Below are 144,179 nucleotides of genomic sequence, written 5' to 3' on the forward strand. Positions count from 1 at the left end.
CAATTTATTATGTAACATGTTGGGGCAAATACTTTTTCAAGGCACTATGTGTGTGTGTCAGTAACAAAACCACACATCTACAATACAGCCATAATTTTGTCATTTTCCCTCACTTTTTCTACCTAGAAAATGCTTCTATAATGTTGAATTCCTATATTAATGACCTAAATGATTATAATACCCTTTTGTGTTAGCACTGTCTTCTTGAATGTAATCATTTTGTACCTGTATTTTTCTAATTCAGTCTTGATTGTACTGTATTGTATGCTATGATGGTATACTGTTTCTAAGGTACATAGTTGTTACAACCAACAGTTCTCATGACAGAAAAGCTGCTGCACCTTATAGTCACTGGAAATGTGGGGCAGTTTTAAGTCCAAAGGACTGTCATGTCACCATCCATAAGACTGATAAAAGAAAGATTTGTGCATATTAAGTGGTTGGAAAATCTCTTTCCCCGGTTTGTTACTTTTTTCCTTTGCAGTAAAAGTAAAAGTCTGTTCAGAAGAGTTCAACTGGGACATTTCTGCAATCACAACAATGAAATGCTTGAGTCCCGGTTTATTTATTACTGCTCCTTTTTATAGTTTTAGTCAAATAAAAAAACAAACAAACAGTGAAATATAGAAATGAATATGCATCTGTTTATACATGCACATGTATAAGGTTATTTACCCTTTACTGGATGTAGATCATGACTTTTTTGTGATGAAGAGATTGTCGGATCTTCTAAGTATCTTTCCTCCAATAGGGTTGTATATCATGTGCTTACTCTAATTTATGTTACTGTAATCATTATGAAACGTCTGTTTTTGATTGTTAAAGCCCAGTTGTTACATGCAGCCTTGCCTTACTGGAACCCCTGCTTAGTGTGGGATCCCTTAGCCACCCGACCTTCCATACCCCACATCGTCCTAAACTATGTCATGACACTGTTTGCTGATGCAACTGTTATTCCTTTGACACTTTCTTCTGACGCAACTTTTGCTTCTTGAACACCTATTAAAATAACATCTACTACATCTGTGTGGAATAAGTGTTTTTATATACATTTTTCCATTGCCTTATTATATTTATAATGAACAGCTAGTGCCCTGTTGTGTGTGTGTGTGTGTGTGTGTGTGTGTACACAAACATAAATAAATATACCAAAAAAATAGTTGATAACTGTACATGGACCACAGCACAATCACCATAGTAACATTGTTGTTTAAAACAGATCTGACCTCTAAAGGTGTCCTGTGGAATCTGCCAATATGGCGAGAGCAGCAGGTTCTTTAAGTCATGCAAGTTGAGAGGAGGGGACTCCATTGATCAGACTTGGGATTTGGGAGGATTATCCATTTGAAAGAGGCCACTGCCACGAAGGGGTGTACATGGTCTGCAGTAATGTTCAGGTATGTGCTATGTCTAGAAATGACATCCACGTGAAGTCCAGGACCCAGGGTTCCTCAGGAGAATTTTGCCCAGAGTGTCACACAGCTGTGGATCAGTCCCCATCTTCTCTGGTCTGCATGCCAAATATCCTTGGGCAAGATACTAATCCCATGCATGTCAATGTTAGATAAAAAGCACTTACATAGCAGAGCATAGAAAAAAGTGCTTGTGCGAATGGGTGAACGAACCAAGTTGTGTAAAGCGCTCAGAGTAGAAAGGCGCTATATAAGAACCAGTCCATTTACCATCTCTTCCACAGATAAATGCTGCACATGCATCTGTCTGTCCTCATCACGTAAAAGAAACCGTGATTCACCAGATCAGACTACCTTCTTCCAGCGCTCCAAGGTCAAGTTTTGGTGCTCACATGCAAAGGGACTCTGACTGACCTGTGACTTTGCAATCCCATACAAAGCAACCTGTGGTGCATTGTGTTTGGACTCTTATATGAAAACCTTTTCTGCTATTTCTGTTACATTAGCTCTTTTTTTTTTTTTAATATTGTACCACATGGGCCAGCCTTTGTTCCCTGCGCCAATCAATGAGCATTGGGCGCCTATGTCCCTGTCACTGGTTTACTGGTAGCCCTTCCTTGGACCACTTTTGGTTGGTACTCACCGTTGCAAGATGTTTTTTAAAACACAAGTTTAATTTGGTCTTGCATTCTTTTAGTTTCTTCTCCACATTCAATGGCTGATTTTGTTTTAGGTACCTTTGTAAGATATCAAATATTCTATTTGTAATTAAACAAGAATATGTCAAATATCTCTTTATTGTGTATCATGTACAAAAAGAATTCACTTTTTTAATAGGACTGGAATTCAATTTCCAATATTTTTGGAAGATTACATTGGCCTCCAGCAACACTGTGAAGAATGCTGGAGTTGTTTTTGATCAGGATATTTCCTTCAATGCACATATTACACAAATATGCAGGACTGCTTTCTTCCATTTCCACAATATCTCCAAAATTAGAAACATTCTGTCTCTAAGTCAGTGGTTCCCAAACTTTTTTTGCTGGGCCCCCCTTGTTTTACAAGAAAAATGTTCGCGCCCCCCCTCGCGCGCGCGCGCACGCACGCAAGAACACATCCTCCAACCACACACACCCATATTTTGCTCCATTGCGGTTTATTTCACACCTCAAACATTTAGTAAACAATTAAGCAAATACAAGTAATATGCAGGTAGCAAGAAAATAAACTAATAAAGTCTTTTATGCTACGTCGGCACCTACACGGGTATTTTTGAAAACGCAGCTGTTTCGTCCACGCGTAAACGGCGTTTCGAATCACCGAGAATGGAGATTTTTTAAAACTCCTTTTTTGCGTTCATGTGTGGACGAGGAATATAGAGTTCGTCATGCAACGTCAAAGGTATGTGCCTTTTTCACGTCACGCTGTGCGCCACGTTATTGTTTACATGAGATGAATTGCAGAATGGCAGATAGAGACGAAATACTGTTAATCTGACTATCTGCAGGTTTTACACGCTTACATATACACGCAGTTACTGTCCCTCCATTTAGAAAGGCAGAGGCATCACGGTGTAATTATTTTACATGTAGTTGTTTTTTTTCCCTGTGTAATAATATTCAACATTGCTATCAATACATTTTTCAAAAAATCCCTCTGCAAAATGGGTTCAAAAACATAAACAACTGTTGGATGCGGTTTGTCCGTGATTTGAACCGGGGGAACAAATCGTGGCAGGATCAGCCTGATATTATTTGTATCCCACTGTAACTTTACTGTATAAAGAGCTAACATCTCCAACATGTCAGGAGTAGTTAGTCATTACAACAAGTGTTTGTGAACTACAAATCAAGAATGTGGGATACTGTTTGTCCGTGATTTAAACAGCCCAGCGCTGCTCCCGACAAAGGGAAAACCAATCCTGCAGGGAGACCTACCTCGGCACTTGTGCAGGTGAAATCAAAGGGAAGATTTGCTTCACCATATTTTCTAGTCTTTGGCTTAGAATGAAGTTGGTTTGGAAACATATTCAGCGATGCTTCATCTCCAGCTTTGCGTTTGTGTGGGCGCCCCATGCTAGCAGTGTCCAAGCGTTGTTTTTGTTTTTTCCCTTTTCATGCCGCGCCCCCCCTGCAATGGCTCTGCGCCCCCCCTAGGGGGCGGGCCCCACACTTTGGGAACGTCTGCTCTAAGTAATGCTAAAAACTAGTTCATGGAACTATTACTTCTGGGACTTCTGTAATTCATTATTATCAGTCAGATTATCAGATTATTCCTTGTCCTTAAACTCCCTGATCCAAAATGTTGCAGTAAGAATCCCTGGCATTGGCACTTGCATGCTCACTCAGCCCCATTTATCTCAAAGACCTTATAGTACCCTATCAATAGAGCACTTCACTCTTCAGATTACCGGCTTACTTGGTAAATAGACTGATTCTTATATAGCACTTTTCTACTATCCTAGAGTATGCTAACTGCTTGTGACTTTACTTGTGGCATTTAAAAGTAGAATGGGAAGCAAAGCTTTCAGGCCCCTCTTCTGTGGAGCCAGCTTCCAATTTGGATTCAGGAGACAGACACTATCTCTACTTTTAAGATTAGGCTTAGTGGCGCAAAGGTCAGCACTTTATGAAATAGTCCATCTGTCACAAACAACCTTGCCAAAGTCACTTAAACCACTTTTCTTCCTCATTCTGAGGTTCGATTTGAACTTAAACAGGTTTTTTCAACATTCCTAAATACACTAAGGTACTGTGACTTGATTGGTTGATTAGATATTTTTGTAGGATCTGCTAAACAGGTGTACCTAACAAAGCCCCAGTAACCCCCCTCTCACCTTCATCTGTACCATATATAACTGTAAACTGTATAACCGCTGCCATAGCTGGACTGGCCATCGGGCATACCGGGCATCTGCCCGGTGGGCTGATGGTGATTTTTTGTTTTTAATGGGCCGACGGTTTTTTTGTTTGTTTGTTTGTTTGTTTGTTTGTTTGTAACGGTATAAACAATGAAAGGTGGTGGATTGGCCAAATGGTCATGATCGACTCTGGGCTGGACCAGTTACAGAGGTCGAACGTTAAAGTTCCGTATTTAGGTGTAAAGGAACGTCATTTGTCCCGAACTTCAGCAAAAAATAAAAAAAGACACAAAGCTGGAGTTATTCTGTCTTTACGCTGCATAGCTGCCTCTTCTCTCATTCTCTCCCCCTCCAGCTCCTGTTGCTACTTCAATCATGAAACTGATCAATGATCAGCTGATCGGCTTTGCTGTCCTAAGTCCCGTCTCTTTTGTTTATCCCCCACTTTGCGCCAAAAAGACGAAACCAGCGGATGTCGCACTAAACAACAGCAACACGTTTAAGCTTGATAAGCTGTTGTTATAATTTATTTATTTATTTACTTTCTAGTATCAGCTGATGTTTGCTGGAGCCACAGCCATATACTTTTCTTTCTTATTCTCATTTAAAATGTCTAGGTTTTAATAAATACAACTGAATCTTACAACCAAAGTGGTCATCTGATGTAAAATATATAAAAATTCATTATTGTATACAGTGTTGGGAAGGTTACTTTTAAAATGTATTCCATTACAGATTACAGAATACATGCCCCAAAATGTATTCTGTAACGTATTCCGTTACGTTACTCAATGGGAGTAACGTATTCTGAATACTTTGGATTACTTAATATATTATCATGCTGTTTACAACTACATGAATGTACTATTGCTGTGATTTATTACTGTTACTGAAGGTCCGCGGCTCCGAACCGTAGTAAAGGGACCTCTGGCTAATACGTCGGGTTCTGTGTCGGCTCGTAGCTGAAAACTAGCTTTACTTTGTTGTCTGGGTCAACTTTGCTAGCGAGAGACAGAGAGAGGCGTTGAAAGGCTGCTCCAACGGAACTTATTGTTTTGGAGGAAAACACGAACACGGTGTACAGTCGAGTCTTAATAGCTTACTTACAACTGGACTCGTCAGGCTCTCTTCTTGGCTGCAGTGGTTATTATTATATTTACATGCTTCCAGCTCCCGTTTTTGCTCGATGACAGCTCGTACTTTTCCTTTTTCTCCCTCCCTCGCTCACAGACACATAACGTGTATGGCAGTCCATTCTCCCTGCAGCACGGACTACACTGCCTATGATGCTACATTCTTCAGAGCTATACCTGTAGCATTCTGCCTGTTAGCTTAGCACAACAACAACAGGCGCTCTCTCACCCAGGAAACACGCAGAGAGAGAGCGTCACCCTGTAACCATGGCAACCGCAACACTGCCGCCTGGAACAACAGAACGTAGCTGTCAAACAAAACCCAAACAGTCCTGACCCGCCACAATATGAAACAGGGAAGTACCGCCGTGTAATCCATTTATTTCAACAAAGTAACTGTATTCTAAATACCACCTTTTTAAACGGTAACTGTAACGGAATACAGTTACTCATATTTTGTATTTTAAATACGTAACGGCGGTACATGTATTCCGTTACTCCCCAACACTGTTATATATAGTAAATATTAAGTCTAATATATGCCCTAATAAGCTATAGTACCATGCGTGCAGTCTGCAATTCTGTTGCAGAAAGATATTGAATCTATTTAATTACTGTAGAAGAATAACTGGTTTCTGTGCATTTGTTTTACCCTGGCAATAAATTAAAGTCGATTACGTCGATTAAGCATCATGAGGCGGAGGGTGGGGTTGGTCCCCTATTTATTTGCTGGGAGTTGGCAACCCTGCTAGTTAGGTATATGTAATTATTGATTAGGTTGTTTGTTATTTCTGGTAAGTACTTTTTAAAATACCAGAATAGGGAGGATGGTGTAGGTTTAAGTTTATTCGATTGATACATATATACCAACAAGACAGTGTACACTGTCACAACAGCATTTGTTTTCATTCAAAGGCTTTATGGCTTTTCCTATAATACCTGGTGGGCCGTTCTCTAGTCAAAATGCCCGGGCTGATTTTTTTTGTCCCAGTCCAGTCCTGACCGCTGCTATATAAACAAATACACACATTTTTTCTCTGCAGGCCTGCCTCATGCCAGGAAATGGAGAACCAGCGATTTGGTCATGTGACTCACGTATCACATGACAGCACCCCAGTCTGCAAATACTAACAAAATGGCAGCGTTCTTACAGTGGAGAAAATTTGTCTTCTTTGATAAGGATACGGTGAAGGACCCAGATGACAATGGGAAAAACTTTCTTCTCCCAAAAGGGATCTCGGCTTCTGACTCCGGTCGGGGTCATATCGTTCTCGGAGATATCCTTAAATGGCAACAGTTAGCTACATTAGCTGATGTGATGCTAGCTTGCTGATAACTGACGCTAAATAACCCAGAATTCGTGACAGTAAAATTTAAATTCAGGTAATGTAGAGCATATCTTCGAGATAAGTAACTATTGTCTTTGCAGGTTATTGAAGCAGTAGGTTGTAGGCGGCGACAGAGCTAGGCTGGCTTCGTTTTCTGCGCCATATCAATCTACATGCAAATGTATACGTTATCGTTGGAGTTTAGGCTCGACTGCTTGTCTGAGACTCCACGAAACCTCGTGGACTTATTTCCGCCTAAAGCTACATTTTACGTATTTCCCATTTAATCTTTAGCTTTACTGGGAACTTGTAGTTAGTCATCGTGTTTATTCCAGCAAGAAAAAGTAAGGGAAAAGCCGCGCAAAGTTCGTAAAAAAAATAGTATACAACAGAACGGGTTGACATGCACACCAGCACGTTAGATGCTAATCGAGCTTATTATAACTGCCTTGCACGGGTATCCGATGGAGACCCACAGGGCTTTAGAAAATGATTAATACTGGCCTAGTATCCGCCTATATCCATTGTATCTACATAAATAATAATATTGCATTTTTTAATATGCACCTTTTAAGACACACCTTGGAATGAAAATGTGTTTTAAGACTGTCTTTTAAGATGAATAGATGTTAAATAAATGTTGGGAATGTGATGCGGGAGACCGCTCCAAAGATTAGGGGCCACTCAGCTAAGATGTTCAGAAAATCATGAAGCTGCAAGACTGTGGAAAAAGTTCAATTAAGAAGCAGAATCTTAAAATTGATTCACTATTTTACATGATGCCAGTTGAATGACAGGAGTACACACATGGTCTCTGAAAGTGTTTCTGGTAATGACATGAGCACCTACATTTTGGAAAGTTTAAGGCAATAGAGGTGTCTGTGGTCAGCCAGAGAGGATGGATTTACTGTAACCAGAGCATAAACAAGAGCTGTAAGAGATGGGCTTAGCCAACTACATAAATGTAAATCTCCAGACGGTCTGATATCATTTTAACCTGGGAGGGAGGAAAGATTAGAGAATTTCAGCTAGGGCAGTGCGATATGACCAAAATCTCATATCCCGATATAAGACATCTATCGTCCTGATAACGATATAAATCACAAAAATGTAACATTTTCTGTAAATTCTGTGATTCTCGGGCAGCTCGACTTGCGTGAAGTGTTTCCAGCTGGGCGTTGTTTACCTGGAGGCAAGTTTTTTAACCTTTGTATGAAACTACATTTTTAGACATAAGTTGTAACGGCCACCATTTTTTGTGTAAGTATTTATTACACAGCCTGCTGCTGGGAAAAGCCTGTTCTAACGTTTGAGTATAAGGTTTATTTTTTTACCACCTGACGGCTTTTTTTTCTTCTCATCCATAAATACTCTGCATAGTCTTTCACGTGATTCAGTTTATTTTGAAAAGTCTCAACAGAATCTTGAGCTTTATTGTGAAATGTTTATGTGGAAAATAAACTAGCGGACACGCGATGGTTATACCGTCATTGTTGCTAACAACTCATAAAAACAGGCGCTTGTCCGTCCATAGTGTGGCTATATTAAATATAAGAGAAAGAATGAACTTTAAGAAATTAATATAGCCACTACAGTGACCATCAAAACCATGAAAAAATATTGCCGTAAACAGTTTATTTTGCCACACCACGAAACAAACCATAGCGTAAAATGAAATGATAGATGTTTTTATATCGTCATCCAATATATATCGTTATATCGAACAGCCCTAATTTCAGTACACGTAGAAATTTTTGGTTTCTACTAGAAGAACATCTGTTTTAGTGAGAGAAAAAGTTGAAACTCGATTGAATGGCCATGAAACTATGTCATTGGCATAGAAATTAAATTGTAGCCTGAGTAAAAATCATCACCAAAACATAAATAATAAAATGGAGATCTAAGAAAGACCCCTGGGAAAAACCACTGACAACTGGAGCAGCACAAGTATAGTTAAAATCACAAATGATCTTAAGTTTCTGTGGCTGAAAACGAGACTGCAATTGTTTAAACAGGTTAAACATTGTTTAGTAAGGTGATAGTAAGTTTTTCTTTTGAAAGAAAAGGTAGTTAAGGTGAAAGGGTCTGCACCAGGTTTCTCAAGTGTTGGAATTATCACAATTGTTTTAAGAGCGGAACAGTTAAATTAGACAAGAGTGAATAACGTCAGGAGAGGGGATAAACAGGACTCCCACTTGCGTTGAAGTAGGTTAAGATGACAGGCAGAAGGCCTAGATTTATTAATAAATTCAGATATTTCCTCATCAGTCACAAGTATGAAACTACAAAGGAAAGGAGTATGACACTTTCACAATATAATATAACTTGTGAAATTACTTCGAACCAGGTCTTGATGAATAATATTAAAATAAAATATACTGTGCATATAGTATGTAAGCATGTACATTTATGTAAGTATATTGAAAAGAGAAAAGGATGGGGTATTGTTTTTTAATTAATTTTGCAGCAATTTTATAAACAGCTTTTTTGTATTTTAGAAATTGTTTTGTAAATATAATTATCCTTAACCTTTGTAGTGTTACATATGGAAGGTAAGATCTGGCTTTTGATGCGCTCCTTGCAGCTGATGTCTTTTCAGGCCTACAAGTTGCGAGTTACACATCTCTACCAGCTTAAGCAACACAGCATCCTTGTGTCAGTGGGTCAGGATGAACATGGAATAAACCCTGTAGTAAGCCTGATGTTTCCCAGAGAAGTCTCATTTTCAAAACACACATACAGAAACCACTGCTAAACTGAATAATTCTTATTTTTTAGGTAAAGGTGTGGAACCTGGACAAGAGGGACAGTGGAAATCCTCTCTGCACTAGGATATTTCCTGCAATTCCCGGCAACAAACCAACTGAAGTTTCTTGCCTCAGTGTGCACGAAAACCTGAACTTTATGGCAATTGGTAAGACTCGAAGAAAGGTTCTTTTGGTCTACTGACCCAGTCATCATTCTGAAAGGTTATAGCAGATTTTGTGTTTCTTGGCAGGCTTCACAGATGGCAGTGTGGTTTTGACCAAAGGTGACATCACCAGAGATCGTCACAGTAAAACTCTGACTCTGCACGAGGGAGCTAGCCCTGTCACTGGCCTCGCCTTCCGCCAAGTAGCAAAAGTTACCCATCTGTTTGTTGCCACCCTGGAGAAAGTCTACGTAAGTCACCATGTGCTATACAGAAATGAGGACCATCCTGTGCAATATCTTTGAAATGTCAATTAATGGAAGTGACCTAACAGCCGCTACATTCCTTCAAAGTTGAACACTTTGGCATTTGCTTTTCAGGGCTCTAGACTAACTTTTAGCCACGGTTACACTGGTGCGCCTAACAAAAAAAGTTAGGCGCACCAGCACAAAAGTTAAGTCGCACCCAAATTTTTCAACCGCATCGCTTAACACTGCAGTTTTACATGTTCACTTTTTTGTGGGGAAAATTGCTGTCCATACAGACAATATTCATTTGTAAATGATTAACTAACAATCTTGTCGGCACAACGTTCTTTATTTGGAGCACAGTTCTACAAGAAAGATAAGTTACTGAAAAAGTGTTTGTGCTTAAAGTGCTTTGGCACTCTTTGGTAGTATTGTAGACAATGTTAAACTTAATCATCATCTCTGCCTCCTTTGATGAGCTATTTGCTGATTCGATTCAATTTTGCCTCAGACATACAGAAATATTATAATTCTGATCATCTATCAGTACTGACACTGTGAGACTTCATCAGAGGTGTGAGCATCACAGCAGATGCTTTTGTGTCAAAGTAATTGAGGATAAAACAGAAAAATTTGGGTGGCTGTAGCTCAGGAGGTAGAGCAGGTCACCTACTGATCGGAAGGTTGGAGGTTCGGTCCCAGGCTCCTCCAGTCTGCATGCCAAGTATCCTTGGGCAAGATACTAACCCTAAGTTGCTCTCCGATGCGTCCATCGGAGTATGAATGTGTGTGAATGTAGTTAGATAGCACTAAGTATAGATAAAGTGCTTGTGAGAATGGGTGTGACTGGGTGAATGTGGCGTGTTGTATAGAGCGCTTTGAGTACTCCGGGAGAGTAGAAAAGCGCTATATAAGAATCAGTCCATTTACCAAAAACATGAAGCAGAGTTTCCTGGCCTGGCTTTTTATATCATATAATCTTAAAAATATTCTGCAATTTTGCATAATTTTAAAAGTATAGTTTCTTCAGTATTGAACAGCAGAAATTAGGCTCTCTTGTCCGAGGCTCATTTGAGTTATAAAAAAAAAAAAATATATATATATATATATATATATAGATATATATATATAGATATATATATATAGATATATATAGATAGCGGCCAACAGCGCTGTAAACAACGGTATGAATAATGCCGTTTTGCTTCGTGGTGGAAGCAAAATAGCAGAAGTCAGAGCGAATTAATGAAGACATTTATCAAATGTGAAGCGTAGTTTGGATCTTCTTTTGCTGCTGGTTCAGTGAATTTTGGTTGGAGAGAGACAAAACCTGCAGCTCAGAATCTAGCGCAAAAAAGACGTAAACACAAAGGGCGAACCCACCGACGCATCAGAATCAGTGAGCTGTCGGCTTTCAGCCCCGACGCCGTGTCCATGTACGGGCCGTCGGGTGAGAAAGCAGAGTAAGAGAACGTTGATTCTGATGCGCCGGGTCCGCGCTCTGTGTTTACGTCTTTGTGTGGAATCCGTTTACCTGCTCTCATTTGCTGTTTGTTGAAATAGTTTTGTGATCTTTAACCTCAGATTCTGGCATTTTTGGCAAAATACATTTATATTTAAAAGTTGATTCAGGATTTAATGAATCGATATCGCTTTATTCAAGCTACTCACCTCTCTCTATCCACTTGCACTTTCGAACGTACACACGAAGGACTACAGAAATATCTGGACCACGGCCAATCAGAGAGGTCCCACCCCTGACTATCTCTGTTTGGTTTAGACCACGATAGGGGCATAATGTGTGTATGTTGTTGACCACACGGAGACTTGAACAGCTGTTGGTCGCACTGGTGTGACCTAGGATGCTTTTTTAGTCGCACCATTGAAAAATTTGGTCGCATTTGAAACCACATTGGTCGCACTCTATAGCCCTGCTTTTATGTAAGATTTAAAAGTGAAGGTTTACATTTACTAATATCGAAAAAGTACAGGACCCACAGTAAAAAAACAAACAAACAAACACAAAAAAAACACAGTCTGCTGAGCAAATTCTCCTCGCCATCCAGAGGTCCAGATTAAAGGATTGGGCCTTTGCAATTTGTGTTCTGAAACTGTGGACGAACTACCCCTTCAGATCAGGAACTCTCCCACATCAGCTGCTTTCAAAACCCATTTGAAAACTCATTTTTATTCTCTGCTTTCAAATCAGAATGAGTTCAGACTACTTTTATTTGTGTTGTTTTTTACTCGTGTTTCCACATTTTATCTTATACTGTTATTTTGTTCTGTGATTTATGCTGTTAGAATATATTACATGTACAGCAGCGGTCCCTGACCCCCGGGCCAGTCATTTGGTACCGGGCCGCGAGAGTTGAGGCTCGGGTGTGAAATTTATGGTTTTAAGGGATTTTATTGTTTTTTTTAAATAGTTTTTATCGTTAACTCTGTTTCCCTGGGTCTTTCCCTGTGTGTTATGAATAAATCTTTTTTTGGGGGGGAGGGGGGGGGGGGTGTACTGGTTTTATTTTGTTGCATTTATCCACGAGACCTTAAAGGCCAGTCCGTGAAAATATTGTCGGACATAAACTGGTCCGTGGCGCAAAAAAGGTTGGGGACCGCTGATGTACAGCACTTTGGTCACCAGCTGTTGTTTTTAAATGTCCTGCAGAAATGACTAGACTTGAATTGACTGTCAACACTGTTACATTCACTTTAGTAATCTAGATATGCTCGTCTGATCCAGACAAATTTGTTTTGTGCTTATTTAACCAAAGAATGTTCTCCAATATGCATTAGGTTGCTAAGAAAGTTTAATCTTTCACTTTTGTGCCAAAGATTAAATATGGTTTTTGTGATACTATGCAATATCTATAGCACTTAGCCATCTTAAGAAGTTGATTCAATTCACCTGGATATAGGATGGAGAATTGGTCAGTGATCTTGATGTTCTGTCATTACAAAGGCTGACAATCATCATGTGGAGTCAAAAAGAACACATGCAGTAAACGTGGTGCTGATGTTTTCTAAATGTTTTTATTGTTCATAAGAGTTGAGATTATTTGAAGTATTGGACATTTAAGTGATATTACACAAAGGTGTGCTCATTTTGGTTTTATATTGGATTACCTTGTTTATCCTGTAGGTTTTAAAGAGAATAGTTCTCATAGTTTGAAGGTGAGTATACAGTCTTTCAGTCTTTTGAAGTACTCTTTGTCATCTTTATTTGTTTAGTGTTACACCCTGTCCATCAAGGAGTATCCAAAAGTGGAGCTGGATACACACGGCTGTGCACTGCGCTGCTCATCCCTGGCAGATCCATCCCAGGATTCTCAGTTCATTGTAGCTGGTGAAGAATGTGTGTACCTGTATCAGCCTGATGAACGAGGGCCCTGTTTTGCTTTTGATGGACACAAGCTATTGGCCCACTGGCACCGTGGATATCTGTTTTTACTCATAAGGGATGTAAAGTCACCCAACAAGTAAGAACAGGACTGAAAGAATGAGGTGACAGTAATATTCACGGAGTATTTCATCTGAAAGAAGAGAATATTGAATTTTAATATTCCATTATTCAAAGCCATCTTTAAATCACAAATCTTAATTCAATAATCCATATTCATCAGGTGACTTACAAAAATACATGTCCTATGAGTCTAATGATTCTATTCATTTTTAATTCAGGACATGCTTCAGTAGTGGGGAGAGCTCGCCATCAGACAAACAGCTGCTAACTATCTATGACCTGGACAACAAATTCATTGCCTACAGTGCCTCTTTTGATGATGTCATTGACGTGGTAGCAGAGTGGGGTTCCTTCTACATTCTGACTAGAGATGGAAAAATGTTTGTTCTCCAGGAGAAAGACACACAGACCAAACTGGAGGTCAGTTCAGTCTCTGTAACTGCTGATTGAGGACTTGTTTAAAAGCAGTGACGAACAGTGAATTGAATCATCTATAAATCTAGTTATTCAGGTAGAATAACTTTTACCTGAATGTTTGTCTTTAAAGATGCTGTTTAAGAAGAATCTGTTTGTGATGGCCATAAACCTGGCTAAGAGTCAGCACCTGGACAGTGATGGGGTATCAGATATCTTCAGACAATATGGTGATCACCTGTACCTTAAGGGGGACCACGACGGTGCCATTCAGCAGTATATTCGGTAATTGCATTTGCCGGGACTGGAACTCGCTGGATGAGAATGAGTTTTGCCATTATTCAAAGGCTCAATTTATTGAAAAGAGTGCAAAGATAGCAAGTGCTGAAATTGAGAAATGTCATTATTGAATGATGATATTATTATTATTTCTTAATTTTCAAGTGTTTTAGTCACTAAACATATTTAGTGATATATACATTACAGATCAAATGAGCCATTAATAAAATCCCTCTTAAAAATACATTGTTTTCTCACACAGCACCATTGGGAAGCTGGAGCCATCATATGTCATCAGGAAATTTCTAGATGCACAGAGGATCCACAATCTGACAGCCTATCTGCAAGCCCTGCACAGGCAGTCACTGGCCAATGCAGATCACACTACACTGCTGCTCAACTGTTATACCAAGCTCAAGGACAGTTCCAAGCTGGAAGAGTTCATTAAGGTGACTGACTGGTGAACGTGAGCACTGATGTGTTGGGCTTTTGATGATTAAGACTGCTATTTAATTCGGACTGTCATTAAAACCCAGATTGGCAAGAGTCAATAATGGTTGGTATATCATAAATGTGTTGTCTTCCCACACTGTATTTAAACAGAGCAGTGAAAATGAAGTACACTTTGATGTTGAAATCGCCATCAAGGTTCTCCGGCAGGCTGGCTACCACAGCCACGCTGTCTTCTTGGCTGAGAAACATATGCACCACGAGTGGTACCTAAAGATCCAGCTGGAGGACTTGAAGGTACAAATGTTCAAACCTTTCTTTAGAAATAGATGTTCATCACTTCTCTGGGCTACTAGGAATTGTCCTGTTCTTTTTTTTTCTTAACCTTAAAAAGCCATCCAATGCATTACTAACGTTTCCTTTGGCAAACATTGCAACTTGTAAACATTTTTTTATTAGCAACTAAGAGTCTTTCAGTTCTGGTCTGGAAGATTTTGGTCTGTTTTTTGTTCAAAGTTTTCTGTTTCTATGACGTTCCTAGACTGTCTGGACTTGCATTCACTGTTTTTGTGCTCTTAGATTTGAGATGGTCTTCAGGTAAGGCATATCTTGGATTTGGGTTACGATCACTGTGATATTTGCATTCAGAATTCTTCCATTCCACTACAGGACTTCTTTGCAAAATGGATCTACTGACGCTAAATTTCTGTTATGAGTGGCTCCCACAAATTGGTTTGCTATGTTCATAGCCATAGTATTATATTCTCTAAGCAGTGCTAGACAACTGCTTAGAGCAGCTCATGGCTGATTATTATTGATATAAGGTTTTTTTAAAGCTAATTAAGACCTTTTAACATTGTAAAAGTTATTTGTGAACTTGTGCACAGTCCTGTCCTTTTTACCCCTCCACTGTAAAAGGTGAATCAGAATCAGAGAGACTTTATTTATCTGAAAGGGGGAATTAAGATAAGGGCAATTAATGAGGGGTAGTGTCCTCACCCAACCTTGGGCGGGCAGTGTGGACACCCGAAGGAGGAAACGTAGTATTATCAAATTCATTTCATAGGTGCATCTACTATTAAAAGCTCAAACAAGTTGGAATTTTAGTAACTTTAGTGTCTGTAAGGTCAGATGTCAAGTTTTCTGAAAATCTTGTGAATGCAATTACTCAAGAAGAAAGTCAGCTAGAATTTTAGAATTTATACCACATCAAAAATAAAATAGTATTTAACATGTTAACTCTCTTTCTAATGGAGAGTGGATATTTGGCAGAGAGTGGCAGCTGGATAGTTTAGTGGTAAGACTACACGTTTTTGGAGCGGGAGTTGCAAGTTCGATTCCCACCCAGTATTCGGTAAGGCTAGACCCCTCTTGCTAACCTAAAAAAAGCCCTGGAATGGCACGGCTACGTCTGCAGCCTGTCCGCAGTACGGACACAAGAACATTTCACTACACATTGTACTCTGTATGATACTGTATGTGACAAATAATAAAAAGCTTGTTGTTATTATTTTCCAACAGAATTATCAAGAAGGGCTGCGCTACATTGGGCGTCTGCCTTTTGAACAAGCTGAAAGCAACATGAAGCGTTATGGCAAGACACTGATGCACCATGTCCCTGAAGGTACCACGCTCCTCCTGAAGGGCTTATGCACTAATTACCAACCCAGTGGAGACGCTGCTGAAAAAGACAGCCTGGACAGGAGTGTGGTCAATAAGGTCTCTGAGCAATACTGTTATTCTCCTAGATAATTATTAATATTGATCATAAATTTGAAGTGTTTATCAGAAATATTCTCCTCCACTACTGTGTATATTTTAGGCAAACTCGGAGGAATTCATCCCGATTTTTGCCAATAACCCTCGGGAGCTCAAAGCCTTCCTGGAGCACATGATTGAGGTGGACCCCCGTTCTCCCCAGGGTGTGTATGACACACTACTGGAACTACGGTTGCAAGACTGGGCACATGAACAAGATCCTGAGGTCAGTGCATAAAATTTAGACAGTTATACAAGCTGCCATGAAGATTTTAAAAATTGAGTGTGATTGTCATTTCAGGAAATTGTTTTTCATTTACTTGTTTATTTATTTTAAACAAGGAAAAAATCCTTATAATAAACTTTTTTTATATGGATAAAAGCATTTCAATAAATATTTAGACAAAACAAACCTATATGGAATATTATAAAAACTTGTGGATTGGCAAAATGATTGAAAATGTGATCCATTCTTAAAAATGTACCAAAAGAAACGGAAACAGATTCTCATGAATGGAAATATAGAGGGTTTGTAGCAAGACGCAAAGGACTGGTTACGCTCACAGTTCTTGTATAGTGCTTTTCTACTCTGCCTGAGGACTCAAAGTGCTTATTCACACCAGCACATTTTTCTATTCTGAAGTGCTTTCGATCTAACAATTGATGCATCGGAGAGTTACTTCAGGTAGTATCTTGCCCAAGGATATTTGGTACACAGACTGGAGCAGCCAGGGACTGAACCACCAACAGATTAGTGGATGACATGCTCTACCTCCTAAGCCATCCCAAAAATAAATCTTTAGACAGAATAACTTCTACCAAAATGATGCAAAGACAAAATTCTAGCGTGGGATCCCCCCCCCCAAAGAAAAAAAATAAATCATGGTCATAAGCATGCCACATCTTCTGTTAAACATGGTGGGAGCAATGTTACGACATTGAAGATGACAAAGCATAAAAACCCTTAAAATAAACCAATATAATATGAAAACAACAAAAGATGTTCGTAAAGCATGACCAAAAATAACGTTGGAAATACTGATAAACTACGAATGAAAAGGTGTGGTGCAATTGCCATGTATTCTGAATGATGCATGTTGTTCAAAAATTGACACCAAGCATGTCAATGACTAGGGATGGGTATCGTTTAGGTTTTATCCGATACCAGTACCAAACCTGTACTTTTGAAACGGTGCTAGAACCGGTGCTTAAAGAATGGCGAACACACACTTTGTCCAAAAACCTCTTATGTTCAGCTGTTTTTGTGTAAAAAGATAACAATGTTAGCCTTTTCTGCAGCTATAGGGCATATATGGCATCACTCTTGGCTGGAAGTAGTGCTTAAACAATTGAAAAAACACAAACTTTGTCCAAAAAACTCTCATGTTTAGCTGTTTTCCACTTTTTCTTTGGTCATTTTAGCCTTTTTGGCCAGGGTGAAGGGAGTATCTGCCATCAAACAAGAAGACAGCCGCATGTAACTACGATGGTGTTTGCTAGTTCACCTTACATGCATTAATGTAATAACGTGGTTAGCCTACTCAACGTAAATTACACACGAACGACATTAAGCTACTCACGCAGAGAAGAACGGCTACTGCTGCCATCATCATCCGTCATCATTTCTGCTACACTGGCAGGGCTAGGGGCCAGGACTCTCCTCTTCGGGTTTTTGGGGGATTTTGCTAACTCCGGGTCCGATAACAGGCAACCCACCCGCAGTAGATGTGCTCGGTGTGAGGTCTCGAACTTGATGAAGTTCATGTCAGAAAAGGCTGATTCACAAAGATAGGTTGAAACAGGCTGGCAACTTTTGTAGTTGCTGTGCATACACCACTGTACTTTTCTGTGTCAACAAGGCACCAAAAGTTTGGTGTACCCTCATAGGCTTTAGGTGGAGGTCATTTTGCAATGTTACAATTTCGATTTCCACCTGTCCAGCATCCAAGCTGAACACTGAACTTAGTTGCTCAGCAATGCATGTTGTGTCCACATTCATGAAAGGATTGGAAATGAATGACACGCATGGCTCAAGCTGATCAAGGTCACAAAACCTATTCTCAAACTCTTGACCAAGTCGGTTTATGACTTGTGTACTTTTCTGCAACTTTGTCAAAAGTCTCAGATGAAGAAGCATTGTCTTTCAGCACCATCTGCACAGAGGGAAAGTGCAGCACCTTTTTTCTCTGTAAATGCACAGAGAAGATGCTCATCTGGGCTTTAAATCCATTTAAAGCACTAATCATGTCAGCAACAGTCTTACCTTTGCCTTGCAGCTCACAGTTCAAATGGTTCAGTTTCCCAGTAATGTCCGTTAAAAACGCAAGGTCAAAGTGTCCACTCAGTGTCCTCCAGCAGAGTCTTCCCCTTTGGATTGCATGAACTCTTTGATTTCACCCAAAAGTAACAAAAAACGAAGCAAAATCCATCCCCTGCTGAGCCATCGGATTTCCGTTTGTAGTAGCAAGTCACCATATTCAGCTGACAGATCCTCCAGTAGCACCTTGAATGTTCTGTGCTGTTTAGCTCTGGAGCGGATGCTGTTTATGATCTTCACAACGGGAGTCATGACGTGCTCGAAGCCGATCACCTTTGCGCATAACGCCTGCTGGTGAATGATGCAGTGATAAAGCATGAAGTTTGGGAACTCTGTGTCACCTTTACAGTGAGTGATGGATCCTGCATGTCGGCCGATCATAGCAGGAGCTCCGTCGGTAGTCACTGATACCAGCTTTTCCAGCGGTACCTTTTTCTTTGCGAAAAACTCCTTCACCGCGTTATAGATGTCAACTCCCCTCGTAGTTGTCTTTAGCGGCAGTAGTGTCAGAAGTTCTTCTTTTGTGGAGAAACCATCAAATACTACCTGATAAAGACCATCAGCTGTGCTCTACTGCTGCTGTCCACAGACTCGTCACACTGGATGCTAAACCGCCTGCACTTTGCCAGATCCTGATCCAACTGATCGGCCAAGTTCCCGGACATAGCCAACACTCTTCTAACAATTGTTATAAGAGCGTTGGGCGACTCCTGTGGGTCGCCCGCGGGGACCATGTTGGTGACCCCTGTTGTAGACCATTGTCAATCAATCTTGTGCCATATCTCCTGCACAGTACAGAATGTGTTCAGCTTGTCAAACTTACAGAAATCTTTGATCGCTGGCAGTGTGACTATGAAGTGCTGTACTGTATGTTTGTAAGTTTTCTCCCCAACAAACACAACAATGTTGACAAAACGTTTTGCACCGTGAAAGGCACCTGCGGGTGCCTTTGGTTTCATTCTATAATACTGAACTTATTTTTCTACAAAGGTTTGAACTTTGGGAGTGTTTAAACAAGATAGAAAAGTGAAAATGTTCATACCTGTCTGAGAAAAGTGTACAAAGTGTGTAGTGAGGGGTTTTACAGCCTTAATAAATCTATAATTGTAAAAAATACACTTGGCTACTTTGCGGATTTCATTTATCGCAGGTTTTTTTTAGAACGTAAGTCCCGCGATAAATGAGGGACCACTGTACTCTCATTTCCACTGCTTGTATGCACAATCTCATTCTAATGGTGTTAACAAAAAGATCAGGCCTAGACTAACAGATTCATGGTTTCTCATAAACGATGCTCCATCTTCATCTGGTCGTACATGGCAGCATAACAGTTGAGATACATCATTTTACCAGAATTGTGCATCAATAAAAAATATTAACGATTAGATTAAATGACTAGTACATCTAGTAACAACAACGACAATTAGTCATCTAGTCAACTAGTCACACACTTCTCTAGTTTATACATCACTATTAAATTTAATAACTCTTAACTTTAATAACTCTTGAATTGAATTCAAATGAAGTGTTCAAGGCTATGCTCTCTGCATAGATTCAGTCAAATGCTGCGAAACGGATGGGTTAGCACTTCATGGTGCAAAAGGATAATGACCTAAAGCGTTATACAAAAGCTACCCAAGTGTTTGGTCACCTGATCTCAATCCAACAAAGCATTTTTTTAGTTACTGAGGAAAAAACTCAGGCAGCAACTGAACGGTTAACTGCAAAACACTTGAATCAATTTTATACATATTACATTTAAAATAATGTTCTTTTGTTCAGAAAATAAGTAAGTGACTAAAACACTTTTAACTCATAAACATTTCACGCAAAACTTTTGTTAAACCCCTTGAATTAAAGCAGATAATCTGCAGATCTGAATGTTTGATTTAAAGTTCATTATAGTAGTGTTTAACAAAAACAAACATATTACATTTCAGTGCTTCGAGGCAACTGCTGTGTGCATTTGACATTATTCTAATAAAGCTCAATATTTATTGAATATGTAATATTCTGCTTCTCATTCTGTTTTTCTTTTTGGCAGAGAAAGAAGGTCCTGCAGGGGGAAGCTGTGTTGCTACTGAGGAGTGACAACACTGTGTTTGACAAGGCCCTTGTCCTGTGCCAGATGCACAACTTCAAAGAAGGCATCCTCTACCTGTATGAGAAAGGCAAACTGTAAGTGAGCAAACAGTCTGAATACTTATCAAGCACCACCTCACAACATCTCATTATTCACTGTTTTAGTGTGATAGGTAAAACCGAATGAAAGCTGTAAGATGTGTCAGTATCAGCAGAAGCCAGTTTAGTTCAGTAAATAAAGTCATTGTGTCACTGTTTGTGGTCGAATGTTAATGATGCAAATGCACTCATTATGAGTTAATTTATGTTTTAAACATAACCCTAACATGTTATTGAATCTAACACAGTAGTAATATGTAATAATTATCATTTCTAAATTTGGGTCTGGATTCAGATATAGTGTAGGTATAGTGCATGATGCAATCTTTTCACCAGAGCCACCTAACTGAGGGCAATTTTAGTCATGAATCACTTAAAAAGACACTCAGCTTTCATCAATATATCTCGTCTAACGAGGTGTAACAAAACATTGGATCATTGTTACACATCACTGAAGGATGCTTTATTATACATCCTCACTTTATGTGTACGTCAGCAAAAGACGCTTATAGGTCACTCCTGTTACCTACCTATGCTAAAACCAAGCCCTGGAATGGCGCGGCTACGTCTGCAGCCTGTCCACAGTTCGGACACAAGCACTTCACTACATGTTGTACTGTGTATGATTGTGTATGTGACAAATAAAGGTTGTTTGTTTGTTAGTGATCCTGCCTGTGTAAAATTACTGCTTTTTTATAAAACTGATATAATTTACTTGTTCCAGTCTCTTGTGAAAACATGATAATTCCTTTCAAGCTTTTAAGTCCAACCCCATACTTGGATCTTCTCTTTGTGGTGATGGTTTGGATAATTATCTGTAAGAAACTGAAACTCATTCCATCAAATTGATAAATGGTCTGACTTGTGAGTTACAGCTGTACCAGCATGGCTGCATACCAGACAGTTAGAGCGATTAGCTGATTTAACTGGACTTTTTCCTTTGTGTAATGTCCTTCCAGATAAAGTTTTAAAATTGCACAAAAGTGCCCCAACATGCATCAAATCATAGCTAGGATGTCCTACACAATGTGGTAAGGATTGTTTGTTGTACTGACTTGCACTGTGTTTCCAGATGACATTGTGATCTGCCATGAGAGGAATGAGTCATCTCTCATTTCTTTTTATTTTTCTAGAAAAAATTGAAGTCCCTCATTTAATGCGGGACTTAAGTTCCCTAAAATAACCTGCGATCGTTGAAATCCGCAAAGTAGTCAACTTTATTTTTTACAATTATTACAGGTGTTTTAAGGCTGTAAAACCCTCACTACACACTTTATACACTTTTCTCTGACAGGCATGAACATTTTCACACTTTTCTCTCTTGTTTAAACACTCTCAAAGTTCAAACCTTTGTAGAAAAATAAGTCCAGTATTATAGAATGAAACCAAAGGCACCTGCAGGTGCCTTTCACGGTGCAAAACGTTTCGTCGACATTGTTGTGTTTGTTGGGGAGAAAACTTACAAACATACAGTACAGCACTTCATAGTCACACTGCCAGCGATCAAAGATTTCTGTAAGTTTGACAAGCTGAACACATTCTGTACTGTGCTGGAGAGACAGCATGGAGGAGATCGATTGACAATGCTCTACAGCCGAGCAAGATGCAGAACACGATGCACTGAAAAGAAAAAAAAAATTGCACACACAAAAAAATCAGCGAAAGGTGAACCGCGTTATAGCATGGGACCACTGTATTTGCGGTGATTAACCTTAAGTCAATATTTGGCAAGAGTACTTTTGTTCTTTACAACACAGCCTGAACTGTCTTAGGCAGACTTGTCACTTCTTTAAGTAGCCTTCAGGAATAGTTCTCGAGGCCTCTTGAAAAATTGTCTGTACATACCGATGATGATTTGAACCAAAAAAAGAAAACCACAAAGGAATTCATCATAAAAAATGTCCTATAAATATATAAGACTCGCTGGCACTGATTTTGAGTCCAGCTCTTGTGCAGTTTGGCATACTTCAGCCTTTCTATTTCCCTTCCTTAAAAATGACTTCCTGGTGATGGTGAGGAGGATGGCTCTAAACAGAAGCCCTGTTGATTTCACAATCAATTGTTTTTGCCCAAATTATGGTTATTGATGATTCTGTTTTGACACATATGAAGCTACAGACACCAGCAACCACTGTGAAACAATATAGCATCCATAACTGTACCAAAGAGTAAAACAGTAAAATGTGGATTATTAAATATTAGGTCTCTCTCTTCTCTGTTAGTACATGACTTAATAATTGATCAACAAATCGATTTATTCTACCTTACATAAACCTGGTTACAGCAGGATGTTAACTTAAATGAATCAACACCCCCAAGCCATTCTAACTATCAGGGGACTGGGAACAATCCTCCCCTCCAGCTTATTAATAAACCAAAGACCCAGGCAGTTTTAATTAATTTGAAAGCCTGATGCTTAATCTTGTCAACCCCCCCAAAAAACAGTTTTATTTGCTATCTGTCATCTACTTAGCCTTTACTCAGTTTCTATCTAATTTCTCAGACTTATCTGATTTAGTGCTCGGCTCAGATCAAATAATTATTGTGGGTGATTTTAACATCCATGCAGATACTAAAAATCACAGCTTTAATGTGGCTTTTAATCTTTTATTAAAATGAATTGGCTTCTCTCATAATGTTAAAAATAAAAACAAACACACAGCACTTTAATCAGACTCTAGATCTGAATATTTAACAGTATTCCCCAAAAACCCTCGTTTGTCTGATCATTTCTTAATAACATTAAAATTTACAATAATGGATTACTCAGCAGCAGAGAATACTTTTCATTACAATACATGTCTTTCTGAAAGTGCTGTGTTGCTTATATAAACTCACACTTTAAAGCAGAAATGGTGTCTCACTCATTTGTAAGATGTTCATATAGCCTAGAAAAATAGTTTGTTGCTCTATTTAAAAAGAAAAAAAAGCCCTGCATAAAGCTAGAACATCTTACTATTTATCACTAACTGGAGACGTTTGTATGCAGGTACCAGCAGATTATGCACTACCACATGCAGAATGAGGAGTATGGAAAAGTAGTGGAGGCCTGCAAACGTTATGGGGACCAAGAGTGTTGCCTTTGGGAGCAGGCGCTGGGATACTTTGCCAGAAAGGAAGAAGACTGCAAAACTTATATCAGTGAGGTCCTACATCACATTGATCAAAACAACCTGATGCCTCCATTACTTGGTAAGTACATTTTTATCTCCATGCATTGGTTGTTTAGAGTGTGATCCACACGTTACAGTATAGGTTCAGGTAAAGATCATGTCAGTTGAATGTAATTTTAAAGGTGTCATATTTTTTTTCTTTTGTTGCTGTAGTGGTGCAAACATTAGCCCACAACTCGACAGCCACTCTCTCCGTCATCAAAGACTACCTCATCAACAAATTGCTTAGAGAGAACCAACAGATTGAGGATGATGAACGGAAAATCCGACAGTATCGCGATGAAACGGCTCACCTTCGCTCAGAAATCCAGGAGCTCAAAACAAGGTTGGTCACATAAAGGATGGGATTTTCTGTAAACGTAACTCTTTCATAGCTAATACATCAAGTCCATGCCTATGAGTATTTGGAAAGTAACAATTATTTTTAACCCTGTTAAGAGGGTTTATGTGATTTGCTTGGTGTGTATTTGTCCGACTCTATTTCAGCTTAGGGGGAGCTACACAGTAAGGCTGCCACAAACGATTATTTTGATAGTCGACTAGTCACCGATTATTTTTGCGATTAGTCGACTAATCAGATCATGCATCCATTGGACGTAAAACGTACAGCTTATTGCATTAAATTTTAATGAAATTTGCAGATTGTTTCGGTGAAGTTTCAGGGCTCGCAAAATTTCAAAATCTCTGGTAGCCCTTCGGGCAGGCATTCTTCCATTTTTGGTAGCCCAAAATAAATTTAAGTAGCCCGAATAAAAAAAGCAAGCATTTTTTTTATGTTTTGTTTCCGTTACAATATTATACATTAAAGTATAATATTGTAACGGAATATTGTTACAAGAGAAACAAAATTAATCTCTCACCTCCAAAATTAATCAAAAAAAATTGTTAAAATACAAATCACAACAACTGTATAAAAATTACAAACATCAACTCAAATACTTGGTTCAAATTGAACAGAAATTTCTATGAATTTGTAAGAACTGTGTAGAACATGAATCAGTCTGTGTCAGATCCTGAATTTGAAATTTCCACTGAAGTCACGGGTAAGAGGCAAGTGGAACCAAGATCTAGGCCAATTGCTTTTTGAAGTTTGCAAAGACTGCTAAATTTTGCCAGTGGTAGTTCACTCTTTGCAATATAGCACGCTGTTCTAAACAGATTTTTCAGGAGTTCTTGTTGTGCTTGGTTTATTTTTAGTATGTTTTTTGCAATTGCTGTTTGTTCTGGGAAAGATACTGCAGACTGGGCAATAATGCATTTCTTGCATTTCTCATGGGTTCTAATGGGGGCCTTTCTTAAAATTACTGGTCCCAGTAACAAAGGCGCTTATGGACTCAGAAATCAAATGAAACTCACAACACACCTGGCAGAACATCATGTTCTTTAGCTTGTCATATTCCAGCCACAGAAATTATTTTGTCCATGAAACCAAAAAAGCTGCACTTTCTTTTTGCCTCATAGTCTGATTTGTCATAACTTTTCCGTTTTGCGGTAGGCTTTTCTTTGGCTGCCCCTTCTTCACCCTGACCTGTCTTATTTGGCTGAGCAGAACTAAAATACCAGCGTAAATCCTGCTGCTTTTACACACGTACTTACATAACGGTCAGCGATTTTTTGCGCACTCAACCTCTCACATGTTTAAGCTTGCTGCGAGAGATTTCACTTGTCACGTTTGAATAGTAAGCTAATGAGTGATAAGACGATGTCAGAGGAATTGGTGCGCAATTAATCGTCACTCACCAATCAGTGCTGCTGCTCTCTACACACCGTTTGCGCGATCGCAAAATGAAAGTGAAAGCAAAAAGCAAGCGCAAATTCAAACGCGATTTCAATATGTCACATATTGACAGTGGCTCACCGATGCCAATGACATAATTACTCAGCTACATTGGCGAAAGAATGCAAAAGCATTGACATATATTTTCCTTCCTATGATAGCCCGACGGGCAGGGGTGAGTTAGATTTTGGTAGCCCGACTGGAAAGATCGCTAGCCCCGGGACATCGGGCTAGCGATTTTGCGAGCCCTGAGTTTAATAAACTCCTTGCTATCTAAAATATAATGGGACACCGGAGTATATTCTTTAGTATCTCACACTTCTGATAATCAGTTGTCTGCTTGACGTTTGTTCAGCTGTATAAAAACTATAACTTTAATCTCCGCCAAACCGATTTACTCAGGAACAAATAAAATACTAAAAAAAAGCCAAACAATAACATTTTTAAGTTATCTAAGTGACTTATATATGTTTAACCTGAGTAGCGAAAGACGGTGGTGGGTTTGAAAACGATTTGCCGGGAGTCCGGTGTTCTCACGGGCTCTAGTGAGCCTTGCCCCCGGCTAGCTATCAAGCTAGTGGGTAACAGACGTTACGAAAACGTCGGAGTGCTTTTGAAAATATGTGGTGTCTTGATAAACTGAGCAGATATATAAATAATAAGAGTAATATTAAAACTAACTAGCTGCCGCCATTGTTGGAAACTGAGCTGGGCTGCGCTATGAATTCTGGGACACAGCTTCTTCTTCTTCTTCGGGGTTTAACGGCAGCTGGCATCCTTGTACATGCAGTGCTGCAATCTTCTGTTTCAGTCCGTTATTACACTCTTTAAATCCTACTACTTATTCCTGCGTCTTTTGTGATCTTACAAAGCTTCAAACGACGCGTCGACTATTAAATCAGTCGTCGACGATTTTGATAGTCGACGTAATCATGACTAGTCGACTAATCGTGGCAGCCCTACTACACAGTCTCAGACTGCTCTTTGTTCATGATGTGTTCAGCTGATGCTGGGAAGAAAAGTGTCCATAAATATCAAAAACTTCATCAGATAGGAATTTTGCAGATCTCACATTCAGGTCATTTTCTGGGACATTTCCAAACAACTTGCAGTTGATACATTTCTCAGATATTTGTTCCATTCTGACTGCTTCCACTGTGAACTTTACTAAATTGTGTAAAAATCCAACTGTAGCTCTGACAAACTGACCTGATGTTCGTGTAATGGTGAGGAGAATCATGTCTGCTGCTATAAGGTCCTGATCTGAGGGAGAATACTAAGAGAGAACAACCTGAACTGCAGTGTCATGGTTGCCAAGCCAATCTGTGTCTATGTGTATAAAGATTAATTTCGCATCACTCTAGCGACAATCCGCAGAGTGAATGGTAAATGGTAAATGGACTGGTTCTGGTTCTGGACTGGTTCTTATATAGCGCTTTTCTACTGAGCACTCAAAGCGCTTTACACAACTTGTGCATTCACAAACACATTTTCTAAGTGCTTTCTAACTAACATTCACTGCACGTACCAGTGACACTGCACGTACCAGGTACAAGATATTGTTGACCAGACATGGAAAGAAGTGTGGGCTTACCTGGACAGCGACCCTCGTTGTAAAGTCACGAACCAGGCTTCCATTTCCCCAGTCTTTACTCTTAAGATTTAGGCCAGCTCACTTGGTCCAGTCAATCTTGAGTTGTGGTTCCTCACCCCGCAAACAGCTCAGTGTTTAATTGACGAGACATAACGTAATAATAATTTCCAAATAAACAAGAGGAGGGAAGCAGAACCCCAGAGATGCTTGAGTGGCCTCTTCTTTCAAAACTCTGCGTCTCACAGCCTTGCCCTGATTGAGGACAGTTTAATACACCTGGAGGCTCTTAAACCCATTTCCTTCACATCCTAGTGGCTAAATCCTTGAATGGGCATATAATTTCATTCTGGTTGTAAGTTTATTGACCATATTTTGACCTGGCACACAAGCACAATCTGCAACTTTGTCATTTACCAGAGAGAAGAAAAAAATGAGGTTGAAATAATACAGTTTTGACACACTAGGAAAAAAATTGGCCCACATTGCAGAGGCACACATGCAAGCAGCTAATTGGACTGCTCTTTGAAGAGATTTAAAAAATGGCAGCCATGAAAATGTACAAATGTGCATGAGACAGTGGCCTGTAATATCACATCTGCTTTTATGGACTGGTTTATACAACTTTTAAAAGTGCCGCCCCTCCATTTTCTTTGATGTTTTCCTACTTCTTGTTTTTATTTTAAGCCTCAAAAAGGTTTGGCAGCTGAGAGCAGCTGCAATAACATGCCAAATCCCAACGTTACACCTGCTTTATTTTCAGTACTTGTATGCTTTCAAGTGAGTGAAATCTGAAATCCTTGTAAATTGCCAAATTCTTTGGACTTCCTGCTGACTTCAGCTGCTGCTTGTTTGTGGTTCTTTTTGCTGTTTTGACTTCAGTTCAAAAAAGAGAGGAATATTTGGATCATTCCATTTATTTACCTTGAAATGTGCTTGAGTTGCTTTCACTGTGTTCACCACAGCTGATGTGGTGTATGATGAAGTGTTATTGGCTTTCCATCTCTTATGTGTCTGCTAGTTCATTTTAGTTTCATATATAAATGTGTTGTTTATAAGTGTAAACAGAGGTTTTCATATTGAGGTAAATTGTTTGAATATTGTTGAAGAAGTCTTTTATTGTTGACTTTGACAGTAAAACTTGTTTTCTGAACTTGGTCACATCCTATTTTCCAGGTGTTTTGGTGATGCAAAACTCTCCCCTTAAGGATTTATTGATTTTTGTGTCACACTCTGTCTTTTTCCTACTCTGCTCCTTCTCTGTTGTAGCTTGTGTAAAAAGTGTTTACCCCCTTTTTGATTTCACTTTGTTTTTGTGTATTTGTCACACTTACATGTTTCTGAGTGAGTACAAAGATAACCTGAGTAAATACAAAATACAGTTTTGAAATGATGATTTAATTAATTAAATCACTACCAAATGTGAAATCATTAATTGTCTGTAACCACATTTTTGGAAAGATGAGTTCAGTTTCACTAGACACACCCAGGTCTGGTTAGTGAAACTCCTATTAAATTAAAATAAAAAATAAAAAACACTTAAATGACAAAGTAAAAGTTCACAGAAGAAATAAGTTTTGAGATCAGTCTGGAAGGGGTTACAAAGACATTTGTAAGGCTTTTGGGATTGGAAAACAGACATGGCAAAAATGGCAGAAACCCACTCCTTAGAACAAAGACTCATTTTACACAATGATCTCAAAGATTTTGCAGAAAATACTCTGTTGACCGACAAGAGAAAAGTTGAACTATTTGGAAAGTTTCTGCCCTATTACATCTGGTATGAAACTAACACAGCATTTCACAAAAAGAACATCATACCTACAAACAAACATGGTGGTGGTATGCAGCTGCTTTGTTGCTTCAGGACCTGGACGACTTGTTGTAGTTAATGGAACCTTGAATTTTGCTCTCTATCCTAAAATTTTGAAGGAGTATTTGGCCATCAGTTTGTGGCCTGAAGCTCAGGCGGAGTTAGGTTATGCAACAAAGATAACACAACAGCAAGTCCACCTCATAATTCCTGAGGAAAAAAAGGTGGTTTTGTAGTAGCCTAGTCAAAGTTTGGACAGATTATGTGTGAAAGCCCTCCAATGTGGCTGAACAAAAATGGTTCTCGAAAGAAGAGTGGGGCAAAATTCTTCCATAGCAATTTGCCTGTTATTACTGTTGCTTGTTCCAGCTCACACTGTCAAGGATAGCACAGCCACTTATTATTTTTAGGGGGCAGTTACTTTTCTATATGGCCAGATAGGTTTGGATAGCTTTTTTTACCCTGATAAATGAAATAATAATTTAAAATTGCATGTTGTATTTACTTGGGTTATCTTTAATAAAATTTGTTTGAAACATGTAAATCTGACAAATATTCAAAAGATAAGAAATCAGGAACCAGGCACCTACTTTTTCACAGCACAGTATATCAACACCTCTGTGGACAACTTAAAAATTCCTTTAAATAGTTACTATGCGCAGATTGAGTACTTGTAATGAACTTCTAATGTCACGATACAAGCACAATTTTGTATCTGAGAACTAATTTTCCCATTGAGATTATGAAAGTAACTGAAACTGTTAATGCCGTATTTTTGGTAAACCCCTTAAATTTAACTCAAAAGTCTGGACTCCAGTCACATCTCGATCATGTTTCTTTCTATTGTAAGATGTATGAATCTTATTGTAGTGTACAGCAGCAAAATAACAAAGAATATTGTCACTATCTATTTACTTATGCACCCAACTTATCTCTTACTGCTCATGTCAGTAGAGTGCTGTAGAGTTATAGAAACTGCCAAGTATGACCATAAATCTTAACCTTAATATTTCCACACAGTGCCAAGATATTCCAGAAGACAAAGTGTAACATGTGCAACAGCCCGCTGGACCTGCCATCTGTTCACTTCCTATGCTGCCACTCCTTCCACCAACACTGCTTTGAAAGCTATGCTGAGAGCGAGGCGGAGTGCCCAACTTGCACTCCAGAAAACCGTAAAGTCATGGACATGCTGCGTGCCCAGGACCAAAAACGCGATTTGCACGATCACTTCAACAGACAGGTAACAATAAGTCGTACACCAAAAGCCAAAGAATGTGTTCATGTTGAATATGTGCGTAGTCTGCTTTAATATTGTCTAATAACCTGCTTTTGTTATTTAAAAAGCTTATTTGAACACTACAGGAATATTGGAAAATACAAGTTTTCTTTTGTCTTTGCTCTGGTTTACAGTTACGCAGCTCTAACGATGGATTCTCTGTGGTAGCTGACTATTTTGGCCGAGGAGTCTTCAACAAATTGACCCTAGTTACTGACCCACCTGGCAGCAAATCTGTAGGGAATCTGGAAGTCAACCTGCAGAGGGACCTTCTCATCCACACCAAGAGAAACAGCTAGAAATCTTGTATTTACAATCTCAATTTTACCTGAGAGGCTACATCTTATTCAGGTTCAGGACAAGATGCTACATGTGTTGCCCCTCTTTATTTATCAGAAATTAAAGCCACCTGCTTTTAGTAATTTTGATGGTCCTTTTTACATAATTGTTTCAGTTTGGGCCAATGACTGGAAACTGCCTACATTTGTGTTTTAAAATGGTCATACTGTGATTTGAATAGTCACGTGTTGGAGGCTTTAGCTAATGCGTGTATGTGTATGTACTGTCTTGCACATAGCAATCAAAAACAAGTCAGCCATTGATCTTTATTGAAATTACGCCTGGCACTATAACCTGAGCATTACATTTGAAAATAAAGTCGTCATTAAGTGTTTCAGTGCTTCCTGACATATTTTGTGTTGTGTGCTCTGTAACCTTTAACCTATCAACATTGCTCTTTGACATTACTGTTTATGGCATTCTGAGTATGTAGATGTATGTTGTTCGCTTTGAAGTGTTCATCATTTGGACTTGGCACACAGCTTTTGTACGCAAGCACCTTATAAACCACTAATTCTATTCTTACATCAGGTAGTAATTTGCAACTGACTTCCATGCATGCATGCGGATTTCTATAGGGTATATATTAAAATCACACAGGAACACATTAAAACAGCCATTGTGAGAGCAAACAACATAAAGTTTATTAAAAAATTGACAAAAATGTCCTCACTTTTGTCAATAAAACAGTTTATTCCATGGAGGCACGTGGCGTGCTCACGCTTTACCTGGAAATTGCGTCATTCCGGATACGCCCACTATCTTGACGTGTAGCAATGGGATCGAGATTTGGGTTCAGGATTTCGCGTGGACCAATCACTAAGCAGTGCGTGGAACACGGTGGGCAGGCTCTAGCGTTACAGTGGGACCAGTCGTCAAGACGGTGGAAAGTAATTACCGGAAGCTTAGAGGTGTCTCCTTCATAACAAGAGCACATAACTAGTTCAGCTCCTTTAATCAATAACACCAACTTTATACGACCCCCCTGCGAAATTAGAAAATGTCAATGATAACAATTTTAATATATAAATATAAATGTGTTCTTTATTTCCAATTCAATCAACTGTGGGGAAAAACTAATAACTTGCGCTCGGTCGCTTTACCGTCAGTCTTCGATTGGTTTTCATCCCAAAAGGTAACCGGTTACAGTATACTTGGTTTTAAGTAACTTGACCACAGTTTTTCTCCCGGTCGCGGCTTCAGTGGATCCAATGAGGTGACGCCGCGTTCCGGGCCCGACAACTGAGAACAAGCCGGTGATAAGGGGAACCAAAACTACCGAGTGAGACAACAAAGAAGCTCTGAATAAAGATACCAACCGAGAAACTAACCTCAGAACCCGCCTGGAAAAGCACAGTATGTTGGTGCCTTTCACTTTTATTTGTGCCGACTGAAGACTGATTAAATGCTAGCGCGGTAGCATTATATCGATAAATGTATGCTTTTATAGTGTTGGTTTTGCAGACAGTATACTAGCTAACTGTAGTCTTCAACTTCTGTTAGTGGTCTTTGTATCAGCGTATCGGTACTTTTGTTTAGAGCGTACACTTCTGGTCCAGCTGTACTTGAGTAGACCGTTTACTGGTGTGTATCTCACCTGACTCTGTAATGGTCATGAGCGTGTTGGTCATCTTATCGTTAGCCAGCACATATAGAGGTTTGGAAAAGCTAAAAAAGTGGTGGCGTATTAATATGTAATAAAATGAAAAAGTAAGGCTTTCTGGTGTACATCCGTTTTTCATTCATGTGTCATATCTCGATGGGTACTAGAAGTTTCTATTCGTGTTCCTTTTTGTTTTCTCCCTTTAACAAAAGCATTGTGCAGGTACTCGGTGTGGATCTGAAGCTGTGGCTTCAGCACACTATGTTTGATAATGCTATTAATGCCACGTGTTCAGAATAGTCTATGCCTAAGTGGGTGGAATCAGGTGCAATACATGTTTTTCATATCCTTAAGCCAAGGTCATCACCTGGCGATGACACATTAAAACTTTTTTGGACAGTTGTTTAAAAACCGACACGCAGCAGATAAAACAAGTCTGTTTTATCAAGACATATACTCTACACTTGAAAAACGTTCAAGAAAAGTATAGGATAAATGAGCAAAAGAACATCTTAAAGCTTATGTGAGGATACTTGTTAGGACCAGCTAGGGTATATATCAGTTCTGCTAATGCCTTTATTTTTTTACTAAAATGTTTCCCTTTTCTGATTTTACAGCTCGTCATGGAGAGTAGAAAGCTGGTGCCGGCTGCTCTCTTCTGTCTTGTTCTGGCAATGTTCCCTTCTCACATAGGTAACATAATAATTTAGCTTGACTTTTCTTCTGGTACTTACGGTTAACACTAACCATAGGTTACTGGTAAAAGCAGCACAGTTTGAAATATGGTCTCATTGATGAACACATGCAGTGGAATAGAAAAAGTACACTGTAGGTAGGTGTTAGCTGTCTGCCTGCTTTACTAAACAATTGATCTTTTTGTCTCCAGTGACCGTGGCTGTCATGTCAGTTGACCTGGGCAGCGAGTGGATGAAAATAGCAATAGTTAAACCTGGCGTGCCAATGGAGATTGTTCTAAACAAGTGAGAGCACATTCCCAAATAGAGAAAATGGCACCATTGCGTTCCTTATTTCTTGTACATGCTCAAAAATAGAAGAAAAGCATGCATTGCTACCATTGTATATATTGTCTTTTCCATCAGGGAGTCGAGGAGGAAAACACCCACAGTTGTATGTCTCAAGGAGAATGAGAGACTTTTTGGAGACAGTGCAATGGGAGTAGTAAGACTTCTTCTAAAATTTCCAGAATTGACTTGATCAGCTAAATCACAACTGCATATTCAGATATTGCCATGTATGCTGTTAATGTTTCCATGCTTTGTACCGCATTTCAGTCTGTCAAGAACCCCAAAAGTGTTTATAGACATCTCCAAAGCCTCCTGGGTAAAAAGCATGAGAACCTCCAGGTGGCACTCTACCAGAAACGTTTTCCTGAACACCATCTGCAGGAGGACCCAGTGAGAGGCACTGTCCACTTTAAAAACTCAGAGTGAGCCTCTTTATGTGCTACCTTGTTTTTATTTATTCACTACACATTCACGCATATTCATATTACAAAATCTGTATACACTAGGAACAGATGTAAAGTAAACACCAAAAGTGTGTTATTGTGTGCTACCAGAGTGGCTTCACAGCTTTGACATTGATTCTTGGATCTCTGGAATTTCCCTGGTCAATGCCATTCCTCCAGAAATTATTACCCGATTTTGTGTTTTGTTGCTGAGAGTTCTGCCTAACACAGGGGTGGGCAATTCCAGGCCTCGAGGGCCGGTGTCCTGCAGGTTTTAGATCTCACCTTGGATCAACACACCTGAATCACATGATTAGTTCATTACCAGGCCTCTGGAGAACTTCAGGACATGTTGAGAAGCTAATTTAGCCATTTAAATCAGCTGTGTTGGTTCAAGGACACATCTAAAACCTGCAGGGACACCGGCCCTTGAGGCCTGGAGTTGCACACCCCTGGCCTAACACATCAGTCCAGAATTTTACCGACGTTATTAATCGGTCATTACCAGAAACGCAACACTCTCCTAGTCAGGCTCACCTAAGTGCATTATGTTTCTGTCAGAGAAATGCAGTACACACCAGAGGAGCTCTTGGGGATGGTCCTTAATTACTCTCGTGGACTGGCTCAGGACTTTGCAGGTTAGTTTGCTTGACGCAGATGATGTATCATTGTGAGGCATGTTCACATATGTTCAGGACATATAAAAGAACCCCAAAAAAACCCCATTCTCTTCAATTCACAGAACAGACAATCAAAGATGCAGTGATCACTGTCCCAGCCTTCTTCAACCAGGCAGAGCGCAGGGCAGTCCTGCATGCTGCACACATTGCAGGTCTAAAGGTCCTTCAGCTCATCAATGACAACACGGCTGTGGCCTTAAACTATGGGGTCTTCAGGAGGAAAGATATTGACAGCACAGCTAAGGTAAAGGTTCAAGCTTTATACCCAAATACACACATTAACTCTCATCCTACTGGCGATCTCTGCGGACACTGCAAATAAGCAATCATAATCAACAACTACTCTTCGAGTAGATCTTCCTACATTCAGCAATTGGAGTTTTCCTCACTTGCAGAAAGATCCTTGTTCCTCAGATTGGAGCTTGTATTGTGTCGTGAATATGTCAGATTCGTCTCTCATGCTTTAACTTTCAGGTACACTAGATTTAGCAACATCTCCAATTTTATGACAACTTGCAGTCTGGAAAATTCCCTTTCCATTTGATTTGATTTCATTTATTTCATAAAATTTTATTAATCTCAGAAAAAGTCTGACTACAGGGCTGATTGATCAGAGGTGATATTTGATGTTGTTTAAAAATGTGATGAGTGATTACAAACTGCTGAAAGCCTGATCTCGTTCCCTTCCAGCATGTGATGTTTTATGATATGGGCTCTGGCAGCACCACTGCCACAATCGTTACCTATCAGACTGTCAAAACCAAGGAGTCCGGGACTCAGCCCCAGTTACAGATCCGAGGTGTTGGGTGAGTTCATTGATCCATGCAGTGGCACTGCCACTGACAGAGAAGCAGCTATTAGAGTTGATTCTGATAATGGTCGAATAAGAAAAAAACTTGGATATACCTAAACTAAAGGAGTTTGGAACTAGAGTAGAATAGAATAAACCTTTATTATCCCACGGATAAGAAATTTTGGTGTTACACAGCTCTTATAGCAAGGGGAATGTAAAATATAAAAAGAAGACACAAAATGGTCCTCTATACATAAGCAACTGAAGTTCGTATGTACAGGTAACAAAAATTGTACGGAGATGCGTACAAAATGTACAGGGATATGTATAAAATGTACAGTGGTCATCTTACTCACTAGTTTGTTTGTTCAAAGGATGTTAAACTGTGTTATAAACTACCTGCTTAAAATGTAATTCAGAGATTACAAAATATTTTTTGTTGGCTCTCTTATTCTATAAGCCTGATCACAGTCTAAGTTGCAGCTATAACAAGAATGCCAAATGCAGACACAAAACTTGCCTCTTATTTTATTATCTTAACAAAGATACACGTTCTATGTACAGTCCAGTAAGCTATCTGGGTATAGTTTTTGACTGTATACTGTATATGAAATACTGCATTCATACTTCTGATCATTTTACTTCCACTTAACGTTAATAACCACCTGTTTATTTGGCATCAGTGGGAAGTTTTTCCTTCCCCATGACGCTAAAGTGCTTGCTCACAGGGATTTGTCTGATTGTTCAGTTTTTCTGTGATATTGTAAGGCTTTTACCTTACAAAGTCCAAAAAGACATAGATGAGCGAGTTTGGTGTCGAAGTATAGAGTAGGTATGGCTGTTACTTATCTGCTGCATGGAAACAGGACAGTACTGTTTCCATTGTACGCCTCTGATTTCCAGTATATCTGCCATCTGCAGAAGTTCTCTGACACCGCAGTGGCAGGAGTTGGAATACAGGGAGCTGGTGCTTCATGCGTTTGTTTGTTTATCATGTTGTAGCTGTTACTAACTAGAAAGGGTTTTGTATTTGTTGGTCAGTATTAAAACTATTAAATTGTAATTTGCTCTATAAAATAACTGCCCACTTTACATCCAGACTAAAGTGTGCAAATGTGTTCTAATTTAAGGTTTGATCGGGGCTTGGGGGGCTTTGAGATGGACCTGCGACTTCGTGACCACCTGGCCAGACTGTTCAATGAGCAGAAGAAGAGCAAGAAAGATGTGCGGGAAAATCACCGGGCTATGGCCAAGCTTCTCAAAGAAGCTCAGAGGCTCAAGACTGTGCTGAGTGCAAACATAGACTTCATGGCCCAGGTGAGTCCAGAGAGAGGAACTTGAAGCACTCACTCCGTCTTACCGGTTGCGTATGTCATTGTAATGGTCTATGTTGTAGCTAAAGTCACTGTGATAAACTGCAACACATGAAAATGCTTTGCCAGAATCTCAAAATCTGAAATCCACACTGCACTCTTAAACTCGCAGAAATCTTGCACTTTCTTACTTTATCTTTTTTCTTTTTTCAAATTACCCAGGTGGAAGGTTTGATGGATGACATTGACTTCAAAGCTAAGGTGACCAGGAGTGAGTTTGAAGAACTGTGTGCCGATCTGTTTGAAAGAGTGCCTCGGCCAGTGCAGGATGCCCTGACTGCTGCAGAGATGAAACTGGTCAGTATGCTCAACGTGACAAGATGTGGGCGGATTTGGCTCCAAACATGGGATACAACAACAGAATTAGAAGTTCTGTCATCACCAGACTATTAGACGTTTTATGTTTGTGACAACAGGAGGATATTGAGCAGGTGATTTTAGTAGGAGGCTCCACTCGTGTGCCAAAGGTTCAAGAAGTGCTCCTTAAAGCTGTGGGCAAGTAAGTGTTGTCCATAGAGATGTTTCCATCATTCTCACAATTTAAATTTTCCAAACTATACTAAGTTTGTTTTCTCTACGTGCAGAGAGGAACTGGGGAAGAACATCAATGCAGATGAGGCAGCAGCCATGGGTGCAGTGTACCAGGCCGCTGCCCTGAGCAAAGCTTTTAAGGTCAAACCTTTCTTGGTTCGAGATGCAGCTGTTTTCCCCATTCAGGTCAGCATTCAGGTCCTCTGCTGCCTCAAACTGAGTGCATCATGAGTACAATCATACTTAACTGAGCTTTGATTAGTCTGATTAGAGTAATGGGAAATCCAGAGTAAAATCCATGTCAACACTGACTGCGTGACTGACTGCGTGACATGTCATTGTATTAGGTGGAGTTTACCCGGGAGGTGGAGGAGGAGGAAGGTGTCAAAACCTTGAAACATAACAAACGCATCCTGTTCCAGAGGATGGCAACCTACCCCCAGCGCAAGGTCATTACATTCAACCGTTACAACGATGACTTTGTTTTCAACATCAACTACGGTGACCTCAGCTTCCTCAGTCAGGAAGACCTCAGGTTGGAACTCTTTGAAAAATACTATGAAATGAGGTTCATTTTAACAGTTTATGGCAAAACCCCATAAAAAGAAAATATTTAAATGTATTTGCCCTCACGCTTTAATTGGATGTAAGTGTAAGGCAAAGCTGTGTGCTTCTTGCTCGTGTGTCACAGTGTGTTCGGCTCTCTGAACCTGACCACAGTCAAGCTGTCTGGAGTGGGGAGTAGTTTTCAGAAGCATGCAGATGCAGAGTCGAAAGGAATTAAAGCCCACTTCAACATGGATGAAAGTGGAGTGCTCCTGCTAGACCGGGTCAGTTAAACTAACATGAGCTGCCTCACGACAGTCACTGATTCAAGTTCTGCCTTCTCCTCCTGGCAGAGTTTCAACAAAGCATTTCCCTACTGTACTATCATTTGCAACTACTATTAAAAGAAGATAACTGTGCATGTGGATTTCCTTTTTTTAATCTTTGGCTGTAATGTTGGTAATTAGGATTGATGAATTTCAAGCCAAAACATTGGACTCCAAATGTGAAATCCAAACATGGGAGGATTGATGTTCCATGCTCACATAACAGCTTTTAGTGTTAATGGAAAAACTTTTCAAACACCTTTGTGTGATATTTAAGCAAAACAATGTTTAAAAAAATGTCATTTTCATACACAGGTGGAGTCTGTCTTTGAGACCGTGGTAGAGGAGAAAGAGGAGGAATCAACATTAACTAGTAGGTTTCTTGCAAACATGAGCCAGTGCTTGAATCCATTCTCAACTCATACTGCTAACATGAGGGGACTAACCCCAGACTGATATCTTGTGATGAAACTTTGACTGCAGCCTGACATCCAGTTAAAGCTGACACAAGCATCTGACACTGTTACATAAAAAGCTCTCTACTACAAAGTAGCAAAATGTAGCTTGATAGAGAAGTTAAATTGTTGGATTCTTGCTGATGTTTAGCATATAAGTTGATTAAGGCTCTGTGCCCTTTACTTTCTGCTTCCTGCCTTATTTGCTCATTATGCTAATGTGATAGCTAGTATTTACTCACAACTCGGACTCCTTTGGTGTCAGTAACAGTAACTGTTCAAAATTATTAGCTCTAAGACCAGCTTTATCAGTTGCAGTCATAGCAGAGGAGTTTATGCACTCCAGCAGCCAGGTCATTTTTAATTAAAAAGTTGATCATCTTAAATATTTTTGATGTTAAGATAAAAAATTAATATGTTTACTTTTATTGAATGACCTAAAGTCTGTTATAGAATAACTGCAAACACCTGTAGATGAGAACCCTTGTTCCTTGGCGACTCACTGCTCTTGTCCATCATTAACTCCTTTTTTCCCACTCACTTATGTTTCACTACTTCTGTTATGCAGCACAAAGGAAGTTCTGCTCGTTTTGATTGATTTGACATCGTATGTACTTTTGTGAAGGCCTATATTGTAGAGCGTGTGAGTTGTCGTATTTAACTGAGGGAACAATTTGCTGTCTTCCAGAACTCGGTAACACCATTTCCACTTTGTTTGGAGGAGGATCGTCAGAACCTGCTCCAAATGTAACAGAACCTGTTCAGGTAACGTCACCTATCAAAAGCAATACATGCTGGTCTAGGAATTTTAATACATTCTTGCCAAGTGTGATTTAACTTTACCATTATATAAAGAACATAAATGGTTGTCCAAGACTGAGCAAAGGGTCGGCATGGCATTGGCTCTTGATTTGTTGTGCCTAGGATGAGGAGGAAGTAGCTCCAGAATCTGGGAAGGACAGCAAGGATGAGGACAGCAAGGATGAGAATCACAAAGACAAGGCTACCAACGAGAAACCCAGTGATTCAGAGAAAAATTCAAGTGAAGACAAAAACCAAGAAAAAGCCAAAGAGGCAGGAAGCACGACCGAGGCCAAGGTAAGAGCTTCATTTATAATACTCTGTGAAATGCCTCGGTCCGAATTCAAATGCTGACATTTCTCTGCCTGTGCACCTTTTTAAAATTTTGTGTAGTGTTTGGTGAAAATGTATATTCATGAGAGATTAGCCTTCACAAAGCTGTTATTGATATTACCCATCTGTCTCCCGGCAAAGGAGGAAAAAGATGGAGACAAATCTGTAAACACTGAGGTGGAGAAGAAGGCCAGACCTCAGAAAAAGAGCAAAATCTCTGAAGAAATCACACTGGAACTCCGTATCAATGACCTTGTTGATCCCACGGCCGATGACCTGACATCCTCTAAGAAAAAGTACAGCTTGATTTTCATTTATTTTCTGTTTTGGTTTCCTGGTTTTCTCAGCTAAAGGAGTCTTTGTGTGATTTCAGACTGCAGGATTTGACAGACCGAGATCTGGCCAAACAGGAACGAGAGAAAACACTCAACAGCTTGGAAGCTTTTATATTTGAGACACAGGTAAACAACACGAACATCCTGTGTGTACCTGTTTATGTTTATTTATTTACTGCAAGTTTTTTCTATCTGACATTCACACAGAAATGCCCCAGCCCTCCCTCTCCCTGGCCATCACCCAGCAACTTTGATTCCAAACTTTTTTGTGTTAGGGAATGGCGACATGGAGGCTGAAAGCCTGTTAGCTTTTCGACCTTCTGATACTGAGCTAAGTCCGGAAGGGCTGAAGAAAGCTCACTGGAAGTGATGTTGTAGTTCATGGGCTGATGGTTTTGCTTCTGCTGTTGAGAACATCACTCTCTAGACTGGGAGGCAGGCAGCAGTGGTGGTGAAGAGCTGGTTAGTGGTGAGGTGAATGGCTTGTTGATAGGCAGGGTTTGAGTGCAGGGGTGTGGCTATGAAACTCTGAGGCTGGTGAGTTGTAAGCAGCCAGGACGCAGAAAACCTGTTCTAATTACCGGAGCCTAGTTTGAAAGAAGGCCACGACTGAGTGACTGTGGTAAAGGGCTGTGGTGAGGAACTGTTAGTGAATTAGTGTGGGATAAAGCAGTTAATTAAAAGTAGTCTAACATAAATGCTGTAATTTGATTATTTTAATAAACCATGCAACTTGGATGGATTTGATGCTGGCATGACCACAGTGCACACGTCTGCTGTTGCTCACAGTGGTCCAAGGAGTTTGTGTGTTCATTCAGACACATGAAAAACTAGAAGGAACTGTGTCCTAATTATGTCCTGGGTTTTAACCAAAGTTTGTAATAAATAGAAAATGAATATCATCTTTTTTTTTTAAAGAAATAAGTCACGTCACGTGACGGCGCAACATCTAAACATAAGAGAGGGGAGGGCTAGCAAAGAGTGCCTGCTCTGTGCTGACACAGAAGCGGCGAGTCCGGCGACCTGGCTGTTTTGTCTTTGCCGAAACAACAGCATTACAAACAAGAGCGGAACTTAAAGTAAAGAATCAACGGGCTAGTATTGATCTGACACCTATGCCGACTTGGTATCGATATTTGGATCAATCCGGCGCCCACCACTACTAGCCTTCAGATATGCGTCACCAGCTGTCTCGGTGGAGCTTAACCCTTTAAGACCTACCATAGAACCAAGTCCGCCAGAGCTTATATTATATTTTTACATGTTGTAGTGCCATTTTTGGGAGCATTTCAAGTTGATATACATCAATGCAACCATTATAGCCCAAATTTTAATAATATGTCTGCATTAAGTGCATAGTAATTACATAAACTACAAAAAAATGTAAAATTGTTTTGGTTTTTTTAACATATATTTCTAGTTAGAGAAATTTAAGAGGCTTATCCCTCAAAACTGTAAATACAAAAAAGTTGCACAAAATAGTTTCCCACCACAGGAAATTTATTTTGAGTGTCTTCATAGTTTTATTTTTGAAATACACCAATTTTTATACACTGCAGGAAAAACGAAAATAAATATTATAGTGCAAATTTGCAAAAAAAACAGCATATGCATCAAAATAAACTATTTCCAGCAGTGCAATATGAGTCCTAAGCATCCCAGGAACGACACAGAAAGTCATAAAGTCAAACATAATTTTTAAAAACATCAGTATAGGCTCATAAGGCCCCGATGGTAAAAAACTACATTTCCACAAAATGATGTCACTTCTGGTTTCGGGCAGGACATGGCGGACATGCGATAGTTCGCGCTGATGGACGTAGGAAGTGTTACAAACAGCTGATCGGATCGGCAGAGAGTGTTTCTGGAATATTATGTTTTTGTTGCTGCAAGCAGTGTTGGTCAAGTTACTTGAAAAAAGTAATCAGTAACTAATTACTTATTACTTCCCCCAAAAAGTAATCCCGTTACTTTACGGATTACTTATTTTTAATTAATTAATTAATTAATTAATTAATTAATTAATTAATTAATTAATTAATTAATTAATTAATTAAGTAATTAATTACTTAGTTACTTTTTAAAAACACGATTTACAACCTGGAGAGGTGATAAAGCAATAGATCTTGCAGCCCAATTCTACTTTTTCTGCATAATTCATCAGACAAAATGTAATGAAATGGAAATGTCTCATTTTAAAACTTGTTTTATTAGTTTTAATCTTTTAACTTTATGCATCAAGCAAAAATTTTATTATATGCAACATTCTCTGACTGGAAGAAATTTGTTTAATCTTTAAACCTATTTTCTGCAAATTCCAGCACATAGAATAAAATATTTTTTGTGTTTACACTCAGTCTTTCAAATAAATGCAAGTAAAACAGAGCAGAAAATAAATAAAATCAAAGACTAGCGGTTCTGTTGCTCTATTCTCACCTATAAAGCAGGAGTGGCGTAGGCGGAGGTTTGCCCTGGTGCAGGTGTGCCGCAGCGGTCAGGTGAGGAATCCGCGAGTTTCTCTCTGAATTTCACATTACGTCGTAGCGCACTCGGTGCTTGCTCGGAAGTTATGGGGTTTTTTTTCGCTGTAAAAAGAAGTTTTCTTCCCACGCAGTGATCAGCGGACGCTAATGTTTTTGTCACTTTTTATGGAATCAAACTCAAAGTAAGGTCAGTACTTCCACGCTTTAAACGCTGCACGCTCATACTCTCTCCCGCACTCTATATATTATCCATTGTTGATCTGCACACAGCTGTTGCCACGAACGTCGCACTCGCTTACGTCATTGTCGTGAGACACTCTCACAAGAAAATCACGGTTTTAGTAACGCAGTAACGCAGCGTGCTTACGGGAAAGTAACAGTAATCTAATTACCGCTTTTGCAATAGTAATCCCTTACTTTACTCGTTACTCAAAGTAATCGGATTACAGTAACTTGTTACAAGTAACGCGTTACTGCCCATCTCTGGCTGCAAGTGCTTTTTATGCAGTTTTTGCAAAGCTATATGTGGAAGGAAACTGTGACCGAGGACAAGCATAAGGCATAAGATGTAAGTGCAACTCCTCCGGTTTCATATGCAAAAACAATTATTGTGCTAGCTTACGTGGTTGCAGAGCTACCGGGATTTAAAAATAGTTATGCAAAACGGAGTGTGCCCGCTCCGACCGGCTTTAAAGGGTTAATAAACTCAGCCGTCTGCTCCTTGCTATCTAAAATATAACAGGACATTTGCGTAAATTCTCGATCATCTCACACTTCTGTTTAATCAGTTTTCCGTTTAACGTTTGTTCAGCTGTAATCTCAGCCAAACCGATTTACTCACAAACAAATAAAACATTGAAAAAAGCCAAACAATAACATTTTTAGGTTATCTAAGTGACTTATATTTCATGTTTAACCTGAGTAGCGAAAGACCGCGGGGAGTTTGAAAACGATGTGCCGGGAGTCCGCTGTTCTCGCCCCGGCTAGCTATTGAGCTGGTGGGTAACAGACATCTCCAAAAATGTCGGAACATTTTTGCAAATATGTGATGTCTCGTTTGAAGCCGAAGGATGTGGCCCCTAAATTTGGACACAGTAGGGGTGTCCAAATTTATAAGCTGCATCCTCCCAAGGCCTATTACGTCACAGCGATGCGACGAAGGCTGTCCAAATTCGTAGACTCCTCCAACGGAGTCAAGGCTCGCTAGAGCCGGCGAGAACAGCGGCACATAATTTTCAGACCCCCGCGGTCTTTTGCTAAACAGGTTAAACATGATATATAAGTCACCTAAATAAATGTTATTGTTTGGCTTTTTTTCAGTGTTTTATTTGTTCCTGAGTAAATTGGTTTGGCTGAGATTAAAGTTATAGTTTTCACACAGCTGAATAAATGTCAAACAGAAAAGCGATTAAAAAGAAATGTGAGATGGAAGAGAATTTACTCCAGTGTCCTGTTATATTTTAGATAGCAAGGAGCAGACAGCTGAGTTTATTAAATTCCACTGCAAATTTCATTAAAAGTTTAATAAACTATCATCTTGTCTTTATTTTTAGTTAGCACATACCTTAAACACTTCACGCTGTAAGCTGATGATAGTTATATAAGAGCAGATGCTGCTGGTGCAATAAGCTGTACGTTTTATGTCCAATTGATTATCTGATTAGTCGACAAATCGCAAAAATAAGGCGACTAGTCAACTAATCGTTTGTGGCAGCCTTATTAACCTCAAGGTCACCTTACAACAAAATAAAAACATAAGGTAAACAAAAACTAAAAAAAAAAGAAGTAATAGACTAAGACGGTGTCATGATAAAGCATATAGATGGGTTTTAAGATGCCAAGCAGAGTGCTGTTGTGTCTTTTGAGATGTGAAGGTGATGGCTGACAATGGCAAAGCTTGAGTGCAGGGCCGCTCTTACAGCAACAGGGATAAAAGAATGAAGACAAATTCCTCTTACCATTTTGGCAATAACTGCTGGGGGCAGGAGCGTAGCAGGATGCTAATTCTTTGCCCCACTTCTTCCTTGCAGCCCATGCAGAAGGAACATAGCCACCATCCCAGAAGAATGAGGAACTGATTTTGAAACTCCTCGGATGCTGCGTCCACTGGTTCCATTCTGGGCAGGGTGTACAGTCATTAGGTGGAGTGTGAGGAGTGAGAGCTCAAATACAGGACACGAACACAGGCAGACAGAATTATAATCTATAGAAACAACACAGTGGGTCCACATGAACTGGCATTCAGACAAAGGACAAGACTCTAAATACATAGAACGTGTGACAGCGGGGGAGAGGGACATATGGCTGACAGGGAAGGAAAACTAAAAGTAAAGCACAAGGAACAGGCACTCTTAAAAATAAAGCATTAAGTGAGAAAACAGACACATGCATGAATGTACACAAGAGTTTGTTTCAAGTTTCTGTATTAACCCTAATGCATGGGTGTCAGACTCATTTTACATGGTGGGCCACATGTAGCTCACTTTGATCTTAAGCAGGCCGGACCAGTGAAACTCTCGTCACTGTCAGTGTAAAGAAGTTACATGTTTAATTGTTTTTCTGCATAATGAAGAAAAAGCTGCTGTGACAAAGGAAGAAATCTGCCAGCATGAAAAAGTTCTGGTAGCTCACTGCCCAGAGGCTGCCCAGCTTTGTTTTGTTTTGTTTTTTGTTTTTTTGAAACTGTAGTTGTGGAAAAAAAAAAAAAAAACCTTGAAATTTCTATAGTCTGTTTTTCACACAGTTAGAAAGGTTTTATTAGAGACATAGCTTTTGCAAGCAGTGTTTCACAAATTATGCCAAATTGGAATCCTCAGGTCTTTCTTTGCTGCTGGTTCAGTGAAGTTTGGTCTAAGAATAATGAAACCTGCAGTTTCAGAATCTGTGAGATGTCAGCTTACAGCACCGGTAAACAGACATGTGCTTCGTGTTTACGTCTTTTTATGGAATCTCCTGCTCTTTAATCGTTTGCTGTTTCACCTGTTTGGTGGTTGTTGAAATGGTTTTGTTGCTGAGATTCTGAAGTTTCTGTGGATACCACACGTCTATATTTAAATATATAGAGAGTTAAACAATTAATATAAGTTAATTGTTTATTGTTCAATTACTTTGTTTAGTGTGAATGGCCATATGGGAAGTTTTAATCATTATGAAAGTCCATTTGTGTCTGTGTGCGGTGAGCACAGATCACGCAAGTTAGGAATTCCAAATAACTTCAAGCGCACATTCAGGCCTATGAAGACTCACTTAGACACTCAGGCACTCGGTATCATTGACATGCAACCAGATGCTGCTAATTTTATGTTTTTGCTTGTTTCTTCACTTTTTCCCAACGCGCTTGCATTTAAATCTGGCTCCCCGTCTCTCTGTGTACCTGGTACTACTATACTTGCTGTCTTCAGAATGTCTGCCCCTCCTTCTTTCACATAATGGTATGATCCCAGTCTGACTTTGAGTGTGACTGGGCACATGGTGTGTCCATCAAAATAAAGTCCCACCCCCACCTGCATGGATTCTCAGCAGACCTAAAGACTTGTATACCAGCGATTAATAACTGACATATGAAACTATGTGGCACCCGGGCTGTACGTTTGACACCCCTGCTCTGAAGCAACCGGGAACTAGGACTAGAGTGAAAATTTCAAAGTTAAAAACAAATATACAACAAAATAAGAAATTTAATTATTTTTCCCCATGTAAGGTTCAGTATGCTCTTTTTCCAGGACAAGCTGTACCAGGAGGATTACCAGCAGGTGGTAACCGAGGAGGAGCAGGAACAGATCTCAGCCAAGCTGAAAGAGGTGTCTGAGTGGATGGATGAGGATGGCTATGCTGCCACCACCAAACAGCTGAGAGAAAAACTCTTTCAGCTGAAGAGCCTGTGCAAGGACATGTTTTTCAGGGTTGACGAACGGCGCAAGTGGCCGGAGCACCTGGCCCGCCTGGAAAGCCTGCTCAATAGCTCCAGTTTCTTCTTAAAGTAAGTGGTTAGAAGGAAGGAAATGTAAAGTTAGTCATGAGCCAGTCGTTGACTGAGTTTTTGTTCTCTTAAAGGAGTGCGAGGCTGATCCCAGAAGATGATCAGATCTTTACTGACGTCGAGCTAAACATGCTAGAAAAAGTCATCAGTGAAACAATGGTAGGTGGTGACAAGCTTTTTCTTGCCTGAAAGCCTGTGTATCTGAAAGGCCTTTCCTCTTGAGAGAAATCCAGGGTTTCTCGCCCAGGCTTTACATGCCTGTTCACATGGGCTGAATTTGTCGCAATGTTTATAACTGAGCTTCGTGTGTGAAGTCATCTCTGCTTACTTTAGGTGTGGAAGAACGAGACGACAGCAGAGCAGGAGAAACGCTCTCCAAAAGAGCGACCGGTCTTGTTGTCCAAAGACATCGAGTCCAAACGGACTCTTCTTGAGCGAGAGGTCAACTACTTGTTTAACAAGGCCAAGTTTGCCAAGCCTAAACCCAAAGCCAAAAACAGTACAAGCACAGATAAAAGCAGCAAGGCTAACAGCACAGCTGAAGAAAATGTCAGCCCTCCTATAGAGGAAAGCACAGACACCAAGAGTGGTGGGTCAAACAGAAAAACACACATTCTTTCTCCATTATTCTGATAAACTAATTAGAAGTGTATTAAAAGAACTTCAATATATCTTTTTTTTTCTTAAATTTAGATACAGGAAGTTCAGAAGAGATACCATCTGATGAAACCCCATCCACTGAGAGTACTATCGACAGCCAATCACAACCTAAAGAAGAATCCGCAACTACAGGTTTGTACACCACACCTGTTAATTAGTGTTAGTTAATGGAGCCAATTAATGGTTAGACAATCTTACTGCTTCCATAGAAACTGGAAGCCAAAGTAGCAGTCAGATCCTCCTAATCAAATGTAGTTGATTAACTAATGATCCACCTGTGACCACATGTATACAAACTTTGACCAAGAACCAAGCTGAGGTGGGCGTCTCCCGAGTAGGACCCGCTGGTGAGACTATATCTATCGACTGGCTTGAGACACCTCCGGCAGACTTCAACACCTAAAAATATAATTTCACTCACTCACCACTGTATCTGCAGCTTGCAGAGAGAACATAGTCATAGTGGAGCTTTTACTGCTTTGCATATTTATGGTTCCGATCTCTGTCCTTTTTTCCAGAAAAACTGGAGAGAACCCAACCTGAAAACCACATAGAGGATGAATTATAACAGCTGGAACTGTAGAAGAAAAAATATTTATTGACAGTGTCTAAATGTTCAGCTTCTCAGACTGTTTTTTTTTTTTTTTTTTTTTTTTTTTTTCTTTTTGTCTCGTTGACTCATTTGTTGAACCTCTGGACACACGGTGAATAGGAACTGGACATTTTTCTGCTCCTTGTCTCCACTTGAGTGTTTCATCTTCATGGATTCTATACATGAGAAGTAGTTTCACATGAATCAAGCCCCAGACTGCATTCTTCCTGACAAAATGCCTTTTCCACCACCATCCACCACCATTATCTTATCAATGCTAATCCAGAGGGAGCTGTTTGGCTAGTTTACAATAAATTTAATAACAATATTTGATGTTTTAAGTTGGTGGATATACAAACCAAGTTAGTGCAGCACTTAACAGTTTTGGTTACAGTCACAGCGGATACAGTGTTCTTGTTTTTACACCAACCCATAATTCCTTTGGCCCTTTAAATTGCTGTCAAAAGTGTCATCTAGTATATTAAGCATATGTAAAACTATAGGAATGAAAAACGTGTTAATTTATTGAAACTTTAACTACACATAATGTAGAGGAAGCCCCTATGTTTTTCAGCTAAAATTCTGAAGCCAATGTTATCAGAAACATCCAGTGTAATGTGCAGAGGGTGGGATCCTGCCCTTCAGGGACAACTCGCTTATATTTCTTTTTTTCTTTTTCTTTTTTTTTAAACATTTTTCCTAAAATTCTGCTACTCAATGGACATTTTATTTATTGGTAAATGTTCCAACATTAACATGTTATCCACCAGCAGCACTTACAGATATTCACATGGTAGTGTCCTTTATGTGGCCCTTAGTTTTGATAGTGGACTGCCCCCGTGTGTGCAGACAAAACAAGATAAATACTGAGCTCCCAAATGGTGATGATTTAACAGTTCAACAGTGAGTTCACGCATCTGCCTCCTGCTGTCGTGATATGGCTGGATTTCAAAGACGTTTTCTACTGATGCTAATAAAGCTTTTGACAAGTGCTTCAATGTTGTTTTATGATGCCAGTCACACTGAGTGCTTTCAGAGTCTTCATATAAGCTGCTAGTGGAAGTGTTTAGTTTTTTGTTTACTGGGACATAACAGTGTGGTGTACATGTTTGCACCATTTTTCCTGTTAGAACACAGGGGTAAGGGGTTTGGGTCTGCTATATCTTCTCTGTACTCTGAATAATGCAAAAGAAATCAGGGTGGAACCAAGAATAAAATTTGGAATGGGAGATGGAAACGATTCCTGTATTCCTAAACTGTTAATAAAAATATTTTTGTTTGTAATTTTAAGACACTTTGAAGAGTAATGTATATGTTCCTCAGTTTTTGTAAGTGTCTTAGTAAGGCTGAACTGGGGTTGAACTGCATAGTCCCTGATTTACCATACTGTGTGTACCTTTACAACTAAATTAAGGAAAAGATTTTAAAAGTGGCTTGGTTTGTAATTATTGAGGCTGCTCATTCAAAAACTGAAACAAAGTGAAAGGTGACATGAATCCTCCTGTCATTAGGATTATTACATTAAGAACTGAGGCTGGCTGAGGGGTTTAAGAATATATATAAATCACCCCTGGTGGCCAGAAATCCCAGGGCAGTTTTTTTGTTCCAGTTCCACACTTTGTGCAATGCCATTTTTTGTTGTTTTTTCCACAAAGTATGACCCACACAAATACCAGGACAGTAAATGAAATTCACCAGAGGTTGGAGGTGTCTGAGGATAATTCTCTCCAGGATCTTTATCAGGTGGGAAACAGACTACAGGTCAGGTTTGTGGCTCTGATTTGTCAAAACCACATAGAAAGTCTTACACTTCAGACCAATGCCCAGAGTACACTGCCGTACCCACTCCAAGGCTGGTTTTATGCTCTTGTGTCACGTAGCGATTTTCACATCACATCCTGTGTCGCGAGACACAATCTTTGTTGCGCTTCAGCTGACAAGCAGAAGATCTTAGACAAGGGCAATGAGGTCATCAGCTGACTGGAAGAGAGCCAAGCAGATATGAATGGATATGGAACTAATTAAAAGCTCATAAATTAATATTGTGTTTGTTCGTGGTTTTCACTTCAATTCATTTTAATATTTATGGTTATCTGTTAAAAGAATATGCAGACAGAAAATTCTGGTGGTCTCTTATTTTCTTGAATTATGCATATCTGTGGCTTATGGCATATTTAGGAAACCATCAAATATTGCTGGTATGTCAATATCAGTCACAGTAGTGTTGTTGTCAGCATGTAACTGTAACCATTTTCCAACACACTATGTTGGTTGGCTGTTGTATTGAACGTGTAATATATGACTCACCACAAAGAAAACATCTATATGTGCAGTTTATGAAATGTTTGGACCCTGAAGATTAAATTATGACAAAGGCAGGTGTTTCCGCAGGTTTCATTTTTTAATTTGTGTTTGTGTAATAAACATTCATTATATTTGTAAGCTTAAGTGGAATATGTTGGTAATAACATTAAATGTTTTCCATGAATACTAATGACAATAATATTGAGTCAAATAACAGTTAACATATACCCTGCTGCAATGAAACAGCTAAAAACTCCGTGCCAAGCGTTTGTAAACAGCATATGGCTAACTACAGGATCCTTCTGATTCTCATTTTTGGTTATTTTAAAATCAAACATTGAAAATATTGTACGTATTATTGAGAAAATGCATTCACTTTTAATTCAAATGGCCCTTCCAGAACTAACACTGGCACAAAGTCCAAGTGTACTATATGTATTTGTTAATGCGTTTATGAACAACAGCATACACACGAGGACTTCAAGCACACGAGGGTCAAGAAATTTACATCTTCCGTTTAAATCGGGAGAAAATGTTCATAATCATAAAAGAACAGAATTTTTAGTTTATTACAGTAATGTGAACTCAAATTCACAGCAACCTACTTTGACATATGAGTCAATGTGAAATCTTGTAAACACCTCGCATTGTTCCACTGAAGGCCAATCCCTTTTGTGAAAGGAAGAATCTAAATAAAGAGAGAGAGAAAAATACTCAGTACCCGTGAACACAACACCACAGCCAGAGAGGCCATTTCTGCTCAGCTGTCGTTTGTTTGTTCCATCGAAGAGACGAACAGCAAAACAACAAAAATAAAGACTTAACAGATTTCTTTATTGAAACACCATGACATAAACAATAAAACACATTTGCACGTAGCAGCATTGCGAAACTAAAACATGTTCCGGCCCATACTTGGTCCACTCTAAGAATGGATTTTTTTCCCCCCTACGGCCGTCATCACCACCCAGCCCGCAGAGTGCCTCCATTTTCCAGAGCCAAAAAACGCAACAGTCAATAAAAATGTCCCGATACTGTAAGTTATAACGCAGAAACAGCAACACCATCCCCGTTTGAAAGGTTGTTTATCAAAAAAAATATATATTAAAAAAAAAAGTGGCAGGCCCCACGGGGAACCTTTTGTCCCGGCTGAATCCAGACCTCTAGGCAGTTTGTTTTGTCTGTTTTTTACTTGCTCTTGGTCGGTTTCTCCGTCTTCTTGGGAAGGAGGACAGCCTGAATGTTGGGCAGCACTCCTCCTTGGGCGATGGTCACTCCCCCCAGCAGCTTGTTGAGCTCCTCGTCGTTTCGTACTGCCAGCTGGAGGTGCCGGGGAATGATTCTGGTCTTCTTGTTGTCCCTGGCCGCATTCCCTGCGAGCTCCAGGATCTCAGCAGTCAGATACTCCAGCACGGCCGCAAGGTACACGGGAGCCCCGGCGCCGACCCGCTCCGCGTAGTTTCCTTTGCGCAGCAGCCTGTGGACTCGACCCACCGGGAACTGGAGTCCGGCTCGAGAGGAGCGGGACTTGGCCTTTGCTCGGGCTTTGCCTCCGGTCTTTCCTCTGCCAGACATCCTTGATAATGTGGCTATTGACGACGTGGAAACAGTATAACAACCTTACAATGACGCCCTTAGAGCTTTACGTAATGCATTCGTGAATATAGCGCTATAAACCAGAAAGCGTTCTCCGATTGGACGAAAGGAACTGAACTCCACGAACCAATGGCACACCACATCCTTTAGCAATGCAGGTCCTCGGATGAGCAATGGCCCAATCCTAAAGAAGGATCGGCACGCTTAGATTTACATAGCCATGCTATAAATAGGAGACTGTGCAGGAGGCGGTATTTTGAGCTGTGCTGTGTTGGGGATTTAGTCAACGCGACGGAGAAACTGCCTGAGCCGGCAAAAGTAATCCCGAGCCACAGAAAAGGCTCTCGTGAGCAAAACCCATAAGAGAAGGGGGCGCAAAAAGCAGGAAAGAGCTATGTTATTTACTTGTGTAATGGCACGGTAAGATAAAGGCCATTGTTTTACACATAAGCAGGCATTACATTTTGTAATATGTATTTAATATGGTTGAAATACATCAAATGCAGCAATAAACACTGTATGTAACTTTCTCATTTTCTTTTGACCACATAATTAAACGTTTATGTTACATAAAAAAACCCTGAAGTAATAGTCTTTGGTGCCAAAGAAAAACGATTACAGGTCACCAGAGAACTTCAATCTATACACCTAAAAACCACAAACAAGGCGAGAAATTTGGGCGTAGTGATGGATGCAGACCTAAACTTAGAAAAACACATTAAGACAATAACAAAATCAGCTTACTATCACATCAAGGATAAAAGATCTGATGTCTCAACAGGACCTGGAAAAACTAGTCCATGCATTCATCTCTAGTAGGCTTGATTACTGTAACAGCATCTTTACAGGTCTAACCAAAAAATCAGTCAGACAACTACAGCTCATTCAGAACTCTGCTGCTCGAGTCCTCACTAAGACCAAAGAAGTGGACCACCTGAGGTCTTTACACTGGCTGCCTGTCCATCAGAGGATAGACTTTAAAGTTCTGATGCTGGTCTATAAAGCTCTGAATGGTTTAGGACCAAAATACATCAGTGACCTCCTGACCCAGTATGAACTTTCCAGATCCCTCAGGTCATCTGGATCCGGTTTTTTATCAGTTCCCAGGGTCAGAACCAGACACAGAGAAGCTGCATTCAGCTTTTATGCTCCATATATCTGGAACAAACTCCCAGAAAGCCTCCGATCAGCTGAAACACTCAGTTTATTTAAATCCTGGTTGAAGACTCACCTATTCTCAGCTGCATTTGAATAAAACACCAAATCCACACTTGTAAGCTTAAATTTCAAAACTTACATTTTAACTACTGATTTTATCTACTGTTCTGATTTTATCTACTGTTAATTTACTGTTTTAATCAATTTTAAATCATGCTTTTTAATTGTTTTTGTTTTTTAATGTCTCTGTAAAGCACTTTGAATTACCTTGTTGTTGAATTGTGCTATATAAATAAACTTGCCTTGCCTAAAAATGTATAGCCCAATAAGTATATTACAGACAGCTACACAACACGAGGTCAGTCAGTTAGAAATACAAGTTTAATTTCAGCTTCACACTATTTTTCATTAGAAAAAATCAGATGGTTACATACTTAAATTTACACAAAGTGTCAGAAATCTGCACTGTCATCAGCATATTTTTCACCAATGCAAAGGTAATGGAGCCCAGGGTACAACTGGCCATTTTTGACTACTTTTCATTTTACCATTAAAAACTATTTACCTTCCCTTGTTTGGTAAAATTCTTTTCAGCATAATCTGACATGTCTGAATTTACAGTTATTTTTTTCATTCTGAGATACTGCATAAACACCAAATCACACAAAAATGAATTCAAAGTAGGAAGGGTTAGGGGTTAGTGAACCCCCTCATGTTCAATGGTTTACTTTGCCAAATTCTTAATTTTTGCACCAGCACTGGAGAATGAAGAGAATAAATTCCATTAGAATCAGGCCTTACACTGAATGTCTTAATTCACTGGACCTGTCTGTTATGTTTTAATATAGTGTTTCATTTGTCTCTGATTTCTTCGTAGGGAACTTAAGTCTGACTTGTTAAAGTGTGAACGTCTTTTTTTTTTTTTTTTTTTTTTTGCACAGCTTGTACACATTTTACTTTCACCTTACAAAAGGTGAGGTTTAGTGAGATTAGTAATTTATATTACTAATATTTGTAATAGAACAATAAAATAATAATAGTAAAAAAAAAAAAAAAAAAAAAAAAAAAAAACCCAAAAAGAACAGTAAAATACAAACAATTTAAACTCAATTTAAAATAATCAATAAAAAAATAAAATAAAATGGTGATGCATAACACTAACCACAGTTGGCCAGATTAGATTCAAGTACAGCACAGATGTGATTACTTACATGCAGTTAAACAAAACAGGTCACAGTTGCTGCTAATAACACAATGAAACCAACACGAGCCTGCTCAGAATACACAAGAAGCACCTGAGCTTATTTTTGATATCAACAAGTACAAGTTCAAAGAAAAATGATTTGCTCCTTGTGAGTTTACTATGCTGTGAATTTAATTAAATGTTATTTATTAATTTTATTTAATTTAAAGTAGCCTCAACTTGTCTCACCCTCCACTGAGATCTCTAGTGCAAGGAGAGGATTTGAGGAAAGAAATGGCAAAGCTGAAAAATAAGAACTGAGAAAGAGGATTGGATTCAACAGCTACATTTAGTTTGTTCTTGAGCACAGTAGTGAACTCCAAATTGCTCCTGGTCTGACTAGAAAAGCTTAATATAAATGCCACTAAATGAAGTACACTGTGTAACCTTGAGGTGCAAAACACAACATCAAAGTTCAAAAGACAAAAATGAACAACCTGATAATCAAATTAGTGAACCCTTTCCTCATAGTATCTACCACCAACAAAATTTTTTAGAATGCTAACACTCTCCTCCAGTACCTTGGCGCACCCTGTACCCCCACAACATCCAAAGACTTGAGAAACTCAGCATGAATCTTATCTTGGGCCACCCCCTCCAAACAGAGGATAAAGAACCCCTTTGAAACCACAGACTGCAGTCCACATGGAGAGGACATTGACAGTCTGACCCACTGCATCACAGGTTTTACATCAGCTCTTTACCCTCAGCGCCACTGGAGGAAAGAACTTTCAGTTTGCTATCCATCTACAATGACCTCCAGTCCTGCTGGAGGTGTGATGGATGTCAACACTGCTCTCCCTGAAGTATTCAGGACCGCAATCATCCACAATGACCTGGCCAAGATACTGTACTCTAAGTTGACCCTGCATAGAGAGAGAGAGAGAGAGAGAGAGAGAGAGAGAGAGAGAGAGAGAGAGAGAGAGAGAGAGAGAGAGAGAGAGAGAGAGAGAGAGAGAGAGAGATATCAGAACAACAGATGAAGGCCGGACGGGCCCCTCGGACCCTCCAGCAGGACCAGGTTGCACAACAGATGACTGAGGAGTGGAGTGGCGGTGGCGACAGCGCCGTTTCCTTCGGGATGAAGGAACAGGAACCAGTGAAGAAATGGAGACCTCCTCCTGATCCTCCGACCACATAGCCGCTAGGAAAAAGGCAGGCGAATGGATAGGTGAACGAGATCCCCGCTGGTGTGGGGAGGGAGAGAAAGTCCGTGGCAGAGGTGCGGAAACTCTGTCCTGCTGTGGTGACCGCTGCGGAAGCTGCTTTACGGCGAGCTCAGACCGCTGCTGCATTGGCGTGGTGAGAGAGAGGGCAAGCTCACGTGCCCTGACCTGCTCCCTCCATGCAGTGATGGTGCTGCCCAGATTGGCATCCGAAGCAAACTGCTGAAGCTGGGGGCTGATTTTCACCATTGCTTTCACTGTGCTCAGTCCCGTAGGCTGTCGGACTGGGATATGCGGTCCAGCAATTTAACCAGCCTTTCTATCTCAGCGTCTGACTCCGAAGTGAAAAGGTCTGCGGGGTCCATGTTCTGGTCACAATCTTCTGTCATGTGACGGCTGTGTGCAGGCAGGAATGGTGGACCCAAAATGGAGACTCACGGAAATGAAACGTGAACTCAAAACAGCTTTAATGCTGAACTCAAAAGGGTAACAAAACTACGAATACAAAATAAGATTAAGCAGCCAGAACACACAGCAAGATGAGGGTAGATCACAACACCAACAAACTGAAACACAGGGCTTAAATACATAGAGGGAGCAATCAGGGAATGGGCAACAGGAGGGAAACACAGCTGGGGCAAATCAGGCCTAACGAGACAAAGGAAGCAAACCAGACGCATTTACATGAGACACGGACTTTCAAAGTAAAACAGGAAACATAACACAGACTGAACTTACAGACACAGACTCACAGGCAGGCACTACAACAGAGGGAACAGAGACGTGGGACCAGGGCAGACACAGACACTGACTGGACACGGGCATATAGCAGACAGGGGAGACAGCAACTAAGGATTACACAGAGACATAAACCATAAGACAGAACTCTAACAAAGAAACCAAAGACTAGAAATGATAAATAATATAATAAACTCAAAACCCTGGGTCAATGACCCAGGCATCCTAACACCGAGTTTATAATCTATACCGCCCCCAGGCACCAGGTAGAGATAGAGATATTTTGGCTTTATTATTGGGGAGCTGTTAGGTCGTCCATGTTTTCTATAGTCATTGTTCTCTAAACATTTAGGTCAAACATAGTTCCATCATCTTTTGTTGCTTGACGTTGAGAGTCCTTATAGTATTCAGGTACTGTGCACAACATTACAGCAATTGACACAGACTGAAAAAAGAGAAAAAAACTGTTTTAAGTAGACACTTTGATGTACTCTGGATAGCAATCTCCTTCATCTTTGTCATTTGGAAGAATTAATAATTCAAAATCCATATAAATCCACCTTGATGTGACCTTACCAAATCTTCAATCAGCCTCTCAGTACCTGTAAAGGCCACATAGCTGTATGTAGTCTTGTTGCTCTGATCATTGTCAAGGATTTCAACTATGCCATGTTGGAATACACCAGCACAGGAGTAGGTGGTCCCAAGATCAATTCCAACTGCTGCCCCTTTGGACAGGAATGTTCTGACACAGTTAAAAAGCTCATAAGATGTATTATACCAGCAGGGGCTGATAAAGGCCTTTAATGCAAACAAGCCATTCCTTATTGGAAAAATTATTTAAGTAGTAGTGTTAGGTTTTTTATTTCTATTTTCTGTTTTAACGCTCTCGAGGCAGGCGTTGCAGATTTGCAACAGTTAAAAACTAACAACCTGATTACCCCACATACATGTTTTATGAGGTTTTTTTAACTCAGAAGTACCACTGCAGGACTTGGTTGTGCATTAGCAACAAAAAGTTTAATTTGAGCCTGAGAGGGTTAACAGCAAACACTAATAGAAGTTCATTTTGGAATATTTATTTCAATGGGAATCTGTTGATTTCCTTGAATTTTCAACAATGACAGCCATTGTCACCTCTAAGGTGATTGCTGGTATAATAAAATAGGTAAGTGTCTGATGTTCTTGGATTGGAGCCATCTGAGGGCTTTTTATCGTTTTTACTTAATGAAGTTGATTTCATGCAGGCTTGTCTATTCTGTACGGAGCCCCGCAAAGAACATGGGAGAAAAAAAATGAAGATGAATCTCGCAAAATGTTTGCTGGTGGGTAACATACGTCTCCGAAAACGTCGGAGCCCTTTTGCAAACATGTGATGTCTTGATAAACCGAGCAGGTATTTGAAGTTCACACAGCTACATTTTCGGCTGAAAATATCTTAAAAGTTTATTTTGTGACCCAGAAAGAATAATATTAAAACTAAGTAGATGCTGCCATGTTGGAAACTGGAATTGGCTGGGCCACGCTATGAATTCTGGGAAAGGTTGGGCCATGGATACACCTGACCCATCCTTCAAATTCGGGGAAATGAAGGACGCATTTGTCAGCCGCGTTTGGAGCAGCCTTAGAATTGGGACAGCCTTCGTCGCCTGGCTGTGATGTAATCGGTCTACAAATGCAGCCTCCGAAGGATGCAGTCTAGGTTTTGGGACAAAGCTAAAGTTACATTACAAGATTTTATGATAGCATAATGTGCATAATAGCATTAAAAAGAAAGTAGCAAAATTAATCCAATATAAAAATATGTAATCTTTGCTGTGGGTGCTCTAAGGAAATCACAGGAATAACATTGTAATAGAAAGAAAGAACTAACAGCACCTATGTGACTGAGTGGTTCCTGTATAAATCCAAAAATGCATGCAGGAACTGAGGGGATCAAATGACTGGAAAACTCACAAAGAAAAACTAGTTTAGGCATGAAAATGAGACAGTGTTATCACGGAGGTTGTAGTGATCGGGCGGAGAACTGCTGTGCCAGCTGCCATCTTAATGAGAGTGATCCCACACAGCTAGGTGAGCACCTCACTTCAATTCAATTCAATTCAATTTTATTTATATAGCGCCAAATCACAACAAATGTCGCCTCAAGGCGCTTCATAGATACAGAGAAAAACCCAACAATCATATGACCCCCTATGAGCAAGCACTTTGGCGACAGTGGGAAGGAAAAACTCCCTTTTAACAGGAAGAAACCTCCGGCAGAACCAGGCTCAGGGAGGGGCGGCCATCTGCTGCGACCGGTTGGGGTGAGAGAAGGAAGACAGGATAAAAGACATGCTGTGGAAGAGAGACAGAGGTTAATAACAGATATGATTCAATGCAGAGAGGTCTGTTAACACATAGTGAGTGAGAAAGGTGACTGGAAAGGAAAAACTCAATGCATCATGGGAATCCCCCGGCAGCCTACATCTATTGCAGCATAACTAAGGGAGGATTCAGGGTCACCTGGTCCAGCCCTAACTATATGCTTTAGCAAAAAGGAAAGTGTCGGATTATGATATTATTTTATGCCATGTTAGACCCCTAATTAAAGATTGTGAATTATTATGTAGTTTTAGTTTGCATTATGCTCCTGAATTAGAAGAAGGTGATAACTATTACATTTGGTAAACTGATTTGCATTATATTAGACTGTTGATTTATTGTGAATGAATGATATTGTTTTATGATGCATTATACTGCTGAGTTATAAGAAAATATTGTTCACAGAAAGTCATCGTCTCATTTGTCTGATTAGAAGAGAACAGAGCATACTGCCCCATCAGCAGGAGCAGATAAACAGGGAGCCAAGGTTGTAGCTTAGGCGCTGTGTGAGAGAAAGAATGTGAATGTTTAGGCTTTTATGATTAGGTGGGGGCCACTAGAGGCTATAAGAGTTTGATCAATGCTCCACCATTTCGAGATCTGATGCTGTCTGTTGTATGGTGTCCATCTCCCACGCGTGTGTTCATTAAATCATCGTTTGACTTGACCCGGCCGGACCAGTGTGGTTATTTTGGTTTTCCTCCTGTATCCATTCCCAATATTTGAATCCGTAACAGTTTTGGGGGCTCGTCCTGTGGTATTGGGATGGAAGTTTTGGAGGCTTGGACGGTCCGAGGTGGTCAGACGGGCAGACATTATCCGGCAATCGAACTGAGTGGACAGGCGCCTTTATAAAAGAGGTAGGCACAGGCCTGTTGATTTTATCCGAAGTGTGCTGAATTGGACGATAAAATTAAATGTCTATTCAGTAAAAGTTGCCGGTGAGTGTCTGTTTTGATTTTGATGAAAAATCTCATGAGTTTTGAAACTTGAAGTAAGGTTACAAGTAATAATACTGGGTTAGAGTCCCAAGATAAAGTAATAATACTGAGTTAGAGTCTCAGGTAAAGGTAATAATACTGGGTTAGAGTCCCAAGGTAAAGGAAAATAATACTGAGTTAGAGTCTCAGGTAGTTGGATAGGGAATTGATCATTTTGTGAGTTAGAGGCTCCATTGGTCTAAAGGATTGCATCTGTGTTGGCCATGTTGAGAGTTAGAGGCTCCATTGTCCATAACGTTGCATCTGCGTCGGTCATACTCTTGTTTTAGAGGGTTGACGGCGGTTTAAAAGTATTATAAATTTTGTTAGAACGGTGGTTAGAGTCCACTAAGAGGCGCATAGCCCGGAGGTTACGCTCCCTCCTGGCCGCGGACGCGCGACCTTGACCTGTCGGCGAACAGGGTTAGTTCAGTTGGCTTGACTGTGGGGTACAGGGCATCCTGGAACAAGCTAGGAGTTAGAGTCTCCTTATCTGCGCTTTTTTGGACACTTTAAATTGAGGTAGGGACTTTAGAGATGAGGCCAGATACAGTTAGAGTCTGATACTGGTTAATTGATTACAAAAAAGTTGGACTTTCTTCGGTTGGACCCGTTATCTTAAATTTGTCAAAATTGTGTAGGCGCTAAAACTTTCAGGCCTGAGAGTGATTGTAAATATAAGACGTCTTTGTAAAATAACATAGAGAGTTGAGTGTGAAACGAGGCTGTGTGTGACGACAGCGCGCTGCAGCGCTGCAAGCTATTTTTAGATAGTGTGTGAACATGCAAATGAGGTGGCTGCTGTGAAGCCCACAGAGGACTTCCTGTTTAGCGTGTTATTGAGTTTTATAAGTATGATTTGCAAACAATGATACATGCCTGTAATTAAAACGCTGATTTTGTTGATTATAATATTACAAATAAAGTTTTAAATCACTACGGTGAATGTTTAATGTTTGGCTGAGTTTTGATATGGGAGAGACGGCTTCGCAGCTGTTGGGGGTAAGTGGACTTACCCATACCCATAAACTTGCATGCCCATAAAAGGCAACTGCCTGACTGTGTGAACTATGCACCAAGAGAGAGAGTAAAATCTAGGTGAATGAATTAAATGGATGTTGTAAGAAAAATAGTAAATGAATGTTTTAGTCTCTTAATACAGGTGGATTTCTCTCAATCAGGAGACCTGAGTACAGCAGCAAAAGGATAGATTAATAAAATTGGGACGACACACATGCCAAGCTCTGGCTCAAAATTTTACAGTTTGACCTCTCACTTTGTCCCCACCCAAAAAAGAAGCTTAAAGGACATCTTCTCCTCCAGTTATCGGTTACCATCACTGGAAATTTTCAGGCAAGTTTTTCACTGAATTGTTTTTGGCACCATGTGTCCCTGAATCTCGCAAACAAGCTCTAATTCCTGGCTGAAGACATGGAATGCTGTTATTTAAGGTGGGAAATAAAAATTTGGGAAACAAAATTAAAAACACACACACAATTAGAGAAATGCCTTGTTTGAGAAAAAAGTTAAAATAACCCACCCACAAACGCACATACACGCAATGAAGAAACAGCTTACATTCATGAACACGTGAAAATTTTCCAGCAAGGTTAAAGCAGCGAAACTTAACATACACCTGATGTTAAATAATAAAGTCTATCCACTACTAACAAATAAACTCTCTGGGTTGCAGGACAACAACTTGACTTCAAAAAGACAGACACTGGTATGATAAACCAGTGATGAAACAACAAATTTAGTGGTTAAAAGAGTCAAATTGTGACATGTGTTCCTGTGATTGATTAATACAAGAGATTACTGAATAAAATAAAATTCCTTTTTTGAATTATTAAACATGATCTTAAGAATTTTAACGTGTACCTGTGTTGTCCTGTCAACTTGGTGGGTTATGAGTTGATTATATAGTGAGAAAAAAAAACAAAAAAAGGGGGGGAGAAGGCTGACACAGGGCCTGGCCCCTCTCTGAATAACATAGCCAAAACAACATTATTTTCAAACAACATCATTTTCCTGTTCGTCTGTTTTTGTTTTGTTTTTGTTTTTTCTCTTTATGCTTAATTACAGGCTGCTTTGTCGGCCCTGAAAGCCGAGGCTGACCTGGACTCCTGCTCTCCCCTCTACCATCTTTGCTCTCCCTTCTACCATCTTTGATGTGACCCTGACCAAATGCTACAGCAGCTGGACTCACAACAACAGCCTGAGAATGTCAACAGTGCTGCAGGAAAGAGATCTCATGCAGCGGAGACGGAGAACGTTAAATCCAAGGCCCGTTTCACTACACGGGGGAGATTTCCAGACAGCTTCAGCTGACAGAGCTGTGACGAGACGCCTATTAAGCCCGGATGAAAAGTGAGGCCGAGCAAAAAAAATGCTGACCTTAATTTCTGAAAGCGCTGTAACTAAGTTTAAGAATATAATCCAGCCACTGTTATCATCGTCAATGCCCTGTACCAACACAGAGCAGAGCAGCTATCTGAACGCTACCCCAACAGAGGTCGATTATCTTGTTAATAATTTCACCTCCTCACTACGTACGACTCTGGATACTGTAGCTCCAGTGAAAACTAAGGTCTCTAATCAGAAGTACCTGACCCCGTGGTATAATTCTCAAACACGTACCCTAAAGCAGATGACTCGTAATCTGGAGAGGAAATGGCGTGTCACAAATTTAGAGGATCATCATTTAGCCTGGAGAAATAGTTTGTTGCTTTATAAGAAAGCCCTCCGCAAAGCCAGAACAGCTTACTACTCATCACTGATTGAAGAAAATAAGAACAACCCCAGGTTTCTCTTCAGCACTGTAGCCAGGCTGACAAAAAGTCAGAGCTCTTTTGAGCCAACCATCCCTTTAATGTTAACTAGTGATGACTTCATGAACTTCTTCACAAATAAAATTTTTATCATTAGAGAAAAAATTACCAATAATCATCCCACAGATGTAATATTATCTACAGCTACTCTTAGTTTCATTGATGTTAAGTTAGACTCTTTTTTTCCAATCGATCTTTCTGAGTTAACTTCAATAATTACTTCCTCCAAACCATCAACGTGTCTTTTAGACCCCATTCCTACAAAACTGCTCAAAGAAGTCCTGCCATTGATTAATTCTTTGATCTTATATATGATCAACCTATCTCTAATAATCGGCTATGTACCACAGGCCTTCAAGGTGGCTGCAGTTAAACCTTTACTCAAAAAGCCATCTCTAGACCCAGCAGTCTTAGCTAATTATAGGCCAATCTCCAACCTTCCTTTCATATCAAAAATCCTTGAAAGAGTAGTTGTCAAACAGCTAACAGATCATCTGCAGAGGAATGGTTTATTTGAAGAGTTTCAGTCAGGTTTCAGAGTTCATCACAGCACAGAAACAGCTTTATTGAAGGTTACAAATGATCTTCTTATGGCCTCTGACAGTGGACTCATCTCTGTGCTTGTCCTTCTTGACCTTAGTGCAGCATTCGATACTGTTGACCATAATATTCTATTAGAGCGATTAGAACATGCTGTAGGTATTACAGGTATTGCACTGCAGTGGTTTGTATCATATCTATCTAATAGACTCCAATTTGTGCATGTAAATGGAGAGTCCTCTTCACACACTGAGGTTAATTATGGAGTTCCACAGGGTTCGGTGCTAGGACCAATTCTGTTTACATTATACATGCTTCCCCTAGGCAGCATCATTAGAAGACATAGCATACATTTTCACTGCTATGCAGATGACACCCAGCTCTATCTGTCCATGAAGCCAGATAACACACACCAATTAGTTAAACTGCAGGAATGTCTTAAAGACATAAAGACTTGGATGGCCACTAACTTTCTGCTTCTTAACTCAGATAAAACTGAGGTCATTGTACTCGGCGCTGAAAAGCTTAGAAATATGGTATCTAACCAGATTCTTACTCTGGATGGCATTACCTTGGCCTCCAGTAACACTGTGAGGAACCTTGGAGTCATTTTTGACCAGGATATGTCCTTCAACGCACATATTAAACAAATATGTAAGACTGCGTTCTTCCATTTGCGCAACATCTCTAAAATTAGAAATATCCTGTCTCAGAGTGATGCTGAAAAACTAGTTCATGCATTTATTACTTCCAGGCTAGACTACTGCAATTCATTATTATCAGGATGTCCAAAAAACTCACTGAAAAGCCTTCAGTTAATCCAAAATGCTGCAGCAAGAGTACTGACAGGGACTAGAAGGAGAGAGCATATTTCTCCTGTTTTGGCTTCCCTTCATTGGCTTCCTGTTAAATCCAGAATTGAATTCAAAATCCTGCTCCTCACATACAAGGTCTTAAATAATCAGGCCCCATCTTATCTTAATGACCTTGTAGTACCATATCACCCTATTAGAGCACTTCGCTCCCGCTCTGCAGGCCTACTTGTTGTTCCTAGAGTATTTAAAAGTAGAATGGGAGGGAGAGCCTTCAGTTTTCAGGCCCCTCTTCTGTGGAACCAGCTTCCAGTTTGGATTCAGGAGACAGACACTATCTCTACTTTTAAGATTAGGCTTAAAACCTTCCTTTTTGCTAAAGCATATAGTTAGGGCTGGACCAGGTGACCCTGAATCCTCCCTTAGTTATGCTGCAATAGATGTAGGCTGCCGGGGGATTCCCATGATGCATTGAGTTTTTCCTTTCCAGTCACCTTTCTCACTCACTATGTATTAACAGACCTCTCTGTATTGAATTGTATCTGTTATTAATCTCTGTCTCTCTTCCACAGCATGTCTTTATCCTGTCTTCCTTCTCTCACCCCAACCGGTCGCAGCAGATGGCCGCCCCTCCCTGAGCCTGGTTCTGCCGGAGGTTTCTTCCTGTTAAAAGGGAGTTTTTCCTTCCCACTGTCGCCAAAGTGCTTGCTCATAGGGGGTCATATGATTGTTGGGCTTTTCTCTGTATCTATGAAGCGCCTTGAGGCGACATTTGTTGTGATTTGGCGCTATATAAATAAAATTGAATTGAATTGAATTGAATTGAACAACTCTGCATTAAAACTGTGCAGGACAGTGATGGACCAACACGGAGGATCGGGCAGCAAAAAGGGCGTGCCAGAGACACGAGGAGTAACTGAGGTCAGAAGGCACCTCAGATTGGACAAAAGCAGCAGAAGAACATAAGCTGAAGGCACAGGTGTCGGGGCTCAGCCAGGAGCTGACCTCTGAGAAGAGCCGAACAGCAGAGCTGCAGAAGGCCGTGGAGCAAAGCAAGGAAAACATCAATAAACTTCAATCTGACGTGTACGGAAAAGACTGAGGTTTCTGTCCTCAGTAAGAGCTCAAGACATCAGAGCAGAAATTGAGCATGCCTGAGGAGGAGCTGGCTGCTAATCGAACCCATCAGTCAGGCTTGGAGTCCCAGATACAGGACTTAAAATCAGGCCGGAGCTTGCTGGAGCAGGAGGTTGTCAAACCTGACGAGAAGCTCCAACACCAGGAGCAAACCCTGAAGGACCTACAGAAGCAAAAAGGGTCAAGTTAAGGAGGAGCTGGACAAGGAGAAGATGCAGGACACTGGAGAAAAGGACTGCCTCAATTGGGGTCAGAACCAGTATGGAGAGAACTTTGGGCAGCAGCACCAATGGACCCAAACGGACTGAAAAGGGGGAGGGCAGGACCCCAGAGCGCGCTTCAGGCCATGGTTTACCCAGAACACCAGAACAGGAAAGTGATGAACACAAACACACACACACACAAACACACACATCTACATACACTGACTCAGAATCAAGAGAAACACACATATGAACACATATGCACTCGTTGATTGACTGAGAAATGACACACACACACGCACACAAATCGAAATGCTGATTCAATTCACTGAGAAGTGATCCACACACACACATACACATGTTGGTGCAATGAAGAGTGATACACACACGCTGCTGCAATGAAGAATGCTTTACTAACAAATGCTATGCTGATACGCAAAATGCTGCACACAAACGTCCAAATACAGAATTTGTTACAACAACAAGAAGCCATTGATTGTTAATTGGTTAAATGCATTTCATGTCACCCAGAGGGCATTTGTGTAGATTTAGGGGACAGGGTCTAAAGCAGTTTGGTTATGAAAACAATGTCTGTGAGTGATGTCTGTTTATGGCTCAAGGCCTCGACTGAATTGTTTACTGTGCTTCACACAGCCTAATAAGGAGCAGTGGTACAGAGTGAAAATGATGAATTAACGGTGTGAGTCTTATTTCAGAGCACCATATTTTTGTGATTGAGATTTAATTGAAGGAGGAACACACTGAAAATAAATAAATAAATAAATAACAAAATATAAAAGAAAAAAGAAAAGGGGGCCAGCCCTTGGATTTACGTAACCATTCCACGTGTATTTAACACAATTGCCTCAGGCTTTAAAGATTTGTACAAAATTCAACAGGAAATCATAGCTTCCCTGTATTTCCTACATTGTTGGCATGCTGGTGAGTGCTGTTGTTCCACAGTAAGAAGGTCCTGGGTGCAAGTCCACAGTCTGGTTAGTTTGCAGTGGTTTCTCTCTGGGTATTCTGGTTTCCTGCCACAGTGAAAAGTCATGCAGCTGGTAGAGTTAGGTTAATTGATGATTCTAAATTATCCGTGAATGTAAGTGTAAATGGTTGTTTGTTTCTAGGTGATAGACTGGTGACCGGTTCGGGGTGCACCCTGCCTCGTAACCTATCACTTTAGAGTTATTTCCCAGCCCTCGTGCAATTAGGATAAAGATAGGAGGATGGTAGTTGTTGTAGACCCATTCAATTTTTATGGTAATCAGAATTTAGACTTTGTTGAACCGTAGGCAATATGAAGACAACATGTAGTATTTAAGGGACCAAGTAGAATTTGGATAAAAGTTAGTGAATAGTGTTGAAATAAAATGACAGAATTGTGAAGGATTAAAATATTCCAGGAGCTCAACTTACTCCATCTGAACATGTTTTAATCGTGTTTGATGAACACAAAATGCACAGGTTTACTGAATATGAAAAGGTTGTGTTGATTTAACTCAGTTGTTTAAGTTTCTACCAAAGCAAAACATTTGTGTGCAACTAGTGTCCACTATTGAAACAAATAAGTCCAACATGTTTTTGTCAGTGCAAAAAGAAGTTACGGTACCTGTATGCTTACACAATATTGTCCCGGGACGGAGAAAAACTTTCTGGTGAAGTTTTGGTTGATTTTGGGTTTTGCTTAACACTAGGTTGATTTTATCAGTGAGGTTTGGATTATTTTCTTTCTCTAAGAGAGAGAAAGATGGTTTTATGCTTGGACATGTTTCCAACGGGCCCCAGTATTTGTTATTATATGAGTATTTTATTGGTTACGTTTGTCTTTGCTTTTGTTACAGTGCACTGAAATAAGAACATCTGAGAGGAGTGATCCACCGGTGGTGATATTTTGGTATTTTGTGAGTTCCTGATTTAACAAATCAGCTCTTTAATCCAGGCCTGAGAGATTGAACTTTAAAGCGCTATAAACATTCTTACTGAAAACAGTTGCAAAGTATTTTTCTCCATGATTATAATGGGCTCTGGAGAAATTCACTTATATGGGACATTGATCACATGAGAAGTCCTGAACCTAAAAGGATTGCAGCGAGTCAATCCAGTCCAAAAAAACCAAAAAAACAAGGAACTGTTTTCCTTTAAAATGATGACGTCATCTTGCTGGTGATGGAGGCTTGATTAGGTTGCGCGTGAGACTCCATTATCAGCAATATCTGGTATGAATGTGTGTGAATGTGTGCATGTGACTGGACTGTGATGGACTGACGACTAAAAGTTTAAACTGACCTGACACTGAGACAAAAACGATACCGACTTTAGGATTAGTACATGTCTACAAACAATTCACCCAGCTTGTAAAAGAAGGGTGGATGTTTTGTCTCGCTTTGTTTTGTTTTTGCAGGAGTAGGAGGACAGAGACTAGGGGGGGAGGCTGTAGCTTCACATGAGTGTGAACTGCAGACTTAACCCTTTGGTTGCTAATTTTGAGCTACTGATGTTTCCATTAAGAAAATTGGGTTTTATTAGCTGTGTTTCGATTAATGCAGCACATTATATTGTTGGGAATGTTAAATGCTAAAGTGAAGAGAAGCTTTGATTTCACTCAAGACTGAACATGTTATTATTAACCATAGCAGGCCACTGTAAAAAGCCAATTAATTTTGATAGATAAAGACAAAAGCTCTACTGATGTCTATGAATAACAGGGGAATGATAGACGGTCACATTCAAAATAGAGATATGTAATGACAAACCTTGGTCCACGTCATTTAGGTTCTCCATTGAAATAGTCAATAATTTAGAAAAGTAAGATAGAACCGACAGGGGCATGTGGTGCTGCACAAGAACAAGAGCAAAATAAAGAAAAATTATTGTTTAGTTTTGATAAATTAAAATTAAAATGTACCATTACACTCAGAGGATCAATATGAAATTCAATATATGCTAATTTTGTATGAAGTACGTGACTGATAACTGTTCTGTCCTGAGCTTTTGTGTTTACAGCACCCACTTGACCACACCAACAGTTTCTCGCCACCAAAAGCGGGTACTTGCAAAGAATAGGGAGGAATATCATCAGAAGTGGGAAAGGTAAGCCCCGATGGGGGTGATAGTGTAACACACCCAAAGAAAGATTTTAGGTCTGACCAACCGTCTCAGTCGTGGGCAAAACGATGACAGTCAATAAAATTCTAAAAGATAATTTAGTGACAAAAAATATCAAGAGATAAAAGATAAAACAGTCCAGTGTCCCATTGATGAATCAAATAAAAACACACAGTCCCAAGGCTAGAGTCAGCTATGCCACACGGCCAGTGGCACTCCACATGTTGCCTTTAACAGGGGTAGAAGTTGTCCTTGGAGACCCACTACCCTGCAAGCATATAGCCAGTGATCACTCCAACCTGTGCAACTATGCTGCCTTTAGGCTGTGGCATATAATAGGCCCTGGCCCGCACAGAGAGACAAAATGACACCTTCAGTATAAAATTCATAGCGCAAAACCCATACATCCCAAACATATCAGATTATCACATTACATACATGCACAGAGAGACAAAATGACACAGCAGTGTTTGTAGTGTGGGCTATAAGTAGACCAGTGTATCAGTGCAATCAAGTACACCTGCCTCTAATTAGTCCAACCCCATTCCAGCCATTGGCTAACCAAAAATGTGACACACACACAAAAAACCACTCCCAACCCAGTGCAACTTGACACAATAATATGGAGCTGAATTAACACAGGCACACTAGTCTACCATGTTACAATAACACCATTAATTTCACGTATGGTCAAATTCTTAAAACTTGACCCCAAACATGAAAAATTCTTCAAACATTTAGAGACAGAGTGGAGTTCTAGATAAACATAATGCAGCAAACCACATAAGGATGGAGCGTTGGAATCAATAAGATGGTGAAATAACACGCAGGAAAAATGTTGATCATGTTGATTATGTTTATTCTAGTGTGCAGAGATTGGCTAATCTGACCAGGAAATGTTATAAATGGATTGTCGGAACAATCAGCGTTAAAATCACCTTTGACAGTCCAGACTAAGATGGCGTTGGACATCTTCAGGGCGGAAAAGGGTTGGTGTGACCAAGGTGTGGTTTGGCTTGTTGTATGTATATTTGATAATGATATAGCTCTGGATGGACCAGTTACCAGGGCATGGAAGGAGGACAGACTCATTAAATGAGGAGAAGGAATTTTCTGGGATTGGAGATCCTGTGGGTGAGTGGTTGACTAAAAGCATGCATAAAATAAAAGCTATTTTTTGTTATTGATTGGTAATAGATTGATAATTGGCCACATTCACAGTTGTATTAACTTGTGGTGGACGTAGTCTACTTCATGTTTAAGCACTCTAATTAACAGATTGAAAATAGTGACATTAAAGGAAGAATATGCAGCGCCACCCTGTCAAATGCCAGTGCCGGTGGGGCTGAGTGATGAATCAGGTGAGCTTCATGGCTGAATTAAAACATAGAGGCCCCTGCTGTGGTCAGTAAGGGATAAAAAAGGGTGTGTTTTACTGTTATTTTAGCATCAGCATTATCGCTACATCAGAATCATATAACGAGCATTGCATTGAACATTTATTGAAGCTATTGACATATTAACATTTGTATTACAGTGATTGTTATAACCTCATGTTAATCTTCTATTTACAGGTGTCAAACGTAGTCAACAAGTTCATATTGAAGTGAAGTTCATATTAATACCGGTTTTGTTTGTAGACGATTGTGAAGACACAGGCTCTGGGCGGAGCCCGGAGTTGAACAGATCTAACATGACAATTAAATTGATTTCAGTCCCTAACACAGGATAACAAGACTGGAGCAACGACACTGGATAGGAGAAAGTCTGATACTTTCTAAGATATGAGGTCACTAACCTGTTCTTTTAATTTTCTAGCTTCATTGAATGGACACATGTTAGAATTAGAAATGGCTAATTTGTTTTTTATGTCTTTTATTAGAATGAGTGGTTTTAATCATTTATATATATATCTTGCAAATGTGCTTATAATGAGTTGGCACTCGGTCTTTTGAAGGTCATAAGCTTCGTTCGGCGATAGTCCGGACTGATAAAGTGTAGGAAATGCCTTGAGTGCAGCGGGCTAAATGCAAACACGCTTACACACACATACACTAAATTAGGATAAGTCCTTGGGACATTCTGAATGTTCTAAACAAATTCTGAACCACCAAAAGATCAGTAGACAACAACATTAGATTGTTAGAGCTGGGAAGAGAGGTGTTTTGGTTTTCTGTCTCTTACAGAGAAAGGAACAGACACCAGACGAGGTCACAGATATACGAGGATCCTTGGCAGCAGAGACAGACACGGTGACTGCGGAAACATCAACTGGGTTCAAGTGTCATGGCATTTTGGGCTCCAGTTAGTCACCTCAAAAGGATGGATCCCATAAACACAGCAATAATCATGAAGGGGTTGACGGAAATCCAGGAACACCACACCAACGACGTTCGAGAGGCTGTTGGTCATAAGGAGAACACCTTTCTGTTCCTTTTCCTGGGGAACACAGCTGTGATCCCAGAATACACAGATCATTGTTTGAAATCGGGGCAGAATAATCCCCTGATCTGTGCAACGACTGAAGGGTTGTCTAACCCCTGAGGTTGAAGAAACAAGAGCAGAGGATCACCCGACTGGAAGACATTGGTGCCTACAGCAATAAAATAAAGGTTAAAAGCTCCTCGGACAGAGGTTCTAGTCTGAGTACGTTTGGAGGGTATAAGGTAGCACCGAAATAAAGCTGTGGGAGAACTGGGGAGTGATGGGAGTATCATCTGTACCTACTGTTGTTGTTGTAATAAAAGTTTTTCTTGCATCTGAACTGCGCAAACACAGAGGTCATCTCACATATGGTTCACCCAACTGGGGGACAAAGGGCCTGAGGAGTAAGGAGAAATGAACCCGGCAACACTGGATTGCAGGGTGTAAGTGACCTCTTTATGTCTAAAGAGCTCATCAGGGGGAATTGTCGGATTATGATATTATTTTATGCCATGTTAGACCCCTAATTAAAGATTGTGAATTATTATGTAGTTTTAGTTTGCATTATGCTCCTGAATTAGAAGAAGGTGATAACTATTACATTTGGTAAACTGATTTGCATTATATTAGACTGTTGATTTATTGTGAATGAATGATATTGTTTTATGATGCATTATACTGCTGAGTTATAAGAAAATATTGTTCACAGAAAGTCATCGTCTCATTTGTCTGATTAGAAGAGAACAGAGCATTCTGCCCCATCAGCAGGAGCAGATAAACAGGGAGCCAAGGTTGTAGCTTAGGCGCTGTGTGAGAGAAAGAATGTGAATGTTTAGGCTTTTATGATTAGGTGGGGGCCACTAGAGGCTATAAGAGTTTGATCAAGGCTCCACCATTTCGAGATCTGATGCTGTCTGTTGTATGGTGTCCATCTCCCACGCGTGTGTTCATTAAATCATCGTTTGACTTGACCCGGCCGGACCAGTGTGGTTATTTTGGTTTTCCTCCTGTATCCATTCCCAATATTTGAATCCGTAACAAAAGTTTTAAGCCTAATCTTAAAAGTAGAGATAGTGTCTGTCTCCCGAATCCAAACTGGAAGCTGGTTCCACAGAAGAGGGGCCTGAAAACTGAAGGCTCTCCCTCCCATTCTACTTTTAAATACTCTAGGAACAACAAGTAGGCCTGCAGAGCGAGAGCGAAGTGCTCTAATAGGGTGATATGGTACTACAAGGTCATTAAGATAAGATGGGGCCTGATTATTTAAGACCTTGTATGTGAGGAGCAGGATTTTGAATTCAATTCTGGATTTAACAGGAAGCCAATGAAGGGAAGCCAAAACAGGAGAAATATGCTCTCTCTTTCTAGTCCCTGTCAGTACTCTTGCTGCAGCATTTTGGATTAGCTGAAGGCTTTTCAGTGAGTTTTTTGGACATCCTGATAATAATGAATTGCAGTAGTCCAGCCTGGAAGTAATAAATGCATGAACTAGTTTTTCAGCGTCACTAAGAGACAGGATATTTCTAACTTTAGAGATGTTGCGCAAATGGAAGAACGCAGTCTTACATATTTGTTTAATATGGCACAACAATCACATGTTGTGCCACACCTAGAACTGGATGGTTAGTCTGAAGAGTGTTTTTCTTACAACAACAATCTCAGTGTTTTTACTTGTATGAAATCTTTGTGTGCAATGTCCTTGAAAATCTGATTTTTTATTTCCTTTTTTTCCCCAAACATGGGATTTTCTGCTTCAGGATAATGTATTTAACTATTCATCTGCTTGTGTTGTTGTTCTTTAAATAATATTAAATTATTATAATTGTTATTATAATAATAAAGAAGAAAAACTCTACAGACTTTAGTTGCTAAATTCAATTCAATTCAATTCAATTCAATTTTATTTATATAGCGCCAAATCACAACAAATGTCGCCTCAAGGCGCTTCATAGATATAGAGAAAAGCCCAACAATCATATGACCCCCTATGAGCAGCACTTTGGCGACAGTGGGAAGGAAAAACTCCCTTTTAACAGGAAGAAACCTCCGGCAGAACCAGGCTCAGGGAGGGGCGGGGCCATCTGCTGCGACCGGTTGTGGTGAGAGAAGGAAGACAGGATAAAAGACATGCTGTGGAAGAGAGACAGAGATTAATAACAGATACGATTCAATACAGAGAGGTCTGTTAACACATAGTGAGTGAGAAAGGTGACTGGAAAGGAAAAACTCAATGCATCATGGGAATCCCCCGGCAGCCTACATCTATTGGAGCATAACTAAGGGAGGATTCAGGGTCACCTGGTCCAGCCCTAACTATATGCTGGACCAGGTGACTTGCAGTAGCTCCACCCCTAGCACACCTGCCCACAGAGAAAAAAATAAAAATAAAAACAAAATACAAGGACAAAGCCAGCTCCAGTTTGCTTTTGTGGGTCTATACCAGGGGTGTCAAACTCAAATACACAGTCGGCCAAAATTCAAAACTGGAACAAAGTCACGGGCTAACATTAATATTTATTGAAATATATTTATTCCTCCAGATATAAGAATGAATCTTTTCTTATGGACTCAAACACGTTTTGCTGAAAAACTGAATATGGAACAAGCAAAGCTTAATACTAAACAATATATATATATATTAGCTGTATAATACCAGTAGGCCAGCTCTAATAGTAATTTGGTATGGCTTCGTGGGCCAAATGTAATTAGGCTGCGGGTTTGGCCCGTGGGCCAGAGTTTGACACCTATGGTCTATGCGATGGATTTGTTTTAAATCACTGTGTTGCATTACCTTTAATGTCTATGGCATGGTCTAATCTCTGTAATAAAATATTATGGCTAACAGTACTGAATGCTGCACTGAGGCCCATTAATAGAGATAGGCCGATCATATCTGAAGCAAGACTGAAGCATTAATTATTGGTAAGACTTCTTTGAACAGTCTTATAGGAATGGAATCGAATAGACATGTCGATGGTTTGAAATGATTACCAAATTTAACTCAGAAAGATCAATCGCACAATTTAATTTAAGGACCACAAACTCTAAATTGACAGTGTAAAATTCCAGTGAAACATATATATTTTAAATGTGAAATTCCTGGAAAACATGGACCAGTATTCTTGAAGAAGTTTCTACTTATGCAAAGTGGTTGCTGTCTGCTTTTGCCTTGTTCACCAGGTATTATAGTTGACCTCACAAATAAGGTTACATTAGATAGGCCATCACAGTTCAAAAAAAAAAAAAACCCTAGTGGACACCATACTTTTTTTTCTTGTACATGGTTGAAAGTTACATACTCACATGAAGATCATGCAAATGAAACAGAAATAGTGGAATAAAAAAAAAGAAAGACAAATTGGATGCTCTAAAATTCGTATTTGTCAAAAATTCGATGCAAATATTCTATAATGCAAAATTTAAATGCTTTTTCAATTTTCAACAAACATTATGTTTAATCACACTAGTTCATTGCAATGAAAATGTATTTTAATAACATACAAATACTTTAAATTTATATTTATATGCACACCATAGATCTTTTATTAGTTTAAACCCATACAGAAACAGAAAATCAGTCAAATTTAATGAATCATATGTGACATGTGAAAACTTACAGGCATCCTCAAATCAGCAGGATCTGATGACAAGATATGATTGAAATAGACTTAGAGACTTAGAGCTTTTCATTGTCATTGTGCAGTTTCTTGCACAGCGAAATTGGGTAGCTGAACCACAAAGGTGCTAAAGTAAGAAGAAGAGAAACCAATATACAACGAAGGCGGAAAATAAGTAAATAATTAAATAAATAGAATAAAATAAAAAACAGTGTATATGTATACATATGTGAGTGGAACTATATACATGGTGTATGTGTAGGAAACATTGAAACAGACTGGGACCAAAATAATTGCACATGAGCCAAAGATATTGCACAGAACATGGTAAGACTGAGATATTGCACATAGATGATCAAAAGCATGTCTTTCAGGATTTAACATACTTGATGACTGACCCTAAGACCATTCCTCTCCTGTTGTTCTTTTAAGAGTGGGTAAGAGGCATTTAATTTCTGTGTTCACATACAAGTGAACAGAACGTGATAAATGTTTTAAGTTACTGCTTGATATAACATTTTAAGCAACCTGACTTATATGACACATAGTAAAACCTCCCCAAAAGAAATTCACACAGGTTTGTTTCCACTTCTATATATAGTTAGTGAGTACAAGTATGTTTCTGCATTTGCTTTTAAATTATTCTTCCATTTTCTTCTGGAGACTGTAATGGCACCTAATCCTGTCGTTAAGTCTGACGTCACTAGCCGTGTCTGGGCCTAAACTCCGCTGCAGGTCTGCGGGGATTTGGAAACAAATTAAAACGTACAGCTCTGTTATCACTTCCAACATAAATGAAGACAGAAAACTAAACAGCAGTGACGTTTGTAAGGTTACTGAAGATTGGCTGCTGGTATATAATGATGTGCTACATGACCGCTAGCGACACAGCTATGTTAGCATAATATAAACAAGCTAACCTTTTTTTCCACTCGATAAAAGTTAACGTGAGTGTTCTCGGTGGTCAGCAACAAATGTAATCGCATGGCAGGATGCTGTAAAAGGACCAAACTTCAGCCAGGAGAACAACTGAGATAATCCATCCACAATACGAGGTTAGTCACTGACTGTTTTAGGAGCTTCTTGAGATTAAATAGAAGAAAATACATAACATTAAACATGTTAACAACACAGAAGCCATATTAAACGCAGACTACTTTAGGCCCAGATGTAGGATTCATCACGTCATCACTTAACGACTGGATTACTGCAACACCACATTTTTGATCTGACTAAATTCAGTAAATGTTTGTGTCAAATCTACAGCGGAAAACATCATAAAACCATGAGGGCTATGGCTTTCATTTTCCCCTCGGTACCCACCTGACACAAGTTTCCAGCTCAAACATCTTTTGTTTAGAAAGTAGCCATTTCCTCTTAGTAAGCCACAGATTGGTGGCAAGTTGTTAATCTTGTTGATGTGTGAGTTAAAACTGCAGTGGCAATTCAACCTGAAGTTTAGTAACTGTGGTCAAACCACAGTTACTAATGTTAGGTACTAGCTGGCTACTTGGTTGATAAAGCTTCTCCACTGTTTCTAGAGTTACTAATTCCAGAATTAACATAATTTTGGAAAATAAGGAAGTATAATTTTGTCTCAGGTCTTTTACTATAAATGGTAACTGGAGTGATCCTTATATAGTGCTCTTCTACTCTATTTAAACACTCAAAGCACTTTTTACAACATGTCTCATTCACACGTTCTATGTAACATTCATGCTCTGATGAACCACAGCCATCCACAAGATGGATAAGTTGTAAATTCAACATTCAACTCATGTTGGGCAGCAAAACTACAAACAGGAATAAAATGCAATAATGGTCAGCTTGCACTTCTACTGTAAGGAGTCACATGAGAATCTCTCAAATCAAAAAGTTAGGGGAAACCACAGAGCTGTGATGTCATGGAAGGTCCCGTAGTAGAGTACATATAGATGAGTGATGAGGAAGTGCACCAGAGTCAGTGTGTTTCTTCGTGACAGAGATGGAACTAAAAGTTGTGCTTAGCGTCTTTGTGCTGTACATTGAGGGTGAGTGTTTGACTTTTTACACTCTTTGGCAGTGTTTGATCTGATAAGTGCTGAAATAGGATCGTAACCTACATGACTGGAAAAAGCAAATGAACACAGTGAGGATGACTATGCCTTAGAGTAAACAACTTCCTTCTGAGGCTGTTTGTGATCTTTTACATTTAGATGATTTATTATATAGAGAAAATTATGGTACAATTACAAGCTCTCATATTTCACACAGAAAGTGCTTCAATTTTCAGTAAAAGACTCTGTTGCATTAGTTATGCATTAAAGGAATTTGCATTTGGATTTCTGTTTGCTCGTGTTCACATCAACTGAACCTAGAAAGTTGGGATGCTGCATAAATTGTAAATATAAACTGAATGCAGTAATTTGGAAATCTCCTAAACCCATATTGTATGCACAGTAGAACATAGAAAACATATCAATTGTTTATACTGAAACTTTGTACAATTTCATGAAAATAATAAGCTCATTTTGAATTTGATGGGAGCAACATTACTTAGGAACAATTCCTATCACTGTATTTGTGTTTGCCATGAATGCAGGTTAAAGCTCTACCGTGCAATACATTAGTCCCTATGCGTACCACATCTGGTAAGACACCATTAGTGCTTTTAAAAGCATGTAAAACAGCTTGGCTTCATAGGAGGAGGTCTGGGTGAACTGGCCTACCAGGATCCTGACCTTTCACCTGTTGAGAACATGTAGCATATCGTGAAACAAAAAATACAACAAAGAAGTTGCAGGAGTAGCTATAATCCTGTCATACAAGAACAGGATAACATTCCTCCCCCAAAGTCCAGTAACTGCTCCCTTAAGTCCTCCTATGTTTATGGACAGCTCTTAAGAGAGTTGTATTTTTTTATTAAAATGATAGATTTTCTCAGTTTTAATATGTTATTGTTTTTGTTCTGTTGTAAATAAGATGAGGGTTTGTGGTGTCAAATTGTTGCATTGTGTTTTATTTACATGTTACAGTACCCTGGCATTGTTGGAACTGGGGTTGTATGTTGAACCAGTTCACAACTTCTCAACTCTGTTAAATGACTGACATAAAATGAAAGTTCTTTAGGACAGTTTCTTCTATGACATAGAGTATATATGTAGACTGGCCCTTTAATAGTTGTCAGTAATGGAATGATACAGATGAAAACCTTACAATGAGACAAAATAGACAAATGAGACTGGCTTTAGCTTTGCATAAGAGCAAACAACATAACATACACAGTATACAATGTGTATATTTTAGTTAGCATTAAGAACTTACTGAGAAATTACATTTTCTGTATTGATCAGGCAATACAAATAAAATTGAAAAAGAAACGGAGACAACCAAAGCCTAGAGAGACATAAAAATGACTGTACTGATGAAAAGTCATCAATACAAATATTGGTGGTTGTCAGTTGATGTAATGGCATGACTAGCACACAAACTGCAAAAATAGCTTTATGACCTCTGCGGTGGTGTCAGTGTGCCCCCAACAAATGTGTTTTCCGTGTGTTATTTGAAACCCACAGAAAAGAAAAAGCCCCCAAAGGCCCCATGAACAACCTACAGCAAATATATACTTTTTCCTCACACCCACCCTACTTTCTCTTTCACCTTGAAAGCACTGACCACATTACTTCCTGTTAGAACAGAAATGCATTAGATGTATAACAGGGGGGCTGCTTATTTTGTAGCTGCAATGAGCAGCATTTTTTTCCTGTCACACCTCCTCCACACAACTATATACACAGTGACAGGCCAGTGGCAGAGGTGGTGGCAGATGAGTCAGACTGTGAAAAGTTTAACTGAACTGTTTAAAACTTAACTTGGACATCTGTGTGTGTGTGCCACTGACTTTTTAATTTCAGCAGATGGTTACTCACTTGTTTTTACCATGTTAGGAAATGTGTTATGCACATTTCGTTCTCAAAGAAACTTTAATAAAGTCAAACTTCCTTTTATTTGATTGCAGTTTCGCTTGCAGTATTGCAGCATGTGACGGTCATGGAAGGTGAGAAACTCAGCTTAAGCTGTCCTGTTACCAATGCTGACAAGACCAATGTGGACTGGAAAAACCCTGAAGGATTTGTTATGTTCTTCAATCGCAATCAAGGTGAAAATGGCATATTCAGTCACACTAATGAATGTAAAAACAAAAACTTAAAAAGTGGCAAATGTTTGGGCCAAAATTCAAACAACCTTTGGTGAAAGGCAAACATTAAATAACTTTTAAAAAAATTGTTTCCAGCCTTAAAGGACAAACGCTACAGAATCGACACACTGTCTGAGTCAAAATTCTCCATCAGTGTTTCCAGTGTCAAATTTAACGATGGAGGCAATTACACATGTTCTCATTATGGAGACCAAATAAAAGAGAAGATAGTGGAGGTGACAGTGTTGGGTAAATATTATCTTACGTCTTTCTTTTTACTTTCTTTTCACATCTTTACTAGGGATGGGATCAGACTTTGACAGTTATACTAATTACCAAAACAATTACCACTGTGTTGATCTTGTTTCATAAAACTTTGTCTTTTGTGATTCTTTTGAAGGTTATCCCAAAATGTCAAAAACAAAGCATGAAGGAAAGACTGTCATAAAATGCACTGCTGTGGGGAACCACTTTGCTCCTCAGATTTCTTGGAAAATCGACGATGGGTCAGAATTTCTTGGTAAGTTGGAAGAAAGTGAGAATGATAGTTTGAGGTGTTAGTTAGAAAAATTGTTAAGTTAACTAGGAATAAGCACAAAAAGTGAATTTATTTGATACTAGGAAAGGTTGATTCTTTCATAAATAAATGCAATGTATTCTTCCTAAAACTTAACTACTGTGCTTACAACCACAGCAGTTAAGAGTGGATGGATGGGTTAGGGTTAGGTTAACATGGGTGTTAACACTTACATTGTGGAATTTAGACATTTGTAGGTGTATTAAAATTAGTGACAGCAACCAGTGAGTGGGCTCATGTGATGATGATAGCATGACCCACACTTTCTGGAATCTTTGCTACTATGATGAGACTGAACAACATTCAAATGTTTTAAAAAAAGACTTTAAACAAGGGGGATTTTGAATTTTATTTTGAATACCACAGAAGAGTAGTTTACGTTACAAAGGGTTGATTTGATCGAGTGTTGCATTTGTGATGGTGTAAGTTGATGCAATTGATGCTAATGACATCTATCCCATTTTACAGCTCGTAACCAATTCCAACAGGAAGCTAAAAAATACATCTCCACTGGGATGATTGAAATTCTCTCAGTACAGAAAAGAGTTACTGTGAAGTGTCTTGTTCGTCACCCTGCATTGAAATCAAAACATCTGATGAACTTTGTAAAAATTAGACAAGACTGTGAGTATATTTCATTCATTTAGTTTATCAACACCACCACATTATAGCAACAGTTTTAAACATTAAAAGAGTAAAATCATCCCTTTTATTATCCATGACTTGTGTACAGTGAAGAACTTCTACATAAAATGTTCAATTTGAGGAACAGTGACTGTGTAGTTGTGTCGTCACAGAACAGGGAAAGCACTGGGGTTTTTTAACTCATGAACTGCGCCACAAAACAGTCCATAGGACCAGACTGTGAAACTGTCTGACCAAAAATAAAAACAAAAAAATGGCAAATCCACGTAATTTCCTCATTCTGTGTTGTTAAAAAAAATCTAGTTTCCTCTATTCTAATAAAAATGAAGTGTGATTTGCAGATAGTTTTCATGACATCATGAATTTTAACTTTCTCTGAACTGAGTGTTGTTTCTACTCAGTAGTAACACAAGTCCAATTTCTGTCACAGCAAAAGGATCCCACCACACATCCACAGTCAGTCCACATACTGTTAAAGGATCAACACAAGTGCCAGGGACAACAACCATGTGGATCAGACATAATAGAACAGCAGTGTACTCCACCACAAGAAATGAGAACAAGCCCTTATCAGAGAGCTCAACGGTTCCCTCCAGTCTGCAGGCTTCCACCAGTGACCCAGAGATGTCTATCACTAGATCTCCTCAGATCCCTGTTACAGGCCCTACAGACCCACATCTTAGCACTAGTGGTGAGTGGAAACTGTCTGCATTTTTATTTGTTTTTTATGCCCCGTGGATTTCAAGAAACATAAGGTTTCATATTAGATAACACACCTTAGGATGAGCTTAGGGACACAAAAGAAAGTAGTGGAGAAATGGAAGTTTTAAAAAGAAATACATTTTATTTAGTTCAAAATGAATAAAACACCATTTTACATTTTAAGTTATGCCATACATCATATTTTAAATGAAACTTAAATCCCTCGATCCACTAAAAAGGAAAGTGAACTTTAGTGGAGAAATTAGCCTACAATACATCTCTTTGTTACTGCTTAGTATTGTGTGTTTAGCATATTACACTAACTGTGAGCCTATGGGGTGGAAACAAGAGCGATCTCATACAATGTCTAAAATGTCTCTTAACCACTACTGTGGTTGATATAACACCAGATGTGTTTCCTGCAATGGAGAGCTCGAGCTATATGAAACTCTGTCATGTTAGATGTATTCACTGATTGGGAGGCTGCAGCTCTGTGGGCAAACAAAAACTGTTCCGAGAGCATATCTGCTCTGATCGTCAGATATGCTCCAAAAAAAGCAGTTTACGTCTTCTGTCTTCAGTGTTTCAAACCTTGAACACTACTGACATGTAATTGGTTAGAAATGCACTATATATGTGTGAATTTACTCACACAGTAAATTCAGTGTAATATTAAAATTTAAGCAGAATGTGTGCAAAACAGTTATTTGTCTTCCATTTTCGCATTTTATCTGAGCTTTATATATTCAGAAAATTACTGTAAAAAAACAAAAACAAACAAACACTAAAAGTTAATTAAAAAAAAAAGTCCTATCGTGTTCAAACAGGGTAAGCAATGACACCATCATTGAGGCAGTAGGCCCAACAGGTTCTTCAAATATGTGTGTTTGATGCCACCTATTGGTTACTCTGGAAAACTACAAAAAATGGTTCCATTTGAAAAACATAATAGACCTGGACTGTAGTAGCTTCATAGAGTCTGTGTTAATTATTGTACCTCTTTTCTTTACTACACCTTTAAAGGCTGGACATATTCCCCTGAAACCACAGAGAACATCACCATTCATAACATGGACAGTAACACAACAGGTACATTTACACTCAGCTTGAATAGTTAAAATAATAGTTCCTCTTCTCTGAGAATCACAGAGAACACCATGTGTTTTAAAATCCTTAAGGTTTGGGGTTTTCTCTATTTCCAGGGAATTTTGGCTTAAACATGCATAGAAAAGACCAAGAAAATTCATCATTGCTGGTCTTGCTAGTGACATGCCTGATCTGTGGCCTTCTAGTGGTCGTCATTTTTTTTGCTATCAAGCTGAGGAGAGCACACATTGCCTGGAAAAAAGGTAGGCAGGTCACGTTTTCTGTTTGATGTCAGACTAAAGTTGCTGTTATTTACAATTTTACTTGACTATAGTCTGGCTAAAAATCATACATTCTTGCAGCAAGTGTGTTGTACTTTCAAGAATTGTTATCTAAATGTATTTTTATTTATCTTACAAAAGATTTGACAGTTTTTATTGTTACAGAAAATGAAGACTCTAATCCATCAGAGGAGAGCAGTAAATCTAAATCCAGCCATGAAGAAAAGACCTCACAAGCACAACGGAGAAGAGGTACAAAACCTTTTAATTAGATGGTTGTTCGCATCTATGACTGTATTATACCTTCTGTTTAAATGTGAATATTATAAAATGTAGCTTTTGCTAAAACATGACTAGGGTCATGTTAGCAGCTTAGAGAAACAGCACACTTGTCAACCAGAGGGTAAAGTTCACGTACTTAGGGAACTCAAACTCAAAAATCCATTTAACCTTTACGTATTTTGAATCCCAGTTAACGGTCAGGGAGTGCTTTCATTGACACATTTTGCCCAGTACACTGTAAAAACTGCATTATCCTGTCTTAAAAGAGAAAATGGGATATTTATTGGTATTCTTTATTGTTACAGGCCTCTTCAATACAGCCTTCACACAGTATGTTGTTGAAGAACCAGCGAAGACGATGACTTCAGTGCAAAACACAGCTGTGATCACAGCAACGACTTCTCAACATCAAACTACAGCACAAACTTTAGCCAAATGTGATGCGAAGGAGACATCGCTATAACTGTCTTGGAAACACAGTTTTCATGATATCAGCAATTTCCCATTTTTTTCTGCACTTGCATGGCAGAATACAGGGCAATCATTCACTTATTATTGTTAGGAATATGTGCTTACTTATGGTAGGTAGAACCTACCTTTGATCTTCAGCAGCATCAGTTCTTGGTGCCATGAATGCCACAAGATGTTGAAAAAAATGACTTAAAGTATCTACATTATGTTGACATCATTCGTCACATCATTTGTCTACTGTACTTTTATCCTTGTTTTCATTCTGTTACATTGCTACAGCTTACTGAAGTCCACTGAACTCACTGTTATGTTCATGAAGGTTAGATTTCCTGTGTGAAATGGTCAGTAGAAGATCTCATAAACATATGCTCATGGTCAGACAAAGGAAAACATTTCCCCACACCGATACATAACCTGAACTGTTGAGGTCCATTCAGTCTAACAATTGACAACAAGTTAATTTCCCCCCCTTCTTACATCATCAGTCATGCCATGTTTTTGTTTTATATGAACATTATATGTAAAGCTCCTGACCTGTATTTACAATAGTAGATAGCACTGCTGCTATATGACTGGCGGATGACCAGCAACAGCAAGAATAAGCATGTCTGCAGGTGTTCCTAATGAACTGTTTGAATGTCTACACAGGATCAAATGTGGCAACATGATATCTGTAATATATACTGTGTGAATATAGCATATATGTTGCCTTGTATGTATATATTTTGTATGTTTGGGTTGAACATGTAGCAATAAATTATATTTTGCTATAATATATTGTTTTTGAGCATAGATAACAGGCTATGGGAAACATTCATATCATATACATATTATCAGCACTCTGTGGCTTTGTCTCTGAAAACGTGTCGAGCATTAATACGGTAATATAACACTAAGGTCTATGTATAATATGCATATTTTTAAAAATAGCTCCATAATATATCAATTATGTATGAACTTAAAGAGCTTTATGTAGCTTACAAAAAACAGAAGCCAAATCAAGCACCGAACATGACTGACATACTTAACGGTAAAATCTAAAAAAAAGAAAGAAAGAAAGAGAGAGATGATTTGCCTTCTACACTTCAGACAAAGCTTCCATCTTATGGCATGCGGGTATTCACAACCATTATGAAACAGTCACAATAAAGCAGGAAGTGGGATGGATTGTGTCTCGCGTCATCGGTTCACCAAAGCCTCATTGGTGACCGATGAGGAAAGACTCAGTGACTGCGCCGATTGGATGCTGTGCCGGTGATATAAAGGGTTCGGCTAAAGGTTCACCCTCCTTTCGCTTCTCATACCGGTAGGGTTGAGTCACCGTGGCGCTAGTCCATTCCAGCCCAACAATACCCACAATCAACCTCAGTTCAGTAACTCGGTAAGTCATTCTGAAATACATTGGTGTTAGCAAAAGGTTCTAGTATATTAGTTGAATTTGCTGGCAGGATTTGCTTTATGTATGACTGATGTGCATGTTCACTGGGGAATGCTGAATTTTCTCCTCGTGTTAAATGCTTGACGGTTATTTTCTTAACAAATATGTATCGCATAGTGAATTATGAAGGTGAAGGTATTCGTATCCTTGTTATCGAGGCGTAATCATCGGCTCAAATGCTGCATTAAGGCTATATAATGGCGGAGGGGGGGGGTGGAGAAATCCTGACGCGTTCGAGAATGTTCTCGAACAACTGTTAAGCTACCCGGATACCCGGAATATACAGGCTTCCGGTTTTTTGTTGTCTTTTTTTTTTTTTTTTTTACTCTAGCGCAAAAGTAAAATGTGTTGTAAATCGTTTCAGATTTAATTCTTTAAATATTTTCTTGTGCTTTAGACACATTTTAATACAACAGTTTTAGCATCAAAGCACTCTAGCTTTTAGATTTCCGGTTGTACCAGTTTGCTGTGCACGTGATTTATGACTGACGCATGGCTATTGCTTGGCCATGAGCCACGCTCGTTCAAGGCGGGTTCCTTTTCATTTTTTTTCTGTAAGTGGGTGGGTTGTTGGAATTGGGATTTGGTAGCCCAATAACGTTGTTAAAATGCTTAATGTTTTATGGCCAAGCGGGAAAATAAAAGCTCTTAATCAAATTAATATAATCAATATAAATTTAAAAGACAACTCTAAATTAAACTCAAAGGATAATTAAAGCAAATCAACTAAAACCATACATTTTTGTTGTGCATTCTAGTTATGTTAGTCTAAATTGCCTTAAATTGAATAATTGGGTAAAATGTAGTTGTTCAATTGAGTTACTTTGACATTAAGCATGTTATAAAGGATTGAAGTAAAAAAGTTACAGATGACTAGAAGACAAATATAAATGTAACACTGTTCTTGCATTTCTTTAGGAAACATGTCAAAGGGACCAGCAGTTGGTATTGATCTTGGGACCACCTACTCCTGTGTTGGTGTGTTCCAGCATGGCAAAGTTGAAATTATTGCCAATGACCAGGGCAACAGGACCACACCGAGTTATGTGGCCTTCACAGATACCGAGAGGTTGATCGGTGACGCAGCCAAGAATCAGGTTGCCATGAACCCCACAAACACAGTCTTCGGTAAGGGTTAAAATTTTACTTAATAGTAAAAGTCCGTCCTACCTTGAAAAAATTGGTATTCATCAACCAAATTAAGTTAGTACCTCAGTATTACCACCCATGAGCTTGTCTTGAAGCAACTCATCTCTGTTAAAGACCAGTCTTGAGACTTGTGGATTTGAGGGAAGAATGATAAGAGTATTGCATCTTTTAAAAAACAAAATATAACTTTCTCTTTCAGATGCCAAACGTCTTATTGGCCGGAGGTTTGACGATACAGTTGTGCAGTCAGACATGAAGCACTGGCCATTTAATGTCATCAATGACAATAGTCGCCCTAAAGTTCAAGTTGAGTACAAGGGTGAAACAAAATCATTCTACCCAGAGGAGATTTCCTCCATGGTGCTGACAAAGATGAAGGAGATTGCTGAAGCCTACCTCGGAAAAGTATGCTCTGAATTTACCTCTGTGGAATACAGTTGCAAGTTTTCACATGACTCGTCAATTTAATGTCTTTTTTTTTTTTACATTTCAGACTGTCAACAACGCTGTAATCACAGTGCCCGCTTACTTCAATGACTCTCAGCGTCAGGCCACAAAGGATGCTGGCACTATCTCTGGCCTTAATGTTCTGCGCATCATCAATGAGCCCACTGCAGCTGCCATTGCTTATGGGTTGGACAAAAAGGTAAATGGGTAAAAATTTATTCTGGATTATACTACTTTTTTGTTAACTGTCTGTTCTGAAGCACTATCAAATCTGTTCTCAGGTTGGATCAGAGAGGAATGTTCTCATCTTTGATCTTGGTGGTGGCACCTTCGATGTATCCATCTTGACCATTGAGGATGGCATCTTTGAGGTCAAATCCACTGCTGGTGATACTCATCTTGGTGGGGAGGACTTTGATAACCGCATGGTCAACCACTTCATTGCAGAGTTCAAGCGCAAGTACAAAAAGGACATCAGTGACAACAAGAGGGCTGTCCGTCGTCTGCGCACTGCTTGCGAGAGGGCAAAGCGCACCCTGTCTTCCAGCACCCAGGCCAGTATTGAAATCGACTCTTTGTATGAAGGAGTTGACTTCTACACCTCCATCACAAGGGCTCGATTTGAGGAGCTCAATGCTGACCTCTTCCGTGGCACCCTGGATCCTGTGGAGAAGTCACTCCGCGATGCCAAGATGGATAAAGGGCAGATTCATGACATTGTATTGGTTGGTGGCTCCACCCGTATCCCGAAGATCCAGAAACTTCTCCAGGATTTCTTCAATGGAAAGGAGCTCAACAAGAGCATTAATCCAGATGAAGCTGTGGCCTATGGAGCTGGTAAGTTTTCAGTGGGGGAAAAAAAACTACTGATGATAGCTGCCCTATTATAATCTGAATTTAGTTTTTATCTTGAAATAATTTTCTTTGGTTTTAGCTGTCCAGGCTGCCATCCTGTCTGGTGACAAGTCTGAGAATGTGCAAGACCTTCTCCTTCTGGATGTTACACCTTTGTCTCTGGGTATCGAGACTGCTGGAGGTGTTATGACTGTCCTGATTAAACGTAACACCACAATTCCTACCAAGCAAACCCAGACCTTCACCACTTACTCTGATAACCAGCCTGGTGTGCTCATCCAGGTCAGTGTAGCCTTATTTATCTTGGCCTTTTAATTGCAGTTATGTTCATTTCTGCCATTCACATTCCACTAGAGATTGAGACTCATGTTGTTAGACATTAGCATTTGTGTAGATGTGGAGTGGAAAAATTATTGGCTGACCTCTATTTCAACAGGTTTATGAGGGTGAGCGTGCCATGACAAAGGACAACAATTTGCTGGGCAAATTTGAGCTAACTGGAATCCCTCCTGCTCCTCGAGGCGTTCCCCAGATTGAAGTGACATTTGACATTGATGCCAATGGCATCATGAATGTCTCTGCTGTTGATAAGAGCACTGGCAAGGAAAACAAGATTACCATCACCAATGACAAAGGTGGGTTTTGATTGATGAGTTTTGATTGATCACCATCAAAATTCTGGCACAACTTGTGACTCTTTGCTGTCCTTAAAGGTCGGCTCAGCAAGGAGGATATTGAACGCATGGTCCAGGAAGCAGAGAAGTACAAGGCAGAAGATGATGTTCAACGTGACAAAGTGGCTGCTAAGAACGGCCTGGAGTCGTATGCTTTCAACATGAAGTCCACTGTGGAGGATGAGAAGCTGGCCGGCAAGATCAGCGATGATGACAAGCAGAAGATCTTGGACAAGTGCAATGAGGTCATCAGCTGGCTGGATAAGAACCAGGTAACCCCACCCCCAAGCACACACCAGAAAAAAATCACAATAGTATAGATTGCTATGAAGGGCTTATACATTATCTATATTTTGTAGACTGCTGAGAAGGATGAGTATGAGCATCAACAGAAGGAGCTGGAGAAGGTGTGCAACCCAATCATTACCAAGCTGTACCAGAGTGCTGGAGGTATGCCTGGAGGAATGCCAGAGGGCATGCCTGGTGGCTTCCCTGGAGCCGGTGGTGCCGCTCCTGGTGGTGGATCCTCTGGACCAACCATTGAGGAGGTCGACTAAACATTAAGCAATACCAGCTGCTTACCTGACGTGTTTTCTAATAAAGTAACCCTCCTAGAACAAGTAAAATGCAGGAGTGAAATTTAATGACCTAAAAACAGGGTTCAGAGATGTCATTTATGGCCATTGTTTGTAACACAGGTGCAAGGGAACAACTTGTAGTTGGCATGATTGAGCAGAGTCTTCAAATGTCAAAGTATTTTGTGTATGGAGATGTAACTGCCTTGACAATAAATTAATCTTGCAACCCTAATGTGTTGTACATGAACTTTTAACTTGCAACTGGAAGCTCTAATTTATCTCAAAGCAGGATCTGTAAATATCTTGGGGTGGGGTGGGCACTGTCTTAATGCTCTATTGAATAATTTGCAAAATTCTCAGGATTATCTTTGTCAAATGTGAAACAAAACTAGAAATTCCTGTGGCTTACCTGTAGGTAGGTTCAAGCCATGGAAACTATCCTCCCTGTTAATTTACCACTATGGAACATGAATCTACAGAATGGGCTCAACATTTCTAACCAATACACTTCAACTTTCCCTTTTTTTTTTTTTTTTTTCCTTTGTTTTTAAGTGACAATTTATTAAATGGTAAAAGGAGAAAATTGGCATTTCATATAACCAATTTACTAAAACAATGTTTTAACCCTTGGATGCACAACCTACCAATACCTACACTCCAAATAAGATCAGTGCATTTTGCTATAAACTTAGTACTTCAAAACGAAGAGTTGAAATATTTTTATATTTCAAGTATTCCTCATGAGGCCCTTTGCATTTTTATTTGGTTTTATTAATTTTAAGGAACTGCAGTTTTTGTATCACTTTTGTATGCTTGCTCGGCATATACTGCAGAAGCTGGGTCCTTCCCTCTGAAAGGCACAAGTTGTTCATCCACTATAACACAATCATGTGGGGATGAATTTCTGCCTGCAGTTGACCAGGAACAGGCCCCATATGTAGCAGAAAGCTGCCATGTGGTTTGTTTAGGCTCTGGTCCTCTTGTCATCAAAGTGCAAGAAACTGCAAATATCTTCAAATCTTTGAATTGACATAGTGGCCTTGTACAATGGGTTATGCAGAGAACTCCCAAAAAACACCGACTGGTACATCCCATTGACTGTAGAAAACATGGACGACTCGACCCCGCCTCCTACCATTGTGCAAAAATGAAGCCAAAATATCCCGCTTGTGGAGGCTGCCATCTTGCAAATTTGGAGCCAGAGTCTGCGCAGTAGTGACTTGAGGTGGAGCGACTGTGTAACGCTCCCGCCCACACCCGCTGGACATGACCGCAAACACGCCCCCCTACACTTTTTACGTAGCCCGGCTGTTCGAGTTATTTTGCTGGTTTACCCCGACTGACGACTCGTTTAATTAAGGTAAATACAACCATGTCACTGTTATAAAAAAGACACACAGCTTATTATCTTACTACGGAAGCGTAGAGCTGCCATCCAGGCAAAAGAAAAATAGAAGTGTATCACGTTATAACGTGAAAAGTTTATTGTTCTAACAAGATACTTTTCCTATTTGTACAATATACTATCATGTTTGTACAATATACATAATCATCACGTTCGTACAATATAATAATTATATTGTACGAACGTGATGATTATGTATATTGTAATAACGTGATATTATGTTGTTCAAACGTGAAAAGTATATTGTATAAACATGATAGTATATTGTACAAACAGGAAAAGTATCTTCATTCATTCATTTCATTTTCATTTACTGTATTTGTTCATTTCAGGCACAACAAAAATACATATATTAAATATAAAGTGCACAAAACAAAAAACAAAAAATTACCTGAAAAGGAGTGGGACAAAGAAAACTTATTAAATCCCACCCCTATACTCACTCATCAACAAAAAACAATAAGCTTCCCACAGCTACGCCCATCTTGTTAGAACAATAAACCTTTCACGTTATAACGTGATACACTTCTATTTTTCTTTTGCCTGGGTGGCAGCTCTACGCTTCCGTATCTTATAGTTCTAAAATCACTCTGTTGTTAATTCGTTAGTTAGATTAGCCGCTAGCATACGCACTGTGTTGGAGGCTTGTTGCTAGCTAGTTAGCGATGCTACACACCTGCTACTCTTAATAGTGTTCAACACTTATGTTTTTTTTTATCCATTTTTAGACAGCGATGAGATCAGCTGCACACTCTACAGAGGCCCAGAGTTACTGTTAATATCAAAAATGTAATGCTGTCCTTTGAAATTTTAACATAAGACTGTGAGTGTAATGGATCTAAAACTGTTTAAATCTCTACAGCCTGGTAACATGGAGACTTTAAAAACATCAGCAGAACCTCTCAGTAATGTAGTCTAATTTGTTCTTTTCATTTAATAATAGAGTCCATATTATATCAACAGCTACATTCACCCTGGAGAGAAACTAGTGAGGGAGACCATCAGGACCAAGCTGGGTTTTCTGGGTCCAGAGGTTTGGAGAAACTTCTTCCCTTTCTTTCATCACAGCTGTCCTGTTCCAGAAGTTCTGTTGACCCGCTGTAAGAGGCATCATTTAAGAAACACCAGGAACACTGAAGCTCATCGCATTGATCAAGCAGGACTCATGATCTTCACCAGCAGCTCCCTCACAGGGAAATCTTCAGCACTCCTCCGTAGGCCCGCCCCAGGAGATGGATAAACCCAGCATTTCATGAACACTGTGATGAGACCTTTGGTTTGTGTAATGTTATAAATACTCAGATACTCCCCAGAGGCTCCAGACTTTTATATAAAGATATTATATTCAGTCCTGTAGAAAGTTATATATTTAAAAATATGTGATCCTCTCTGGTTACTCTGGTATGAATAACTCTGAATCACTTTATGGTAAATAACACACTATGTGTAAAAAAACTGTGAAAAAATTCCAGATGACAAGTTTGTAGTTAAACATACAAGTGACGACCTTTGACCTTCATCAGGTTTTATTTAATTGTGTTAGAGAAAATCTCATATGTTCTTCATGCAGCTGAGTACATCAAGTGTTTAAAACAGAAGCTGTGCAGGTCTGAGATCAGCAGCTTTATGAAACACCAAACTGAGGTCCTGTTAATGCTGATATATAGTGACACAGTTACATGAGTGATTAATCCTTTTGTTTTTTTGTCTTTAACTTTATCAATAAAGCTGCAGCTTTCACTACAGCACGTGTGGTACTTTAACCTTTGTACTGTTTTCATCAGTTCATTTTGCAGTTAACATGTGAACATGTTGGGTGATCTGTCTGCTGTCACTGGGTGGTGCTGAGGTCTGAATCCGAGGGCAACTCCTGTAATCACAAAGACAACAGAACCATCAAACTCAGATATAAATTTTATCCCTCAATATTGAAATAAAGCTGATTCTTCTGTCCTCACACAATCAGGATCTGAAGTTCTTCTCTTACATTTTTTTTCAGTATTACAGTACACTACAGTACTTTAGTCCATAGTTCCTGATTAATGAGGAGTTACTTAAGTACAAGCTTTTAAAAAAAATTGTTACTGTCTTTACAGATGTGCCAAGAGACTGTAAACATGCTGTTGTTTGCACATATTTAATATTTAGCTCTGCACAGGAGCTGAAGCATAGTGATGTGACGTTCTGTATCGAGGCTTCGAAGCGTGTGTCGAGTAATTGAGGGGACGTTTCCGCGAAGCGCGTATCGAGGCTTGCTTCATTTATGGGAGGAGCTGAAAATGATGACGTCTGAAGCCTCGCTGCCCGGCTGTACCACGTGACTGGTTCATGAAGCGGTTCAAACTTTGCCGCGAGATATGACAGCGATATGAACCCCTCAGACTTCATTCAGAAATGTAGGTGTTTGATGGAGAGTTGCGGTTAGTGAGAGTTAGAGACAGTTTGGAGAGAGTTTGGAGGTTTATGAGAGTGAGGAGAGAAAGTCAGGAGAGAATGGAGCCAGCTAAGAAGAGGAGGATGTCCTCCCCTGTGTGGGAACATTTTGATTTTATTCCTCCCAACAAGTTATGTAAATTTCTACAGAAGATGTATTTTCATAATACTGATGGTGCAATAAAACATATGTTAAGCTGTCTTTACTTTTGTACAAGGTGAAGTGTTTGCTATGTGCCAGGGAGCTGGGATATAACAACAACACCTCATCCATGCTTAGGCACTACAGAGCTTTGCATGAGAATAGGGGGAACACAGATTGTGGAGCAAGACCAGGTGAGCCATCAAATGCCATGATAATATAGCATGCAGTAATGTTACTAAATGATATAACAATATTATACAATGCAATAAGTGACGTGTGTGATATTTATATTTGTGCTTTGTTTTTGTTGTCTTTCCTCGGGAGAACAATCTCAAATAGATGAAGACCTGGTTAGCATGGTGATTGAGGACTCCCAGCCATTTAGCATTGTGGAGGACAAAGGATTTAAAAGATTTGTTAAATCATTAAATCCTAGCTATGTTCTCCCCACTAAAAAGGTCATAAAAGCAGTGAAAATTTAGTTTTTACAGAATAAAATGTGGGCAGGACTGAGGCTCAAAGCCTCAGTGTGTAGCTGTCCATACCTGAACGTTACAAAAGCACAACCACTGTCCACACCCCAACCACACCTCACCTCACAGTAAATGATCATTTCCATTTTAAGCATTTCCAAATGATCATTTTCCATACTGCCAGCATAAATATACACAGTATACTGCCATCACTACAATATACATGTTTTACACACTCCTTTTGTTGTTGACATTTACAGGCTGTGTGCAAAAGGCCACACTCTTCAAATTCATGCCAACTAATATTTTTACGTCCAGTAGGTGTCCTACTAGAGCAAATGAAGCTTCAAGAAGCTTTGCACTGGGGTGAACCAATTGGATGAAAAGCTTCAGTGCTTCATGAAGCTTCATCTGCCCATCACTACTGAAGCAGGGTGCAGCCTGTTGCTTTTACAGTATAATACTTGTAATAAAAGTACAACAACAGTAATTAGTGACTGAGTAGCCCGGAGCGTTTCTCTTGATTTCTTTAGTAAATTCATTCACCTGCACAGCTAAACTAACCCTGACAGCCGAGTGCTCATTTTAGCTAGCTAGGTCTCAGGAGCTAGCTAAGGACGGTAGTTACGGATTAGCTTTAACTTAACTTTAACACGTTTAACTTACCGAAACAGTCGGGTCCTTCTGTCGGGTAGTCCAGTTTTCTGAAGAACACCTCAGGCTGTGAGGTTAAAACACTCGGTCGTGTTTTCGTAGCGTAAACGCTGGTCCTCCTCTCAGAGCCTACGCTCTATCTGCTATTCGCGAACAGAGATATGCAAGTTTCTCCATGACTGCAGCTGTCTGCACCCCAATTTAACATCACCGCGGTAGGATTTTGGAATCAAACTTATAGGAAAGGAGACTCCTTGGACATCAATCAGCGTGATGAGAATTATTGATAACAAAAGAAAGAATCTTTGGAAAAAAATTATCTAAGGAGAATTAATTTATTTTAGTCTAACCCCAGTCCCATCCGCTAGCAGGCGGAGTACACCAGGGGGCGATAGAGACGTTTTGGCTTCATTTTTGGGGAGCTGTCGCGTCGTCCATGTTTTCTACAGTCAATGGTACATCCCAGTTCTTCTCACTTCCTGCAAGAATGACCAATCAAATGAAGGCCATGAGCTTATGTTTGATTACATTTTTCCACCCTTTTCCCCTGTCTGTGGCTACTCTTTGTGCCTCCATGTTTCTGCATGTCAGCACCTCTTCTATTAGGCTACGTTCATATTGCAGGCGAAAGCGCATCAAATCCGACTGTTTTGACCCTATGTTAGACTTGTAGTCAAGACCGCCTAATCCAAGACCAAGACAAGACCAAGACCAGAGGGTATCGAGACCAAGACAAGACCAAGACCAGAGGGTATCAAGACCAAGACAAGACCAAGACCGAGACGAGACCAAGACCAAGACCGAGACAAAAAAAAAGTCTTTAAACTGCAGCCAGATGCTGCTTCGTTTACGGGTCTCGGGCATATTTATGTGTTTTTGCTTTCGCACAGCCCTCCTCACCACTGTCTACTGTCTCACTCACTCACTGAAAGGACTGACGCATGCTCCACTTGACTGTTGCGTCTCTCACCCTCTCTGTTTTTCACATAATGATATTATCCTATATCCTCGCATGTGATTGGCCACAATATGGAGGGATTGGAGCGTAGCTGAGCCACTGTGTGAGAGCTGAGCAGCCAAAGGAAATTAAGTGGGGGTAGAAATGACTGAAAGATTATTAGGCTCTGTTTTGAGCTTTGTTCAAAAAAGAATGACTTCATATATATATATATATATATATATATATATATATATATTTTTTTTTTTAATTAAGCAGCAAGGCAGAACAAAGTCGGGCCTGTATCAAGACACAGGGACTAAACCCCAATTCAACCAGACCCAGAACTGATCCAGAATTAAAACAGGACTACAACAGTAACCAAGACAGAACCAGAATCAGAACTAGATGATAGCAGCACTAAAAATCATCTTAGACCTGCACTACACTTATTTTTTAATTCTACCAAAGTACACTATTTAGATTCTGAAAAGTTTATATAATTATTTAGCCTTGTTGAGCAAACAAGCCTGCATAACTTAATAAATATAGAATTTTAAAAGTAACAAACGCTATCTAAAAAGATACAATAGGTACGAGATACATGTTCTGATGAGTTTTTGGCAAACAACCATTTGACTAACTTGTGTGTCTCACCTGCTCTTGTTCCATCTCTGTTCTGTCGTCATTTTCGTCGTCTCTCTCCCTCTCTGTTCCTCTCTCTCCCTCTTTGTGCTGACAATCAAACCAAACACAAATATACAGTGGAAACCAGATATTTACATACTCTTCAGATAAAAACACAAACACTTTTTAATTGTAACATCAAATCAGACTAAATGTTTATTTTTTTAGATTGATAAATATAAAAAACATAAGCTCGGATCATACCAAAATCAGGGGGAATTTACGATGGTGCGCTCTGTGCTTCGTGTGTTGTTTTTGTTTTATACAGTTGTCAGTCAGGCATCTAACAAACAAATTACACTCCAAAAAACCCCATGCTTCTGAAAAAATGACCCGGGCTTAAGCCCAGTAAGACACCCCCCGCTCCGCTGATGGTTGACTCCAAATCTCCCGAACACTATGTCGATTTGAGAGCGCAAGACCGAGACAGCGAGACCAAGACCGAGACCAAGACAAAAGTCCGTCGAGACCAAGACCGAGACCAAGACAAAAGTCCGTCAAGACCGAGACCAAGACCAAGACAAAAGTCCGTCGAGACCAAGACGAGACCAAGACCACGTAAAAGTGGTCTCGAGACCAAGACCGGTCTCGAGACATCCAACTCTACCCTATGTGACCCATATCCAATCATGGTAGGACAGTGTGAACGGCACAAATCCGATCTGAGTCACTTTCGTATGTGGTACTGAATCGGATACATATCTGATGTTTCAGAAAGTGACTGCTGTTTGAATGGTCATGTTGCATTAAATCCGTCTTTTATGTCACTGACACAAGACAGAAGCCAATTATCAGCGCCCAATAAGACATCGTGAATGCTTCCTGGCCATCCCGTGTAGATGTTAGTGAAACTTTTGGGAAGACAACGTTGGAGAAACGTGAACATTTTATTTGTACTGTATAATCTGCAGATTCTGACAGAAATTTGCAACTATCCCTTGAAGCACCGCTCCTCTCTAAAACAGCAATAAGGATAATTATTAGGCCATATATAAATAACAAAAGCAAAATTGGGAAACGTAAAGTCCCAAACAAATCTTTATATTAAGGGCCGTCAGTCAAACAATACTGTTTGCCACGATTAGTCAACTAGTCACGATTATGTCGACTATCAAAATCGTCGATGACTGATTTAATAGTCGATGCGTCGTTTGAAGCTTTGTAAGATCACAAAAGATGCAAGAATAAGTAGTAGGATTTAAGAGTGTAATAATGGATTGAAACAGAAGATGGCAGCACTGCATGTACAAGGATGCCAGCTGCCGTTAAACCCTGAAGAAGAAGAAGTAGCTCTGTCCCAGAATTCATAGCGCGGCCCAGCTCAGTTTCCAACAATGGCGGCAGCTAGTTAGTGTTAATATTACTCTTATTATTCTTTCTGGGTCACAAAATAAACATTTAACATATGTTCAGGCGGGAATGTAGCTGTGTAAACCTCAAATATCTGCTCAGTTTATCAAGACGCCACATATGTTTAAAAGCGCGCCGACGTTTTTGGAGACGTCTGTTACCCACTAGCTTGATAGCTAGCTACTCAGGTTAAACATATATAAGTCACTTAGATAACTTAAAAATATTATTGTTTGGCTTTTTTTAGTATTTTATTTGTTCCTGAGTAAATCGGTTTGGCTGAGATTAAAGTTATAGTTTTTACACAGCTGAATAAACGTCAAGCAGACAACTGATTATCAACAGTGTGAGATGCTGGAGAATATACTCCGGTGTCCCGTTATATTTTAGATAGCAAGGAGTTTATTAAACTTCACCGAAACAATCTGCAAATTTCATTAAAATTTAATAAACTACCATCTTGTCTTTATTTTTAGTTAGCACATACCTTAAACACTTAAAGCTGTAAGCTAATGATAGTTATATAAGAGCAGATGCATGCTGGTGCAATAAGCTGTACGTTTTACGTCCAATGGATGCACGATCTGATTAGTCGACTAATCGCAAAATGAATAGGTGACTAGTCGACTATCAAAATAATCGTTTGTGGCAGCCCTAACTGCTTGGTCTGGGTCTAAACAGAGCGTGTTGTGTGTGACGTCTTCTTTTGCGCATGCGGGCCGCTTTGAGGGTTCACACTAGAACGGGTTTGCTGTCACATTTTATTTATAGTGTGAACGAGCAGACAAAAAAAATCAGATTTGATCAAAAAATCGGAATTGAGCATTAAGACCTGCAGTGTGAATGTAGCCTTACATTATCAGACATAAACATCTTCCATGCATCTACTGGGGAGACAGTACTAAACCCAGGTGCAAGCCCTGGCCGATTATTCAGAATATTGTGGCTAGAGCAGTAAGAGGGGCTCATTCTGTTAGACACAATATCCATTTCCTCATCAGAGGACTCTTCTGTATCTGACTGGCTTTGTTCAGTGGGGGGGGGGGGGGGGGGGGGGGGAGGACAATAGTCTGGGTCCTCTATATCTGAGATGTCACATTCTGAGTCAATGCCTCCGATGGGCTCTTCATCCCATCCATCCTGAATCATTTGTAGGGCGAGGTCCACAGGGATCCTAGCTGGCCTCATAGCAGCCATGATAGACTATAGTATAGAGTCTATAGTATAGACTATTAAAAAAAAAAAAAAACATCAGAAAGGACAATGTTTGAAATGTACAGAAAATTATAAATCATGTATGTTATTGTGTAAAAATGAATTCCTGATCCATCACAAGTGTAAGTCAGAGTTGCTAAGAATGAAAGTCATAGGAACTGCTTGGGGTCATTTCTGACTCCACTTGTGGAAGAGTGGGGTAGTGATACAAAAACTACTTTTTTTTTTTAAATTAATGAAAAAAATGTAAAAAAAAACAATGCAAACGGCCTCATGTTACAAACATATTTTATGAGCAATACCTGGAATATGAATATATTACAACTTTTCATTTTAAAGATTTTGAAGCTACAAAAACAACCCATGGGGTCATTTTTGACCTCACTTGTGCATCTAAGGGTTAAAACACATTTTTAAAACAAATATTACCCTATCACAAACCAAAAATAATTGGGACTTTAACAGAATTACAGTATATGGATCAAATTAGTGTTCAAGTGAAATAATTCTCGTTTCCATAATTATAATGGTGGGTAGGAAGCTATATTATGTAGAGCAGATTACTGTGCAGCAGAATACTGGCATAACAGAATTGTCTTTTTGTCACCTAACCTTAACACAACCTGTCCAATCTCAAATGGGATTGTTGAAATTGTACCTGGATTACGTTATATTTTTTTCAATCGGCCTTTTATTTTGAAAACCCTAAACAGTTAGGAATCAATAAATGCAACCATATAATTTTATCTTATTCTATGCATTATAAGTTAAAAAGACAGACATGAAATTTTCTGTTTCATAAACTATTTACAGTAGCTTCTCTACCATTTCTTCTTTCATTTGGCAGTTTTACCGTCGAAAAAGACAGCTATTTCTCCTCTGCCGAACTTGACTCTCAGGTCACTATTATATTTATTTAGTCACATATAGTTTTTAAGTGGTGGAAACAAACTGTTGTAGATTTTACTAATCTCCTTGGGCCCATTGTCCCATTGCAAGACTAAATTTAGGGTTAAGCATTTCTTGTTGGATAGTTGAAATCACATTTATTATACAAAGAAATTCATGGTCGACTCAATGACTACAAGGTGCACAGGTCCTGTGGTTGTTGGCTCCTGTGACAATTACAACTCTTCTGGTAAGGTTTAAGCAGAGGTGGATCGAGTATCCAAAAATTGTACTCAAGAGTAGCATTACTTTAAAATATTATTATTCAAGTAAAAGTGAAAAGTAGTCTTCAAAAATGTTACTCAAGTAAGAGTAAAAAAGTACTTGGTGAAAAGACTACTCAAGTAGCGAGTAACTGTTTGAAATGTCTGATTTATTTTATAAATAAATGCTATTAGACAAACAAAAATAAATAAATATACAAATTTTAGTATTTTCAACAGGAATATATGTAAAAACATCAACAATTTTTTTTCAGATTTCAGTTTTTCACAACATAAAGCTTTTTTCACCAATACCTACAGTAAATAATATAAACATATAAACAGTGCAAACAATTTCCAGTGAAAAGATATGCTGTAAACTTTATATTCATTTTTGCTCCAAATGGCACAGCAGCCTCAGAGAAAACATTAGAACGAGGCAACTTCAATATATGTACATACAAGGCAGCTCAGTTTACCATAAATTGTATGGGTGTGCATTTATTTCTGCATATTTAGCAAAAATGTGCCATTTCTTCACTCAGTGAAGTGATGGTTAAGCTTCAGCAGCAGTTTGCTCTCAAGGTTCTTGCTGTGAAGCTGTAACTGTTTAGCAGTCAGTGCAGTCAGTCCTGCATGACTGAGAAGTCCTTCACAAGCTCCAGATGCATGGAGAGCTGTATTGATTTTGATCAACAGCTTCTTGATGTGAGGAAAGCCATGCAATATATCCATACCTCCAGTGAATGGACATGAAAGGTACCTCTCCAGCTCCCCTGCTTCTGGCTTTCCTGACCCCATGGATCCATCATCTTAGTCGGTTAGGCTGCTGTTTGTGCTGGCCTCATCCAGCTTTGTGTCTGGGTGATGTCTGATGAAGTTGAGACCTGTGGAAAGATGTATGGTTTTTGAAAGAATTAGGTCTGGTCATTATAGTGCTGTATACACTGCCAAGCTGCAGATGTTTGGCAAGAAGATTTGATCACACTGGAGATGTTTTTTACTAACTCTTGTAGAAAAACAAAATCTTGTCATTCATATCCCGCACAAACAGTTTGCAATGAATTCCAGATTAAGTTTAAAATAAGAACCCGTGCTAGGCTAAGCAGTGCTAGCCAATGGATCCTCTTGTTTGGCTGTTACTCTGGGAAAAGACGAGAAAGACAGTGATGAAAGCCGTGACTGGAGCTGCAATGTAGCCTCTAATCTCAATTGTACGTTTGTACAATATAATTATCACGTTTGAACAATATAATATTTATATTGTACGAACGTGATAATTATGTATATTGTAATAACGTGATATTATATAGTTCAAAGGTGAGAGGTATATTGTACTAACATGATAGTATATTGTATAAACATTAAAAGTATATTGTTAGAACAATATACTTTTCACGTTATAATGTGATATAGCTCTATTTTTCTTTTGCCTAGGTGGCAGCTCTACGCTTCCATATCCGAGGCTTTTCAATGTGGCCTCACAAAATTATCACAACTACAACAACCATGAAAAGAGCTGGATGGATATTGCTGCTCAATTGCAGCTGCCTGGTCAATGTTTTTCATGAGTAATTTAGCAAAGTTGACGGTGGTGGTGTGTGTGTGTCTGTGTGAGTGAAAGACAGAGAGAGGGAGAGCGAGAGACAGATTTTGTATGATAAGCTTCATGTTATGTTCGCACAGTTTGAGCACTCAGGTTGCATCAGAGCATCAGGCCGTATAGTGTGAGACCCTGCATTGTGACCTATGAACTTCTAACCCCTGCGATTCAATTGTACAGTTTGAGCAGGAGCTGAATAACGCAACTGAAAAAAAATCGCAGTGTTTGCCCAGCTTAATGCAGACTGTTTAAACTAAACAAGCTGCTGTTTCACATAATAAACACTGTCAGCCGCAGTATTGTCTTCTGTTTTAACAGTTAAAGCAGTAGAGACGAGCTGTTTGCATGTGTGTGGAACTCTAGCTTGTTTAACCAGGCTAGCTGTTAGCTTATAGCTCAGGCTAGCTTACCAGTGACCAGTTAAAAGGACAGCCGAAGCTGCACAAAACACCCACAAACGTATCTCACTATAACGTAGCGCCAAAAATATGACTCGCAGCTCGAGGTCGACACAGCTGCTGTAACATAAGACTGACATCCAGCTAACCACAGCTAAAAAGATATTTAGAGAAAACTTACCGTTTCCTCAGGTTACACGAGTTGAGTTGTTTCACGCTGGAAAGTTGTTTTGTTTTGGCTCTCACTGTAGCTGTTCTTTTGTACTGCTTTTAAGCAAAACATTCTTTGTGAGGCCAAGGGTGTTCATCCTCTTCAGCTCTACCGTAGACAACTGGCTCTGACACGTTTTCATGTTTCTTCTTTCCGTGTGTCCGCTACTTTGAAACGCTTGGGCAGTGTTGCCAACTCCTCAGTAAGGAAAATCACTATCCGGTCGTTAAGTGATGACGTGACAAATCCTACTTCCGGGCTTAAAGTAGTCTGCGTTTAATATGGCTTTTGTGTTGTTAACATGTTTAATATTATGTATTTTCTTCTATTTAATCTCAAAAAGCTCCTAAAACAGTCAGTGATCACTGTTGACCTCCCTAGGCTTTTATTACCGCTAATCATTTATTTAAGCTCAGTTTTTAAAACCTTAGGCTGTAACTACAGCCCAGCCCATGCAGCAGTATATGAATGACTAACCTCGTATTGTTGTCGTATACCAGCTAGCCAAACTTCAGTAACCCTACAAACGTCACTGCTGTTTAGTTTTCTGTCTTCATTTATGTTGGAAGTGATAACAGAGCTGTACGTTTTAATTTGTTTCCAAAACCCTGCAGTCAGGATGCTATATTGTATTTAGATAGAAGCTAGCGAGCTAACTTCCTGCTAACTTCTAACTCCGTTAAATGTCATAAATTCCGTTTTCATGGATGCCTGGATGGTAAACTTAATTGTTACACCTGGTAGAGCAGAACGCTGATCATTTTATTAAAGATGAAAGACTTTAGACAGTTTTTAAACTCTCAATAATGCCATAGTGATCATTTGATATATGGACCTGCAGCGGAGTTTAGGCCCAGACACGGCTAGTGATGTCAGACTTAACGACTGGATTGGTTGCCCTAAAAGTCGCTAGAAGTCGCAAAATGACATCATCACCTAATTTGTATAATTGGTCATGCTAATGTAATTGTAACCTACGTTGTTGGAGAGAGAAATAACATTGTGGAAGAGACATAAAGTGAGTAAAATACGTCCTAAATGCATTTAGAATTTATTTAGAACTATAAATTAAATTTCTTTTAGCAATTATTGTTTTTTAATGTCACAATTCCAACCCTGCTCCTTTATCCAGGCTTGGACCGGCAAAAGTGACCCAAAATAGGCACTCTGGTGGAGTTACTTTGTGTGTGTGTGTTTATAGCATGACTTGATATTGTCGTGTTGGTGTTGTTCCCAGATCATCATACTAAATGGTGTTCCAGGATCAACATTGCAAGTGATCAATCAGTATGTTGTGACGTCAGACTTTTGCAACTTCGGGAAAAACCGCCATAAAACAAAAAACTGTACTTAAGCTGCGAGAAACCACCTCTGTTCGCCGATCAACGGACCCTGACCCTAACCCTAACCCTTTAATAAACGGTAAGCAGAATTGATATTGTCCTCGCAACATTGGAATTTCATAAATGCACGAATAGCTTGGCGCGCAAAAGAATAACGTCACAACAATGTGATTCGTCACTTGCAATGTTGAACCTGGAACAACATTTTCATGATGATCTGGGAACAACACCAACACGACGATATCAGATCATCCATGTTTATAAGTAGTTTATCAGCATAACAGTAAAAGAAGAACTGACTGCCTGACGGCCTCGGTCATGCGCGATTGATGCAGTTTGGACGCAAAGGTGTGAACATCTCCTGCAGCGGGGGGAGGACTATCCTCCGCCCGTGAGCGGTTTGGCGCCGCTGCTTATTGAGAGTAAGAGCGATACGCCCTTTCACGTCAAAAAGTCGTCATAAATAAGTGTCCAATAACACCAGAAAAAGTCACCAGATTTGTGGCTAGTCGCTTTTTAGAAAAAAAAAGTCACTAAGGGGGTCTGAAAACTCGCTAAATATAACGACAAAGTCGCTAAGTTGGAAACACTGCGCTTGGGCTGCTCTGCCTGCCACAGTTTCAAACTGGTCATGTGACATGTGACATGTGTCACACAATCAGATGTGGCATGGCCACATCTGATTGGTAAAAAAGTTACTGGAAACTCCACTGGCGGCATGTTATCTAATGTGTTAAACTAATTATTTTTTAAAAAGTAACGAGTAGAATTTTGCAAATGTAGTACTGTTTCTTCTTCACAAATGTACTCAAGTAAAAGTAAAAAGTATCGTGCAAAAAAGGTACTTTAAAAGTAAATTTTTTTCAAAAACTTACTCAAGTAAATGTAACGGAGTAAATGTAACTTGTTACTACCCACCTCTGGGTTTAAGAGTGTGTTTATGGGTATTTGTGACCATTCTTCCAGAAGCGAACATTTAAGGTTAGGTGTTGGACAAGAAGGCCTTACTAGTTGTCCCTAAGGTATTCTTTGGAAGCATACTGGAAGTGCATCCATAGTCAGATGAGACAAAAGTGTATATCTTTGGTGTTTATAGTTGGAGGAAAAAAGAAAGAGGTCTACAAGCCAAAAAACACAGTCCCCACAGGAAAATATGGTGGGAGTATTATGCTTCGCAGCATCTTGAACTGGGAATCTTGAAGAATTTTGACCATTCTTCCAGAAGTGCATTTGTGAGATCAGACACTGACAGGTTTATGATAGGAAATTTCATGATTGTAGTTGATGCACAGATGACAGAAAGCATTTAACTTGTTTGTGTGCGCAGCTGCAAATTTCAGTCGAGCTCAAAGGTGCTGATTTTGAAAACTTACTTCACTGTGGATAGTGACAGTCTGTGATTAAAGAGCAGTGTTGGGCAAGTTTCTTTCCATCCATCCATCCATCCATCTTCATCCGCTTTATCCAAGGCCGGGTTGCGGGGGCAGCAGCCTAAGCAGAGAAGCCCAGACCTCCCTCTCCCCAGCCACCTCCTCCAGCTTATCCGGGGGAACACCAAGGCGTTCCCAGGCCAGCCGAGAGATATAATCTCTCCAGCGTGTCCTGGGTCTGCCCCGGGGCCTCCTCCCGGAACACCTCGCCCAGGAGGCATCCTTGTCAGATGCCCGAACCACCTCAGCTGACTCCTTTCAATGTGGAGGAGCAGCAGCTCTACTCTGAGCCCCTCCCGGATGGCTGAACTTCTCACCCTATCTCTAAGGGAGAGGCCAGCGACCCTTCGGAGGAAGCTCATTTCCGCCGCTTGTAACCGCGATCTCGTTCTTTCGGTCACTATCCACAGCTCGTGGCCATAGGTGCTGCAGCCGCAGCCCCAATCCGTCTGTCGATCTCCGGCTCCCTTCTCACATCACTCGCGAACAAGACCCCGAGATACTTGAACTACTCCGCTTGGGGCAGGAACTCATCCCCGACCTGGAGTGGGCAGTCCACCCTTTTCTGGCTGAGAACCATGGCCTCAGATTTGGAGGTGCTGATCCTCATTCCCGCTGCTTCACACTCGGCTGCGAACCGCTCCAGTGCGAGCTGGAGGCCTTCACCCGATGAAGCCAACAGAACCACATCATCTGCAAAAAGCAGAGATGAGATTCCGAGGCCACCGAAATGAAAGCCCTCCGCCACTTGGCTGCGCCTAGAAATCCTGTCCATAAAAATTATGAACAGAACTGGTGACAAAGGGCAGCTCTGGCGGAGCCCATCACCCACCGGGAACGAGTCCGACTTATTGCCGGCAATGCGAACCAAGCTCTTGCAACGGTTGTATAGGGATCGAATGGCCCGTAGCAATGGGCCAGACACCCCATACTCCCGCAACACCTCCCACAGGACACCCCGAGGGACACGGTCGAATGCCTTCCCCAAGTCCACAAAACACATGTAGACTGGTTGGGCAAACTCCCATGCACCCTCAAGTATCCTTGAGAGGATAAAGAGCTGGTCCAGTGTTCTGCGACCAGAACGAAAACCGCATTGTTCCTCCTGTATCCGAGGTTCGAATAGTGGACGAACTCTCCTTTCCAGCGCAGCTGCTTAAAGCTGTAGCGCCCAGATTACCTACAGCTATTTCCGTGCAACTGATATAAGATGCGTTAAGCTGAACACAGCTTAAACCGTCTGTTTGTTGAAAAATAGTAACACGACGGCACTGCATTTTCTTGTTAGTAATGGTAACGGCATTGTAACGATAGAAATAGTAATTAGTTAGATTACTCGTTACTGAAAAACGTAACGCCGTTAGTAACGCCGTTAGTAACGCCGTTAGTAACGCCGTTAGTAACGCCGTTAGTAACGCCATAGTACTTTTTTCTAGGTACAAATACGTACTTCAAAGCAATGACACATATACAATGTTAATTGTAAACTATGATCAGCATACTTATCTCTATCATTATACTTCAGTCACTTATACAATAAAGTTAGTTTTTGTTTATTTGGTTGCACTGTTTTACATAATTACCCTGATACAACTTACTTTTATTAATCACTGTCAACCACACTATTCAGACATGGATAAAGGATTCAGACATGGAAAAATGGGTCACGGATTAAAGATTGAGGAAAAGTGGCACACTTCTACAAGACTTGCAGTTTTAATCAACCTGTTGGTCCTTTTGGAAGAAGACCGAAAGCCTGCCAAACACAGCTAAAAATGAATACTTTGATCAAATCAGATTCTTACTGTATGCTGTATGTATCCTTCTTATGGTTGGAGAATGCTGACAGCTGACCTCAGCAAGATGGAGGGAATATGAATGAAGATGAAAGGGAAAATGGTTGACTCCCAAACCAAGAATAATTCTGTTTTGTTTGACACTGAAAATTTGAGAAGAAACAAGGTAACTTTTCTTCTTTGTCTTGCAAATAGTAACTGATTTAGTGTAACAGATAATATCAGAGTATATACAGACAGCTTTAGCAGTGGTTAGAAGTGTTCTGGACTGATACATAATGTGTGTGCGCGCGTATGTGTTTGTGGTAGTGGAAAAACATATGACCTGGTGTAACACTGAGTTGCCACGGATACACTGAAGCTGTTTGGCAGATCACGATATGAACTAACAGGCTTCATGGATGAACAATACTTTTTTCTTCTTTTAAGGAAAAACAGAATATATCCATACTTTCCCTGTAAGAAGCATAATATATGCAACTGAACAGTTAAACAGTTTGGCCAGTAGATGGCAGTAATTGACATTTAATGCTCGCTAAGGACTTTGTATTAAACTAGAAGGTGGAGTCTAAATTTCAATGTTGATATTAAATTTGATTTAACAGCATGTTCAAAACAGCATAGATATTGTGCTGGAACACAAGTCTGAAAAGCCTTGTTTACCACAATAAATCTAGAAATGTTTTATAAGCTCAGAGCTCTTTTCATTTTTCCTATTGAACCAGTCTGTCACTTTTACTGTCTGCTCCAAATTAATTAAAATTAAGGAGATAATAGCGCTGCTTTGATTGAATACATCATAGAGACTGGCAAAAGAATCTCTATTACAGTCTTTACTTTAATAGAGATGATAAAGGATAAACGACCTTCATTCATCACCAAACAATAAAATGGTGTCAGCAATTTAATGAGATGCAGGCACCGATGCTTCATATAGTTAGAAAAGGGTATAATTCAGGTGCATTCAGCTTTTATTTGAGTGAAATTAGATTTTTGTTTTGTTTGTGTGAATCACAATAAGTGGTCACTTGTGCTCCATTAGCTAGGATCATTGTTGCTGTAAAAGAGATCTCTTTTTTCTCTTTCTTTCTGTTGAGGGAGCAGGGTTTGGCATCTGTGGTGGGAACAACGCCACATCTGTTTTTGTGTCGTTATTTCTTCTTTTTTCTTTAGACGCTGACACACAGTAATTTCCCTCCGAAATAGGGCCGTCGTTTTCAATTTATCCATCATTAACCTTTGCTGTGTGATGCCTGGCAAGTGTGAGTCATCTTACAAAGTGCATTGTTTCAGTGGAAAATGACCACAACATATTCTTACAAAAGGCTCAATTTCCCAGAGGCGAGGCAGTGGACGCAATCTCATTCCCATCATGGTCCTCTCTACTACCTCCCCAAAACATCTAAACCATTTTACACAATACCACGGCATAGTTTATGAATCCAGTGGGCATTCCTCATTCAACCAAAAGATTCCTATTTAGGCAACTCCATTCAGTTCATTCTCTTCACAATATTTTTGCAGCTCTTTCATTTTTCAGTCTGTATGTCCATTTCCCCCCCTGTTTTCTCATTTAGTATCGGCCATAATAGCTTCCTGCCTGTTGTGTTTAGGTGTCTGAATCTTGGGAAAGAAATCGGCTGTGTAGCCAGTGCTGGAAGCATCACACCTAGCTGCATATAATTCATTTTCTAACTTGTTTGAGTCTGAGTCATTAAACAGACATCCCTTACCCTTTTTGGCCTCATCAAAGTGAAGGGCCCTACACCTAGGCAACCCTCCCCTACAATGTACAACATCATGGCGGGAGAATTAGGCTCCCCTTGTCCTCCCAGTAAGCACAACAAAGAGGCTCTCTACTATTTATTTTAATGAGATCTTTTCATCACCATCAGAAAGAGCATTTTAGTCTGCAATTTTCAAGCTATTTCATAAGCTGAAAATTGCCATTTGTGAACCACTCTCCTGCTAGTAGCTCTCAAATACACTCTCATTAGTGAGCCTGGAGGTGAAAATACGAAAATTATCTGTAAATACAGGCTCATAATCCCCCTCATCTGTTTCAATTTCAGAAGTCTCTGATAAGGCCTAGCTCTTTTTGTTTGAGGGCATCATCACTCTAATAATTGTGTAATGCCTCTTGTTCCTTTGACCTCTCTTGACAGACATATGTGTCTTTCAGGTAAAACTAAACCTTCTTTTTTATATAAATGTCATTAAAAAATCTAATACTAATTAAATCAACAATGGAGACTACTTTTAGCCCCTGCTGAATTTGTAAATTTACTCGCTTATGTGGCAAATTAAAAGTCTCTAATTTTTTTTGTACTTTAAATTTAATGGAGAAAGACACGATATCAACAAAAAAAATCCAGAAATAACACATTTAATAAAAGTTATACATTGATTTGCTTAACTTCCTTCATCAACTTCCACCATTTAATCCTTGGCTCTACCTTCACTTGCTTCCTCTTCTTGATTTCCAAAGTTGATTTCAAGTCAGTTCTATTCAAATTTACTTATATAGCAACAAATCAGAACATCAGTCGCATATTTTGTAAAGACCTTACAGAGAAACGCCAACCATCAGATGACACTCTATTAGCAAGCACTTTGGTGACAATGGGAACAAAAAACTCCCTTTTAACAAGAATAAACCTCCAGCAATGCCAGATTCAGGGAGGGGCAGATGGCTCCTGGGGGTGAGAGTAAGAAGACAAGGCAAAAGACATGCTGTGGAAGAGAACCAGAGATAATAATAAGCCACAATAAAATACAGAGTGGTGTCTGAAAATGGGTGAGAGAAGAAGAAACGCTCATAGCAAGCCCTCAGCAACCCAAGTCAATTGCAGCATAACTAAGGGTGGTCTGATCCAACCCTAACTATAAGCGTTTTTAAAAAGGAAGGTTTTAAATCTATTCTTAAAAGTAGAGAGCATTTCTGTTTCCTGAATCCAAGCTGGGAGCTGGTTCCATAGAAGAAGGACCTAAAGGCTACTACTTTTGAAATACGTATTTGAACCACAAGCAAAACATGACTTATGTGATGGAGAATCCCTTGTTGGCCAGCATAATGGTAAGATGTTTCTTGTAGCTGGTCACCAGGTTGGCACACACATTTCAGGAGGGATTTTGGCCAACTCTTCTTTAAAACTCTCTAAATCCTGTAAGTTTCTTGTTGTAGAAACTTGCAGGATGTGCCATGTAGCAGCCAAGAAACTTCCTCCACAGACACTTCCTCCACAGATTTTCTTTAGGACTAAGGTATTTTGATTGGCTAGGCCACTCCATAACCTTAATGTGCTCCTTTAACTGTTTCTTTGTTGCCTTGGCAGTATTTTTGGGGTCATTGTCATACTGGAAAACCCACTTCTACAACCCGTTCTGGCCGAAGGAAGGTTCTTGTCCAAATTACACATCACATATTTATGAAATGAGAGGAATAACTGGTTTTGTTTTGGTTCTTAGCAAGGTAGAGCTGTTTAGGTATCACTAACATAACCAAGCAAACACTGCTTCAGCCCACTCATTGGTAGAGCCTGTTTAGGTGGCGATCAGTGGTCATGACAGTTTGCATATTAATGATCATGAAACTAACTTCATGGCCCATTGTTTGCCAGTAGTGCTAGTTTCAGTAATTATGCAGATTTATTGTTTTTAAGGTTGGGGAAATCTGCATTCAACCAAGACTGATGATTGAAGAAACGTTTCTTCCACCTCACCAAGCTTCTTTCTGATGGTTTTATAGCGTGTTCTGGCCTTATGCAGGTCTGAGTTGAGGGGCACAACACCAAAATACCAAACTGAAGGGAGCTAGCTGCTACAGTGATAGTCCACACATTTCTATCAGTGAGCATCGGTGATATTCAGTGAGGTGGTCACCGCGGGACTGCTAATTAAAGTGAGTGTCTCATCACTCCCACAGTTGAGAGTGGCCACACTGCTCTCTCAACCATGGTTTAAAGCTTACATCACCTCTTAGCATTTCCGCTAACAATAAAAGTCACAAATTTGTGAATACCTGTGACAGCGTTGGTGAAAATAATAATAAGTGGCCAGATCTATCTATCTATCTATCTATCTATCTATCTATCTATATATATATATATATATATATATATATATATATATAGAGAGAGAGAGAGAGAGAGAGAGAGAGAGATACATTCTACTGCTAACAAGAACAAGGGCCACATACACGTGAGAGGTATTCAAACTCATCAAAGGAGAGCATCATTGTTGATGAGGTTTTTATCAAACAGAAAGCTTGGAAATCTGATTGAGGACATAATGGAATGCAACATAATAACCCTGGGGTATAATAAATCCAAATGTTGCTCTTGTGTGAAGGCACATGCACTTAACAAGAGAATGCTTCACAGTGTAAAAAAGGTGGTTCCAAGAAATATCGCTAAACCAGAAGCATTAACTTACGGTTAAAATCACAGAATCATAATTTTATAAATGAAATGTGTCAGTGGACTCTGTCACAGCTGTCACCTCATTCAGAGGAACAGGCCTAATCTCCAAACCAATTGCAGTTATTGGGACCAACACTAGGAGCTGCACGAGCACTGACAATGAATCTTGGACTGCTAAGCTATTGTTATACTTAAATGACTGGGGACAGGCTTTTTTAAAAAATATGGAATGACAGAGTTATTATTTTCTAATCCCAATAAAAGGTGTATCAGTTCACACTTGATTTGCGCATGAATTGCTTTCATCATTTTATTTAAACAAAATGCAGAAATGAGCTTCTAATTATAATGAAACACATTCTGTTGTTTCTTTATACTGTTTAGAAATCTGTATTTAGATGAAATAGGATCTCATCATACTTCTAGTCTTGACACTTTTAAGGCTCAGTTTTTGTCTTTTTAAGGCTCAGTTGTTTTCTCATAAACAGAATATAAGCCAACATTTTGTGTTGTGTGATTAACTAAGCTTATATTCATCTAGTAATGATATTGTGCCTTTTTTTTTTGCCATCTCAGACAATAACTAAGAGAATATTTTGTGATGTTTCCTTTAGTATAGTCTGTGAAATTAATTTGGAAAAGGAGCCTTGCTGTTTTTATCTGCCTTGTTCACTATACAGAAAGAGACATGTCTGGCTATGTAGTGCTTATTATGAATTGATGTGTACAACAAGAACATCAGAGCCACATGGCTAGGCTCTTAGAGATCCCTGCACCTGGCACAGTGGCATAATTGGTCAGGATGGCCCACATTCCCCATTTGTCGGGCCACAAGACTGTTTGCTGGCTATAATACCCCTTGCCTTGTTCACCCATCTGAGCCCCAACCCTCTACAATGTCTCATATCATCACCATTTACATAGTCAAGAGCCGTTAGCTTTGTGCAATGGTAAACAGAGACAGAGCCCTTCCCTCTCCTGAACCCTTGTGTTTTGTCATCTTCCCTGTGAATTTGCTTATTAGTTTTCCATTGCCCAATCTCCCCAAAGACATGTCTTACTTATTGGGGGGCACAGGGCATAAAAGAAAGGGCAGCAATTTGCATGAAGTCTCTTTGCTATTTCAAAGGATCAGTGTTAGTTTTAGTGTGTTCAGGGAACAGTTATATCAAAGCTTTACAGACCTAGGTCTAATTGAAATTCCCAAAACAAATTGTAAGCTATCATAATATCAAAACTGCCTTTGATATCATCATTGTTATTAAAATGGTTATATGGACTGAAAATGTTTATTTGATTTATATGAAGTCAAACAGTCAGATATGAAATGTATGCTTCTTGACATATAAACATGCACAGGACCCTGTTAGCCATTGTCATGGGATCATTATTTACGAGGCTAAATTAAATTACACTATGGATTATGATCAATGTCAATTTCATCGTTAAAAAAACAAAACTGAAACAACATCATTAGAGTAGCTACAGAATATTTATCCGACTTCTTACTGCAAAGATACGACCACTCTTTGTATAAACCGCATCAGTTTCACAAATTAGTACAAGTACAGACAAGCTAGTTGTTACCATCCTCTTTAAAATAGGCCATTTGGTCTTTTAAGGAGAGCAGCCATCTGAAGGCAGCCTATGATAATTAGAAACGTTATTAAATGTACACAATTTCCTAATGCAGCGAGTGCTTAGCCCGGCCAAGTGCCAGAGTGGCAGTAGCGATGATTGGCTTCATCGGGGCTTGTGCCTCCTTTGATAGAATACAGAAGTAGCAGATCAATCTTCTGCTATTGCACTCAGCCCTCAGAGTCCCTACTCCTCTTGCAGGCCCTTACTTCAAAGCCAGGGGAACATAATGTACAATCTTTTAATAGCTTTAGACCAAAGCTCTGGGGAGCTCTTGGCCACTGTATACCCTGCCTCAGTCTAAACACCTAATCAAGATTACCTGGGCTGGCCACAATAGCAGCTAAAATGCAATTCAAGATCTACAGCCCCTTTGAAGTCTTCATTGAGAAAAGCAGATGTTTCCTGGGTACAGGAGGTAATACAGCTAGCTGCAATTGCCAGACTTTGTTGTGACATCGTCTCACAGAGAAGCAATTACGGGCCTCCCAATTTAGTAGAAAAGATATTACACAGCTTACTGTGCTCAAAATGCAGTACATATTCGATGATTTGGTCCAGCTGATTGGGATTTTTATAATGGCTAACAAAAGGCAATGCAGGGAAATGGGTAAAGGTGAGAACTGCACAGCATTTGTGTGTGGGTGATCTTTTATACTGCTGGACCTACTGTGGTTTGCTGACAACTGCACTGTGCGTATAGATCAACAGCACCCAAATGAGTATTGTGAGTTCAAATGAGTTTCAGTTAATTACCAAAGACATAGAAACAAAGCAGGTGTACTATAGCACCAAGTCAGCAGAGAATAGACTCTTTTTTTGGACAGTGCTCATGTTTTCATGTGGTTTGACTGGTTTTTTTTTGTTTGTTTGTTTGTTTTTTTTTTTTTTTTGGGGGGGGGGGGGGGGGTTAAAATCCTAATACAAACACCAAAGTTGTGCTCATTCTTCTTATTCTGTTCCACAGCAATCAGATTGTGGACTCTACATTTATTTCATAAAGATAAGTTAAAGCAACAAACGTTTGCCACTCTTGTTAAATGAATATAAGGTCACAAAAGACTGTAGTGTTTACATATTAAAAGAAGATCAGGTCTAACATTTTTCTGTTCTTTCCCCAATATATTAGCATCTCATGCCAGAAGGTGTTATCACTGAAACATTATTCTTGATGAATTTGTTAAATCTGGATCATCTGATTGGTTATGGCCTTTGCCCATGCCTTCAGAATGAGAAGGATTTAGTGAGAAAGTCTTCAGCATGTTAATGTCACTGATCCTTTGTCACTGAAGGAAGATTTTAAAGTAACATTTTTTTTTCCTTACAGTGAATAAAACATATTTATATGCTACAGATATAACAACTAACAACCGAAAAGCTAAATGATGTTATTTAATCAGAGAAGTCAGACATGGATGCAATTCTAAATAAGTAGGTTTTGGGAATACACCACACGACTAAGGGTGTAATTAGTTAAAGGTGGGTACACAAAGATAAGAATAGAAGAAGTTGGGTTTTTACAAGAAACAAAGAATTAATTATACAGTAAGAATGAATTATAAAGTAAATCCCAAGTACTATGATTTACTTGCTTTAAGCTGTATATACTGTGTTGTATTAAACATAGTACTATGTTTAATACAGCACATGGCCTGAAAAGTACATGCATTACTCATACACTACATCATTGTTTATGCATGACTTAAGATTACCTACACACTACCTAAACTTGCAGTAGAATTGTTTATTTGTTTCCTATAAAAGTATTCTATTCTTATTCTAATAACAGGGGAATTACACAGTTAGTCTTGGGAAATATTATAAATTGTTAGTTTCAATGTATAGATGATAACAATACAAAACTTAATTCTTTAAAATCAGCATATTGTTTTCTCACTGTGTTCTAGAAGTTGAAGGTATTCCTTTAAGGAAGCAGCCAGTGCAGGAAGTTAAAAAGGTAATTAAACACATAAGCTTTATAAAACAGAACAGCTGAGGGCTCCACTGTTTTTTCAGTTGGTTTACATCAACCCAGACAATGGTTTAAAAATATAGTATAGTTTGTCTAGTGTGTGCTGAACCTTAATTGTGTTAGTGGTGCCACCAGCTGTCAGGCTGTCTCACTGTTGCACATGAGCAGTCACCATGTGGAAAGTGGACACAATCACTGATGGCACTTTTGCTTTGGGGCTTGCCATAGTGATTCAAAACAGAAGAAAATAAAAAAGACTTGGCAGGAAAAGAAAGATGATTATTTTGAGCACTTGAGCAGCCATCTTAATGCTGCCAAACAGAGAAGTATAAATATTTTCCCTTTGGAATGGGCAAAGCTGATGTTTGCTAAATCAGTTGCATTAGATGCATAAGATGCACACTCACAGACTTCCCCCGCCTGCCTCCCTCCTCACCACAACCACCACTAAATAATTTGGTCAGATCATGCAAAGAAGCATGACAGCCACTCTGATCTTGAAAAAAGAACTGTGCCCCTTAACTCAGAGCTTGTGTATGTCCTGTCGTTTTTGTGGTGTAAACTGGTTGATTCAGACTTTTTTCTTTGTGCGCCATATCATCTTGTGATATACGCCAAGCTATTCTTTACAAGTTAGCATACATATAACTCTGACATACATCATATAACAGGTTTGTCTTTATCATTGTGAATGTCATATAGAGAGCCTCATTGGAGTTTGTTTGCTGGCATTAAAGTAGAATACCAGATGAGTATGATATTGATTATTATCTTATAACACCTGCTTCTCTTGTGTTTGAATAAAAAGGTTGTGTGAATGAGATTTGATTAATAATATTATTGCTTGAATTATTGGCTGTATAGGTTTTGTGAGTCCCCCCTTCACTGTGTAAACCCTTACTGCTATTACATCCTACATCAATGAAAACTGTAAACTGTTAAAATTCACAAACACCACAAACCCATCCAAGCACATGTCTCGTGTAGTACTAAATGCACAATTTTCTCCACAAGGCATGGAGAGTAGCCCTGAACAATGACAAAGGTGATTTTTTTTAAACTAAAAAAATGATATTAAAGACATTCAGAAACATTCGATTTCTGTGTTATCTCTTTTTTCTAAATAGTAATGCATGAAAATGAAGAAAGTATGGTTAAAAAACAAGTTCTTGTCTATTGCAGCAGTTCATAAAATAAAGTGAAAAATCACAGCTTACAGCTGAAACGCCACTGTGTGTCTTTTTTAATCTGCTAACAATATAATGGCAGTCTTTAATATTTTTGTACCAATAAGCTTGCATTTAGAACACCTGCGTTAAAGTGAAGGGGAGGAGCAGAGGTGGAGTCTAAATGAGCTTCATACAAAGCAATTTGGACAAAACCTCCACAGGACACCTGCCGCCACTTTATCCCAAAGCTCAAGCTCATACACTGCTCTGCCCCCAGTAGTAAAGCCAAAGATAGGAAAGGCCCTGGAGCTGAGCCCTGATCAGTTTGAACACAGCTTACCCTATCCATAGAAGCAGCTCTGATGGTTGTCTACTTTAGATGGAGAAACCGAAACAGATGAGGGCAAGGGGCATTTATAAGGTTAGTGTGCCTGTCATTTTTGTGTGTGTCTCGAAGGACAGGGGTGCAGCAGAAAAGCTATGAATTTCTTTATGTTTGAAACAATGTTTATGTTGCTATCTTATCTATTTAACAGTTTGAAAACAACAACAACAACAAAAACCCCAGTATTTTATTGGCTGGTGTCATGCATGACAGCGAATACACTCTGAATCACTGCACGTAGAATATCTGCAAAGGTTGAGATTGGTCTTGATAGCAGTATGTGGTCACCATAACAACTTGTTTACTTGTGTTATTAACAAATTACCCCACATTCAGCCAAACTCAATTACTTATTATACTGAGATATTGAGGAAGCAGACTGGTTCTTACTTTTGCATCACAACTTTCCTGCTGGGTAATGAATGGAATTTAAACAGAGTTTAAAAAGGAGTCAGTGGCCACAAAAACTCTAAATATAGTAAATAATCACATTTAAAATAAATGGCTTGTACATTTTCACTTTACCAAAGTAGCCCATAAATTCTCAATTTGGCTGACATTCTGCTTTAATCCCCCATACACAAATAAATGCTCCTTTGAAGTCCCAAATAATCTCTTCAGTTGTCTATGGGCTGGGACTGGTTAATCCAGTAGGAGTGTCCTGGTGACTGAGGGCACAAAATATCAAGCTAATTGTCGAGCTCCACTAAGATACACTTAATTAGTAGACAAATAGACAAACTTGGACACAAGCCATTTATTTATACAGTATAACATTTTTATGGTTACACTAATGTAAAACACAGAGTCAATAATCCAGCTTTACAACCAACAACTGATTTTCATGTAGGCCGTGAAGTATGATTAAGTGCTTAGGCTTGTATTCACACTGGAGCCTACAGATTGTCCTTCTGCACGACCATTCCCAACCCCTTGACCTCCCATCCTTTCCACCATGCTAGCCATCATGTCTGATAAGATTACAGGCTTAGTTTGCAAAGCAGTCTGGCTGTAGAACCTGGGCATAAAGCAGATGAGTGTGTCTTAGTGTTTTGAGACAGAGAAGGGAAAGGACTTGGAAAGAAAGAGAGCATGTTGTGTCTATACTAATGACTGAAGCAAACTGAAATCCTCCTTCCAAATGGAGCCAATACAATCTGGAGTGATTATCTCTCTTTTGTGCAGGACAGCCTGTAGACTAGTGCACCCATTTGCACATGGGAGACAAACCGATGATCACATATGCATATGAACATCACAAATATGATACCTCCATATTAGAGATCATTGGGGGGACACTGTGTGACATTTAGAATACATATGGTGCCAATACAAAAACTCTTTAAAAGCGCAAACGATACTCTGTGTGAGTCATGTTGTTGAGTTGATATTCAGTTGACATGCCATTCAAAAAGTACTGAAGACACCAAAAAAGCATCACTTTTAAATAAACAAATGTAAGTTTTTCTATAACCAAAAGATTTCATGGTAATAATAATAATAATAATAATAATAATAATAATAATTTAATATGGTGAAACAGTGGTGGCCATCATGTGCCTAGGCTAAGTCAAGAGAGCAGCAACATCATTGTGATACATTGTCTTAGAATCATAAATGTCTGAAAAAAATCATGACTTTCCCAGCCAGTTCTCGCTCTCACGCGTAATATAATGACGATTTGTCAAGTTCCTTAGGAACAAGGTGACTGTCCGCATTCTTATGTTATGGGCCGGATTATGGATGAAATCAAGTAGAATGACCCTTTCGTGGTAATACATGTTCCAGCCATGTATTCCAGCCCTAACCCCAACCTTATCCCTAACCATAACCAGCACTTTAATGACGTTAGATAGTGTTTTTCAAAGCGAATTAGGTAAAACGAATGTACATGTGTGTATTTCACCTCCTCACTACATACGACTCTGGATACTGTAGCTCCAGTGAAAACTAAGGTCTCTAATCAGAAGTACCTGACCCCGTGGTATAATTCTCAAACACGTACCCTAAAGCAGATGACTCGTAATCTGTAGAGGAAATGGCGTGTCACAAATTTAGAGGATCATCATTTAGCCTGGAGAAATAGTTTGTTGCTTTATAAGAAAGCCCTCCGCAAAGCCAGAACAGCTTACTACTCATCACTAATTGAAGAAAATAAGAACAACCCCAGGTTTCTCTTCAGCTCTGTAGCCAGGCTGACAAAAAGTCAGAGCTCTTTTGAGCCAACCATCCCTTTAACGTTAACTAGTGATGACTTCATGAACTTCTTCACAAATAAAATTTTTATCATTAGAGAAAAAATTACCAATAATCATCCCACAGATGTAATATTATCTACAGCTACTCTTAGTTCCATTGATGTTAAGTTAGACTCTTTTTTTCCAATCGATCTTTCTGAGTTAACTTCAATAATTACTTCCTCCAAACCATCAACGTGTCTTTTAGACCCCATTCCTACAAAACTGCTCAAAGAAGTCCTGCCATTGATTAATTCTTCGATCTTATATATGATCAACCTATCTCTAATAATCGGCTATGTACCACAGGCCTTCAAGGTGGCTGCAGTTAAACCTTTACTCAAAAAGCCATCTCTAGACCCAGCAGTCTTAGCTAATTATAGGCCAATCTCCAACCTTCCTTTCATATCAAAAATCCTTGAAAGAGTAGTTGTCAAACAGCTAACAGATCATCTGCAGAGGAATGGTTTATTTGAAGAGTTTCAGTCAGGTTTCAGAGTTCATCACAGCACAGAAACAGCTTTAGTGAAGGTTACAAATGATCTTCTTATGGCCTCTGACAGTGGACTCATCTCTGTGCTTGTCCTTCTTGACCTTAGTGCAGCATTCGATACTGTTGACCATAATATTCTATTAGAGCGATTAGAACATGCTGTAGGTATTACAGGTATTGCACTGCAGTGGTTTGTATCATATCTATCTAATAGACTCCAATTTGTGCATGTAAATGGAGAGTCCTCTTCACACACTGAGGTTAATTATGGAGTTCCACAGGGTTCAGTGCTAGGACCAATTCTGTTTACATTATACATGCTTCCCCTAGGCAGCATCATTAGAAGACATAGCATACATTTTCACTGCTATGCAGATGACACCCAGCTCTATCTGTCCATGAAGCCAGATAACACACACCAATTAGTTAAACTGCAGGAATGTCTTAAAGACATAAAGACTTGGATGGCCACTAACTTTCTGCTTCTTAACTCAGATAAAACTGAGGTCATTGTACTCTGCGCTGAAAAGCTTAGAAATATGGTATCTAACCAGATTCTTACTCTGGATGGCATTACCTTGGCCTCCAGTAACACTGTGAGGAACCTTGGAGTCATTTTTGACCAGGATATGTCCTTCAACGCACATATTAAACAAATATGTAAGACTGCGTTCTTCCATTTGCGCAACATCTCTAAAATTAGAAATATCCTGTCTCAGAGTGACGCTGAAAAACTAGTTCATGCATTTATTACTTCCAGGCTGGACTACTGCAATTCATTATTATCAGGATGTCCAAAAAACTCACTGAAAAGCCTTCAGTTAATCCAAAATGCTGCAGCAAGAGTACTGACAGGGACTAGAAAGAGAGAGCATATTTCTCCTCTTTTGGCTTCCCTTCATTGGCTTCCTGTTAAATCCAGAATTGAATTCAAAATCCTGCTCCTCACATACAAGGTCTTAAATAATCAGGCCCCATCTTATCTTAATGACCTTGTAGTACCATATCACCCTATTAGAGCACTTCGCTCCCACTCTGCAGGCCTGCTTGTTGTTCCTAGAGTATTTAAAAGTAGAATGGGAGGCAGAGCCTTCAGTTTTCAGGCCCCTCTTCTGTGGAACCAGCTTCCAGTTTGGATTCGGGAGACAGACACTATCTCTACTTTTAAGATTAGGCTTAAAACCTTCCTTTTTGCTAAAGCATATAGTTAGGGCTGGACCAGGTGACCCTGAATCCTCCCTTAGTTATGCTGCAATAGATGTAGGCTGCCGGGGGATTCCCATGATGCATTGAGTTTTTCCTTTCCAGTCACCCTTCTCGCTCACTATGTATTAACAGTAGGGATGGGTATCGTTTAGGTTTTATCTGATACCGGTGCCAAACCGGTACTTTTGAAACGGTGCCGGTGCTTAAACGGTGCTCGAACCGGTGCTTAAAGAATGGAGAACACAAAATTGATCCAAAAACCTCTCATGTTCAGCTGTTTTTTTAGTAAAAAGATAACAATGTTAGCCTTTTCTGCAGCTATAGGGCATATATGGTATCACTCTTGGCTGGAAGCAGTGCTTTAACAATGGAAAAAACAAAAACTTTATCCAAAAACCTCTCATGTTTAACTGTTTCCCACTTTTTATTTGGTCATTTTTGCCTTTTTGGCCAGGGTGAAGGGAGTATCTGCCATCAAACAAGAAGACAGCCGCATGTAGCTATGATGGAGTTTGCTAGTTCACCTTACATACATTAATGTAATAACGTGGTTAGCCTACTCAACGTAAATTATACACGAACAACATTAAGCTACTCACGCAGAGAAGAACGGCTGCTGCTGCATCATCATCCTCATCATTTCTGCTACACTGGCAGGGCTAGGGGCCAGGACTCTACTCTTCAGCTTTTTGGGGGATGTTGCTAACTCTTCGTCCGATAACAGGCACCACACCTGCAGTAGATGCGCTCGGTGTGAGGTCTCGCAGCAAGCTATCAAATACGGCGCATTTTTCGGCTTTTAAAAAAAACGCTATGCGTCGCCAGGTGTTTCATCGGATTTCAGGTGTTACCTCCTTTCCACAGTATCACCTTAAAGCACTTGTTGCAGGCTGCTGAGTTTGCATCTTTTGCTGTGAAGTACAGCAAGACTTTTGACCGCTTCGCCTTGGGCATTTTTAATCTGTAGCTCTGCTCTAAAAGAACGTACGTACCTGGACCCGCCTACTATCCCCGGAAACGTAAAATGATTGGCTAGAATTCAAAGTGTATCACATCTCAGGAAAAAAAAGCACCGAAATAAAGCACCGAAATGTGCGCTGCTTTTCGGTCTGGTTACTACCGTTTATGTCAGAACCGGTGCCATCATGGCACCGGATACCGGTACCCATCCCTAATTAACAGACCTCTCTGTATTGAATCATATCTGTTATTAACCTCTGTCTCTCTTCCACAGCATGTCTTTTATCCTGTCTTCCTTCTCTCACCCCAACCGGTCGCAGCAGATGGCCGCCCCTCCCTGAGCCTGGTTCTGCTGGAGGTTTCTTCCTGTTGAAAGGGAGTTTTTCCTTCCCACTGTTGCCAAAGTGCTTGCTCATAGGGGGTCATATGATTGTTGGGTTTTTCTCTGTATCTATGAAGCGCCTTGAGGCGACTTTTGTTGTGATTTGGTGCTATATAAATAAAATTGAATTGAATTGAATTGAATTATTCATTCCAAACAGTTCTCATATTTCCTCATTTTTCCGATCTCGTAATCTAGGGACGTGTTGGGTGCCCGGAAGCGTAACATATCGACAATTTGTCACCTAGCGTAAAAAGTTATGCTTTGGGGAATGAGAACGTGTTGCATTTGATTTTCCAGATATTTCTGTGATAACTGAAAACTTCATCACTGTATCATCGGGTGACAAAGTCAAGATAATCGCCATAGTTACTGGGCTAGATTACCTGGACAGCACTGTGAAGTGTATCAGATGTTCATGGTTTTTCAGCATTAAACCAAAGTAGTAGTAGTAGACATTGTCATTCATAGACCAATGAAGCTGTAGCTACTAGAAGTAGAATAAAAAATGGTCATGTCAAAAGCTCCCCAAACATACATCTAAGGTCACTGTGCACCACTGGTTCTAATTTGGGCCCAAGGAATTATTATTATCCCTAATCACTGTGCGGTATATCACATAATCTTCCTCAATTCAATTCAATTCAATTCAATTCAATTCAATTCAATTCAATTCAATTCAATTCAATTCAATTCAATTCAATTCAGTTCAATTCAATTCAATTCAATTTATACAGCGCCAAATCACAACAACAGTTGCCTCAAGGCGCTTTATATTGTAAGGTAGACCCTACAATAACACACACAGAGAAAAAACCAACAATCATATGACCCCCTATGAGCAAGCACTTTGGTGACACAAGGAAGGAAAAACTTCCTTTTAACATTAAGAAACGTCCGGCAGAACCAAGCTCAGGGAGGGGCGGCCATCTGCTGCGACCGATTGGGGAGAGAGAAGGAAGACAGAAAGAAGACAGTCTTTTACTGTTGTGGAGTTTACTGTGTTTGATTAATCATGCTTGTTTGTATGTTTCAACAAGCTAGGGAGATGGACAAACAACAAGGAATGACTTAGAAAATACAAGGCAACACCAGTGACACTCACATAGATGCTCTGACTCTGGCTGATCCTTGTCATTTGTTATTTATGTTTTTCTCCATGCACCATTTAAACACATGAATTGAAATTGCTGTAGAGAATTTGCTTTGCTATGGCTGGTCATCAACAGCAATTAAAACCAGTGAAGTTTAGTTTGAGTCTATGTATCACCTAAATAAAAGAGAACATCTTTCAAAACTTCAAACACTCTTTCAGGCATATAGTCTAAAAGACTACCAACTACACAGCCACTGGTAAAAGTAGTTTAAAATTAATTACACAGATTAAAGCATTGTTGTCTTTTGGTGGCTTGAAAATGTTGCACTGAAACTCCTTAAAAATGACATGAAAAAGAAAAGCACGCGGAGTCTCTTTTTAAAAAAGTTTATGCTTTCCAAGGCAAGATGCATGTCCGTGGCTTAATGTCCCATTGCACTCCAAGGATATAATGTGCAAATATCATATTTATATATATATATATGTGTGTGTGTATAAAAAAGAAAATTCCCCACTTGCCCCTGTGGGTGGTCGATCCTTCAAGCTCGGTCCTCTACCTATATATATATATATATATATATTGTGGTTTATTCACATGCATCTATGTAAGCTTAAAACTTTCTGCCATGTTCTTTTTAGTAACAACAAGGTTTCTCCTGCCAATTTTTCCAAACAAGTCATACGTTCGCTCATTAACTTTAACATGTAACATGCTAAGGCCTATAGACTGAGATGCAGCTCTTCCTTGTTTTTTTCTTTCTTTTCAATTTCTCTGAACACTGCAGACAGAGAATTTTCTGGGAATTCCACTCCTGGCAATCAGAGATGGGTGTTACTGTAATCTGATTACTTTTTCAGGTAACGAGTAAAGTAAGGGATTACTATTGCAAAAACGGTAATTAGATTACCGTTACTTTCCCGTAGGAACGCTGCGTTACTGTGTTACTAAAACCGTGATTTTTTTGCGAGAATGTCTCATGACAATGACGTAAGCGAGTGCGACGTTCGTGACAACAGCTGTGTGCAGATCAACAATGGATAATATATCGAGTGCGAGAGAGAGTATGAGCGTGCAGCGTTTAAAGCGTGGAAGTACTGACCTTACTTTGAGTTTGATTCCATAAAAAGTGACAAAAACATTAGTGTCCGTTGTGCGTGGGAAGAAAACTTCTTTTTACAGCAAAAAACCCCCCTAAACTTCCAAGCAAGCACCGGGAGTGCGCTACCACGTAAAGGGAAACTCACAGAGAAACTCGCGGATTCTTCAACTGACCGCTGGCACACCTGCACCAGGGTAACCCTCCGCCTACGCCACTCCTGCTTTACAGGTGAAAATAGAGCAACAGGAGTCTTTGATGTTATTTATTTTCTACTGTGTTTTACTTGCATCTATTTGAAAGAGTGAGTGTAAACACATAAACACACACACACACACAAAAAAATTATGTGCTGGAATGTGCAGAAAATAAGTTTGAATGTTAAACAAATTTCTTCCAGTCAGAGAATGTTGCATATAATTAAATTTTTGCTTGATGCATAAAGTTAAAAGGTTAAAACTAATAAAACAAGTTTTAAAAAGAGACTTTTCCATTTGATTACATTTTGTATGATGGATTAGGCAGAAAAAGTAGAATTGGGCTGAAAGAGCTATCGCTTTATCACCTATTCAGGTTGTAAATCGTGTTTTTAAAAAGTAACTAAGTAACTAAGTAATTAATTACTTTTGAAAATAAGTAATCAGTAAAGTAACATGATTACTGTAGCTCAGGTGGTAGAGCAGGTCATCTACTGATCGGAAGGTTGGTGGTTCGATTCCTGGCTTCCCCTAGTCTGCATGCCAAATATCCTTGGGCAAGATACTAACCCCAAATTGCTCTCCGATGCATCCATCGGAGTATGAATGTGTGTGAATGTTAGCTATAAAGCACTTAGAAAGATGTGCTTGTGCGAATGGGTCTGAATGGGTGAATGCACAAGTTGTGTAAAGCGCTCTGAGTGCTCAGATGAGTAGAAAAGCGCTATATAAGAACCAGTCCATTTACCATTACTTTTTTGGGGAAGTAATCGGTAATTAGTTACTGATTACTTTTTTCAAGTAACTTGAAACTTGTCTTGAATGTTTTACAATTACAATTTTGCAAGTGTAGCTTGTGCAAATTGTCAGTGTGCTTGGCAATGATTAGGTGTTTGCAAACCTAACTTTACAAACCTAAGCAGTGCTACCACACTTCCAGACAAACCATACTGGTTCAGTCTTGTTCACATACTGTCATGAACAATGTTCCCTCTAATTTTTCATGTGTCTGAGCAAACACACAAACTCCCTGAGCGGTCCCTTGGACCACTGTGAGCAACAGCAGACGTGTGCACTGTGGTCATGCCAGCATCGAATCCATCCAAGTTACATGGTTTATTAAAATAATCAAATTACAGCATTTATGTTAGACTACTTTTAATTAACTGCTTTATCCCACTTACAATGAAAATTAAAAAAATATTTTCTTGACCTGTGTAGTATGTTAACACTATTGGAAGTAAAAATAACTTGAACTCCAATTTTGAAAACACAACTTTCTTTCTTTTCTTTTCTTTTCTTTTCTTTTCTTTTCTTTTCTTTTCTTTCTTTTTTCTTTTATTTTATAAAGCTCCGACTTGTATTATGAGTATGAGTCTGTGGTCTGGGAGAGAGTCCTGTAACTCTCTGTCTGCAAAATACAGCAAATAATGACCAGTGTTGGGCAATTAATTATATAGTTACTTCTTCAAAAAAGTAACTGAGTTATGCAAACAACAAACTTTTTTGCAGCTGTTTCAGAGCTCTTTTGAGCCAACCATCCCTTTAACGTTAACTAGTGATGACTTCATGAACTTCTTCACAAATAAAATTTTTATCATTAGAGAAAAAATTACCAATAATCATCCCACAGATGTAATATTATCTACAGCTACTCTTAGTTTCATTGATGTTAAGTTAGACTCTTTTTCTCCAATTGATCTTTCTGAGTTAACTTCAATAATTACTTCCTCCAAACCATCAACGTGTCTTTTAGACCCCATTCCTACAAAACTGCTCAAAGAAGTCCTGCCATTGATTAATTCTTCGATCTTATATATGATCAACCTATCTCTAATAATCGGCTATGTACCACAGGCCTTCAAGGTGGCTGCAGTTAAACCTTTACTCAAAAAGTCATCTCTAGACCCAGCAGTCTTAGCTAATTATAGGCCAATCTCCAACCTTCCTTTCATATCAAAAATCCTTGAAAGAGTAGTTGTCAAACAGCTAACAGATCATCTGCAGAGGAATGGTTTATTTGAAGAGTTTCAGTCAGGTTTCAGAGTTCATCACAGCACAGAAACAGCTTTAGTGAAGGTTACAAATGATCTTCTTATGGCCTCTGACAGTGGACTCATCTCTGTGCTTGTCCTTCTTGACCTTAGTGCAGCATTCGATACTGTTGACCATAATATCCTATTAGAGCGATTAGAACATGTGTAGGTATTACAGGTATTGCACTGCAGTGGTTTGTATCATATCTATCTAATAGACTCCAATTTGTGCATGTAAATGGAGAGTCCTCTTCACACACTGAGGTTAATTATGGAGTTCCACAGGGTTCAGTGCTAGGACCAATTCTGTTTACATTATACATGCTTCCCCTAGGCAGCATCATTAGAAGACATAGCATACATTTTCACTGCTATGCAGATGACACCCAGCTCTATCTGTCCATGAAGCCAGATAACACACACCAATTAGTTAAACTGCAGGAATGTCTTAAAGACATAAAGACTTGGATGGCCACTAACTTTCTGCTTCTTAACTCAGATAAAACTGAGGTCATTGTACTCGGCGCTGAAAAGCTTAGAAATATGGTATCTAACCAGATTCTTACTCTGGATGGCATTACCTTGGCCTCCAGTAACACTGTGAGGAACCTTGGAGTCATTTTTGACCAGGATATGTCCTTCAACGCACATATTAAACAAATATGTAAGACTGCGTTCTTCCATTTGCGCAACATCTCTAAAATTAGAAATATCCTGTCTCAGAGTGACGCTGAAAAACTAGTTCATGCATTTATTACTTCCAGGCTAGACTACTGCAATTCATTATTATCAGGATGTCCAAAAAACTCACTGAAAAGCCTTCAGTTAATCCAAAATGCTGCAGCAAGAGTACTGACAGGGACTAGAAAGAGAGAGCATATTTCTCCTGTTTTGGCTTCCCTTCATTGGCTTCCTGTTAAATCCAGAATTGAATTCAAAATCCTGCTCCTCACATACAAGGTCTTAAATAATCAGGCCCCATCTTATCTTAATGACCTTGTAGTACCATATCACCCTATTAGAGCACTTCGCTCTCGCTCTGCAGGCCTACTTGTTGTTCCTAGAGTATTTAAAAGTAGAATGGGAGGGAGAGCCTTCAGTTTTCAGGCCCCTCTTCTGTGGAACCAGCTTCCAGTTTGGATTCGGGAGACAGACACTATCTCTACTTTTAAGATTAGGCTTAAAACTTTCCTTTTTGCTAAAGCATATAGTTAGGGCTGGACCAGGTGACCCTGAATCCTCCCTTAGTTATGCTGCAATAGATGTAGGCTGCCGGGGGATTCCCATGATGCATTGAGTTTTTCCTTTCCAGTCACCTTTCTCACTCACTATGTATTAACAGACCTCTCTGTATTGAATCATATCTGTTATTAATCTCTGTCTCTCTTCCACAGCATGTCTTTTATCCTGTCTTCCTTCTCTCACCCCAACCGGTCGCAGCAGATGGCCGCCCCTCCCTGAGCCTGGTTCTGCCGGAGGTTTCTTCCTGTTAAAAGGGAGTTTTTCCTTCCCACTGTCGCCAAAGTGCTTGCTCATAGGGGGTCATATGATTGTTGGGCTTTTCTCTGTATCTATGAAGCGCCTTGAGGCGACATTTGTTGTGATTTGGTGCTATATAAATACAATTGAATTGAATTGAATTTACCTACAAATGCAGCCAAGGTGATTTTTAAAATAAACATTTCAAACTATTTACAGAACAATCAGGTGTTCTGCATCAAATCTGATGCCACACAAATTATTTGTGTCACTCCAAAAAAATATTTCTGTCCACTATGAGATAAAGGAGAACATCAGCCTCATACCTGCAGGCCTGACAACAGGACATGTATCACTCGTGTAACACGTGTAACATTCAGTAGTCAACTCATTGTTCTGACACACACAACAAAACTATTGACTACACTACACACTAACTACACATGATTTGTGCTAAACATCGCAAATCTCTCACATATCAAAACACCGCCGCAACTCCTAAAACTTCCCCCCTTCATAAACAACTAAACGCCATGTTGCCATATCATTTTTTGATTGATCGACATGGTACATTTTTCGACCAATAGGAAAGGGTGATTTTTCTTTTTTTCTTTTGTGGTTTTGTTTTTGCTCACAGGCAGAGAGTGCTTTCAAGCGCTTTCCTTACAAAATGCAGTTTTTACCGTTTCATCCTGCAGTAAATATAAACAACGATAGTATTCAGGAAGAAAAGCAAACATTTCATATATTTTTTAATCATAACTCTGGTTTTACGCGGCCTATCAACACAATTTAAAAACTGGTATAACGTCCACACTTTTTCCGTCAGTTGTTCCGTCTGTCCTGCTCACATCTCCAATGGTTGTACACGTTGTCATTAACGTGGCTTCACTCCACATCAGCCACGCCGCTTTGCTAGCTAAAACACTGGTGTCGGCACATAAGGCACTGTCATAGCCTGTCAACCACGCTGATTAGTTGCATACATAGCTGGACTGGCCATCGGGCATACCGGGCATTTGCCCGGTGGGCCAATGGTAATTTTTTGTTTTAAATGGGCCAATGTTTTGTTGTTGTTGTCTTTATTTCCGTAACCGTGTAAACAGTGAAATGTGGCGGATTGGATAGATGCTGGCAGACGTGTAAAAATAACTAAATTGTTTGGTAGTGGCTATGGTGGAGCTTTCACAGGTTCAGTAAAATTAGCAAGTGGTGGAGGCCAGCAGGTGGATGGAGGAAAGGGGAGGCGGAGGTGGAGAGACCCAAGGCGGCCGCCGGTCCGACTGTCAGGTGAAATGAGCTTCAGGTAAGAAGTTATGACCTGCAGTCTATCTGGGTCAGATATAAACCAAGTTTAGGTGGAGTTTATTTTCGTTGTGCTGACTTTTTACAGTCAGTTACAATAACTCGTACTGTGTACTAGCTAGCATGACGGAGTTTCTATACAGTTGGGTGGGTGCTATGATGTTACTGGTGAACTTTATTTTATTCATTTGGTTAGTTAGCAGAGTTGCCTACCGTCCCGTAAAAAACGTAATCCTCTGGTTTTCAGAGTTAATATTACGCGTTTCATATTGAGCTGAAAACAAACTCGATTTGTCCCGTACTTCAGCTACAATAAAAAAAAAAAAAGACAAAAAGCTGGAGTTATTCTGTGTCTTTACGCTGTCAGCTGCCTCTTCTTCTCTCATGAAACTGAGAGAAGAAGAGGCCTCTCCCTCTCTTGCTGCTACTTCAATCATGAAACTGATCAATGATCAGCTGATCGGCATTTCTGCCGTCTCTCTTGCTTGTTTATCTCCCGCTTTCCGCCAGAAAGAGGAAACTAGCGGAGGTCACGGTAAACAGCAGAAGCGCCTTTAAACTTGATAAGCTGTTGTTAGAATTTATTTAATATTACTTTCTAGTATCAGCTGATGTTTGCTGGAGCCACTGCCGTAAAAGCTGCTGGTCATGATATCGGTTTGGTTATCTGGTGAGAGGGAAACATGAAGATGAAACCAGATGTCCTTACTGAATCGTCAGAGCTGAACAGGTGATGGAGAAACAGGTTTACCTTTTAGGTGACATGAATGGGTTGAAGGAAAGCTATGAACTGTTCCTGAGAGACAACTTACACCAGGATCCTTTTCTATGTAGCTGACAGCTGGCAACTGTGCAGGGGCAGGTCTAGCAAAGTTTTGCCAGGGGGCCAGGTAGAGCATTAACAGGGAAAGGGAGGCACAAAGAAATACTTTTCTTTCTTATTCTCATTTAAAATTTCTAGCTTTTAACAAATAATTATCCGAATCTTACAACCAAAGTTTTCATCTGATGTCATATTTATAGAAATCCATTATTGTACGTAGTAAGTTTTTTTCAGGGTCCCAACATAATTTCTTCAGAAGAAAGTACTGTACATGATGCCAGTATTTTCCCACATTTTCTAGATACTGTACTAGTACTTTGTGTAAAATGCCATCAAAAAGTCAGTTAAGTTTTATTCTTTCTCACCTGTCTTTCTGTCTCCTTTCACTTTCAAAAAATATTTTTCCCTGCCATGCTGTTTATTGATGTGGTAAATAAATAGTTTATGAAAATATCACTAAATCTGTCATTTATTATTTTTAATATTCAGTAATGGTTATGTCTCACCTCTAGTCTTCTCTGTCTTAATTTCAGGTTTCCACCATATGTTGTAGATAGTTCAGGAAGTTAACTCAACCAAGCAGTCTTTAGGTTTCAGCTAAGTACTGTTTAGAATACCAGAATAGGGATGGTGTAAGTTTACGTTTATTAGATTGATAATATGTACCAACAAGACAGTGTACATCACTGTCACAACGACGTTTGTTTCAATTCAAAGGCTTTATGGTTTTCCCTATAATACCTGGTGGGCCGGTCTCTAGTCAAAATGCCCGGGCTGATTTTTTGTCCCAGTCCAGCCCTGGTTGCATATATAGGAATGTGAATCGTGTTATTGGCTGGACTATGGGATAAGGTGGCATCGTTCTAATCCCATACGGGAGCAGCCAGTCACTTACTGACTAACACTGCAAAACAGAATTGTTTTAATTTTAATTTCAATTCAGGTTATATTCTTTTTTGTGCGCAATGCAGATTTTCTGTGCGCAGAGACCGTGCCAGCAGTGCGCAATTGCGCACGCGCGCAGCTTAGAGGGAACATTGGTCATGAACTTTAACATTTAACATGTAATTGTGGCCAGAAGAGTTTTAATTCAATTCAATTCAATTCAACTTTATTTATATAGCGCCAAATCACAACAAAAGTCGCCTCAAGGCGCTTCATAGATACAGAGAAAAACCCAACAATCATATGACCCCCTATGAGCAAGCACTTTGGCGACAGTGGGAAGGAAAAACTCCCTTTTAACAGGAAGAAACCTCTGGCAGAACCAGGCTCAGGGAGGGGCGGCCATCTGCTGCGACCGGTTGGGGTGAGAGAAGGAAGACAGGATAAAAGACATGCTGTGGAAGAGAGACAGAGGTTAATAACAGATATGATTCAATGCAGAGAGGTCTGTTAATACATAGTGAGCGAGAAAGGTGACTGGAAAGGAAAAACTCAATGCATCATGGGAATCCCCCGGCAGCCTACATCTATTGCAGCATAACTAAGGGAGGATTCAGGGTCACCTGGTCCAGCCCTAACTATATGCTTTAGCAAAAAGGAAAGTTTTAAGCCTAATCTTAAAAGTAGAGATAGTGTCTGTCTCCCGAATCCAAACTGGAAGCTGGTTCCACAGAAGAGGGGCCTGAAAACTGAAGGCTCTCCCTCCCATTCTACTTTTAAATACTCTAGGAACAACAAGTAGGCCTGCAGAGCGAGAGCGAAGTGCTCTAATAGGGTGATATGGTACTACAAGGTCATTAAGATAAGATGGGGCCTGATTATTTAAGACCTTGTATGTGAGGAGCAGGATTTTGAATTCAATTCTGGATTTAACAGGAAGCCAATGAAGGGAAGCCAAAACAGGAGAAATATGCTCTCTCTTTCTAGTCCCTGTCAGTACTCTTGCTGCAGCATTTTGGATTAACTGAAGGCTTTTCAGTGAGTTTTTTGGACATCCTGATAATAATGAATTGCAGTAGTCTAGCCTGGAAGTAATAAATGCATGAACTAGTTTTTCAGCGTCACTCTGAGACAGGATATTTCTAATTTTAGAGATGTTGCGCAAATGGAAGAACGCAGTCTTACATATTTGTTTAATATGTGTGTTGAAGGACATATCCTGGTCAAAAATGACTCCAAGGTTCCTCACAGTGTTACTGGAGGCCAAGGTAATGCCATCAGAGTAAGAATCTGGTTAGATACCATATTTCTAAGCTTTTCAGCGCCGAGTACAATGACCTCAGTTTTATCTGAGTTAAGAAGCAGAAAGTTAGTGGCCATCCAAGTCTTTATGTCTTTAAGACATTCCTGCAGTTTAACTAATTGGTGTGTGTTATCTGGCTTCATGGACAGATAGAGCTGGGTGTCATCTGCATAGCAGTGAAAATGTATGCTATGTCTTCTAATGATGCTGCCTAGGGGAAGCATGTATAATGTAAACAGAATTGGTCCTAGCACTGAACCCTGTGGAACTCCATAATTAACCTCAGTGTGTGAAGAGGACTCTCCATTTACATGCACAAATTGGAGTCTATTAGATAGATATGATACAAACCACTGCAGTGCAATACCTGTAATACCTACAGCATGTTCTAATCGCTCTAATAGGATATTATGGTCAACAGTATCGAATGCTGCACTAAGGTCTAGCAGGACAAGCACAGAGATGAGTCCACTGTCAGAGGCCATAAGAAGATCATTTGTAACCTTCACTAAAGCTGTTTCTGTGCTGTGATGAACTCTGAAACCTGACTGAAACTCTTCAAATAAACCATTCCTCTGCAGATGATCTGTTAGCTGTTTGACAACTACTCTTTCAAGGATTTTTGATATGAAAAGATCTTTAGTATCTTTTCTTTAGATCTTGGATTTTTCAGCAGTGTTTATGAGCATTGCACATTCTGACCTTGGAGTGAATTTGCTGATATTTCCACTCCAAGAAAGAGTGTAGCATTATATTGATGCACACCTGAATCTTTCAGACAAGTAAACTGCCAAAACATCTATATTTATAGAAGAGGAAATTCTTACTGGTGATCAACTAATCAAAGTGCATTTGATTAGCACCACCTAAAACATTTGTGTTCTTATGTCCTATGAAATAGTACGGGGTTACTTTATGTCTTCAGACAGAAACCACAGAGGAAGCTACACACACAGGGAATTTGCATTTGGAAACACAGCTTGGGTCTTAGCAGCCTATTATATGAACTTGAAGCCCATTTTATTGTGTGTTTATGTGTAGAAGGTTGTAGGGTCTTTTTCTGGCAGAAGACAAACAGTAAATAAGCTTAAAACAGAAAATTAAAGCAGACGTATGATTGATAAAGAGATAAAGGGACAGGAAGAAAAAGTGAACTGACAAATATTAGAAAAGTTGAAAACAGTTATAATAAATATGAACAATTCTTTACAAAAAAGCCAAAATACTATGATCGTATATTATATAAATTTGTTGCTGTATTAGCAACTCTTATATATTCAATTCACTTTTATTTATATAGCGCAAAATCAGAACAACAGTTGCCTCAAGGCGCTTTATATTGTAAGGTAGACCCTACAATAATACATACAATACATACATCAGCTGTAAATACTCATTCTTACAGAAACAATGTGATTTGTGCATGTCTTTTGTCCTGTCTTCCTTCTCTCACCCCAACCGGTCACAGCAGATGACCTGCACGATTTTTGTTTGTCTGGTGGACCCTTTATTTGCCCAGTCCGATTTAAGGTTTCCTAGACTGTTCTGCATAAAAAACACTTTTACAAAGTACCCATGACTGTATAACATATCACATTACAAAATATTAAAATAAAAATAAAACATAAATTTAAATATTTCATGTTTTTATTGACATCAAAATTAATTTGCTGAAATCTTTTTTTTTGGTTTTTTCTTTTAAATATTTGAAAGCTGTATCATACATTGATGGAGAGTGTTTTGTTACTGCAGCTCATTTGCAGTAATTAGCAACTACCTACACATGTGTGTCTTTCTTTCCTCTCTTAAACATAGTTCTTTGGAATATGCCAAGACTACAGCCAAACCACCTATTCAGACTCATCCAAAAACACACTCCTGTGTTTTTGTCTCTTGGTGACTTGAAAATGTTGCAGCTGGCCACACTGAAACTCCTTAAAAATGGCATGAAAAAGAAAAGCAGGCGGGCTCTTCGTAAAAAAATTCATGCTGTCCAAGGCAAGATGCATGTCTGTGGCTTAATGGCCCATTGCACTCCAAGGATATAATGTGCAAATATTATATATATATATATATATATATATATATATATATATATATATATATATATATATATATACATATATCTCTGGAGCCACTCGCCTAGTTTGGGAGTCACTGCACCTAGTGCTCCGATTACCACTGGGACCACCATCACCTTCACCCTCCACATCTTCTCGAGCTCTTCTCTGAGCCCTTGGTATTTCTCGAGTTTCTTGTGTTCCCTCTTCCTGATGTTGCTGTCATTCGGAACCGCTACATCGATCACTACGGCCGTCTTCTCATGTTTGTCTACCACCACTATGTCCGGTTGGTTAGCCACCACCATTTTGTCCGTCTGTATCTGGAAGTCCCGCAGGATCTTAGCTCGGTAATTCTCCATCACCCTTGGGGGCATCTCCCATTTTGACCTATATATGTATATATATATATATATATATATATATATATATATATATATATATATATATATATATATATACATATAATTTGTATACATATGTTAAGATATTTTTCCTCATAATTACACACAGTCATAGTAAAAAAAAAGTTTTAAGGCTTACATATAAGGACATAATTAAAAAAAATTACCAGGTCTTAAAATGAATTAACAATTGTTTGAACAATTGTAAATTGTTCACATATTCATCTATTTAAGACTGATTTTATTTTATTTTTTTTTAAGAGCTGGTGATTCTCATACTCATTGAACACCGTAATGAGGATACAAAAACTGCAAATATGCATTAGTTTGTCTCGCTTACAATGTGGAAATTTCGACTCAAATGAGTAACCCTGGTTTGGTCCTATATTGGTCCTATCCTTACATTTTGCAGCCATGTTAACTTCTGGCCACCACAAAACACTCTCAAGCAGCTCATTTTACTAATTGAACCCTCAGATGATTATCAAAGCACTATTTACTTCAGCGCAATATTCTAATTAGATTATGGTCTCTATTTAACCCATCATGGACTCTTTGAAGCTCTGTGTTTTTAGTGTTAAGTCCTCAGATGCACGTTTGGAAATAAATAGACAAGCTCCTTTTAATTTAATGAGAATCACTGCCTATCCAGACTGAGTCTCTTTGCATTTTTTTAACCATCCCACCTACTCGTTTTTTGCCATTGAAATCCAGTTAATTGAAGGAGTCTTTCACTGCTATACATGAAGGGGCCAAATTAGCATCCCTTTATGCCCACTGGGAAACTAAGGCAGACCTGGAGGCTTTGATGCGAGAAGCACACTTTCAGTAGGCGGCAGGCATCCTGAAAATGAGCTGATGGCCCTGCTATTAAGCCCAAATGCAGATGCGTCCATGTGTTGCAAAACGCTTAATCTTTTAATTGATCACCTTCTGCATGGCCTGTTTTCCACATAGTTTTTTTTCTCTCTCCTGCTGCTTGTTACTAGAATCACATTTTGAAGACGACATGAATCGCTTTTCAAATTGCCTGAAAGGCTTCCAAATAGAGCACAAAGGACAAGAGACTAGTTGCATGTTATTGTGCAGATTCCCTTGTGTCTGATAAAACAATTAAATTCATGTAAGGTGAGCTTGTTTAAGAGCCTGAGATGTCTGTGTATCTTATCTACATGTCCAAGCACTTACTATCCTTCCATCCTCATCCTGATCACAGTAGTAATCAGAAAATAAAGAGAGAGCTTGTTCATTGATTTAATTTCACAGTCTTATAGAGCTAAAGTCTATGGAGCAGAGGGAGTTGACTGAAATGTGCAATAGTGGACGACTATTTAAAGATAATTGAACGAGATGCACTACAGCATCAACTACAACTAAACTACATGATCAGTAAATTAATGAATGAACATCTGTTTTTTTAACGTTTTTTTCGGCAGCCACCATATGGACTTATCCGCCTATCTGCTCCAAAGTCCAGCTCAACATAAAATATTTATAAATAACCCAGCAGGACAAAAATGGGCTGGATTCTTTCATGTTTAATGTTCACAGACAAAATGCAAAAGTTGAAACGAGGATTTGTAATAATGTAAAAGAATATGTATTTCCATGGTCATATTAAAGATGTATATAACCACAAAAAAAAAAAAATCGAATAGGGCACTGACTCAAAATAAATGACGAAAAATATTATATACGATAATTAAAAATGCCTGGATTTTCGCTTACATTAACATTCAGTTTTAAGATCAAATTTATTGGCAGAAACACAAACCTGCCTTAAGATGAGGTGTACATCATGGAATTACTGCTATATTTTCAATTTGGATTTAGAGAAACTGTTGAAAACTGTTCACTGTCTTTTAAAAAGATTTTCGGAATACTTACCAAGCCTTTACTCTAATTACAAAAGCTATTATCGCTTACTTTTTACACCTTTTCGCCACTAATGCGAAGAGAAAAAAAGAATAATTGTTTATTGTTTATCTGTAGTGTCCGTTTAATACAACACTCAGAGCATTTAACCGAGTCCACTACATTATAACAAAACAGCCCGCAGTGTTGCAGCGGATGTCCACCCTGATTCTGAATAATCGAACTAGAAATCTTGTTATGACGAGACTTGGAATGTAAAACTCTGCTATCTCCCAGCCTTACAAAAAAGCTTACTTGAATATACTCGTACTCAGGTGTAGTCTGGGGGAGCGTTTGACTTTTCCTAATTTATCCTGTCATTCTTTTGCGTTGGTTGGCTCAAAGCTCAGCGGGCTTCACGCCATCATGCAGGAAACCCAGTAGAGAAGATGATGCAGCCTCGCATTCAAAGCTGAGCTCCATGCTGTGGAGACCGGTTCTTAATGCAAGTGGTTAAGACAGCCGTTTGAACTCCGAGAAGCATCTCACCATGATAACAGGATTACAGCCACATGTTGCGTCTAAACAGTAACATTGCATTCACAGGATTTATGTGGTTACTTAAAAAAAAAAAAAAATCACTCCTTCTGGATTGGAAATGTAAACAGCAAATGCTCCCCGGTAGAAAACACGCGCACGCACACACGCGCGCGCGCGCGCGCACACACACACACACACACTAATAATAGTAATAATAATAATAACAAAAACAACTATGTACTGTTAGTTATATTTACAGACAAAAATATATAAATGATGTTTTCACTCAAAACCTGATTTACAAAATCTTCAACAATATCCACACACTGCCAATAACATATACATTTTTCTTAAAGTAACATGGAGAATGTTGTCTGGAATAAAAGTATAGTAAAACATGGGCAGAGCGCTTTTCCACAGGTTTATTTACATTCATTTGTACACTTTTTTCCTCCTGAAAATAAAAGACACAACTGTGATGTTTCAAAATAAAATGTCTAGAGACTCTTAATAATAATAATAATAATAATAATAATAATAATAATAATAATAATAATAATATAGATAATATAGATAATATAGATAATATAGAGAGTTTGCAAAACATAACAGAATAATCCATAGCCTTTATGCAGAGGAAAATTGGCAGTTATATATAAAAAATTAATTAACAGTGTATTGTACAGCCTGTTCCCCCCTCACTGTAAAACTGCCATTTATATTGGCTAGCTATTTAAAGAAATAAACTTAAAATGATCCTACAGCTGTCTATAGGCTGCATTTACAAAAAGCAAAAAATAAGCAAACAAAAACAAAACAATAAGCCAAAAAACAGTGCAGCCTACTATAGTAGATGATCCGGGGAGCAAATGTCATCCTCGATATCCACATCGTCGTCGTTTTCTTCCAGCATATACGAATCCGACTCGAGGCCGTGTTTCAGCTCCTCTACGCTTTTGTCGTTCAGTTCGCTCTCGCTGGAGTTCTCCGCACATCGCTCCATCTCTCCTGTTGCCTTCCGCTCGTCCTGCGCTTTCCTCAGCTGCTTCTTGTGCTTCATCCGCCTGTTCTGAAACCATGTTTTCACCTGCACGTAAGAAACGAAGACGCACATTAGAAAAGTTTCTATGGCTCTGCTTGTGTGTAAAATATTTTATTATTAATAAATATTAATAAATAAATATTAATTTATTATTACAACTGAAATGTGTTTTCTGCTACTGTAAACTACAGTTTAACATATGGAGTTTCATTCGAGATATGAACTAATTCTAATTATCCCATATATTTCGTATATAGGGCTAAATAACGCATTGATAATGTAGCTATTGTTTCGTTTTTCTTTCTTTTATGTATTATAAAATAAATTAAAAAGGAAATAACTCACTCCACATTTGAGTGTGCGTGTGTGTGCGTGTGCGTTCGCGCGCGCGAGCCAACCTGTGTCTCTGACAGGCTCAGCGCAGTGGCCAGTTCCACTCTCTCAGGTGTGGACAGATACCGCTGAATTTCAAAGCGCTTTTCCAGCCCGGACAGCTGCGAGTCAGAGAAAACAGTCCGGGCCTTCCTGCGTCTGCAGTGCTTACCCGGTAACTCTGCGTGGTGCTGGAACAAGGCCGGCATCTGCATTCCTGCCGGCAATAAGAAGAGGTGGTTTGTATTATTTGTAATGTTATTGAAGTATTAAGAAAAATCAGAATATATCCCAGAAATAGGATGAATTTGAGTTTGGTGATGAATTCTTTGCCAAGGTAACAAACCTGGCTATTTGTAATAATAATAATGACATATTTTTAAAAATAAAAAATAAAAAAATATATATAAATAGTAAAACACCTGCATGTTACAATCGGCTTTAAGATTTGAATGCACTTTGCAGAATACAATAATTAAAATGAATTCAAAGAAACGCATAATTGAAACGGTTAAGTCAAATAAAGGATTCCGAGATTTCTGCTTTTCCTCTAAAGCGTTATTTAAAAACTAGAGGTAATGTCCAGATAAGAGCCCGCTGTGTGTGACAGTTTCCTTGTTACCCCAGGCCTCTGCCTCTCCCTTGCTTACCTGACGTAAAGAAGTACTGGTGGTGCTCCGGTTTGTGGAGAGGATGGTGCGGATGTGGGGCTAATATTGGGGTAGGCATCAGCGGGTATCCGTACTCCAGGATGGGCACCCGGGAAGCCAAGGAGCTACAGAACGGCGACGGGATGACCTCTCGCAGGGGCTTGGGCTTGTGCAATAAGATGTCCTCAATGAAAAACGACGTGGACCTCTGTGTGGGTGCCGCAGATGCGTAGTTCATACTCATGGTGTTACTGTGGATGATTATTTCCTTGCCTTTAAACCTGCATCAACACCTGCCTCTTCCCTCCAAGCCTCTGTCAAATTTAAATGTGGACCCTCTGTGTGACCAGTGAATGACACTATGCCGAACATTCCACAGACACCGGTGGGAGGGCACGTTTGCAATAAGTATTTATTCAGAGACGGTGCCGGATTGGGGATACTGGTTTGCGCAACAGCCAATTAGGGCTTTTGATGGACGGAGGAGAGCCGCGGGGGACGAGAATTTCACTCTGATAGGTTCAGACGGATTCCAAGCTGTCTTTTTATTTATTTATTTGTTTATTTATTTTGGTGGGTTTTAAGATAAGGAGCGCACCTGTGAACAGGGTTAATTTGGAAAGCAACTGGGAATCATCGAGTATAGTTGCGCTTTAGTGGTCGCCAAGCAACTACGCAGTTTTTGACTTCTGTCCGAGTGAAAACGTTATTCGGTATTTACCCGAATAGAGGATACTATATAAAAATAAATATAACCTACGAACGAGGCCATATTTGTTTCGAAAGTTTTCTTACAGTCTCCAAACAATTCAATCGTTACATTTAATCATGTGTGAAAATGAAGGAGAGTTTTTTTGTGTCTGTCATAGAATATGAACAAGTAGCCGGGAGCTACGGACGTAAGGCAAGACAAATTGTACATGATGTTTAAACTTCCCTTTGTAGTTCAGGTACAAGCCATTTATTACTTTATTACTGTGCTTGGTAAAAACATTCTATACTGCTACATAAATATTCACCCACAAACTCTAAAGGACATAAATTAACAAACAGATTTTGTACACATTGCAAAGTCATTTTCAAGAAAACAAGATAATAAGGCCACAGAAAAAAAGACATCCAACATGGTACTAACCGTTTGCAATGTTAGGAACATGATTGAACAAAGGTTGCTGCTTATTATCATAAAAAAATCAATTAATTAATTTTAAGAATGACTTTTTTTTCTCATTTATTTAAGCGCGAACGGACCACCTGTAACAACCCTCTGAAAAAGAAGAAATTAACTCCTCAGGAAAAAACGAGTTTTTGATTACTTTAATGAATATGTATGAAATAATTAGACGAATAGCTCATGGTCACAAAATACATTGGTTCAACTGTAATAAAATAAAAATAAATTAAATCATGTGAAAGTACAGATGATGTTGTGGGGAGACCGGTCTCCCCGTTGTGTTTAAGAATTGTGCTGTTTCGCCATTTCCCTACAAGCCATAAGAAAGAAACACAGCACAAGTGTATATAGCGCTTGGTAAACTTGAATGAGAGTTTCTTATGTGCACATCGTATTTCACCTGTAGCCTAGGCTACCTCATTTTTGACTCCTTATGTCATCAGTCTGGTATATCTGCTGTCCACATGAATTGGCCTTTTGATTTCCTTTGACCATATGCTTTTTCTTTTCTTTCTTTCTTTCTTTCTTTCTTTCTTTCTTTCTTTCTTTCTTTCTTTCCGTCCAGGACACTGAGTGAAACAATTTCTGCTCTCTTCCTTCGTATTAGTACTTTTTGAATTAAGTGACTTAGCTTGTGCCACAGGGAGATAATCTGCTACAGGTCTGTCTTGTCATTCCACCCAAATTGGCTGTAATTGTCGGTATTGAAATCTGGGAGAGTACAAGTGCCGCTCCTGGGCCCATTTTGGATAGAAAGCGCTGCGCTGTAATTTGTTGATATGGTGTTGTCATCACATTTCCAATCAGTGCGCTTAATGTGAAAGTGTCTTAATGCAGGCGGAATTCACGCTGCAATGCTATTAGGCAATTAAGAGAGATGTTAGAGCGGAAGTTGTAATCCTTGGACTGGAGGACAGGATTTCTATTTGATCACACGGAAGGAGAGCAAATTCATTACTGGGAGTCAGTTATGCTAGAAAAGCGCTGTTCTGCTGCATTAGTTTGCATAAGTTTGCTCAGAACTGACGCTCAGTAGGCTACACAAATTAATATAGTTGGATGCAAATCAAATGTGTACGATTGCGACCGTACACATTTGTGTTTTCTGATATCGCTGAAACCGATAAAAGGTGTACACCTTTCTAAAAACCCTCTTTACACTTCATGTGGGGCAAATATTTCCCTCAGTATGTTAAATAAGACAGTGAGAAGCAAATAAAATAAGATTTTCTGCCTGCTTCATAAAAACTATGAGATTACACGAGTACGTCAGAATCAAAACACGTCTCCAACGCTCATTTTTAAGCACGTAAATAAAGCTAAGTGGAAGAAAAGGACAGGAACTTTATAAGACAATGTATCCCTGCTGCACCTGCCTCTGATTCATCCCCTTTGTGAAAAGCACCAGGATAAGAAGTTAGTTTTACGTGATGAAATTGGGTTAAGGACGCGTTTTTTGTTTGCTTGCCTTTTAGTGTCCCTTTTATTCGTGACGTTCGTGACGTTCGTGACCTGACGTGGCAGGTTCGGATGACTTCACCTATCAATATAGCCGTGCTGGATAGTAAACAATGAATGGGAAGAAAACGCGGTTGTAAATGGGCTTTTTTTTTCTTTTGAATTTTTTTTTACGCTTTTCTACTCTAGCCGAGCTCTCAAAGCATTTTATTCAACATGCCCCATCCACACAGGTACTTTTTCTTTCTTTCTTAAGTGCTTAAGTGCTTTATATCTAACATTCACAATTAGATCACTGTCCAAGGATATTTGGCATGCAAACTGGAGCAGCCAGGGATGGAACCACCAACCTTCTGATTAGTAGATAACCTTGGTTGTAGTTCCTGAGGTACAGTATTGTGTGTGATTCAGTTAGTTTTGTGGGAATTGTATGCCTAAACTCATCAAATGTACTGATTAGGATAATGTAGCAACATTTACAGAGAAGAAAAAAGTCTGTCTACATCACTTGCCCTTACATAAATATAAGCTCAAATATAAATGTAAAGTTTGTTCTCCTACAGTTTTTTTTTTACTTTTGAAATCATAGATTAAAATACCAGGCTTGAAATGAGGTCAGTGGCTTGTGGTTTTCTTACGAAAAAAAGCACATATCTTGAATTTACCCAAAGCTTTCGATTTGGTAGTCCTCTCGTGTCGGGATTGATCACCATCTACAGTATAGTTACGTGAAACAGCTGAACACCTTCCCAAAACCATAAAACATTGCTAAAAACAAGTGAGGAATAGAAATACACAAGCCTAATGAAATTGAGTACAACATGCAGAGTCTGTGTATGTATGACAAAGGAAGAAACATTCTTCCTAGTACTTTATTGAAATTAGTTAAGCTCCAGAGGTCATCTTTGTGCAAGAATCCAAACCATGCACCTCTCATGACCCCCACTTATTTGTCTTCTAATGTGAGGTGGCACTTCTAGGGCATTCATGCATGTATACTCAAAAAGCCATCTCTAGACCCAGCAGTCTTAGCTAATTATAGGCCAATCTCCAACCTTCCTTTCATATCAAAAATCCTTGAAAGAGTAGTTGTCAAACAGCTAACAGATCATCTGCAGAGGAATGGTTTATTTGAAGAGTTTCAGTCAGGTTTCAGAGTTCATCACAGCACAGAAACAGCTTTATTGAAGGTTACAAATGATCTTCTTATGGCCTCTGACAGTGGACTCATCTCTGTGCTTGTCCTTCTTGACCTTAGTGCAGCATTCGATACTGTTGACCATAATATCCTATTAGAGCGATTAGAACATGTGTAGGTATTACAGGTACTGTGCTGCAGTGGTTTGTATCATATCTATCTAATAGACTCCAATTTGTGCATGTAAATGGAGAGTCCTCTTCACACACTGAGGTTAATTATGGAGTTCCACAGGGTTCGGTGCTAGGACCAATTCTGTTTACATTATACATGCTTCCCCTAGGCAGCATCATTAGAAGACATAGCATACATTTTCACTGCTATGCAGATGACACCCAGCTCTATCTGTCCATGAAGCCAGATAACACACACCAATTAGTTAAACTGCAGGAATGTCTTAAAGACATAAAGACTTGGATGGCCACTAACTTTCTGCTTCTTAACTCAGATAAAACTGAGGTCATTGTACTCGGCGCTGAAAAGCTTAGAAATATGGTATCTAACCAGATTCTTACTCTGGATGGCATTACCTTGGCCTCCAGTAACACTGTGAGGAACCTTGGAGTCATTTTTGACCAGGATATGTCCTTCAACGCACATATTAAACAAATATGTAAGACTGCGTTCTTCCATTTGCGCAACATCTCTAAAATTAGAAATATCCTGTCTCAGAGTGACGCTGAAAAACTAGTTCATGCATTTATTACTTCCAGGCTAGACTACTGCAATTCATTATTATCAGGATGTCCAAAAAACTCACTGAAAAGCCTTCAGTTAATCCAAAATGCTGCAGCAAGAGTACTGACAGGGACTAGAAAGAGAGAGCATATTTCTCCTGTTTTAGCTTCCCTTCATTGGCTTCCTGTTAAATCCAGAATTGAATTCAAAATCCTGCTCCTCACATACAAGGTCTTAAATAATCAGGCCCCATCTTATCTTAATGACCTTGTAGTACCATATCACCCTATTAGAGCACTTCGCTCTCGCTCTGCAGGCCTACTTGTTGTTCCTAGAGTATTTAAAAGTAGAATGGGAGGGAGAGCCTTCAGTTTTCAGGCCCCTCTTCTGTGGAACCAGCTTCCACTTTGGATTCAGGAGACAGACACTATCTCTACTTTTAAGATTAGGCTTAAAACCTTCCTTTTTGCTAAAGCATATAGTTAGGGCTGGACCAGGTGACCCTGAATCCTCCCTTAGTTATGCTGCAATAGATGTAGGCTGCCGGGGGATTCCCATGATGCATTGAGTTTTTCCTTTCCAGTCACCTTTCTCACTCACTATGTATTAACAGACCTCTCTGTATTGAATCGTATCTGTTATTAATCTCTGTCTCTCTTCCACAGCATGTCTTTATCCTGTCTTCCTTCTCTCACCCCAACCGGTCGCAGCAGATGGCTGCCCCTCCCTGAGCCTGGTTCTGCCGGAGGTTTCTTCCTGTTAAAAGGGAGTTTTTCCTTCCCACTGTCGCCAAAGTGCTTGCTCATAGGGGGTCATATGATTGTTGGGCTTTTCTCTGTATCTATGAAGCGCCTTGAGGCGACATTTGTTGTGATTTGGCGCTATATAAATAAAATTGAATTGAATTGAATATATATAAATTATATCTGCAAAGAAAAAGGGGTTAGTTTTTGGTTATACATTATGAAATTGCTCCTACATGCATTTTAATTATTTTCTTTGTCATATTTTTAGTTACCCAAAGTAACATTTTTATAGAACTGTGTAGCTGTATGCAAAGGTGGTGATAGACTATATTCAGTGAGACTGATAAGGCTCAATGTGGGGGACTCAACCGCAGGACTCAAGAATCAGCTGAACACAAGAATTTTAGTTCACCAGGTGTATATGCAGGAAGTGCAGGGCAGTGCTATATACAACAATGTGGGGGACGGGGCTCCAGGGAAATCCAAAGGTTCTCCAACTCTCCACACTCATGACCACAGTTCCTTTCTCCACACTTGACACAAAGATTCACACAGGGAAGGTTATCCAGGAGGTCTGTAGGCGAGGAAATGAGAATGAGTTACAACGTTCACAATAGACACTTGACTGAGCTTGAGCTGTAGCTTGACTCTCACTGACGCATGGTAGACAACGATCCAGCGAAGACCAGCAGACTCCTCCTGGCTTAAATGCTGATTGCCTTGATGGGCATCAGGTGTGTTCCCCTTCAGTGGGCGTGGGCTGAGGGCGTGAACCCACAATGAGTTCCGCCCTGGCAACAGAGAGTAGGCCAGAGAGAGCGAGATAGAGAGAGAGAAAGGTAGAAATGGCGTCTTGCTGATCCCCCAGGCCGTGACAGTTTCCCATAGTAGTTAATAAGTACACCAGTGAGCATAGACATAGCTAGAAACACTAAAAAACCTGTGCCGAAAAAGGTCAAGGAAAATGAGAAATAAAAAAACAACACCCCTTTTTTCAAAAGATTGTTGCTGTGTACTCATCAATGGTATTCAATATGTTAGCATGAATTATCTTTAGTAGTACAGGGTGGACCATTTATTTGGATACACCGTAATAACATGGGAATGGTTGGTGATATTAAAGTCCTGTTTGTGGCACATTAGTATATGTGAGGGGGCAAACTCCTCAAGATGGGTGGTGACCATGGTGGCCATTTAGAAGTCGGCCATCTTGGATACAACTTTTGTTTTTTCAATAGGAAGAGGGCCATGTGACACATCAAACTTATTGGTAATGTCATGAGACATTGGTTTCAACGTAACTTTATTCTTTCATGAGTTATTTACAAGTTTCTCTTTGTTCACAGTCATTGACATGTTGAAGAGGTTAACACGTGAGGAGCGGATCGAAATTGTGTTGATATCTGGTGAACGCAGTAACCGGGTCATTGCAGCAGATTTCAATGCAAGACACCCTACGAGACCACCCATCTCCCATGCTACAGTTAGCAAACTGCTTGCTAAGTTTCATGAAACTGGTTCAGTGTTGGATTTGCCAAAGTGTGGACGCAAGAAAACTGTCACCAATGAAGAAACATCAGTGGCTGTCCTAGCTTCATTCAGCAAGAGCCCACAGCGTAGCACTCGCCGCATGTCACTGGAGAGTGGCATTAGTCGAACATCCCTTCGGCGGATATTAGCTGCTCACAAATGGCACCCTTACAAACTCCAGCTACTGCAGCATCTCAATGAGGATGACCCAGATCGGGGCACAGAATTTGCAGAATGGGCAAAACAAAAAATTGGAACAGGACCCTCAGTTCACGCAGAAGATTTTGTTCAGTGATGAGGCAAACTTTTATGTGAATGGTGAAGTTAACCAACAAAACCACCGCTATTGGTCTGACACTAACCCACATTGGATGGATCCCTCCAAGACTGTTGGAACAACAAAAGTGATGGTTTGGTGTGGTATATGGGGAACAACGATAGTGGGTCCATTCTTCATCAATGGAAACCTCAAGGCCACTGGATATTCGAAATTGTTACATGATGATGTGTTTCCCTCTTTATGAACTGAAGCTGGCACGTTTCCTCAGTTTTTCCAGCAAGATGGTGTACCACCACATTATGGGTGCCAGGTCCGAGCATTCCTAGATGAACAGTTTCCTGGACAGTGGATTGGTCATTGTGGGCCAGTTGAATGGCCCCCAAGGTCTCCCGATCTGACCCCTTAGACTTTTATCTTTGGGGTCATCTGAAGGCAATTGTCTATGGTGTGAAGATACGAGATGTGCAACACCTGGAACTACAGATACTGGATGCCTGTGCTGGCATTTCTCCTGCGGTGTTGCTATCAGTGTGTGAAGAGTGGGAGAAGAGGGTTGCATTGACAATCCATCACAATGGGCAGCACATTGAACACATTTTATAAGTGGTCAG

General features: G+C 39.5%; 7 protein-coding genes and 1 long non-coding RNA gene across 15 annotated transcripts in view; 5 read left to right on the forward strand and 3 right to left on the reverse strand.

Annotated features, from left to right (window-relative positions):
* bbx (BBX high mobility group box domain containing) overlaps window positions 1–1,020 on the forward strand; it is a 36,241-nt gene extending 35,221 nt beyond the window's left edge. For all 8 annotated transcript variants that reach the window (XM_085173839.1, XM_085173836.1, XM_085173837.1 and 5 more), the window contains one exon: window positions 1–1,020. This exon is cut by the window's left edge and continues 3,517 nt beyond it. The gene's annotated coding sequence lies outside the window, so the exon portion shown is untranslated.
* A 5,441-nt stretch (window positions 1,021–6,461) lies between these two features.
* On the forward strand, window positions 6,462–31,060 carry vps11 (VPS11 core subunit of CORVET and HOPS complexes). Its single transcript, XM_085173834.1, has 16 exons — window positions 6,462–6,682; window positions 9,277–9,425; window positions 9,512–9,647; window positions 9,732–9,895; window positions 13,124–13,371; window positions 13,574–13,775; window positions 13,903–14,054; window positions 14,311–14,497; window positions 14,652–14,795; window positions 16,020–16,217; window positions 16,321–16,482; window positions 20,618–20,751; window positions 23,744–23,946; window positions 24,081–24,252; window positions 30,129–30,351; window positions 30,522–31,060. The coding sequence occupies exons 1-16, from the start codon at window positions 6,508–6,510 to the stop codon at window positions 30,684–30,686; spliced, it is 2,814 nt and encodes a 937-aa protein (XP_085029960.1). The 5' UTR covers window positions 6,462–6,507; the 3' UTR covers window positions 30,687–31,060.
* LOC146509282 (uncharacterized) lies at window positions 21,202–25,967 on the reverse strand. Its single transcript, XR_014876340.1, has 2 exons — window positions 25,555–25,967; window positions 21,202–25,504 (listed from the first exon to the last, which is right to left on the reverse strand). It is a non-coding gene; the product is annotated as an uncharacterized LOC146509282 (long non-coding RNA).
* Window positions 31,061–31,846: 786 nt separating the features above from the next.
* On the forward strand, window positions 31,847–48,676 carry hyou1 (hypoxia up-regulated 1). The gene is made up of 24 exons (XM_085173827.1): window positions 31,847–32,082; window positions 32,947–33,022; window positions 33,216–33,309; window positions 33,430–33,508; window positions 33,622–33,776; window positions 34,359–34,435; window positions 34,540–34,721; window positions 35,168–35,283; window positions 36,401–36,587; window positions 36,806–36,940; window positions 37,060–37,142; window positions 37,228–37,360; window positions 37,522–37,709; window positions 37,866–38,004; window positions 38,362–38,419; window positions 39,190–39,266; window positions 39,426–39,599; window positions 39,777–39,931; window positions 40,009–40,096; window positions 46,176–46,432; window positions 46,507–46,591; window positions 46,766–47,021; window positions 47,126–47,224; window positions 47,611–48,676. The coding sequence occupies exons 2-24, from the start codon at window positions 32,953–32,955 to the stop codon at window positions 47,658–47,660; spliced, it is 2,937 nt and encodes a 978-aa protein (XP_085029953.1). The 5' UTR covers window positions 31,847–32,082; window positions 32,947–32,952; the 3' UTR covers window positions 47,661–48,676.
* A 2,125-nt stretch (window positions 48,677–50,801) lies between these two features.
* On the reverse strand, window positions 50,802–51,563 carry h2ax1 (H2A.X variant histone family member 1). The gene has a single exon (XM_085173874.1). It carries the CDS (start codon window positions 51,561–51,563, stop codon window positions 51,177–51,179), a length of 387 nt encoding a protein of 128 aa, XP_085030000.1. The 3' UTR covers window positions 50,802–51,176.
* Window positions 51,564–75,742: 24,179 nt separating this feature from the next.
* crtam (cytotoxic and regulatory T cell molecule) lies at window positions 75,743–83,505 on the forward strand. The gene is made up of 10 exons (XM_085175202.1): window positions 75,743–75,935; window positions 77,903–78,043; window positions 78,179–78,331; window positions 78,483–78,602; window positions 79,128–79,283; window positions 79,735–79,995; window positions 81,030–81,095; window positions 81,209–81,355; window positions 81,539–81,625; window positions 81,961–83,505. The coding sequence occupies exons 1-10, from the start codon at window positions 75,890–75,892 to the stop codon at window positions 82,116–82,118; spliced, it is 1,335 nt and encodes a 444-aa protein (XP_085031328.1). The 5' UTR covers window positions 75,743–75,889; the 3' UTR covers window positions 82,119–83,505.
* hspa8 (heat shock protein 8) lies at window positions 83,363–87,499 on the forward strand. Its single transcript, XM_085175201.1, has 9 exons — window positions 83,363–83,507; window positions 84,483–84,692; window positions 84,913–85,118; window positions 85,207–85,359; window positions 85,442–85,997; window positions 86,095–86,297; window positions 86,452–86,650; window positions 86,729–86,961; window positions 87,049–87,499. The coding sequence occupies exons 2-9, from the start codon at window positions 84,488–84,490 to the stop codon at window positions 87,244–87,246; spliced, it is 1,953 nt and encodes a 650-aa protein (XP_085031327.1). The 5' UTR covers window positions 83,363–83,507; window positions 84,483–84,487; the 3' UTR covers window positions 87,247–87,499.
* A 47,175-nt stretch (window positions 87,500–134,674) lies between these two features.
* On the reverse strand, window positions 134,675–136,875 carry bsx (brain-specific homeobox). The gene is made up of 3 exons (XM_085175488.1): window positions 136,505–136,875; window positions 135,881–136,071; window positions 134,675–135,527 (listed from the first exon to the last, which is right to left on the reverse strand). The coding sequence occupies exons 1-3, from the start codon at window positions 136,746–136,748 to the stop codon at window positions 135,285–135,287; spliced, it is 678 nt and encodes a 225-aa protein (XP_085031614.1). The 5' UTR covers window positions 136,749–136,875; the 3' UTR covers window positions 134,675–135,284.
* Window positions 136,876–144,179: the final 7,304 nt, after the last annotated feature.

Source organism: Neolamprologus multifasciatus, chromosome 10, assembly GCF_963576455.1.
Source record: "Neolamprologus multifasciatus chromosome 10, fNeoMul1.2, whole genome shotgun sequence".
NCBI lineage: Eukaryota > Metazoa > Chordata > Actinopteri > Cichliformes > Cichlidae > Neolamprologus > Neolamprologus multifasciatus.

What these genes read in the sequence shown, in the direction of transcription:
- vps11 (XM_085173834.1), top strand. Translation starts at nt 6,508, where the DNA reads ATGACAGCACCCCAGTCTGCAAATACTAACAAAATGGCAGCGTTCTTA. An exon ending in GGGTCATATCGTTCTCGGAG is followed by an intron (nt 6,683 to 9,276) that starts ATATCCTTAAAT and finishes TTGTAGTGTTAC; the next exon opens with ATATGGAAGGTAAGATCTGG. An exon ending in GATGTAAAGTCACCCAACAA is followed by an intron (nt 13,372 to 13,573) that starts GTAAGAACAGGA and finishes TTTTTAATTCAG; the next exon opens with GACATGCTTCAGTAGTGGGG.
- hyou1 (XM_085173827.1), top strand. Translation starts at nt 32,953, where the DNA reads ATGGAGAGTAGAAAGCTGGTGCCGGCTGCTCTCTTCTGTCTTGTTCTG. An exon ending in ATATTGACAGCACAGCTAAG is followed by an intron (nt 34,722 to 35,167) that starts GTAAAGGTTCAA and finishes GTTCCCTTCCAG; the next exon opens with CATGTGATGTTTTATGATAT. An exon ending in TTACAGATCCGAGGTGTTGG is followed by an intron (nt 35,284 to 36,400) that starts GTGAGTTCATTG and finishes TTCTAATTTAAG; the next exon opens with GTTTGATCGGGGCTTGGGGG.
- h2ax1 (XM_085173874.1), bottom strand. Translation starts at nt 51,563, where the DNA reads ATGTCTGGCAGAGGAAAGACCGGAGGCAAAGCCCGAGCAAAGGCCAAG.
- crtam (XM_085175202.1), top strand. Translation starts at nt 75,890, where the DNA reads ATGGAACTAAAAGTTGTGCTTAGCGTCTTTGTGCTGTACATTGAGG. An exon ending in GTTCTTCAATCGCAATCAAG is followed by an intron (nt 78,044 to 78,178) that starts GTGAAAATGGCA and finishes AATTGTTTCCAG; the next exon opens with CCTTAAAGGACAAACGCTAC. An exon ending in CCCACATCTTAGCACTAGTG is followed by an intron (nt 79,996 to 81,029) that starts GTGAGTGGAAAC and finishes ACACCTTTAAAG; the next exon opens with GCTGGACATATTCCCCTGAA.
- hspa8 (XM_085175201.1), top strand. Translation starts at nt 84,488, where the DNA reads ATGTCAAAGGGACCAGCAGTTGGTATTGATCTTGGGACCACCTACTCC. An exon ending in CCCCACAAACACAGTCTTCG is followed by an intron (nt 84,693 to 84,912) that starts GTAAGGGTTAAA and finishes TTTCTCTTTCAG; the next exon opens with ATGCCAAACGTCTTATTGGC. An exon ending in TACCATCACCAATGACAAAG is followed by an intron (nt 86,651 to 86,728) that starts GTGGGTTTTGAT and finishes CTGTCCTTAAAG; the next exon opens with GTCGGCTCAGCAAGGAGGAT.
- bsx (XM_085175488.1), bottom strand. Translation starts at nt 136,748, where the DNA reads ATGAGTATGAACTACGCATCTGCGGCACCCACACAGAGGTCCACGTCG. An exon ending in CCAGTACTTCTTTACGTCAG is followed by an intron (nt 136,072 to 136,504) that starts GTAAGCAAGGGA and finishes TATTGCCGGCAG; the next exon opens with GAATGCAGATGCCGGCCTTG. An exon ending in TGAGCCTGTCAGAGACACAG is followed by an intron (nt 135,528 to 135,880) that starts GTTGGCTCGCGC and finishes TCTTACGTGCAG; the next exon opens with GTGAAAACATGGTTTCAGAA.